We start from the raw sequence: 144,179 nt of genomic DNA, 5'->3' as shown, positions 1-144,179 counted from the left end.
AAGTCCCCCCGAGTGCCCATGTTGGCCATGTTGGCTATTCTTATACTAGCCTCTAAAGAGTTAAATGTGACATCATCCAGTCCCAATCGCATGTAATTGGCGGATAATAGCATGTGATTGATGACCCTATCGGCGCCTGCTCCGATGGGACAAGCCAAATATGGTGTTTCCTCTACTTGTACCCAGAAATTAGGTAAAATGTTCCCTGACTATTGTTTACCTTTAGGAAATATGAAAACACTTGATGTTTACAGCAAAGGCTGCCTGGGTGTCTGTACATGTCTGTATATCGTGGCTGATTAGCACTCTGGCCTTGTGTAGTCAGAAGCACAATGTTCTCCAGGGTTCTCCAGTGCTCTGGGGACCTTTAGTTCTAGAAATCCTCCTTAACCACTTGATGACCAGGGTAATTTCCAGTAATCGGTGCTGCGTGGGCTCTACAGCCCGCAGCACCGATCAGGAGTGCAGCAGGGCGATCAGACTACCCCCCTTTTTTCCCCACTAGGGGGATGTCCTGCTGGGGGGGTCTGATCGCCGCCGGCTGCTTGCGCTTGCGGGGGGGGCTCTTCAAAGCCCCCCTCCGCAGCGCTTCCTGGCCTCCTTCCCCTTCCCTCCCTCTCCCTCCCCCTGTGAGCGGAGTTCCGTCCTGCGCCTGATAGGATAGGCTTCTGCCTATCAGATGCTGGCGATCCCCGGCCAATCAGAGGCCGGGGATCGCCGATCGGCAGCAGCGCCGTGTGATGTAAACAGCGGGGATTTCTTTCCCGCGTGTTTACATTTTGCCGGCGAGCCGCGATCGGTGGCTCTCCGGCTGTTCACGGAGACACCCTCCGTGAACTGACATGGAAAGGCTGCTCGATCGAGCGGCCGTTTCCATGGTAACCCGCAGACGACCAGTTTACGCCAATCGGCGTTAGCTGGTCGTCAAGAGGTTAAAGGGAGACTCTCTGCAAATCAAGTCTTTTAACTAACCTCAGTAACCGAGGCCTAGGAATTCAAGCATATCATACTTTAATTCGAACAAAAATGATTGGAAATCAGTTCGGACCTGTCGGAAATAATCGATTCGACCCATGTTTGGAAATTGCATGGTGTGTGGCACGCATTATGTTGTAATGAAGGCAGCTTCATTGCTGGGCTTGTATTCATATCCAGTCCTGATGATTATCTGGCAGGGGCTATGTGTATCGTGTAGGGGAGACAAGGCATCCCCCCGGGCCCCTTGTGCTGTGGCCTTTAGTCTTGTCTTCCCCCAGCCCTGGAGGAAGTGCCATGGTGGATCTGTATATGAGGGAAATTTGTATATATATTACAGGAATGTCCCCCCTCCCCCCTTCTCTTGCTGAAATGGATAGTTCCGCACATTATGATTATTCTGCATTGACAGAACGGTGTGGAGAAGCACCTCCTGCGAGAAGCCTTCGAGAGCTCCGACCTCCTCCCCAAAGACATTCTGTGGAGACCGAAGGAGGCGTTCAGCGACGGTCTGACCTCCGTGAAGAAGTCCTGGTTTCATATCCTGCAGGAGCACATCGAGCATCAGGTACAGATCTCCCAATCCCAGACATTCACAAACTCTCTCCGGTTTCCCAGGATCCTCTCCTCCCTCTATCAATTGTTTGCTTACAAAGCCCTACTATTCTCGAGCCTAAAAAAATACAATACGCTACATTTTTTAACACATTACACGATATAAACATCAAATTAAATTACATTTAAATTATAGGGTCTTTCCTAATCTATTTTGACCCCTAGCCACTCCCCCCCCAACCCCCCCCCCCCAATAAATAAAAAATTGATCAAACATTGGTTGGAAAAGGCAGTCCTGCTATTGGCTGAGTGTGGACAGGAGGGTGGGAGGTCGGCAGGTAATCATTTTTATACCAGGTTTGTGATAAAGTCTTATCTATATGGAAAGGGTGCAAAGTGATCACATATTCAATATCCTCCTGCTGAAATACTGATCACTCCCTGATCGAGTGTACATCTCACCGCGTGTAGTCTGCGTTCCTGCTGGGCTGCGGGCCACTGCGCATGCGCCTTCTCAATCACACTCCTGGGGCTGGAAGCATTCTGCGCATGTGCAGTACTGCTATGTGCAGCATGATCCTGGCCACAGGACAATGATTGGTGGTGCACACAGGCGTGCCCATGCATGCACATTATGCTGCAACTCAGCCCGGTCACAGACTTTATGTGGCTGACAGCAGCACCATGGAGGAAACCGGCAGGCCATCGAGGGAGCCGCAGACTAATGGGTGCAAGAAGAAGCCCCAGGTAAGTATTAAATCCTTTTGTTACAATCATCTTAAAGGACACTCGAGGTGACATGTGACATGATGAGATAGACATGGGTATGTACAGTGCCAAGCACACAAATAACTAGGCTGTGTTCCTTTTTTCCACTCTATGCCTGAAAGAGTTAAAAATCAGGTATGCAAGTGACAGTTTTTGTCTGGGTCTGGACTGGATTGAACTGTAGTGTAACCCTCACTGATAAGGAATTACAGCCATAAAACACTTTTCTGGCAGAAAAAGGCTTCTGAGAGCAGGAAGGAGATACAAAGAGTCAATACTTCATATATTTTAGTTCTAGCATACAGTGGCGTAGCTAAAGAGTTATTGGACCCTGGTGCAAATTTTACAATGGGGCCCCCCAAGCAATCTATAAATAACAATTGATACGGCGCACCAAAACCTGCCAATGGCAACTACAGTGTCAGAGGTGCAAGAAGGGGATGGGGAACAGCTTGTTAATGATTACCACTATTCAAAGTATCTATAGAAGTGATTATTACCAGCACAGAACAAATAGAGAGCTAATACTGCAGTTGAGGGAGGGCCCCTCTGGCACAAGGGCCCCAATGCGGTCGCAACCTCTGCACCCCTTTTTGCTACGCCCCTGCTGGCCTACTTCAATGAATGTGTTTTCGAGATGAGACAATGAAACGGTAAAAACCTAAAAAGTCGATTAAAAAAAACCTGTGGGATATCTAAAAAAGTTTTTAAGAGAAGGAGGATAGATATAATTGTTTATCTCATAAGTTTATTTTCACCTCGTGTTTCCTCTTTAAGTCGATTAAGTCTTGCAAAATCTAAAGCCAAACTGCAGTTCCATTTATGAAAGAAGGTATGGGAATATACAGGATATCTCCCTGAAATAGATCATACCCTCAATCCACCACCAGAGGGAGCTGTTGTACCTTGCATGTTATCTTCTCTGTTAATAGTGTAAGCCCTCAGTATAAGTTTCTTCCATTAGGACAGTGATTATAATTTGCAGCCTGCGGTGACTCAGAGCTGTGTGGCCGTCACTTCTCCTGAAATAAGCTCTTACATGTCCTCTTTGGAGAGGTTTGCCCAGTGGTGTCCTTGCAGATGATTTGCGGATGGATCAGGACGCATTAGCCCGACAGACAGGGATTCTGACGCCGCCGCGGTCCTCTCTGATGTCTCATCCACTCTGCCGGAATCTCAGATCATTTATCATCCGGAGCCCTGATTAGAGACAGACAGGAGTTTATGTTCCAGAACTATTTATATTGTCAGCATGAGAGAGAGCGATCTGCCAATCATTATCTGTCATAGAGGGACAGCATGTGACGGCTATCAGCCTCTGTCTGTACCACGAGCACCACCCTGGCCAGCGGGATAGCCTGACCTGTGTATTAAAGGATACCCGAACTGACATGTGACATGATGAGATAGAGATGTGTATGTACAGTGCCCAGCTCACATAACTATACTGTGTTCCTTTTTTTCTTTCTCTGTCTGAAAGAGTTAAATATCAGGTATGTAAGTGGCTGACTCAGTCCTGACTCAGACAGGAAGTGACTACAGTGTGACCCTCACTGATAAGAAAGTCCCCTTTTTATCTTTTTCCTGCTCTCAGAAGCCATTTCTGCTAGGAAAGTATTTTATAGTTGGAATTTCTTATTACTAAGGGTCACATTGTAGTCACTTCCTGTCTGAGTCAGAGGACAGAGGATCCACCGGGCACCCGGAGAGGAGAGGGAAGGCTCATTAGGACCGAGCCTTCCCTCTCCTTAGGTGAGTATCTGATTTTTTTGTTTTTAAAACAGTACCCATTCACTTTAACTGTGGTAAAAAAAAAAGTTTCACTTATCTGGGGCTTTCCTAAGCCTCCTGCAGCCGACCTGTGCCGCGCAGCTCCTCCAGTGTCCTCCGGTCCCCCGCCGCCGCTTAGTTTCCTTTTTTCGGCCGTCTGCCAGTCGTCCTCCTGCAACACGTCCTATTCTTCCGCATTCCCCGACGTAAAGTGCCGTAAAGCACGTCACTAGGATGCACTTTACGGCGGGGCATGCGTTCCATGGACGCGCTTTACGGCACTTTACGTCGGGGAATGCGGAAGAATAGGACGCATTGCAGGAGGACGACTGGCAGTTGGCCGAAAACGAAACTAAGCGGCGGCGGGGGACCGGAGGACACTGGAGGAGCTGCGCGGGCACAGGACGGCTGCAGGAGGCTTGGAAAAGCCCCAGGTAAGTGAAACTTTTTTTTTACCACGGTTAAGGTTCCCTTTAAGGGAGAGGTCAGGGATCTGGAAGCGTTGTGGGCCGGGCATAGCTCGGGGGCATGGAGGCAACTGCCCCCCTTCCCTCAATGGATGCGCCAGCCCTGTATATGGGCCCCTAAGAGTGGGTGGCAGTGCCAATGACGATCCGTCTGTCATCTCCTGGCTGATTTCCGCGGTGCCAGCCAGGCCGGTGGTGATTATATCACAATACAGATGAGAGGCGATGAGATGAATATTTTAGCAGTGTCGTTAGCAGTGGAGGGTTCGGGAGGCGTGAGATGTTTTTCAGATTTTGCTAATGCTTTGATGTGGAGGGTGATGGATAGAGAGGGATGAGGAGTGACTCATAGGCCGTGGGTTTGTAGTGAGGGTGAGACAGAAGCTACGCTGATCACTGTAAGTGCTCTTCTATTCAAGTGTTAGCGGTGGGTGTAACGAACCACCAGAAATACACATTCAGCTGGATTACAAAGGAACGCAGAAGTTTTTGTAATATTCTTCATGTAGTCTACTAGAAAAGTTGTGCGCTTAGCATAGCTGAGGTCACGTGGGGTAATATTCACAGGAACAATATAAGAGTGGACAGAGGCGCCAGCAGGATAAAAGGTACTAAAAAGTGTAAAATCCCTCAGGAGGTGGGCGGTGGACTCGCCTCCTTGAAGTAGACAAGATACTGTCAGCTTTTTAACAACAACAGGTTTATTTATATACTCCAGACAACCATGCAACGCGTTTCGCAGGTATATTCCTACTTCCTCAGGCAATAACAAATAGGAGTACACACAGTACAGTCTCAAGGTCACGATAAGCGCCTCTGTCATACATACATTCACAGGAACAAAGATGAGGTGTTGGGTGCTCTAGCTGGTAGAGAAAGAGTGAAGTGTTGGTGTTAGGGCTGTGGAGTCGGTACAAAAATCAACCACCGACTGACTCCAGGTACCCAAAATTATTCAATTTCTAGGTATCCAAAATTGCTCCAAATCCAGATAACCAAAATTGTTCTGACTCCAGGTGCCCAAAATTGGTCCAACTCCGCTGACTCAGACTCCTTAGTCTAATACAGGGGTCTCAAACTCAATTTACCTGGGGGGCCGCAGGAGGCAAAGTCAGGATGAGGCTGGGCCGCATAAGGAATTTCACAATCGCGGCGCATCACCGCCTCTGCCCGCCCCTCTCACTCTTCCTTCACAGAGAGGGGCGGGGAGAGGCGGCGATCCATGCGGCGATTGACATCAGGAGGGGCAGAGCTGAAGCTGAAAGCTCTGCCCCTTCCAGGAAATGCAGGCGGTTTGCCCCCCGGGCGATTTGAGGGCTCTGCAGCCCTCGTTTAGCGGCGGGGATGCGTCGGATTACTTGGGAGCACTGAAGCGAACTATAAAGAAGCTTTAGCCGGCGAGGGCCACAAAATATTGTATCGAGGGCCGCAAATGGCCCGCGGGCCGCGAGTTTGAGACCCCTGGTCTAATACTTACCAGGGCGGTATAGTTGGTACAAAAATCATCCAACCCCAACTCCTCAGTTTATGAAACCACGACTCAGACTACAGATACCCAAAAATTGCTCCCACTCCTCAACTCCGACTCCACGGCCCTGGTTGGTGGGCCCTGGAGTGGGCAGAGGAGAGATGAAGTCTTCTTCGGGTATCAATGCTCTCTGGTTTTGTGGCCAGAGGAGGTGTAAAGTGCTGTGAAGGTGTTAAGAAAATTGTTGGCCAGATACAGGAAAGTAATTTGTAAGTAGCTGGACATAAGAGACAGGGAGGAAGATCTAGAACGGGGTGGATCAAGGTAATCCGTTGCCAGACAAAAAAAAATAGAAGCCAATAGTGAAAATGCAAAAACACCAGGATATACGAGGTAAAGAGTCATTCACATATTTCTGGTTGCAATGAACATGCAACACCAATAGGGCTTACGGAGGGCGCCTACCTCCATTCGGGCTTGCGATGGTCTTCAAAGGTGGCACTTCTGGTAGGTCCTGCGAACAACAGCAATTCTAAAAATTCACTGAGGGGCTAGAGTCTGACTATTCTCATTTTTGGGGGTTGTTATTGACCTGAGGAAGCTGGAAGTGACCCCGAAACGTGTTGTCTGACCCTACTGTGTGCAATAAACTCTTGAATTGATACTGCGTTATATTGGCTACTGAATAGCTACAGGAGAGGTAAGCCAACTCCTCCTTTTTAAACAGTTTTTAATTATTTTAAGCTCGTTTAAAAACGGGCTCTAGGTCTGTCACCGCCAACACAGCTTCTGAATAGAGCCAGTCAGAGTGACACCCTGCTGAGTCTGCCCACTTGTGACTTGTGTTTTTGAAGCGAGAAAATGTGTCGCTATCGTGTCCCCTCGCACTCAAGTTCTTCCACTATGACAAATTGTCTCAGCATACTCGAGTCTAAACTCCTCTTTAGAGAGAGCCAATGAGATGGTAATGATTCTGACTTATTTGCAAATTTTATGCAAATTATCCTACTAATATAATAAATGGGAAAGTTCGGATGTTTAGATGTTTGGATGTTTGTTACTCGATCACGCAAAAATGGCTGAACGGATTTGAATGAAATTTGGCACACATATAGTACATTACCTGGAATAAAGTATAGGATACTTTGTATTCCCATAGCCAAAAAGGGGGCGGAGACAAATACAAATTTCACTGGGAAAATGAAAACTGCAGCCATTCTTACACTGTTAATGGCAGGGTTCTCAAACTTTGCACAGTTGGTCACTGGGTGACTGGGATTCATATTCAGAAAAGTGGGTGGAGTCTATAAAAGCCAATCAAGATTAACCTATTGATTTTCAAGGGGAATATTTACATTGCTGCCATTCTTGCACTGTTAATGGCACAAGCCTCAAACCTGGTACAGTTGTTCATTGGGTGACTGGGGTTCAATTTCAGAAAGGGGGTGGAGCCACAAACAGCCAATTAGATTTGTTATATTCCAATGCAAATTATTGATGCCAAACACCGCAAAGATCACAAACTTGGTAATTGAGTAATTGATTAATTGTGCGTTAGGATTAGAAAAGTGGGCACAGCCAACACCAGCCAAATACATAAGCGGGCAACGCCGGGTCATAAGTGGGTGGAGACAAATACAAATCTTACTGGGAAAATGTAAACAGCAGCCATTCTTACACTGGTTGGGTTCTCAAACTTTGCACAGTTGGTTACTGGGTGACTGGGGTTAATATTCAGAAAAGTGGGTGGAGCCTAAAAAAGGCAATCAAAAATTACCTATTGATTTTCTTAGGGGAATATTTAATTGCTGCCATTCTTGCACTGTTAATGGCACAAGCCTCAAACCTGGTACAGTTGATCATTGCGTGACTGGGGTTTACATTTATAAAACGGGGTGGAGCCACACACAGCCAATATGATTTGTTTCATTTTAATGCAGATTATTGATGCCAAAGACCGCAAAGCTCACAAACTTGGTCATTGAGTAATTGACTAATTGTGTGTTAGGGTCAGGAAAAGTGGGCACAGCCAACACCTGCAAAATACATAATCGGGCAATGCCGGGTCATCAGTAGGCGGAGACAAATGCAAATTTCACTGAGAAAATGTAAACTGCAGCAATTCTTACACTTTTAATAGTAGGGATCTCAAACTTTGCATAATTGGTCACTGGGTGACTGGGATTAATATTCAGAGAAGTGGGTGGAGCCTACAAAAGCCAATCAAAATTCACCTATTGATTTTCAAGGGGAATATGCAATTGCTACCATTCTTGCACTGTTAATGGCACAAGCCTTAAACCTGGTACAGTTGGTCATTGGGTGACTGGGGTTCAAATTCAGACAAAGGGGTGGAGCCACAAACAGCCAATCAGATTTGTTTAATCTCAATGCAAATTATTGATGCCAAAGACCGCAAAGCTCACAAACTTGGTTATTGAGTAATTGTGTGTTATGGTTAAAAATAGTAGGCGGAGCCAACAGCAGCCAAATACATACCTGAACAATGTTTGGAAATCAGTGGTTGGAGAAAAATACTAATTTCATTGCGGAAATGTAAACTGCAGTCATTCTTACACTGTTAATGGTAGGGTTTTTAAACTTTGCACAGTTGGTCACTGGGTGACTGGGATTAATACTCAGAAAAGTGGGTGGAGCCTACAAAAGCCAATCAAAATCCACCTATTGATTTTTAAGGGGAATATTTAATTGCTGCTATTCTTGCACTGTTAATCACCTGTTCCTGGTACAGTTGGCCATTGGGTGATAGGGGTTCAAATTCAGAAAAGGGGTGGAGCCACATCCAATCAGATTAATTTTATTTCATTGCAAATTATTGATGCCAAAGACCGCAAAGCTCACATACTTGGTCATTAACCTATTTTGGTTCCTGGACGTAGAAACTACGTCCAGGAACCATGCGCGCTCCCTCCCGGACGCGGATTCGGTAGCCAGGGAATCAATGTATCGGGCTATGGTGCCCGATCACTGATTCCTCTGATTCCTCTCCCCCGCTGAAAAAGCGACAGCTTCTCTCGGAAGCTGCGCCTTTTCTGGCCGCTCCCTGCCCGATGCGTCACTCTAAGCGTTTGTTACGCTTAGAGTGACGTCATGTGAACAAACTCATGGCCGCCATCTTGTGGCCAAAAAGTAATACTACACCTGAAAAAAAAAAAAAGAATTAACACACATTTACATTATAAATCTATTGTTTACCTCCCACCCTCCCAAAACTACCCAAATAAAATGTTTACTATGAAAAAACAACAACATTACAGTAAAAAAAAACAAAAAAAAAACATGTAAATATTTACCTAAGGGTCTAAACTTTTTAAATATCAATGTAAAGATGAAATATTTCTATATTTTTTTTATTTTAAACTTGTTAATAGTGATAGATGCAAAATGGAAAAAATGCACCTTTATTTCCAAATAAAATATTGTCGCCATACATTGTGATAGGGACATAATTTTAACGGTGTAATAACCGGGACATATGGGCAAATACAATACGTGAGTTTTAATTATGTAGGCATGTATCATTTTAAAACTATAATGGCTGAAAACTGAGAAATAATGAATTTTTCCATTTTTTTCTTATTCTTCCTGTTAAAATGCGTTTACAGTAAAGTGGCTCTTAGCAAAATGTACCCCCCAAAGAAAGCCTAATTGGTGGCAGAAAAAACAAGATATAGATCAGTTCATTGTGATAAGTAGTGAAAACCACGGAATCTGAATGGGTTAAGTAATTGTGTGTTAGGGTTAGGAAAAGTGGGCAGAGCCAACACTAGCCAATTACATACCCGGGCAACGCCGGGCGTTCAGCTAGTATTAAAATAATAATGATAATTTAAAAAAATCATTTAAGGAAAAAAAAATATAAATAGTTACCTCCTTATTATTTTTAATCTGGATGTCAGAGTATATTACTGTTGTTTTTGTAAATAAAGGCTTGTAATTATTCATAGTGTATAAAACTAAACAGAAAAAGTATACCTTTATTTCCAAAGAAAATATTAATCGCCACACATTGTACTAGGGACACAATTTAAACGTTGTGATAACCGGGACAAGTAAAACGTGTGAGTTTTATCTATCGTAGCACATTTTATTTTAAAACTATAATGGCTGAAAACTGAGAAAAAATGATATATTTTTTTAATTCTTATTATTCCCTTTAAAATGCATATGAAATAAAATAATTCTTAGCAAAGAAGTACTTCCCAAAGAAAGCCTAATTTGTGGCAAATAAAAAAAATATATACTGTATATTCCTGTGTATAAGACTACTTTTTAACCCTTGAAAATCTTCTGAAAAGTTGGGGGTCGTTTTATACGCCGGGTGTTATTAATGCCGGGTGATACGCCCTATCCTGTTACCGCCTCTCAGATCTCCCTGCTGAGGGAGCGCGATCTATTCTTCCATACCGCTCTGAATAGGTAGACAAGGAGAGCTGACCAGTCTACTTAAAGAGAAACTCCGACCAAGAATTGAACTTTATCCCAATCAGTAGCTGATACCCACTTTTACATGAAAAATATGATTTTCACAAACAGACCATCAGGGGGCGCTGTATGACTGATTTTGTGCTGAAACCCCTCCCACAAGAGGCTCTGGTACCGTACGGTACTCTGGGCAAACTGCCACAATGTAACAATGACACACACAGGAAATGGCTGTTTATAGCTGTCTGTTAAAGCCAGAACAGCTACCTAATCTGCCCACAGTAACAATGTCACCATGTAATACATGTCAGAATGTGAATCTGGGAGAGGAAAGATTTTACAATGAGCAAACTCTGACTAAATCATGTATACATAATTATTGTAAAAATTAAGCACCTTTTTATATTAAATTATTTTCACTGGAGTTCCTCTTTAAGGAGAGTTGACCAATGCAACAAGTCAATTGACTATATACTGTTATATACTGGGTAACACATACAGTACAGCACCAGTATCTGTTCATACACAGCACCAGTACATGATTTTTTTATTTTAATTTGTTGTGCGTTGGAAGAGGGGCAGTCTTATACGGCGAGAATATTCCAAACTCCTATATTTTAACTGGAAAAGTTGGGGGGTAGAGTTGGGCCGAACGGTTCGCCGGCGAACGGTTCCAGGCGAACTTTGGGGGTTCACGTTCGCCTGCATCAGGCGAACTTTTGCGGAAGTTCGATTCGCCCCATAAAGCTGTATTGAGCAAAAATTTTTGCCTCCATTTTACTGTCAACAGACATGTTATTGTGAAACACTCTGCTTAAGACCCCACCCACCTTCCCTCCAAGCTAGGTCCTTTTATACCATTTGACTCAGTTGTCTGCCTACACTAATTAGTTATGGGACAGCTGCTACACACTCTGCTAGGGAGATTTTAATTGGCCTCCCACCTCCCTCCTCCCGGAGGGAGGAGGGTCTCTTCTGCCAGGGAATTATACTATTTTAAAAACCAGTATACATCATACCATAGCTGGGAATCGAACCCAGATCTCATTGTGTGGTGGGCACGTCACCCTAAGCACTGTACCACTACAGTAGTAAGTGAAGCTTGCCTAAAATTTAACATTTATGCTCAACGCAATAGAACCATTAGGTTGCTTAAAGGAGAACTGTAGTGAGAGGTATATGGAGGCTGCCATATTGATTTCCTTTTAAGCTATACCAGTTGCCTGGCAGCCCTGCTGATCTATTTGGCTGCAGTAGTGTGAATCACACCAGAAACAAGCATGCAGCTAATCTTGTCAGATCTTACAAAAATGTCAAACACCAGATCTGCTGCATGCTTGTTCAGGGTCTAGGGCTAAAAGTATTGGAGGCAGAGGATCTGCAGGATAGCCAGGTAACTGGTATTGCTTAACCACTTGCCGACCGCACGCTTATACCGTGCGTTGCAGCAGCGCCGTAAGGCAGATCGGCGATCCCCGGCCAATCAGCGGCCGGGGATCGCCACCATGTGACAGGAGACAGCCTGTCACTGGCTGCACAGGACGGATAGCGTCCTGTGCAGCCCGGATCTCCAGGGGGGGCCAGGTAGGAGAGGGAGGGGGAGGATTTCGCCGCGGAGGGGGGCTTTGAGGTGCCCCCCCGCAACACCCGGCAGGCAGGAGCGATCAGACCCCCCCAGCACATCATCCCCCTAGTGGGGAAAAAAGGGGGGCGATCTGGTCGCTCTGCCTGCACGCTGATCTGTGCTGGGGGCTGCAGAGCCCACCCAGCACAGATCAGCTAAGACAGCGCTGGTCCTTAAGGGGGGGTAAAGGGTGGGTCCTCAAGTGGTTAAAAGGAAATCAATATGGCAGCCTCCATATACCTCTCACTACAGTTCTCCTTTAAGCAACCTAATGGTTCTATTGCATTGAGCATAAATGTTAAATTTTAGGCAAGCTTCACTTACTTCTGTAGTGGTACAGTGCTTAGGGTGACGTGCCCACCACACAGTGAGATCTGGGTTCGATTCCCAGCTATGGTATGATCTGGTGTTTGACATTTTTGTAAGATCTGACAAGATTAGCTGCATGCTTGTTTCTGGTGTGATTCACACTACTGCAGCCAAATAGATCAGCAGGGCTGCCAGGCAACTGGTATAGCTTAAAAGGAAATCAATATGGCAGCCTCCATATACCTCTCACTACAGTTCTCCTTTAAGCAACCTAATGGTTCTATTGCATTGAGCATAAATGTTAAATTTTAGGCAAGCTTCACTTACTTCTGTAGTGGTACAGTGCTTAGGGTGACGTGCCCACCACACAGTGAGATCTGGGTTCGATTCCCAGCTATGGTATGATGTATACTCATGTATGTATCCCCAGCTATGGTATGATGTATACTCATGTATGTATTCCCAGCTATGGTATGATGTATACTGGTTTTTAAAATATTATAATTCCCTGGCAGAAGAGACCCTCCTCCCTCCGGTAGGAGGGAGGAGGGAATAGGTAGAAGGGTAGAGGGGGAGGAGGAGGGGAGGAGGGGAGATAAAATCTCCCTAGCAGAGTGTGTAGCAGCTGTCCCATAACTAATTAGTGTAGGTAGGCAAATGGTATAAAGGACCTTGCTTGGAGGAGGGAGGGTCCTCCAGCAGTGATGTGTATTTCATTCAATTAGGTGTGGCTCCAGGTATTAGAGCTTTTGAAACATGTTTTCTATCATTTTTCCAGCTGATAGAATGTTTTAAAACTTTGAAAGTTCGCCTCCTCATTGAAGTCTATTGCGGTTCGCGAACTTTTTCGCGAACCGAACCTTTTGCGGAAGTTCGCGAACAGGGTTCGCGAACCTAAAATCGGAGGTTCGGCCCAACTCTATTGGGGGGTCGTCTACACCCAGTCGTCTTATACGGTAGATCATTTCGATGTGATAAGTAACAATAAAGTTATTGGCGAATGAATGGGAGGAGCGTGATGTGAAAATTGGTCTGGTTTTGTAAGGGGAAAAAGCGGAACTGAAATATAAATAAAAACAAAGAGTTTCACTTACCTGGGGCTTCTGCCAGCCCCGTGCAGCCTTCCTGTCCCACGCCAGTCCTCCACGATTCTCCGCTCTCCCGCCGGCAGCTACTTTCGGTATCGCCGACGCCGCAACTGCACCTGCACGCCCCGAGCCACGCATAGCTTATTTTGGGTTCCTGGCTGCAATAGTGACCTGTGCATCGTGTTGCCCGGGGTGCGGAGGCGCAGTTGCCGTCGACTTACAAGTCGACAGTGCGGCGATAATGAAGGTAGCTGGTGGCGGGAGAGCGGAGAATCGTGGAGGACTGGCGTGGGACAGGAAGGCTGTAAGGGGCTGGCAGAAGCCCCAGGTAAGTGAAACACTTTGTTTTTATTTTTATTTCAGTTCCGCTTTAAATGGTGAATTTTCGGGTAAACGGTACAGCAGCCAGGCCAATCAAGAATCATTTATCACACACGAGACTGATAGTTCGCTGTGTTTGTCTTGTGTATTGCTGGCCTGGACTCTCGCTGTAGGATTTTCCGCTCACGATTGGCCGGAGCGCCCTGTGGGAACGTGAAATGCTTATCTCTGAGATGTTTAATAGTCCTGGGAACGATCTGCTGTCTCATTATTATTGTTTGCTGAATGCTTTGCCCGCAGGTGGATGACCTGATGCTGGAGAAGGCTTCAGAAAAGTTCCCATTCAACCCGCCCAAAACCAAGGAGGGCTACTTCTACCGGCAGATCTTCGAGAAGTACTTCCCGGAGCGTGCCAAATGGCTGACCCACTACTGGATGCCCCGCTGGATCCACGCCACCGACCCCTCCGCCCGCACCCTGACGCACTACAAGTCCGCCGTCGAAGCCTGAAAAACGATTCAGCCCCGAGAAGACGAGGAGGAGGGAGCAGTACAGCTGATTCTTCACCTTCTGCTCTTGTACATTTTTACTCTGCAGAACAGCCGGTTCCGGCCACAGCTTGCAGCCGAGCGGAGAAACCTAATGATCTGTTTCTCCAAATTCATGTTTTGTTCTGTTCCGCCTGCAGTCTGACTCCTAATAAATTGATGTTTACCGCCAGCCTGCCTGACTGACAGGATCTGTTATTGTAGAAAATTCCTGTCCAGACGTCCCCGTGTTACGTTAAAATTCAGCAGTTTTTTTTTTTTTTTACTGAGTTTAGCCTCTAAAGTTAACTTGGATAAAATAAATGCAATCCCATGACTGATAAAAAATGTAAGTGGAGGTTACGATCTGGGAAAACCGAATGTATAAACTGAAGGCTCATACGCACAACATGAATTTTGGCTGCAATTATTTTTCCCGCGATGCACAATTTAATTTTTTTTTATGAAGAACGATCGTTTTTGTAACATCGTTTAACTAAATTTAGTTAAATGATTTGTTGAGTGGCTGCGGCGATCGCAACTGTCATGACGGATCCCATTGTGGTCTATTGTGCCGATCCCCGCAGATTCCCGCATTTATTACCGCAATCATGCAATGTCTTGTTCACGCCCGTCGTTAGTATTCATGGTGCACGATTGCGAAAGCAGTAGCTGCTTTCCGATCGGGCTCAGGCAGAAATAGCCGATCCCAATCTGGTCCACTCTACTACGCAGACGACTTGCACATGCGCAGCAGAGCGGACCTGATTGGGATCGGCTATATCCCGCTGAGCCCGATCGGAAAGCCGATACTGCGCCTGTGCAGGTTCATGGTAGGTGAATAGTGCAGGCGCTACTATACCGGCACCATGTCCGACATCCTTATCGGCTGTACTTTTGGGGGAGCCAGTTCTGGAGTCCGGAGGGTGAGGAGGATCGGGGAAGTCTCATTAGAATCCAGAGGCTTCCTCCTCCTGAGGTGAGGGGGGAGGAGGAAGGGGGTAATTCTCATTTACTTGTTAAAGTGGGAAAGTATCACCCTGGAGAAAACTCAGGACAAAAAGTGAATTGAATATGGGCCATTGTGTCAATATATTGAATTACATACGCCGTTTTCTATAACAGGATTTATGCAGGAGTAATAAGGACGGCATAATGTGGGGAGATGCAAGACCCTTTACTCCTAGGAGATAGTTTTTCATCTTATCTTTAAAAACTTTTCAACATTTTGCAATTGAAAAAGTACCCAAAAATTAGGGGGGAAAGTACTGCTAAAATTATTCTTAGAATTTTCTTGCTTGCTGGTGGCTTAAAGCCAATGGGTACCTATTTAAAAAAGAAAAAGTCAGATACTCACCTAAGGAGAGGGAAGGCTCGGTCCTAATGAGCCTTCCCTCTCCTCTCCCGGTGCCCTCGGTGCTGCGCTGGCTCCCCCGTTCGCGTCCGCCGCCGCAGGGACTTCGGAGGTCTTCGGGAGCACTCGGGCTTCCGAAGACGGGCCGCTCCATACTACGTACGCGCGAGCGCGTCATAGAGGGCATGAATACTGCCACGGGGGATCCTGCGCGGGACCGGGCACCGGGAGAGGAGGGGGGAAGGCTCATTAGGACCGAGCCTTCCCTCTCCTTAGGTGAGTATCTGACTTTTTCTTTTTTAATCTGGTAAACATTCACTTTAACCATAAAGTGTAGAGAAACCGAGAGCCCAATATAGTGTAGTATGTTAAGCATAAATGAAATAAAGGTTATCGTGAGAAAATTATACTCACAAACATGGGTTACCACACAGGCAACCACTGTATAGGCAGGTGAGGAGATTAGACCTGTCCTCACTCAGGGATAAGAAGTCGCTCTCTGTAGATGCGAAAGGGGGTAGATCGCCCCTCCACCAGGGGTGGACACGGTATAGCAGTAGGCTCACTGAGGCGCTACACCTGCTATTGGCGGAATTCTGTTTTGTCCCCACGTTTATTGCCTGATGAAGCGGGCTGGGCCTGCGAAACGCGTTGCACTTTTTTGGGGTACTATTTAATAAATGTGATTGCTACTATTCAGACAGTCTTTCGTGTCTGCTTTATGGAGGTAAGTCCACCACTTCCTCCCAGCAAATTTTAAAGTTTTTATCCACTTTTATCCTGCTGGCGCCTCTGTTCTCCTACTGCTATTCACTTTAACCACTTCAGCCCACAGGCCATTTCACCCTTACCACCAAGAGCCATTTTCACCTGTCAGCGCTCCTTCCATACATTCGCCAATAACTTTATCACGGCTTCTTACACCTTAATGATCTATGCCTTGTTTTTTACACCACAAATTAGGCTTTTTGTTTTCAGTGATTACTTTATTTGCTATGCATTTTATAGGGAAAAGCTGGATAAAATAAGAAAAAAATACACTATTTCTCCACTTCCACCCCCTATAGTTTTAAAGTAAGTAATACCAGTGCTGGGCCGAAATTACGCATTAGCGTAATTACGCATCGTAATTCACTACAAATGCACCGTAAGCGTTACGTGTAAGGTTACGGTATTATGCGTAATTAATTACGCGTAGACCGTAGGGTTAGGTTTTACGCGTAACAAATTACGCGTAAGACAGTAAACTCCCATTGAAATTACACAGTCTGCCGTAATCGCGTAATATTACGCTCCCGTATAATATAAAAAAGCCGCCGACTTTAAGGGTTAATAGCAAAGCCCCCTTAAGTGCTAAGAGCCTCAAATTTGGAGAATATATTAAGGAGATCAGAAGGAATAAGAGGAAAATTTTTTTTTTCAAAAAGACCTTATAGTTTTTGAGAAAATCGATGTTAAAGTTACAAAGGAAAAATATATACATTTAAAAACCCGCCGACTTTAACGGTTAATAGCAAAGCCTGCTTAAAATTTAGGAACACCAAATTCACAGGGTATATTAAGGGGATCAGTGGGAATAAGAGGAAAAAAATTTTTTCAAAAAGACCTTATAGTTTTTGAGAAAATCGATTTTTAAGTTTCAAGGGCGAAAATGTCTTTTAAATGCGGAAAATGTCAGTTTTTTTTGCACAGGTAACAATAGTGTTTTATTTTCATAGATTCCCCCAAGTGGGAAGAGTTTTACTTACTTCGTTCTGAGTGTGGGAAATATAAAAAAAAAACGACGTGGGGTCCCCCTCTCAGACCTCTTTAACCCCTTGTCCCCCATGCAGACTGGGATAGCCAGAATGCGGAGCACCGGCCACGTGGGGCTCCGCACCCTGACTATACCAGCCCGCATGGTCCATGGATTGGGGGGTCTCGGAAGGGGAGGGGCAGCCAAGCTTTCCCCTCCCCCTCCGAGCCCTTGTCCAATCCAAGGACAAGGGGCTCTTCTCCACCTCCGATGGGCGGTGGAGGTGGAGGCCGCGATTTCCTGGGGAGGGGTTCATGGTGGCATCTGGGAGTCCCCTTTAAAAAGGGGTCCCCCAGATGCCCACCCCCCTCCCAGGAGAAATGAGTATAGAGGTACTTGTAGTACCCCTTACCCATTTCCTTTAAGAGTTAAAAGTAAATAAACACACAAACACATAGAAAAAGTATTTTAATTGAACAAAAAACATAACCACGAAAAAAGTCCTTTAATATCCTTAATTAACCATTAATACTTACCTGTCCCTTTAAAAGCCAGTTCCCACGCAATATCCTCGGAAATATACTAATCAGTTGCAATGTAACAAAGTTGTTACAATGTAACAACTTTGTTACTTTGTAACTCCACCGCACCCGACGTCACTCGCCGCTCACCCGCCGCTCCGCATTCTGGCTATCCCAGTCTGCAAGGGGGACAAGGGGTTAAAGAGGTCTGGGAGGGGGGACCCCACGTCGGTTTTTTTTTATATTTCCCACACTCAGAACGAAGTAAGTAAAACTCTTCCCACTTGGGGGAATCTATGAAAATAAAACACTATTGTTACCTGTGCAAAAAAAACTGACATTTTCCGCATTTAAAAGACATTTTCGCCCTTGAAACTTAAAAATCGATTTTCTCAAAAACTATAAGGTCTTTTTGAAAAAAAATGTTTCCTCTTATTCCCACTGATCCTCTTAATATACCCTGTGAATTTGGTGTTCCTAAATTTTAAGCAGGCTTTGCTATTAACCGTTAAAGTCGGCGGGTTTTTAAATGTATATATTTTTCCTTTGAAACTTTAACATCGATTTTCTCAAAAACTATAAGGTCTTTTTGAAAAAAAATTTTTTCCTCTTATTCCTTCTGATCTCCTTAATATATTCTCCAAATTTGAGGCTCTTAGCACTTAAGGGGGCTTTGCTATTAACCCTTAAAGTCGGCGGCTACCTAACATTGATCCATGCGTCAACTTTTCCGCTTGGCAGCATGACCTTACGCATTAATTGCTAGTAGGTTTCTACGCGTAAACCTATAACGTAATAACCTGGATTACGGTATACTTACGCGTAATTGCGTAAGTGCTATGCGTAATTATAGACATGTACCGAAATTGACTGTCTATGCCGTAAGCGTAATTTCGTAATGCGTAATAGCGTAAAATTACGCGTAATGATCCGTAAGCGTAGCTTTCTCCATTACGACCAGCACTGAGTAATACTACTGTAAATAAAACCCATACCTTTTATTTACCTGTTAGTCCCGGCTATCACAACATTTAAATTATGTTCCTAGTACAATGTATAGCGACTATATATAATTTGGAAATAAAAGGTGTATTTTTTCAGTTTTTTCTTTTTTTTTTGTCTGGCCAATAATTACAAGCCCTATTTACTAAAATAACAGTAATATACATTTATGGTTAATATATATTAAAAAGCTGAGCCCCAACTATTAAGGTATGTTTTTTTTAAACTTTTAGTTTTTTTTCTTACATGTCTTTGTTTGTTAGGAGGTGGCTTTGAAGGGATTAACCCTATTTTTTTTTTTAAATAAAATGTATTTTGGGTCTAATTTTACATTTTCACCACTAGATGGTGCTACAAACACTATCCTGGGTTACCAGGAAGTGTTATTTTTTTTTTTTTAACACATATTTTAGTTCTTATGAATGGACATGGCCCCTGATCGGGGTCATGTCTATTCATCACAAGGCACTGCTACTGGCTAAGGGAATGCTTGTTCCCCTTCACCAATCACAGATATCCAAGTCCCGACAAGTATGCGTGGAGGGTGCATGCACATGTGTGCACGGCAGCTGTTCAAGCGAGCGTCACATATATACTTCCTGTTTGTTCACATCTAAAATTGCGATTTTGTGAGTGATGTTTTTTCCACCTCCCGGCGCTAATCTGCGTGCTCCGATTTTGTGTACAGCACTTTTTTGCAAAACAGAGCGATTACTTTTTTTTTACTTTCTCACGCAAGTCAGGAAGTGAACTCTTTGACCCGGAAATGAATAAATACAATGTATTTATTCCTAAAAGCGTAAACGCAATCGCCGTACAAAGCGATTTTGTGAGTGTTTTGTGCTTTTCCTATACCTTCCATTGTAGCAAAACCGCTCTAAAAATGGTCCAGGCACCGCTTTGCTGAGCGGAAAGCTGACAAAACGCTCAGATATGAACTATCCCATAAGGATTCATTGCACTAGCGATTCATAGGATGGTCTTTACATTTCCCAGGGCTCGAAAAAAGCACAAAACGCCCTAGGTGTAAAGGAACCCTAAGAGGGGCAAACAGGGCATTTTTACGTGGGTACTGGCTAAAAGGCATTTTATAACAACAAGGTGTGAAAATTTTAGCCAAAAAGCTATTCCCCCCTCCAGGCCGCCATGGACTCAGGTCCAAATATGTAATTTGGCTTCCAGCTATTGCTGTCAGTCGAATTACACTGTTCTTATAGTAATTTGGGCTCCATCTTTTGACGGTGCCCAAATTACTGTCTGAGCGTAGTCAGTGGTCCACCACAATTTCCCTGTTGATCCAGTGGTCCTCTATAGTTTCCCTGGTGGTCTACTTGCCCCCTATCATTTTGATGGTGGTTAGAGACCCCCATTAGCTCTCCTTGTGGTAAATGGCCCCCCATAATTCCTTAGTGGTCAGTGCTCCCCCCATTGCTCCCCCTGGTGGTCAGTGGCCCTCCATTGCTCCCCCTGCTGGCCATTGCCCCCCATAGCTCCTTCTGGTGGTCAGTGTCTGCTTTCCCTGGTGGAAATACATATATCCAGGCACATCGCCTCTAGTTAGGACATTAAATAAATTATTAGGGAAAGGGAGGTGCTGAAGGGGGTGTGGCTAGAAAACAGCAAAAATCCATTAACCCTTCGCACACTCACATGCAAATGTTCAAACAAATGCATTCACAGATTCACTCATCCATGCACAACTGTTATCCCTACAGCTAAATTAAAAGCCAGGGTTTTAGTTCACAGAAGAATGCATTCTTATGCTTAGTCACCTATACTGCGCAGAAGTACCCAGGTAAACATAGGTGTCCTAACTCTGGCCCTGTAACATGCATAGTGCAGACATGCAAACACATTCATTGCATCAAACCTATCAATGGATTAGGAGCACACATCCTAACTTCCTCTCCTGGGAAAGACGGTGCATCTTACCAATCGCACAAGGGAGCTAACGTTATGTGTCCACGTGCACCATGCGCATACACCAGCATAAGCTGTGTGCATGCTAACAAATACATACAGGGGAAGGAGGGAGTGCACTGAATTGGACCCTAGCCACAGGGGTCAGTAGTAAAATGGAAATACATATATCCAGGCACATCGCCTCTAGTTAGGACATTAAATAAATTATTAGGGAAAGGGAGGTGCTGAAGGGGGTGTGGCTAGAAAACAGCAAAAATCCATTAACCCTTCGCACACTCACATGCAAAGTGTCCTAACTCTGGCCCTGTAACATGCATAGTGCAGACATGCAAACACATTCATTGCATCAAACCTATCAATGGATTAGGAGCACACATCCTAACTTCCTCTCCTGGGAAAGACGGTGCATCTTACCAATCGCACAAGGGAGCTAACGTTATGTGTCCACGTGCACCATGCGCATACACCAGCATAATTTAGCTGTAGGGATAACAGTTGTGCATGGATGAGTGAATCTGTGAATGCATTTGTTTGAACATTTGCATGTGAGTGTGCGAAGGGTTAATGGATTTTTGCTGTTTTCTAGCCACACCCCCTTCAGCACCTCCCTTTCCCTAATAATTTATTTAATGTCCTAACTAGGGGCGATGTGCCTGGATATATGTATGTTTATTCTTATCATTGACCCCTGTGGCTAGGGTCCAATTCGGTGCACTCCCTCCTTCCCCTGTATGTTTGTCAGCATGCAGACAGCTTATGCTGGTGTATGCGCATGGTACACATGGACACATAACATTAGCTCCCTTGTGCGATTGGTAAGATGCACTGTCTTTCCCAGGAGAGGAAGTTAGGATGTGTGCTCCTAATCCATTGATAGGTTTGATGCAATGAATGTGTTTGCATGTCTGCACTATGCATGTTACAGGGCCAGAGTTAGGACACCTATGTTTACCTGGGTACTTCTGCACAGTATAGGTGACTAAGCATAAGAATGCATTCTTCTGTGAACTAAAACCCTGGCTTTTAATTTAGCTGTAGGGATAACAGTTGTGCCTGGATGAGTGAATCTGTGAATGCATTTGTTTGAACATTTGCATGTGAGTGTGCGAAGGGTTAATGGATTTTTGCTGCTTTCCCTGCTGGTCAGCTTTAACTCCCCCATCGGGTGCACACAATCAGGTTGGGAGCGCAAACTGCGGGTAACGTAGATCCTACACTGCATCACTCAGGGAGCCACAGATATATACATAGCGGGGTGCCAATGCGGTTAAAGTGTAAAGCGGCAAATGTAATTTTCCCATGTTTATTTTTTTCTTTTTCAAAATCGATGTTTTCAAAAACTACAAAGCCTTTTTGAAAAAAGAAAAAAATCTCCCTTGTTTCCACTGTTCTTAACATACCTAGTAAATTTGGTGATTCTAGCATTTATTGGGGCTTTGCTATTAACCGCGAATGTCGGCCGCAGTGCCGTAACTAGAGGGAGGCAGCTCCTACTCCTCAGGGGGCCCCAGAGCTGTGGGAGGGCGGGCCCCCAGCTACTAACCTTCCCTTCCTCGGATACAGGGGATTATACTTCAGATCAGGTGTTTTGTGGCTACACTTGTTATGGGTGTGAAGATGATGATGGCCACACCTGTGTTATGACCCTTGTAAGATGGGCCCCCAGGCTGTGAGGGTCCCCAGGGGGAGACAAGGGAACATGGGGGGGGGGGAGCACCAAAGTTTTACAGGGCGGGGGGGGCATGAGTTGCAGTTACACCACTGCTCGGTAGCGTTGACTTCAATGGAATTCATATTTGGTGATTGGATCGGCCCATAATTCTTGGCCTGTTCGATCGGATGGAGCTATGAGCTAGTGTTGGGCGAACACGATGAGTTGGGTATAAAGTCTTCCTGCTGCTTTTATGTTCAGATGGGGAATTTCTTCCAATTAGTGACAGACTCGTTGAAGAGACACGTCTCAGCCCGGTGCCCGCGACATACCTGACAAGGCCGCCCTACGAAGGAAGCGATGAAATCACCGCATGGAATGAAGGAGAAAATACGAGAGATTTATTGAAGAGGAGTCGCTACAGATCTAGGGGGAGTTAAGTGACAATGTGACAAAGACGGCTGACAGCGGCGCATCTAATGACTGCCGCCGATGTGACGTGGGGGCAATTGTACAGTGCGTGGCCGATTAATGATGCGAGTGACAGATCAGAGCAGGGAATCAGTGGGAGACTTGATAGCGCGTTTACAAGGAGCTTGTTAAGTGAAACGGATCTATAGCTAATGAGAGGCGTCTTCTACGGGCTGCGTGGGGAAGCTTTACCGCCGTCATCGAGTGATTTTTAGACACTTGTGTAAGGGTGCGGCGTTAAAGTGCACAGGACAGAAGGAAAACAGAGGAATGCACCCTGTATGTACTTAGAGAGTTTAGCCTGTTTTTTCCCCCTCATCTGTGACTAATCACAAGTTGTGATTTGATCTCTCAGCTGTGCCAGCTCAACAATCTCCTCAGCAGAAAGCTCATTTGTAAACACAGGATGTTACCAGATTTATTGCAGGATTATTATCAGCTGTAACAAAGAAATGTTTTTCTTTAAAGGTTATTATGCTGTTATCTTATACCACAGAGAGGAAGCTCTGTGTTCAGGTCCCCTTTAACACTATTTGTTCTGCGGTGAGTTGTTACGGAAGTTATTATCACACATTATGCAATGATCCCCACAATGGGCGTATTCACATTCGCACACGGCCTCTGTGCTGCACTCGATTCTATGGTAAGAATGTGAGCAGTGGCGCAAAAAGAGGGGCTGCAGCCCCTGGACCTGCGGTGGGGCCCGGGGCCCCTCTAGGGCCTGCTCAGGGCCGTTTTTGGGTGGCCGGAGGGGTCGCAGCATGAGGAGAGAGCATGGGCACACATCGGTGGGGAGGAGGGACAGTCCCCCCCCCCCCCCCCTCCATCACCTCAGGCTCTCTCCTCAGTGTTCCCCTCCAGTAGGCAGGGGAGTGGCAGTAGGCGTGGCCAGGGAGAGAGAGCTGCCTAATGGCAGCTCAGCTCAGGAAACCCTGTAGGAACGCCCCTGGTGGGCGTGTTGAACAGGGAATTCCTCTACTCTGTGTTTACCTCCAAGTTAGCGACAAATCTTGTCAATAAACTTAGGGGCTATAGCGCGGCAGTGGGGGGGTGGGGGGCAGAGAGCGGTGGTGGGGGGACACAGAGCCATGTCATTAGGCAGAGAACATGCCTCTGTGTCCCATGTGCCTCCTCCGAAGATCAACCTCTGGTTCTCGTTAAAGGATTGACAATGCACAAGTCCTAACTAACCAAAGTACACAAACACGAAAATAGAGAACATGAACGCTTGCTAAACGGTTACCTCACCGAGTCTACAGCAAGCGTTCGTACCAGACAAGACAGCGAGATGGGGCTACCAGTAGCAACCACTGCTCTGGCTAGCACCCCTAAGGCAGAATACAAAAGGAACCACCGCTTCTACCGCTGGCGACAAGACAATCGAGGCAGAGAAACAGAACAAGGCAATACAAATAAAGCAACCTGACTGCACTAGAAGGGATGCCTAGTGCAGTCCCAAGGAATTACTCTAAGATAATCTTTAGCAACCGATAGCAAAGGCTGACACTCCAGGTGTTAGCAGGAACAAACCATCATGACCAGCAAAGGATCCTGGGAGAACATGGTATTTATACTGCAAGCCTTCAAAGGAGACAGCTAGGCAATTTGCATGACAAGTGTATGCAAATTCCTCAGTAGCAGAGGAAGTCTGAAACTTGCAAAGTAAAGACAGGTCTCTTTTCCAGAGACCTGCAGCCCTCAGACCTAAGGAATGGTCAAACAGCTGTCTGTCTGTGCAGACAGCTGAGCGGATCATTACATGGAGAACTACAGCTGAAACGCTGTGGTTTATTTTATACATCTCTACTCCAAGGGGTGGACTCAGATTCTGTCCCTGCTGCTGGAGGCTGGGTGATCCCTTACTTTTCGGGGGAAAATTCAATCCCAAATATAGGATTTGTCTATATCTCAGGCAATATTCAGCGCACACAAATCATAATAGCAAATTCTACAACCTCAAAGAATATGGATCACGTTAATACCAGACATGGATAGTGTGTGACATTCCCTTCCCGAGAAGTTTAATAACTGGGTTACTGTTTATGTCAGCCCCCTGAAAGATATATGAAAATGTCAGCGGGACGTTAACAGTTAAATGATATACTTTCCATGTAGGTCAAAAGTACAGTACCTCTTAAAAAGGCAAAAATAATAAAATACTGCTATGGAACATAGCCAGGGCTGTCTCCTCTCTGTCTGCCCCCTGTGGTGATCTAGTGCTTGCTTCTGCTGTGTACTACACTAAAGGCTCATACACACGGGGCACAACTGTCGCCCCGTGTGTATGAGGCGCGCACCCAGAACTGTCGCCGGAGACAGCAGTTGCCGTACGATTGAAAGTCTCCGCAACTGTAGCTAGCCCACCACGCATACTGCGTGTGTATGTGCGGACTAGCGACAGCTACCCACAGCCAGAAGGGAGCTTCCAGCGGGGGGACGAAACTTTCGGCGACAGCTTCCGCCGCGTCTCTGCCTGTTGGGCAGAGAGACGTGTAGACAGCTGTTGCTCAGGCGGAGCTGTCGCCGAGCTGTTGCACACCTGTCTCCTGTGTGCTAGCAACAGCTACAACGGTAGCCCGTGTGTATGAGGCTTTAAAGAGCTGGTTGACACCTATGTGTTAGTTAGGGAGATGCTTTGCTTTTGTCCCAGGCAATTAAAATACACACTGTCACCTAAAAGTAAGGTTCTTCCTGAAGTAAACCCAGGTGCTTAGCCCCCACACCTACAATCTAATTTGTAACATGAATCACAATCAGCGTAGAAAACCGATTGTGATTGTGTTTTTTCATGGTTTATCCATGACAATTATCTGCATGCTTGTTTCAGGTGTGTGATTTAGACCCTACTTGCCAAAAAGATCAGCAGGACAGCCAGGCAACTGGTATTGTTTAACAGAAAATAAATATGGCAGCTTCCATAGGTCTCACACTTTGGGATCCTTTTAGCAGTGGACTGTGTGGAATTATTGAACAAGGGTCTGAACTTTGAAATTTCTTACGAATTTGATTATCATAAATTTGAAGTGAACCTGTACGGAGCAACAAGGAAGATACAGTTAGACTAGTTCTTTAATAAAATTCAATTTGATCAGGAAAAAAGACACAGGCGGCAGTAAACGAAGTCTCAGAAACGTTGGGGTTTCTCTGTAAAACGATGTAAAAGCAGTAAGGTATTAATAGATAGTGATCAGGGAGCTTTAAGTAACTTTAACAAACTGTTAAAGGGGGATTGTCAGCCACAGAATCAAATTCCATTTACCCACTGCTGTGTTTATTATGCAGCCTGCAACCTCACACTGCATTGCAAGCATTCCAATATAATCATAAAAATATCTGCTGTAATGAATCTTATCTCAGTCAGCCTGGCTCTATTCTGGTACATTGCCGGGGAGAGGAAAGCTTGTTATCGCCCCTCCCACATTCCTGCTCCTCACTGATTGGCTGAGGGAAGTTCAGTGGGACATGAGGCTGAGAAGAGAAATACACGTCACCCCTCTGCAGAAGATGCTGACATCTGATCTATGCCGTGCTCACGTGTGTTTATAAAGCAAGCTAGATATGACAGTGCAGTTTCTAGGAGAAATAAAGTAAGAAAGGATGTGACATAATGATTGGCTTCAGTCAGAGGCAGTAAAGATGGAAAATGCCTTGAACAGTTTTCTCTTTATTTACTACATAAAATTCACTGAAACTATGAGCAGTAGAATACTTATGTTATACAAGTAGAACAAGTATTTATCTACTTTTATATGTGTTTTTTTTTACTGGGATAGTATGGCTGACCCTGCTGCTTTAAGAGAAAGTGCAGGTCATGAGGAAGATGGTGTAGAACAGGAAAAAGACTCTGACACTGAGACGGTGTATCTGTTTAGTGTTAGGTCAAAGCCCCCTTCCCTTATTCCAGGATCACCTGTAGATATTTGTCATGAAGCAGCATTGAGAGATGTTAGAGTGCAGGTCTATCCTGAGAATATTCCCAATCTCAATGACAAAGAAAAGAGGACCGTGAAATGGCGGAAATATTGTAGTCATGAGTGGAGAGTACTATGTGAAGGAAGCTAAATGACAGCTAATGGATAATACATCATACATCAAATTGAGTAGTAACCCTACAGGGAAATCCGTTTAGAGAGTGTCTGGGGGTGATGAAGAGATAGGTGGACAATGTATTGGTCATGTGGGGGGATCCACCGGGAGCAGAGTCTTCGAGTTTATGGATTACTTATAGCAGAACACCTTTGAGCTGTCCTTTATGGGTGAATAGGGTGGAAAAGTCTCACCTGAATCTTGAGGCAAACTTGTAAGGGGGGGGGGGGGGGGGGGGCACACCCAAGATAATAAGGTTGTTGCTTCATTGTGGTCAGACCAAATTTGATCAGCTGGACAGTCGCTGTTGTTCTATCATTGAGCTACCACAGCCCGGCGACCATATGGGCTGGAAAACTGCCACGGCCTGCACTCTGGCCATGTTGCGCATCAGTCCAGCACGGCCGCCACTACGCAAACAGCTGTTTGCGCTGCGTTACACAGTGAGTTTGGTGTGTCAGTGTGAAGCAGAACTCTAATTACACTCCCTGATTGATGTATACACATGCAAGATGTTTTAAAGCACTTTAGGCCCCCAATTTAGCATTCAATGTAATTTCTTCCCTTAAAACGATGCTGTGCGTCAAATCCAGATTTTTCCCGGGGACTTTTGGCATCTATCCCACTCATCCATGCCCCCCTCCAGGTGTTAGACCCCTTGAAACATCTTTTCCATCACTTTTGTGGCTAGTCTAAATGTTTCTAGTTTTCAAAGTTCGCCTCCCAATTGAAGTCTATTGCGGTTCGCAAAAGTTCACGCGAACTGAACTTTTGTGAAGGTTAGCTATCGAGGTTCGCAAACCTAAAATCGGAGGTTCGAGAAGGTTGCCGTAGATTAGTGAGCCCCCCCTATCTGGGCACACACGCCACTAGCCACCGCCACCACCACCACTGGATTGCAGAGTTTTCTTTGATTAGAAAAAATTCTCCCCCTTCCTCGAACTCCGATAAGCACCAGCCTGGTCCTGAGCAGAGAGGCAGGACGGTGAAAGGGGACTATATTTTCACCTGCCGCCTCACTGCGCATTGATACCTCCCTCCCGACAAGTAATTAATATTTATAGGGAAAGTGCCAGCAGCAAGGACAGAGGTGTGGGCCATGTAAATCTCATCTTCCAGCCCCCTCGTACACTACACCATGAGGCTGGAGCCTCTCCCGCCTCTGACTCGGCCCCGACCTGCGCCCCCTCCTACACTGCACCCTGAGGCTGGAGCCTCTCTCGCCTCTGCCTCGGCCCCGCCCTGCGCCCCCTCCTACACTGCGCCCTGAGGCTGGAGCCTCTCTCGCCTCTGCCCAGCCCTGCACCCCTCCTATACTGCGCCCTGAGGCTGGAGCCTCTCTCGCCTCTGCCCAGCCCTGCACCCCTCCTATACTGCGCCTTGAGGCTGGAGCCTCTTTTGTCTCTGCCTCGGCCCTGTCCTTCCCAGCAGGACCAGGAATCTTACTTCCCTCTCGCCCACCCAACAGCAGCATGTACCTAATTTCCCTACCTACCGCCAATCCAGCAGCAACTACCTACACTCCTTCCTGCCCAGCTGCAGCGACGGGCGCGTGATCGAGCCAGGCATGTGAATGAGCCATGCGTGCACAGTTGCGCACGACCCTTGGCAAGGTTGTGCACTAACGGAACCGCCAGCAGGGCCACGGAGGGGATCCAGAGGACACTGAGGGGGACCTCGCAGGCTATGGAGGCTGGAGGAAGACCCAGGTAAGTTCAAATTCCATTTGTATCCTGTGTTTAAATTCCATTTCTATCCTGTTAACTAACAACTAACTAGTTTACCGAGGTCCTGAGCCGATCGCTGTTTGCCATGACCGCGGGCTCGGTTATCATTTGACAGCCAAGTTTCCTCGTATCGGTAAGTTGCATTGGCTTCTTACCAGATGATCACTGTGAGCCAATCACAGTGATAACAGACTGGCTGCATGTCCTTTAGGGGCCAGAGCCTTGCGCTCATCTTTGGCCACCTAACGATTGCGATAGTAATTTTGCTTTACTTACTTACTACGAATTTTGGGCGTTTGTGATTCTCTGTCTAGTGAATAAGAATCGTGACGCAATCATCGGGAATATGCTGCATGCAGCGGGTTTGCAATCAGCGACAATCGCAAACGCGCCGCCCGCAATGGCTGCTGTGAGTGTAATGCCAGGCTTATTGTCCGTGGTCAGTAAAGCGCAAATCATGGGCAAAAAGCACCCGAGGATGAATAGGCCCTAAATGATTACCACTATTCACAGCATCTATAGAAGTGATCATTACCAGCATAGCACCGTTGAAGAGCTAATACTGCAGATGAGGGACGGCCCCTACTGGGCCCCTCTGGTCTGGGGGCGTAACAATAGACCCTGCAAGGGATGCAACCGCAGGGGGCCCAGAAGCCTCAGGGGGCCTCGTGGGGGGAAAGTTTTTTTTCCCTGTTCCGAGAGACTGACAACTAAGGGCATAGAGAGAAAAAAACTTTCTGCTCTCTGCACAATAGTCCTAATGACTGCATCTGCTCAACCACTGATGAGGAATCATAGAAAGTTTTGTAGACAAAAATTTGTAGACAATCCCTATTCAGTGTGCTTTTGTGTATAGCACCCATCCCCCAACCTCTCTACCCCTCCCCAAGTGCTGTGTACTGTAGTGATGCTTGAGAAGGCTGCAGAGCCCCGCCCCCAGCCTCTCTACCCTTCCCCAAGTGCTGTGTACTGTAGTGATGCTTGAGAAGGCTGCAGAGCCCCGCCCCCAGCCTCTCTACCCTTCCCCAAGTGCTGTGTACTGTAGTGATGCTGGAGGAGTCTGCAGAGCCCCGCCCCCAGCCTCTCTACCCCTCCCCAAGTGCTGTGTACTGTAGTGATGCTTGAGAAGGCTGCAGAGCCCCGCCCCCAGCCTCTCCACCCTCCCCAAGTGCTGTGTACTGTAGTGATGCTGGAGGAGTCTGCAGAGCCCCGCCCCCAGCCTCTCCACCCCTCCCCAAGTGCTGTGTACTGTAGTGATGCTGGAGGAGTCTGCAGAGCCAGTTCTGCTGCATCAGAGATGGACAGAGTGAGTGTAGTAAGCTGAGGCTGGGAGCACACTCGTATGTTGGTTTTCTGTATGCGTTTTCTGCACACCATGGGCCTGATTCACAAAGCGGTGCTAACAGTTAGCACGCTGGTGAAAAGCCCTTTATCATGCCTAAACTCAGTTTAGGCATGATAAGTTTAGGCATGATAAGTTTAGGTGTGATAAGTTTAGGCATGATAAGTTTAGGTGTGATAAGTTTAGGCATGATAAGTTTAAGCGCCAACTGGATTAGTACCGCAGTGCACAGCTGATCAAAAGTTTTGCGCTAGCAAAGTCTGGTGCACTTCGTATAAAGTTTAATGGCGCTGCTTTGCGTGCGGGACTTTGCAAGCGATCTAAACTTATCTAAACTTATCACGCCTAAACTTATCATGCCTAAACTTATCACACCTAAACTGGCTTTTCACCAGAGTGGTGCAATGGTTATCATGCCTAAAGTCTCTAACTGGGTTAGCACCGCTTTGTGAATCGAGCCCCATGTGTGTCTGTATGTGTGAAAACATGCACGTTTATCACAGAAGCTAATGTAATTGTTAGAGAAAATGCTCCCAGTCCTACAATGCTGTCTGTTTTTTATCTGATGGGGAAAACACATTCAAGTGTGCACTAGCCAATTGAATAACATTGGTTCTCAGTTTACCTGTGCAGAAAGCAAGGGGGGGGGGGGGGGGGGGGGGCATCCAAAGTTTCGCAGGGGGGCCCAGTGATTTCTAGTTACGCCCCTGCTCTGGTCCAAGGGACCCAGTGAGGTCCTAACCTCAGCATTCTCTGTTGCTGTGCCGCTGGCCACTTTCAACTCATAAAATGAAAATAGTCGACTTCAATGCATTATAAATTCTCATAAATAAACACAAAAAAAAAACATTCCTGGAAAAATGTGTTGGTTTTTGTAGATACAGCAACAGAGCGAAAGTTTTGGATATCTCTCATCTATGGACGAAGCATTTGCGTGTGAATAGCCCCCCTGGCCGGACCCTCCGGGGCAGCGAGAACCGATATGAGAGTTCTGTGTATTCAGTAAGCACTGCGTGATCCTCATCAGTACCGTATAAATGGAGAGCTGAATAGCAAATAACTTCTCTATTCATCCGGAATCTTCCCAGCATTGTACTTTCCATAAAGAGCGGTCCGTACCCCCCATAATCTGCTGTGTGATACATATTTATACCCGGCCAGACCCCTGGAACCAGGAACTACCGAGAGCTCATTACAGCAGAATCTGATTTCCCCGCATTATAGCGCCATTGTCAGGAATTCCCGGACGGGCGCACATGATTGTTATTCTGCAAACAGCCTCAGGAGCTGTCATTGCATAAACACATCGCACAGAGGGGACATAAACCTTCCACATGAGATGGCTCCGCAGGTAGCCCCGCCCTGAGAACCAACAGCACAAAAGGGAAATCAGAGAACTTCTACTCTTAAAGTGGTACTGAAGTGATACTGAAGTGAAAAAAAAGTCAGGTACTTACCCGTAGGGATGGCCCTGATTAGGAGAAGTCATGGAGAAACATGTGATCAGTTTGATCAGCTGATAGATTTGTAAGGTCCTGATTTGCAGTGATGACTTCCTCATTTACCACATGATCAGGACCAGCAGATCAGAACCTTACAAATCTATCAGCTGATCAAACTGATCACATGTTTCTCCATGACTTCTCCTAAGCAGGGCCATCCCTACTTACCCATAGAAAAGGGAAGACAGGGCTGGTTCTAGCTACAATGGGTCTCTGGGGCAAAAGTAACTTGAGGACCCCCCCTCAGTGTTGCCAACTCATCCCTTTAATTACTGACACATATGAATTATACAGGTTTTGTGGCTAGGTAGATGCAGGTATGGCACTGAGTATGTGCAAGTAGCCCCAGAACCTGTATAACTTAGATGTGTCAGTAATTAAAAGGATGAATTGGCAACACTGGCCCCCCTAGCAACACCCCCCTGCAGCCCCCCAATATGCTCAGACTGATTTATGTGCATGCGTGTCTTCCCTACAATGGTTGAACCTGATAGTGCCTCACTGTGGATTCCAGGTCCCTGCTGACTGGTGTGGGTAGAGTCAGGTCCCTTACATAACGCAAGCCTCATCGGTGCTGTGATGAGCAGTGGCGTATGAATGGGCTGGCGGCAGGAGCGTTCTGCTCCAGGTGTCACCATGGCAGGGGGGGGGGGGGGGGTGACACCGGAGACCTCCTGCAACTGTCTGAATGCAGAGTATTGCAAGCGGAAGGAAGCAGCGGCATGCCATTACTTACCGTGACCATACGTCCCGCTTTACCTGGGACAGGTCCCGCCTTCAGGGTCCACTGTGCCAGGCTGCATGAGGTCCCGGGAAACGTTCCGCTTTTACCTGCGGGACGTCCCGGCCTCGGGACTCTGGCCCCCGTATCTGCATGAACTGGCTGCGGTGTCTATAGACGCCGTGCCAGTTCATTGCCCGCAGCCCCGCTCCAGCCTGCATAGTCTTCCGGCAGGCAGAGCAGGGCTACGGGAAGATGGCTGCCGAAGCCCTGTACTGGAGACAATTTGTGTCTCCAGTACAGGGCTTGGGGCGCCATCTTGCCATAGCGCTGCTCTGCAGGAGGAGCAAGATGCCGGGAGCTGCGCGCCAGAGGCCGGCCAGGGGCGAGAGGAGACTTCTGTCAGGTGAGTAAATGCTTTTTTTTTTCAGGTGAAATGTTTCTCACATTGGGCTTGATTCACAAAGCGGTGATAACTCAGTTATCACGCCTAAAAGACTTTAGGCGTGATAACCTTTGCACTAGCAAAGTTATCACCGCTTTGTGCTCTAACTCGCGCGAAGCTAGTCCCATAGGGCTTAATGAGAGCTTCGCGCGAAGCGCCGGGTGCAGCGCAAAACTTTGCGCGTGGAAAATTCGTGCGAGTTTCTTCTTATCATGCCTAAACTGAGTTTAGGCGTGATAAAGGGGTTTTCACTCGCGTGCAAACACTTTGCACCGCTTTGTGAATCAGGCCCATTGTGTTTACTTTGTGCTGACATGTTGCCCACATTGCGTTTACTTTGTGCTGAAATGTTGCACACATTGCGTTTATTTTGTGCTGACATTATGCCCACAATGCGCTTATTTTGTGCTGACATGTTGCCCACAATGCGTTTATTTTGTACTGACATGTTGCTCACATTGCGATTATTTTGTGCTAACATGTTGCCCACATTACGTTTATTTTGTGCTGACATGTTGCTCACATTGCGTTTATTTTGTGCTGACATGTTTCCCACAATGCGTTTATTTTGTGCTGACATGTTTCCCACAATGCGTTTATTTTGTGCTGACATGTTGCTCACATTGCATTTATTTTGTGCTGACATGTTGCTCACATTGCGTTTATTTTGTGCTGACATGTTTCCCACAATGCGTTTATTTTGTGCTGACATGTTGCTCACATTGCATTTATTTTGTGCTGAAATGTTGCCCACATTGCATTTACTTTGTGCTGACATGTTGCCCGCATTGCGTTTATTTTGTGCTGACATGTTGCTCATATTGCGTTTATATTGTGCTGAAATGTTGCTCACATTGCGTTTATTTTGTGCTGAAATGTTGCTCACATTGGGCTTGATTCACAAAGCGGTGCAAAGTGTTTGCACGCCTGTGAAAAGCCCTTTATCACGCCTAAACTCAGTTTAGGCGTGATAAGAAGAAACTCGCGCGATCTCCCACGCGCAAAGTTTTGCGCGCATAGCGCACCGCGCTGCGCGCGCAGTGTACCGTGCTTCGTGCGCAGCGTCCATTGAGCCCTATGGGACTTTGCGCGCGCAGCGCGGTGCGCTACGCGCGCAAAACCTTGCGCGCGGGAGCTTCGCGCGAAGAGCAGCACAAATCGGTGATAACTCAGCTTTGCACGGCTTATCACGCCTAAAGTCTTTTAGGCGTGATAACTGAGTTATCACCGCTTTGTGAATCAGGGCCATTGCGTTTATTTTGTGCTGAAATGTTGCTCACATTGCGTTTATTTTGTGCTGACATGTTGCACACATTGCGTTTATTTTCTGCTAACATGTTGCCCACATTGCGTTTATTTTGTGCTAACATGTTGCCCATTGCGTTTATTTTCTGCTGACATGTTGCTCACATTGCGTTTATTTTGTGCTGACATGTTGCTCACATTGCGTTTATATTGTGCTGACATGTTGCCCGCATTGCGTTTGTTTTGTGCTGACATGTTACTCACATTGCGTTTATATTGTGCTGAAATGTTGCTCACATTGCGTTTATTTTGTGCTGAAATGTTGCTCACATTGCGTTTATTTTGTGCTGAAATGTTGCTCACATTGCGTTTTATTTTGTGCTGACATGTTACCCATTGCGTTTATTTTCTGCTAACATGTTGCCCACATTGCGTTTATTTTGTGCTGACATGTTGCCCATTGCGTTTATTTTCTGCTGACATGTTGCCCACAATGCATTTATTTTGTGCTGACATGTTGCTCACATTGCGTTTATTTTGTGCTGAAATGTTGCTCACATTGCGTTTCTTTTGTGCTGACATGTTGCACACATTGCAATTATGTTGTGCTGACATGTTGCCTATTGCGTTTATTTTCTGCTGACATGTTGCTCACAATGCGTTTATTTTGTGCTGACATGTTGCTCACATTGCGTTTATTTTGTGCTGACATGTTGCCCACAGTACATTTATTTTGTGCTGACATGTTGCTCACATTGCGTTTATTTTGTGCTGACATGTTACACACATTGCGTTTATGTCGTGCTGACATGTTACCCATTGCGTTTATTTTCTGCTGACATGTTGCCCACAATGCGTTTATTTTGTGCTGACATGTTGCCCACAATACATTTATTTTGTGCTGACATGTTGCTCACATTGCGTTTATTTTGTGCTGACATGTTGCACACATTGCGTTTATGTCGTGCTGACATGTTAACCATTGCGTTTATTTTCTGCTAACATGTTGCACACATTGCATTTACTTTGTGCTGACATGTTGCCCATTGCGTTTATTTTCTGCTGATCTGTTGCTCACATTGCGTTTAATTTCTGCTGACATGTTGCCCACAATGCGTTTATTTTGTGCTGACATGTTGCTCACATTGCGTTTATTTTGTGCTGACATGTTGCCCACAATACATTTATTTTGTGCTGACATGTTGCTCACATTGCGTTTATTTTGTACTGACATGTTGCTCACATTGCGTTTATTTTGTGCTGACATGTTGCCCCCATTGTGTTTATTTTGTACTGACATGTTGCTCACATTGCGTTGATTTTGTGCTGACATGTTGCTCACTTTGCGTTTATTTTGTGATGAAATGTTGCTCACATTGCATTTATTTTCCACTGAAATGTTGCTCACATTGCGTTTATTTTGTGCTGAAATGTTGCTCACATTGCGTTTATTTTGTGCTGATGCTGAAATGTTGCTCACATTGCGTTTATTTTGTGCTGACATGTTGCACACATTGTGTTTATGTTGTGCTGACATGTTGCCCATTGTGTTTATTTTCTGTTGACATGTTGCCCACATTGCGTTTATTTTGTGCTGACATGTTGCCCATTGCGTTTATTTTCTGCTGACATGTTGCCCACATTGCGTTTATTTTCTGGTGTCTGGGGTAACTGTTGCTGCATTTATTATTTAATGGTCATAGTTGGCTATGTTTGCTGCTTTGGGGTTACGGTATACTATTAAATAGCATCACACAATTTCTGCACACCCAACACTGCTTTCGAATGCCTCGCTGTTACATCATTATGCTAGCTCCGCCCATACAATGTCATGGCCACGGCCATTTTTCGGTGCGGCGCGCGCACCCCCGTCGCAGGTTGAACCAACAAAAATCTGGTCACTCTACATTACTTCACCTGCGGCACTGCTGAGTCCAGCGATGTCCAACCTCCCCTCAGTGCTCAGCTCTCTCCCCAGTGCTGGCATGTCTTACTGTGTAATCACGTGATGCAGAAAGGCACACCGGCTGCTAGGGGAGAGCTGAACGGTGATGGAAGGATGCATCGTAGACTCCGGCAGTGGAAAAAGTGAGTTAAAGGACACTTGAGGCGAAAATAAACTAATTAAATAAACAATTTTATCTGTCTTCCTTCTCCTAAAAATGACTTTTTACGATATTGCAGTTTTATTTTATGTTTAAATTTACTTTTTAAGTTTTAACTGTTTTATTGTTTTTGCATGACACATTCATTGAAGTATGTCAGAGATAAAATCTATGAACTATTGACCCTTTTTATCTCTTTCCTGCTCTCAGAAGCCATTTTCTGCTAGGAAAAGTGTTTTATAGTTGGAATTTCTTATCAGTGAGGGTAACACTGTAGTCACTTCCTGTCTGAGTCAGGACTGAGTCAGCCACTTACACACCTGATATTTAACTCTTTCAGGCAGAGAAAGAAAAAAAGGAACACAGCCTAATTATTTGTGTGCTAGGCACTGTACATACCCATGTCTATCTCAGCATGTCACATGTCACATGTATCCTTTAACTACCTAACAACCGCCCGACGCTGATGGGCGTGGCCGTGGCGGCAGTCCCAGGACCGCCTAACGCCAATAGCAAAATTTATTACGAAAAAAATAATGTAAATACTTGTTTTAAAATAAATAAAAATAAACACTGCGGTGGGGTTTTTTTTTTTTGGGGGGGGGGGGGGGGGAATCAGACCACACCAACAGGAAACTCTTTTGGTGGGGAGAAAAGGGGGGGGGGGGGGGGTCACTTGTGTGCTGAGTTGTGCGGCCCAGCAGCTTGGCCTTAAAGCTGCAGTGGTTAATTTAGTGAAAATTGGCCCGGTCTTTAGGGGTGTTTAACACTGCAGTCCTCAAGAGGTTAAATGGCATGCCGCGGCTTCCTTCCGCCCGCAATACTCTGCAGTAGTTAGTGTTAGGTGAAGGTGGGCTGCGGGCAGAAAAGGCATATGTGGGGGCACTTCAATCAGCAATGCAGAGTCTGCGCCCTCACCCCACCTATGTCTTAGAATCTGCTCACCTTCCCCTAGCACTAACTGGAGCCCCCACATACGCTGGCCTAACTTAACCCCATACCTGCACCAAACACCTCCCCCCATACCTACACCTAAAACTGACCCCCCCACCACATACACCTAACTCTAACCTACCTTATACCTACTCCCAACACTATCCTGCCCACCGTACCTACACCTAACACTAACCTGCCTTATACCTACTCCCAACACTATCCTCCACACCGTACCTACACCTAACACTAACCTGCCTTATACCTACTCCCAACACACTATCCTCCACACCGTACCTACACCTAACACTAACCTACCTTATACCTACTCCCAACACTATCCTCCCCACCTTACCTACACCTAACACTAACCTGCCTTATACCTACTCCCAACACTATCCTCCCCACCTTACCTACACCTAACACTAACCTGCCTTATACCTACTCCCAACACTATCCTCCCCACCGTACCTACACCTAACGCTAACCTGCCTTATACCTACTCCCAACACTATCCTCCCCACCGTACCTACACCTAACACTAACCTGCCTTATACCTACTCCCAACACTATCCTTCACACCGTACCTACACCTAACACTAACCTGCCTTATACCTACTCCCAACACACTATCCTCCACACCGTACCTACACCTAACACTAACCTACCTTATACCTACTCCCAACACTATCCTCCCCACCTTACCTACACCTAACACTAACCTGCCTTATACCTACTCCCAACACTATCCTCCCCACCTTACCTACACCTAACACTAACCTGCCTTATACCTACTCCCAACACTATCCTCCCCACCGTACCTACACCTAATGCTAACCTGCCTTATACCTACTCCCAACACTATCCTCCCCACCGTACCTACACCTAACACTAACCTGCCTTATACCTACTCCCAACACTATCCTCCCCACCGTACCTACACCTAACACTAACCTACCTTATACCTAATCCCAACACTATCCTCCCCACCGTACCTACACCTAACACTAACCTGCCTTATACCTACTCCCAACACTATCCTCCCCACCGTACCTACACCTAACACTAACCTGCCTTATACCTACTCCCAACACTATCCTCCCCACCGTACCTACACCTAACACTAACCTACCTTATACCTACTCCCAACACTATCCTCCCCACCTTACCTACACCTAACGCTAACCTGCCTTATACCTACTCCCAACACTATCCTCCCCACCGTACCTACACCTAATGCTAACCTGCCTTATACCTACTCCCAACACTATCCTCCCCACCGTACCTACACCTAACACTAACCTGCCTTATACCTACTCCCAACACACTATCCTCCACACCGTACCTACACCTAACACTAACCTACCTTATACCTACTCCCAACACTATCCTCCCCACCTTACCTACACCTAACACTAACCTGCCTTATACCTACTCCCAACACTATCCTCCCCACCTTACCTACACCTAACACTAACCTGCCTTATACCTACTCCCAACACTATCCTCCCCACCGTACCTACACCTAACGCTAACCTGCCTTATACCTACTCCCAACACTATCCTCCCCACCGTACCTACACCTAACACTAACCTGCCTTATACCTACTCCCAACACTATCCTTCACACCGTACCTACACCTAACACTAACCTGCCTTATACCTACTCCCAACACACTATCCTCCACACCGTACCTACACCTAACACTAACCTACCTTATACCTACTCCCAACACTATCCTCCCCACCTTACCTACACCTAACACTAACCTGCCTTATACCTACTCCCAACACTATCCTCCCCACCTTACCAACACCTAACACTAACCTGCCTTATACCTACTCCCAACACTATCCTCCCCACCGTACCTACACCTAATGCTAACCTGCCTTATACCTACTCCCAACACTATCCTCCCCACCGTACCTACACCTAACACTAACCTGCCTTATACCTACTCCCAACACTATCCTCCCCACCGTACCTACACCTAACACTAACCTACCTTATACCTAATCCCAACACTATCCTCCCCACCGTACCTACACCTAACACTAACCTGCCTTATACCTACTCCCAACACTATCCTCCCCACCGTACCTACACCTAACACTAACCTGCCTTATACCTACTCCCAACACTATCCTCCCCACCGTACCTACACCTAACACTAACCTACCTTATACCTACTCCCAACACTATCCTCCCCACCTTACCTACACCTAACGCTAACCTGCCTTATACCTACTCCCAACACTATCCTCCCCACCGTACCTACACCTAATGCTAACCTGCCTTATACCTACTCCCAACACTATCCTCCCCACCGTACCTACACCTAACACTAACCTGCCTTATACCTACTCCCAACACTATCCTCCCCACCGTACCTACACCTAACACTAACCTGCCTTATACCTACTCCCAACACTATCCTCCCCACCGTACCTACACCTAACACTAACCTACCTTATACCTACTCCCAACACTATTCTCCCCACCGTACCTACACCTAACACTAACCTGCCTTATACCTACTCCCAACACTATCCTCCCCACCTTACCTACACCTAACACTAACCTGCCTTATACCTACTCCCAACACTATCCTCCCCACCGTACCTACACCTAATGCTAACCTGCCTTATACCTACTCCCAACACTATCCTTCCCACCGTACCTACACCTAACCCTAACCTGCCTTATACCTACTCCCAACACTATCCTCCCCACCGTACCTACACCTAATGCTAACCTGCCTTATACCTACTCCCAACACTATCCTCCCCACCGTACCTACACCTAACACTAACCTGCCTTATACCTACTCCCAACACTATCCTCCACACCGTACCTACACCTAACGCTAACCTGCCTTATACCTACTCCCAACACTATCCTCCCCACCGTACCTACACCTAACGCTAACCTGCCTTATACCTACTCCCAACACTATCCTCCCCACCGTACCTACACCTAACGCTAACCTGCCTTATACCTACTCCCAACACTATCCTCCCCACCGTACCTACACCTAACGCTAACCTGCCTTATACCTACTCCCAACACTATCCTCCCCACCGTACCTACACCTAACGCTAACCTGCCTTATACCTACTCCCAACACTATCCTCCACACCGTACCTACACCTAACACTAACCTGCCTTATACCTACTCCCAACACTATCCTCCACACCGTACCTACACCTAACGCTAACCTGCCTTATACCTACTCCCAACACTATCCTCCACACCGTACCTACACCTAACACTAACCTGCCTTATACCTACTCCCAACACTATCCTCCCCACCGTACCTACACCTAACACTAACCTGCCTTATACCTACTCCCAACACTATCCTCCACACCGTACCTACACCTAACGCTAACCTGCCTTATACCTATTCCAAATACTATCCTCCCCACCGTACCTACACTTAACGCTAACCTGCCTTATACCTACTCCCAACACTATCCTCCCCACCGTACCTACACCTAACACTAACCTGCCTTACACCTACTCCCAACACTATCCTCCCCACCGTACCTACACCTAACTCTAACCTGCCTTATACCTACTCCCAACACTATCCTCCACACCGTACCTACACCTAACGCTAACCTGCCTTATACCTACTCCCAACACTATCCTCCCCACCGTACCTACACCTAATGCTAACCTGCCTTATACCTACTCCCAACACTATCCTCCCCACCGTACCTACACCTAACAATAACCTGCCTTATACCTACTCCCAACACTATCCTCCCCACCGTACATAAACCTAACTCTAACCTGCCTTATACCTACTCCCAACACTATCCTCCACACCGTACCTACACCTAACACTAACCTGCCTTATACCTACTCCCAACACTATCCTCCCCATCGTACCTACACCTAACGCTAACCTGCCTTATACCTACTCCCAACACTATCCTCCACACCGTACCTACACCTAACGCTAACCTGCCTTATACCTACTCCCAACACTATCCTCCACACCGTACCTACACCTAACACTAACCTACCTTATACCTACTCCCAACACTATCCTCCCCACCATACCTACACCTAACGCTAACCTACCTTATACCTACTCCCAACACTATCCTCCCCACTGTACCTACACCTAACACTAACCTGCCTTACACCTACTCCCAACAATATCCTCCCCTCCGTACCTACACCTAATGCTAACCTGCCTTATACCTATGCCTAACAGTAGCACCCCCCCACTACATACAGACGGCTAACCAGAGCAGTGTCATGGCGCGCTTAGAACCATGGGGGTGGGAGGGGGGGCATTTAATACTCAGCACAGGGTGTCGAATGGCCTAGTTATGCCACTTAATGTGAGCAGGGCCGGATTTAAGCAAAGGCCACATAGGCCATGGCCTAGGGCACCACATGATCAAGGGCGGGTTGGCAGCAGGCTATAGTAGATGGAAGGTTAAAGGTCACCTAGTTACCTATACTGAAGGGATCGAGGGTCATCAGGCTATCTATACGGAAGGGAGGGGTCATCAGGATACCTAAACTAGAGAGAAGGGAGGAATTCGTCATCAGGCTATCTTAATTGGAGGAGGGGGAGAACGTCATCTGGCTACCTATGCTGGAGGAAAGGGTCAACGGGCTGCTATAGTACTAAAGGAAGGGGGAAGCGTCATCTGGCTAACTATACTGAAAGGGGCTGCTGACAGTGGCCTTGGGGAGTAAAAAGTACAAATCCGGCCCTGAGTGTGAGGGTCTAGTACTCAATGCTATTGCATGCAATTAATTTTGGAAGCGAATGTCCCTTTACTTCAACTACATAATTTTGCAACCTAGTTGTTTTTAATGCTTCTAGTGTTCGATCTTGATGTGAGTGTCATGAGTGCAGAGGGTTAATGACTGCTTATATGTAAATAGACCACTCCCCTCAGCACCTGGGTTTTCATTTAAAATCATGGTCCCAAAGTAGGGTGAGGATAGCTCCTCCTTCCTTGTATGTACCTCCCTCATCAGAGACCAGTTGGTGCTGCCTCCCAGCTCCTCCCTTCCCGGAGACCAGTTAATGCCGCCTCCCAGCTTCTCCCTCCCCAGAGATTAGCTGGTGCCCTCTCCAAGCTCCTCCCTCCCCAGAGACTGGCTGATGCACCCTCCTAGCTCTTCCCTCCCCAAAGACTGGCTGGTGCCCTCTCATAGCTCCTCCCTACCCAGAGACTGGCTAGCGGTCCCTCCCAGCTCCTCCCTCCCCAGAGACTGGCTGATGCCCCTTCCTAGCTCCTCCCTCCCCAGAGACTGGCTAGCGGTCCCTCCCAGCTCCTCCCTCCCCAGAGACTGATTGGTTATCTCTCTCCTGCTCCTCCCTCCCCAAAGCTACTGGACTTTAACAGGCTATGCAAATTTTGCATAAAACGAGCAAACACAATTTGCATCAACTGGTCATTCTTAGCAACAGCATTTCATTGACCATCCTTATGCGTAAATCAGGTTCTTTGAGTAAAGAATGCAATCATTTCTATGAGTGTGACTTGCGCAGGGGAGGAGCCTGATCCTTGGGGGCCGGCTGTGTTGAGAAGGTGAGAGTTTCCTTTACCTCCCTCTAGGTCCAACTTCCTGAAACATTACTCTGAATAAAATGTATAAGCTTTATTGTGATTAACATGAAAAAATATCCATACGGTGCAGGGGCGTAACTAGACTAAATATGCCTGGGGCAATTTGACAGCATGAGGCCCCCATGTGGGTCATGTGATCGGGAGACAGCGAATGGCTACAGAGAGTGTTGGTCTGAAAGTAGGAAAAAAATTACACACTCTCCCGCTACTCTGCATGGCGGGAGGAGGTGGCGGGGAAGGATTTTGTGACGGGGAGCTTTAGCTAATTGGCTGTATTTGCGGATGGGGAGAGGGAGGCTCCTCCGGGCCCCCCTGGGATGGCGGGGGTCGCAGGGGTGGTTGTTACACCCATAGTACAGTGGCCTCTAATGCCCCGTTTCTTGCACAGACTAGAAGGTGTCGATTTCCTTTCCCCGACTGTTTGTTCCGAGGAGGAGAGAAAGACGATGAGTTTTACAGTAAAAGCTTCCCCAAAAGAAGCTTTTTATCAGTAATTTATCACATAAAAATGCTCCAGAGGCCTTTCCTGCAAATGGAGGAAGCGAGAGACTGAGCTCTGCTGCATAGAGAGACTTCTATCTGCTGGCAGGAGCAGAATTTATAACACACAAATTTATAGAACGTACATCGTCACCATAAAAGTCATTTCACAATCGCATGCCATTATATTTTATCCTTCAAATCCAGTCTGCAACGGCTGTGAGTGTCTTTTAGAAACCTGCTGAAAACCATGGCAACAATACATGGCTTGGTGTTAGCGTACACCTGAAGTGACAGTGTGACACAATGAGATAAGTCTGGATACATAGAATGCCAGTTCTATTTGAAACTTGCCAATGTTTTTCTTTTTTCATTGAAAGGGTTAATAATCCAGCGCTTAATGCTTCATCTGTGCAGTCAGACTGCAGTAGCAGCTCTCCGGAAAACTAATTAGCATCCATAAAACATCCCAGCGGTATTACAAACGCTCCTGATAACAGGACATTGATGAAAAGTTCAGAAAGACGTTATTTCTCTGTGTGGGAGCCGGATAACTGCAACTGTATCAGTGTGAAGTGAGATCTGGCTAAAACGCCAGACCTTAAAGAGGAACTCCAGTGAAAATAATGTAGTAAAAAAAGTGCTTCATTTTTTACCATAATTATGTATAAATGATTTAGTCAGTGTTTGCTCATTGTAAACAGTGGTGCTCACCGCCAGGTCGTGATCACGCTTACGCGTGGATTCACGACCATTTTGACGCATTCTGCCTCGGACACGCTAAGCCGTGAATAGATTTTCAACCATGAAAATCTGCTTCGGCTTCGCGTGAATGCGGACAGAAATCCGCATTCACGCTCGTGAAACCCGGCACTGAAGTCGTGGTTAGCGGAAATGCGTCAAACTATGCGGAAGTGACACATTGCAGGCCAATCAGAGGGCCCCAGCAACCAATCACAGGAGGGGAGCTATGCCCTCCCCTCCTGAATATAAAGCGGCGGCCATGATGGAAAAGCTCTGTCCTTGCTAGACTGTGGTGCTGAGAGGATTATCTCCAGGCCATTGTTGTTTGAGCAAGTGCATTTATTGTGTTAAAAACAAAGCGTTTTTTTTGCTAACACTGCTCTTATACTGTACACAGTTAGCTAGTCAGTGAGTGATTGCTGTAGTTAGTTGTAGTCAGTGTAGTGGGAGTGTGGGAGTCTAGTGATTATTTAACTGTGTGTAGTGCTGTGCAGGTTCAGTGCTGCAGTGTAGTCAGTGTAGTGGGAGTGGGGATTATCTGTGTGTAGTGCAGGCAGGCAGGTTAGTGCAGCTGCAGTGTTCACTTGTATATTCCAGTGACAGTTATACACTTGTACTATTTGCAGGCAGCCAGTCACACCGCCGGCGCCGCCACTCTCTGCCAGCGCTGTTCATTCATTCTGTCAGTGACCTTGTGCCGTGCCCAGTGCCCACTGCTCGCTCGCTGGCATATATAAGCATCTCATTACACAGTGTGACATCCTTGTGTGCCCACTGCATCCTTCAGTGACCTAGTTGTATATCCAGTGCCCACTGCTGTGCCCACTGCATCCTTCAGTGACCTTGTACTGTGCCCACTGCATCCTTCAGTGACCTAGTTGTATATCCAGTGCCCACTGCTGTGCCCACTGCATCCTTCAGTGACCTTGTACTGTGCCCACTGCATCCTTCAGTGACCTAGTTGTATATCCAGTGCCCACTGCTGTGCCCACTGCTGTGCCCACTGCATCCTTCAGTGACCTTGTACTGTGCCCACTGCATCCTTAAGTGACCTAGTTGAATATCCAGTGCCCACTGCATCCTTCAGTGACCTTGTACTGTGCCCACTGCATCCTTCAGTGATCTAGTTGTATATCCAGTGCCCACTGCTGTGCCCACTGCATCCTTCAGTGACCTTGTACTGTGCCCACTGCATCCTTCAGTGACCTAGTTGTATATCCAGTGCCCACTGCTGTGCCCAATTTTTTGGCCAGCACTATGACGCTATGCTACTACTACTACCACCAGTATGTTGCCATGGTCCTTCTGTGCTGCTGCTGCTGCTGAACTGAACGCCCGCTTTGTCCTCCTCCTCCTCCTGACTCAGTCGCTACCACGGTACCACCAATGCACTCTGTCTGCGTTAACACTGCCCGGGTCACCGGGTGCATTTAATTTCTTGGCCAGCACTATGACGCTGTGCTGCTACTACTACTACCAGTATGTTGCCGTGGTCCTTCTGTGCTGCTGAACTGACCGCCCGCATAGTCCTTCTCCTGACTCAGTCGCTACCACCACTGCACTCTGCGTTCACACTGACAACTCTGCTGCGATGTCATTGCTAATTGCTGCAAAAAAAAAAAAAATTACAAAAACCTCTCTGGGGCCTTTTTGGCGTCAGCCACTCATCCTCCTCCAGCGGTACCTTCGCCGCCAAGTGCCATTGGAACTCGCCTTCACCTCTTTGATTGCTTAACGCGTATATCCCTTTTTAAAACCATGTATTACCAATTAATAGCCCCATTTACAGTGGTGATTTGTCTTTAAAAGCCATTAAAAAAAATAAAACATTTTTGGAATTTTTTATGTTGAAGTTATGTTGCCCCTTATCACCTCGATAATCCATGCAATTTGGGGGATTGTAGCATGTATGGGGGCTTTGTTATTAACGTTAAAAGAAAATCCGCCTCCGGGCGGGAATCCATGCGTGATTACGCCATTCACGGCAGAAAATCCACGTGGTTGCGTGGACGCGGACGAAAATCCGCATGCGGCGGGGCCGAATGCGGATTTTTTTTTGCAACTACGCGGATTGCCGAATTTGTGGATGAGGCACATCCGAGCATCCCTAATTGTAAAATCTTTCCTCTCCCCGATCTACATTCTGACATTTATTACATGGTGACATTGTTACTGTGGGCAGGTTATGTAGCTGCTCCTAGCTGTTTTGGCTGTTAGAGACAGCTGTAAACAGCTAATTCCTGTCTGTGAACATTGTTACATTGTGGCAGTTTGCCCAGAGTACCGCGGTACTCAGAGCTTCTTGTGGGAGGGGTTTCAGCACAAAATCAGTCATACAGCGCCCCCTGATGGTCTGTTTGTGAAAAACATTATATTTCTCATGTAAAAGGGGGTATCAGCTACTGATTGGGATAAAGTTCAATTCTAGGTTGGAGTTTCTCTTTAAAGCAGTCACCAGGCAAAAACCCCTCCCCCACCGCTCTACTTACCTGGGACTTCCTCCAGCCCCTTGCAGCTGACATGTCCCACGCCACAGCTCCGCACTCAGCCGCCGGCCCGGGCTCCCCATCGCTACAGAGGCCGACCTCCTCTACTGCGCCTGCCAAAGCGCTGCTGTCAATCAAGTCCACGATGTAGTACATAGGCGCAGTAGTTCTTCACCTGCACAGTACACTGAGGACAACCTGGACTTGGCTGACAGCGGCTCCAACGCAGGCACAGTAGGGACGACCCCGAGATTGCCCTCTGCACCGAGAGATATTAATTTCAGATTTTCTATTTTAAATTTTCCTCATAAAGAACAGCTTCCTCCCAAGGGCTGCTGGAAATGCATGCTTAGAAGGTTTACTCTGCTCTCTCACTACCCACTAGATGGCGCTGAATTGAAGTTAGTAGACAGCGTCTCTATTCAGCAACTTGGCTTGACTTTTCTTACAGGTCATGATGCTGATTTGGCTGTGCAGAGCAGCAGCACACTGATGAGTCATTGCTGTGCTCTCTACAGGTGCAGTCCCTCCCACTCTCCCTGTGAGAGCAGCTGTGCAGAGGGAGAACCATAGACCTCTACCAGCTGTATGTAAAGCATTGAATGCCTTTTCATAAATACGCCTTTACACGGGTAAGTATGTAGCCTGAAGTGAGTTTGCTTGAAAGTGTACCCGAGGTGAAAGACATAAAAAAGAACAGATACTTGCCTAAGGCTGGAGTCCATTAGAGTATTTTCAGAGGCGGGGCCTTTAGCATTTTTGGAGCAATTGCACTCCGATATAAGAGATAGGAGCGCTGCAAAATCACTTGTGATTTGCTTTTACCACTTTGTGGGCTTTTTTCAAGTTTAAATAAAGTTTAAATACAGTGACCAGATTTTTCTGGGTCCATCCTGGAACGGGCGGGAGTGGGGGTTGTTAGGGTAATGTAATGTGCTTTGCACGCCGCAGTGAAAAATGGGTGTGGCCATGACATGACGCAGGCGGTGCTAACTGTAATATAACAGTGTAACTCATATGGTAGTGGGCCGAGATTCCTCCGAAAACACAGTTAGGCAAAGTGACCCTAGACCACATTCCTCAAACACATAAGAAAGCAGCGTCTCTCCCCCTGATGTGGTGGAACGGGAGATTCGCGTCATTGATGTGCAGGCGACAAATCTGCAGAAGCTGTGTGATGCTATCATGTCAATGTGGACCAACATCTCTGAGGAATGCCATGAAGAATAAGGCAATTCTGAAGGCAAAAGGGGTCAAACGCAATACTAGCAAGACGTACCCAATAAAGTCCAATAATCTCCCAGCGAAGCAGGCACACCATCCGTTCCTTTGGGTGCTCGGTGAGGCGGTATAGGCAATACCAAACTCGTAAGTCAATCTCAAAGATCTCACCAGCACACCACAGTTCAAAGCACACCCTTTATTGTGCCAGTATCCACAAAAGTTCCAACAATTGTTTCGGGAGCCACGCAGGGTCCCCCTTTCTCAAGGCATATGGTTACGATATGCCTTGAGAAAGGGGGACCCTGCGTGGCTCCCGAAACAATTGTTGGAACTTTTGTGGATACTGGCACAATAAAGGGTGTGCTTTGAACTGTGGTGTGCTGGTGAGATCTTTGAGATTGTACCCAATAAAGTGTCACTCTTCCTGCCATTGTGTTTCTTTTGGTTCATTTATTATAGCTCCTAAAATGCCAAATTCTGCAACAATAACCCCAAAGTAGCAAATGCAGCTACAATGACCATCAAATATTAAGCAGCAAACGTTACCTCACACACATGCAATGCGGCAAACATTACCTCCCACACATGCAATGCGGCAAATATTACCTCACACACATGTTAAAAGGCAGAAGCAGCAGAACATGTTAAATCCAACATGTGTTAAAATTCAGCAAACGTTACATCTTGCACGTGTTAAAATGCAGCAAATATTACCTAAAGACATAAATGCAGTCAATGTTCTCCACACTGCATGCTGCTGTGTGCGAGGCTGGCACTGGGTGCTGCTGGGTAACATGGGAGGGTGACACTGGGGGCCATATGCAATTCACTTCTTCACCTGAGTTTTTTTCTAGGTGATATTTTAAAACTTGTCAATAAAATCCGTTTTAAACCACCAGCAACCAAGAAAATACTCAAAATAATTTTGCAAGTACCTTTTTATCTACTTTTTAGTACTTTTTCATTTGTAACATGCTGAAAAGTTATTTTAAAAAGAAGTTGAAAAGTTATCTCCTAGGAGAAAACTCAGGTGAAAAAGTGAATTGCATATGGCCCCTGGGGGTGTTGCTGGGTGGGAAGGTGAAACTGGATGCTTCCACCTGCTGGGCAGGGTGGGAGGGTGTTGCCAGCTGCTGGGTATGGTGACAATGGGTGCTACTGGTTGACACTGGATGCTGCTGGGTTGGAGGGTGGCACTGGGTGCTGCTAGGTTGAGTGGCAGGGTGGTACTAGGGTGGGTGGGTGGGTAACACTGGGTGCTGCTGGGTGGGAGAGTTGCACTGGGTGCTGCTGGGTGGGAGAGATGCACTGGGTGCTGCTGCTTGGTGAAGTGGGTGGTGGTGACCCTAAATACGGGACCTGTCTGGTCACCATAGTCCAAGGCAAGCAGGGTTAGCGTGGTCAATAATACAGTACAAAGATATTAAGAAGTCTAAATAGAGCTCCCTCCCCACTGCTTGCCTCGCCTCTTGCTGGTCCCAGCCAAGGGGCGGTTGTGGTGGGCGGATCTGTGGGCGGGACAAAGACAGCTGATGAGAGCAGGGTTCAGGATTCATTGCCACACAGAGCCCAGCAGTCAGGACATCTGAAGGCCACCCTGGGACATTGCGCAGGAAAACTTTCTGCCGGAGACGGAGAAAATCCTGGACCTGTCCTGGGAAACGTCTGGTCACCGGAGTTTAAACTACTTGTCAGGTCTCCTGATGTCCGTCTATTTGGAGATAGAGAAGCGTCTATGACCTTTAGTGCTGGGGGCGGGGCTATGTGACAGCAGCCAATGGAAATTAACCTCGGGAGGCCCGGTAAGTATTTTAAACTTTATTTCTACAGGTAAACAACAACTGCAAAAAGAGCAGATTGGAAATGCAGTACAATGGGCTGCGGTAGATCGGACGGCGCTTACAGGTGCAGAAATGTGGGCACTGTTGTCATTTTATTGATTCCAAAACCTTTAGAGCTAATTATTGGAACTAAAATTGGCTTGGTAAGCTCAGTGAACCCTGACCTACATACACAGGACACAGGTGAATCCAATTATGAGAAAGAGTAATTAAGGGGGTCAGTTGTAAGTTTCCTGAAGAGTAGCAACATGGGGATCTCAAAAAAACTCTCAAATGACCTGAAGACAAAGATTGTTCACCATCATGGTTTAGGGTAAGGATACAGAAAGCTGTCTCAGATATTTCAGCTGTCTGTTTCCACAGTTAGGAACATATTGAGGAAATGGAAGACCACAGGCTCAGTTCAAGTTAAGGCTCGAAATTGGAGACCTAGAAAAATCTCGGATATATAAAAGCGACGAATGGTGAGAACAGTCAACCCACAGACCAGCACCAAAGACCTACAACATCATCTTGATGCAGTTGGAGTCACTGTGCATCGTTCGACCATTCGGCGCACTTTACACAAGGAGATGCTGTATGAGAGAGTGATGCAGAGGACAAACAGAGCCACTTGAGGTATGCTAAAGCACATTTGGACAAGCCAGCTTCATTTTGGAATTAGGTGCTGTGGACAGATGACATGAAAATTTAGTTATTTGGGCATAACAAGGGGCGTTATGCATGGAGGAAAAACAACACAGCATTCCAAGACAAACACCTGCTACCTACAGTAAAATATGGTGGTGGTTCCATCATGCTGTGGGGCTGTGTGGCCAGTGCAGGGACTGGGAATCTTGTCAAATCTTGTCAAAGTTGAGGGACGCATGGATTCCACTCAGTATCAGCAGATTCTGGAGACCAATGTCCAGGAATCAGTGACAAAGCTGAAGCTGCGCCGGGGCTGGATCCTTCAACAAGACAACGACCCTAAACACTGCTCAAAATCCACTAAGTTATTCATGCAGACCTGAGTATAATTGAAAATCGTTACAGAAACTCAGATCAATCATGTGTTGTTCAGCACCATTAGTGGCAGCCGATTGATCGTATGGTCAACCAATTGGGAGACTGTACCATTAACGGGCACCTTTAATGGGAGATGGTGTTTGCGGAGTGCCCCTTATTGAGGGGTAACATGATCTCGGGAACCCCCTAACACTGATCTATTTGTTAGAAGAGGGGCGTAACTAACTAACTACAAATCATGGGGCCCCCAGCAAAACTTTGATAGGGCCCCGCCCCAATGGTCACACCCTTCCCTTGCCTCCCCTTGGTGACCCTCACGGCCTGGGGGCCCATCTCACAAGGGCCATACAACAAGTGTGGCCATCATCATCTTCATACCCATAACAAGTGTAGCCACAGAACACCTGAGCTGTTATATCGGAGAAGGGGAAGGGTAGTAGCTGGGCCGCCCCACAGCTCTGCAGTCGCAGGGTCTGCCCCCCTTAGTTACGCCCCTCGGAAGTGATCCCCGACTTTGTACGAATGATTTCCAGATGTTGACTCACGCCTTTGATGAACCTAAAGTAGCGATTCCGGATTGTTTCTGGGTGACTCATCATATTTTACTCTCTAACTTACCGTAATTGATTGACGGTGACAGGTTTAGCGCCGAGCGGAAGTGAGCTTCCTTTGCCTCGATCCCATCTGTGCCGCGTTCTTCATCCCTAAATAACATTTGCTTCCTGATTCACGTTCGGCTTCTCGCCTCTCTGGCTGGAGATGTGAAGTGTTGTCTCTGTGTTGTTGTAGCACGAATGTGACGCGGCACTTACTGCATCCGACAGACTGTTCAGCTAATTTCTGCCTCTAGAGCCCAGATAATCCCAGGAGATGATCATACAGGACTCTCTCGGCTAAGGATCTAGTATATGCCTGGCTGCCCCTCGGCGGATTGCTACAAGACCAGCAACAGAGATTTATATTCAATTGAAGGGCTTACATTCTAAAGTGTAAACAGCCACCATGTCAGTGCGCTATAGAATCTGGCTTGTTCAGCCCCCACACAATTTAATCATGACCTTTTCAACTTTTTTTCACTATACAGTTATCAGGAGAGTCAGCTCAGCCACAGACAAGTGTTTTGGCCTCTAATGACTTTTCAGGAGATCTTTTAGTGAAGTTCAACTACTCACACAGCACAGATGATAAAGAAGTAGTTTATTAACCTTTTGCAGTGAAAATAATTAAGAAAGAGAAACCAGACAAGTTCTAAGTAGGGTTGAGCCGAAATTTTCGAAATTTCGCGTTACTATAATTACGCATGCGAAATTTGATATTACGATGCGAAATTATGGTAGCGTAATTGCCATTAAAATCGTAATTGAAAATACCGTAAGCGTAATTTTCAACGCGTAATTTCACGTTTCGTTCATAACGTAATTTCGCGTTAAACCATCCCGTAATTTCACATTTCTTCGTAATTTCGCGAATTTCGTAATTACTTGTTAGCTATAAAAAATTACTTGTTCGCATTAGCCAATCAGAAGCTAATCAGCGGTAGTCAGACGAACACTAACAAATTTTCGCATATAAACGCTTTTTCACATTAAATAATGTAAAAACTAAGCATGCGTAGTTCAATGGTGTAAACTATGCTTACAAACGTTTGCATGCAAGGCAAACGTAATTTTGCGATACCCACCGTAACGCGAAAATTACGGGAAAATTACGCTTACGCGGAATTTTGCGAAATCCTTCTTCATTACGATTATGTACTTACGGCCATAATCGTAATTACACTAATTACGTGAAATTTCGCGAAACCGTAATTGTCATTAACTTCTAAGTAGGATTGGTACTATACTGAGAAAAGTATCACGCGTTTTTCTTTTTAAACGTTCAGGTTTACTTTCAGAACCTTCTGAGTCTGATTTAAGGTTCCATCTGGGCTTTACGCGTTGGGAACCTTGGCTGCCCTACAGACTAATCACTTACAGGGTTTCATTTATAGTGACCCTGTAGTGAAATCGATATAGAGCCTTTTTTGGCTGAAAGAGACATAAACGCCACATATTTTAAAATGTAGTTTTGTGAGAGCCATACAATATGTTTCAAACTGGCACAGTGCGAATGCACAGCAGAGGGCTCACGTCCCTGTTGCCATGGTGATGTTTACACAGTTGATCCTCCCGGCAGCGGAAGTGTCAGACACGTCTTCAGCTTCTCTCGGGTTTCAGCAACATCAGCAATTTCCCAGAGACAGGAGAAATACCGACTAACAGCTTGTACAATTAGCTAGCTGACTTGGGGGTTGATTAACTTTGTAGGACGAGATTCCCACACTTCAGCCCAATAGGCTGCCTGTCATTTGACAGATTGATCTCGTCCTACAAAGTCACTGGACCTGAAAGGATCCAGGGTGGGACAATTGGAGCAGCTGTTAGTTTTGCGGTAGCGTAAGTGAGTAAGTTAGTAGTATATGCTACAGCAGTAGTGTGCCTACTTTGAAAATGTTACTTGCGCTGCCACACTGAGCTGTGCTGCTTGAGCTGTGTAGCTTAGTAGTGAATCAACCTCCTACTGATTTGTATGTGAGCCAGATGCAGCCATCAAAAGAGCCACATCTGCCTCCCGAGCCACAGGTCCCCTACCCCTGAGGTAGAGGATATAGAGGCTGACATATTTATTGGAAGGGATTCGATTGTGAGCCCCTCTGAGGGACAGTCAGTGACGAGCATAATTGGCAGGGCCGGATTTAGGCCAAGGCCACATAACCCATGGCCTAGGGCACCACAGGAGCAAGGGCACCAAAGCAGCAGGCTAATCTGGTGCAGCATTTGCAAGATGGAAAGGAAGAGGAAGCTTCTGCACTGGAGATGAGCTGAGAAATGAGTGACACTGATGGCTGCTGTGGTGTGATGGTGAGCTAGTTATGTATACTGAGGGGGGGGGTGGAGGGGTTGAGGGAGTCATCTGGCAACCTATACTGGAGGGAAGGGGGAGGGGTCATCTCGCTACCTATATTGAAGGATGGCGACTGGTGACAGTGGCCTAGGGCAGTAAAGAGTACAAGTCCAGCCTTGATAATTGGTTCCGGAAACATGCTTGTAATCCAAAGCCCTCTTATATCAAAGCGAATTTCCCTATAAGGATTAATGGAAACCCAGTTGATTTGTTCCACAATCCAAAAACAGTTATAGTAAAATAGTGCAAAATAAAAATGTAAACAAGACTATCACTATAACTAACAGAATCATTGCCGTCTGTTGGCTGCACCAACCTTTTATTGTGTGTGGCTTTAACAAGGAACATATCCAATGACCGTTACGTTTGAGGATTTCATGGAAATGTGACATTGCACAGTCTATAACAGTGGTACATAAACTGAGGCCCGCCGGCCCAATGTGGCCCCCCGGAGATTTTGTTAGCGCCCCCCACACACAAATTCTATTACTTATAGATGCGGTCAGCTACATCTTTAAATATTGGTGGTCAGGGATGCTCAAATTCGGATTCGGAAGATACCCGGATAGTTGCAATCCGGATATCTCCCAGTAATGCTTTGCGGGCTGGGCGGGGGTCAAGCTTACCTCTCTGACATCTTCTTCGCTCGTCCCTCGGCGCCTCCCATGATGCGGTCCACGCGGCGGTCACGTGACTACAAACACTTCCCCCTTCCGGGTTGAAGGAGGAAGCGTTTGTAGTCACGTGATGCGTGTGGACCGCATCGTGGGAGGCGCTGAGGGACAAGCGAAGAAGACGTCAGAGAGGTAAGCTTGACCCCCCCGCCCAGCCCGCACAGCATTACTGGGAGATATCCGGATTGCAACTATCCGGGTATCTTCCGAATCCGAATTTGAGCATCCCTATTGGTGGTCCTCATATAGAATAGCAGTGCTGGCACCACCCACCACATAGAAGCCAGAAAGCAGTCATTCGTTGGCTTCCAATCAAATTCCACATCAGGGGACACTGCTGTCCAATTGGTCTGCAGCTTGTCACCTGGGTATGCTTCACTGTCTGGCCCACAAAGACTTCTACATCATTTTATGTATACTCCGCCCCCCAGCAGTCTGACGTATGTTGATCTGGCCCTCCACCCAAAATGTTTCGGGACCCCTGGTCTACACACTCAGATTAAGCACAATGAAGAACAATCCTGCAGCGCCAAGGGGGGAAGAACTATCGGCTCAGTTGTAATCATGTGACACACGTATACATTTTTTGCTTATCAAGACATTGAGTTTGATTCTGAGTGGATTAGTCAAACCAGCCTTATCAGCCTGCCGACAGACTGTACACACTGGCAAACTGTCGGGGGGTGGCGGGGGTCTGACAACCCGTCATTTGCAGGAATGCGGCGTGTGTACGCACCTTAAGACAAATAGCACGCCTTATCAAAGTTAAGAGGCCTTATCAGTGGCTGGATAGTGTAATGGTTAAGGGCTCTACCTCTGACACAGGAGACCTGGGTTCGAATCTCGGCTCTGCCTGTTCAGTAAGCCTGCACCTATTCAGTAGGAGATCTTGGGCAAGTCTCCCTAACACTGCTACTGCCTATAGAGCACATCCTAGTGGCTGCAGCTCTGGTGCTTTGAGTCCACCAGGAGAAAAGCGTGATATAAATGTTCTGTGTTTGTTATCAGAGTAGCATAGCGAGCGCTACAAACCTGCAGGGGCTCAGGGCAGGATGAGTGAAGCTCATTGGCAATTAGCAGGCATAAGTTCGCTGTGGTACTCTGATAAGGCTTGTTAAAGTGAACCTGAAAAGGCTTGGTGTTTCTTTAACAGTTTCACAGCATCAGAACTTTGTTTTTCTTACCCTAGCCTCATTTTTAGCTGCATTTTTAGCTAAGCTCCACCCATCAAAGAGACCTGCCCGGGCTTTTTTCCCCTGATGCTGTGCAAAGCATGATGGGATTTCCTATGTTGTTGTTCTTGTTGCCTAGCAACTGGGAGGGGTGATCAGCACACAGGACAGTTGGAACTGTGTCTCATGCTCCCTGTCACCTCCTTTCAACCAAAAAGATGGCTGCCCTCATGAAACCAAACATTTGCCTGTTCTTTTAAAACAGGGTGTGTAAGAGATTATATTGCCTATCTATTTTAATTAACATAACTAATGCAACTTAATGACAGTATGTTTGTTTAGGCTGGAGTTCCTCTTTAACATTGATAAGGCATGCTATTTGGTAATCGAGCCCATTGCTTGTATATCAAGTAAAAATGTTATACAATGTTTTGCTTGTATTGCAAAGTGCTCTTACACCAAGTTACTCTCAATCCAAGCTTTCGCTGTACTCAATTTGCTGCCTTCTAAAAATGCTTATTCTCAGGGCTCTTTCACACTAGAGGCCTTTTTCGGCGTTTTACCGCCACGGCTATAGTTGGTGTTTTCCACAGTAAAATGAAAGTCCATAGACTTTTATGTTACCTTTCACACCTAACGCCGCGTTTTTGAGCGTTGCGTTTTCAAGCTCCCCGACACTTTTTTAGGTCTGACCGCTGCGTTTCTCATTTCATTGATAATCATGTATTGGTGTTAAAACGCCTTTAAAACGCCTTCAAAACGCTGACAGCCAAAGGCAGTGTTTTGGCCTTTTCTACCGCTGCCTGTCATGTGAAAGAGGCCTTAGAAAGATTAGCAGGACAGCCAGGTAATGTGCATTGTTTAAAAGGAAATGAATATGGCCGCCTCCGTATCCCTCTCAATGCCGAGTCACTCTATTCTTCCATTTTGAGCGCTAGCTCACGGAAATGCCTGTTTTAGACACTTTGTCAAGTTTTTGCTTTTTCTTTTTTGACCACCAGTTTTTCATGTGAGGGAAGATTCTTGCTGATTAATCTCACTCCTCAGGGTGGGGTGACCCTCGCCTGCCTTCAGTCTCCCGCAGCGAACCCCCGAATCCCACCGACGGTCAAACCGCTCTCCCCGCCGCTCCGCAAGTGGGAAATATGATGATTGCGCGGAAATGCTCCGCTATTAGCATAAACACGACATGACCGGTGCTCTTCTCCCATCAAATCCATCTTTGTACTTTCCATCATTATGACTTATCCCCTGGTGACGAATTCTAATGCGCTCTGTGTCACCGGGAGACCCCTGCAGAGGGCATCGCACCCAAATGACGTCGCTGCGGACAAATTGCCGGTGGTGACGAGGGTCGTCATCTGTGGCGGGGACATTTCGGAAAGGGGGGGAGGTATTGTGTCATTATTACATCTAAAGAGGAAAATATACAACATCAGAGGTAGGCTTAAAAATAATGTGGGATTGCCTCCAAGTCTAATTGAATATTGATAAGGGGATATTAGCCCACAGACGTCACAGCGTCCCCATATGGTGAACACACAGTTGATTTGGAAGAAGGTAATTAGGTTGGGAGTGTTGTGTGGACCTGCCCCTCTTCCCCTGATATATAGAGCTGAGCAGAGGGGAGTGCAGAGTACAGCAGCAGCATCAAGAGCAGCCAGCAGTCTTCCTCTGAATTCCCGTAAGTCAGAAAATTCCTCATTCTCTAGAAAAACATTCACCTGCTGGAGAAACTGCTGCATAAGCTGCCTTATTTTATTCCACTCTTATCGTTTCCTAATCCTACTCCCCCTTTCAACCACCAGATACTGATACTCTCTGCCCAATTCTTTTCAGCTTCTCAGCTTGTGAGTGGTTTAGTTGCTTTTTAGCTACAATCTTTACTTTTTTTTTTCTCCTTTTTTGTATAATCTCCTTGCAGATGATGTTTGTGTTGCTTTTTGATTGACAGTTGGAACTTTAAAATGCGTAGGAATTAAGAAACCAACTGGTTGTACTTTTTTTTTCTCCTCGCCAGTTCCTTTTAAACATGTTGCAGCATTTTTATAAGTGATGAGATAGAAGCTTTTTATTTTTTATATTTTTTTTCCTGTCTGTTTCTCTTGTGTTTAGTTTTATGTCGCTGCTGATTGACAGTTGATTGGTTTTTGTTTTTTTTCCCTGCAGAAAGCTGCGTCTTGTGACTGTAAGGCTGCTGTACAGACATCGGCGAAGATCTCTTCGGTCGGTTTGAAGTGACACTCTTGCCCTTGAAGTCCGAGGTGCCCGTCCATTGTTTTCTGAAACGAAAGGAAAGCATGAAGATCCTGGTAGCTTTTGCGGTCATCATGCTGGTGGCAGCACAAGTGTTCGCCGCAGAAATTGGACTTAGCGACGACCCCGATTGGTACAGCGACCAGATCCAGGTAAGACGACTAACAGACCGAAATGAGAGAAACCTCAAACCAGACGAAAATTGGGCTGGGTCACTTTTATTCTTTGAAATACTTTTGGGTTTATTTTCTGCTTATTAAAAGAAATATTTGCAGATTTTTGTCTTTCCCAAAATTGCCCATTAACGGTACAATCTTCGGAACGCTCGACCATCCAGTTGATCAGATCAGCATTGATGGTGCTGATTGATTACAAGTGATCGATGTATCAATTTGTTTCGTCAAATTTTTTTTTAATCAGTGCCACTAATTGCATCGGATTGCATTACATTTTTTCTCCTTGTTTATGCGATCGGACTCTCGTTCCCGACCAATCACCGATTGGATCGCCCGGTTGATCGCCTGGGGAGATTATACCGTTAACGTGTAGCCTTATAGACAGTTTGGAATTCCGCTAATAAAGCTGTCGAGCGTAGAGGAGAGACGTTGATTTTCTGTAGTTACCGGCAATCGTACAATCATTATATTTGGCGTAGCAGGATGGGTCATGTCAGAGCAGCCAGAAATGCTATCATTATATAGATGATAGGCTCCGATGTGGCAGTGAGTAGCACGGCAAGAAATGCAGAAGGGCATATGTAATCTTACGCATTATCACAGCCATTTTTCACAGTCTGCTCCTTGAAGGGTAATTTATCCACTTCAATTTACTCTGAACAAAAAAAAAACACTCCACTCGAAGAAGACTGGAGTTTAAAAGGATTTTTACCAACTTTTGGGGAAAGTCGGATTTACGACGCAGGGAGCCAGAATCATCAACTTTGCAAATAATAACCGACCTCTCTGCTTTCCCTCGGGTTTGTACCTTTCTTGTGTACAATCGCTAACGTTCAGATCTTATTTATATGGCGGGATGTTTTGTACTCGATAGGCTTTTAATGTTAACTACTTCCTCCCCAGCTATGAAGGTGCTTGTTTTGGCTGTCTACGTTTCCCTAGAGACTAACTTATCAAGACGTGTTTAGAATTGGGTGTATAGAGGCACCCAGGGGGAGGGGGGCGGGGGGGATAAGATAGTTAAATAAGATAGTTAAAATATGAGAAGGGAGTGTAAGTGCATATCTCTCGGGGCAGGACAGAAGACAGCCAGTAATTGGAAGAGATAGCAATTGGCAAAGGAAGAATGAGTTTCGTGAGCCAGATCCACTTCATCAGGTGGTTCATTTATATCTATAATGTATGAGCTCCTGTTGTCGAGGGTCGAAAAAACTGCAGCAATAGAGGAGACGCCATTTCTCATTGGTTGCTCAGTTTTGATCTCTCGTCCCCAAATTTTGCACACTTAAATTTGTGCTTCTCCCGGTAACACAGAAAATGTACAAGTTTCTCTTTAGACACAAAGGATACTTCTAGAGCCTGTATGCCTATAGGAATAATTGGGAGCTCTGGCTTATTGAACACAGCTGGATATTGTTGAAAGAAATGAAACTAAAACTTGAATATTTGGAATATTTCTTACTGGACCCTCTCAGATACATCACATGCCTGCCTGGAAAGCAATTAGGGGGGTTCCATTTCAAAGCCTCAAAGATTTATTTTTTTCACATTCTTTCATTACAATTAATTTCCCAGGAAGACAAAAAGCAAATCTGATCCATGTGAGCAGCTGAATGATTCAGAAGTGATGCAAAGCCTACTGTTATTCTTTATTAGCATGTTCGTGAGACCGTTGCTGAGTAGTCTGCAGTGGAAAATGGACAGTTTGTTCCCATTTGTGAAATCCTCTTGGGGGGTTTCATAGAAAGGGTAACGGGCAGGTTGAATATTGCAGCTCCCCAGTACTGGATCACTGAATGTCGCCGCACCTTGAATGAATTAAGTGTGGTCGGGTAATATGGATTAACACACGGACCACGGGGAAGTGTATTTTTCTCATTAGTGAATGGAGGCACGCGTCTCAGCGATAATCTACTAGCAGACGATTCCCCGGACGGCGTTCTGCAGAGCTGCCGTGCGACTTGCGTTCTGTAAATTCACACTGACATGGGCAGGACCAGCTACAGGTAGTATATACAGAAGATGTTGGCGCTATATAACTCGATAATAATAATTTATACTGACCTGCAGTAGAGCTCAGTTAGTTTTGTGAACGGACTGGGCAGGCAGCTGTCCCTGTATTGGGAAAGGGAAGGGGTGGGGGAGGGAATTATACCTCTTCAGACACTCCGGTCTTTCCTTCATTACACAATGCAAGCAATCATTTCAGATGGGATTTATAGGGCATTGCTGAGCAGAATCTCACATGACTTCAGCAGTCAAAACACAGTTTGATTGAGCTGATCAATTTCTGGCAGGTACAATTGTTGTCTACAATGATCGCGTCCGTCTAAATGAGCCTCTAGCAATCGATGGATTTTGACAGGTTAGTTAGTATAAGGGGCAGTCCGGAATCGGTGGAAGGCTGGTGTTCAGTTGATGGTTTTCAACCGGATTTAATGCCATAAAGTGGTATTTTTTGAAAATCGAATGTTATTATTATTTAGTATTTACATAGTGCAGAGATCTTCCGCAGCGCTGTACAGAGTATATATTGTCATGTCACTGACTGTCCTCAGAGGAGCTCACAATCTAGTCCTACCATAGTCATAGTCTAATATCCTACCATATTATCATTATGTATTTATATAGCACTGACATCATATGCAGCACTGTACAGAGTACATAGTCATGTCACTGACTGTCCCCAGAGGAGCTCACACTCTAATCCTACCACAGTCATAGTCTAATGTCCTACCATATTATTAATATGTATTTATATAGCACTGACCTCTTCTGCAGCACATTACAGAGTACATAGTCATGTCACTGACTGTCCTCAGAGGAGCTCACACTCTAATCCTACCATAGTCATAGTCTAATGTCCTACCATGTTATTATTATGTATTTATATAGCACTGACATCTTCTGCAGCACATTACAGAGTACATAGTCATGTCACTGACTGTCTTCAGAGGAGCTCACAATCTAATAATACCATAGTCATAGTCTAATGTCCTACCATATTATTATTATGTATTTATATAGCACTGACATCTTCTGCAGCACATTACAGAGTACACAGTCATGCTACTGACTGTCCTCAGAGGAGCTCACACTCTAATCCTACCATAGTCATATGTCTATATTGTAGTCTAGGGCCAATTTAGGGGGAAGCCAATTACCTTATCTGTATGTTTTTGGGATGTGGGAGGAAACTGGAGTGCCCAGAGGAAACCCACGCAGACACGGGGAGAACATACAAACTCCATGCAGATAGTGCCATGCCTGGGATTCATGCTGTGCTGCCCTATGTTGCAGATTACTGGATTGAACGATATTCCGCGATTGTGTTGTCATTTGGGGTTATTGATCAATCTCCGGCTGATGTGATAACTGATTAACTCTCCTGCTGCTGGAAGCTGCTGCTTTTGTATCATAACGATACCTGTACCTCATCGAGGAGGGGCTCCCCAACCACAAGGGGTTAATTTCTTTCATCCTGCAGACTGATTATAACACCCCCCCCCCCCCCAATGCCCCCCCCACCCGTACCCAGCGGTAGTGAGAGCTCCGCCCGGAGAGATTCAAGCATTCCCCCCTTCATGTGAAGCATCCCCTACAGGAGTGTCCTCAATTATATCAGAGAGATTAAAAATCTGTGATAATTCCAGAACTGACAAGCATTCCGGGAATCCTATCACTGCTGCGGACGCACTCCCCCCCCGAATCACACCGACCTGCGACAGATGTGGAGAATTAAGGTGTCCATACATTAAGCGATTAAATGATCGACTTTATTGGGCGATCAAGAACAGTGTGGTCCATCGAAAATCGATCGACCAGCGGCCCACATACTGCAAGTGAAATCCTATGAGATTCTCCTTCACTGATCCAGCTGAATGACGTTGTGCCTCCGTGCTCTGACACCAAAAATCGAAAAATCGGTTCTGTGTCAATCTATGTCAACAGCAGCAAATTCCTTTACAATTGACCGATATTTTCCATCCTGTCCAATCAAATAAATTGGTCAATTCAACCAGATATCATCCAATTTCCATCGATTGAGTAGAATGGAGTATAATTGATTCTCTCCCGATCCGATAAAATTATCGAATCGAATAGTTGAACGAGCAGGGAAATTGAGTACTGTATGGGGACCTTTATAGATGACCACCAGATCCAGCCATCAGATCAAATCTGATTACTGCCACACACTAGGCATCGATTTTCAACCTATTCGACTGATTTCAGCCAAAAATCGATCACATGAGTGATGGGTCCACCGTGGCATCGATTCCTAGCAGATTTGATCAGAGGGATTGAATTGGCCAGAAATCAATGGCAAAAATTGATAACTGTATGGTCACCGTAACAGGGCTAACCAATCTGATTGTATCATTTAAATTCAGCAAGGACTGTGATTGGATGATACGGGCAACCGCTCCACTGTTGACCCAGAGTTATTTTTTTATCACGTACCCCCTGTATTATTTAAATATCTATTTTGCAGACATGTCCTTATTCTTGGTACACACCATACAATTTCCCCCGCCAGATCGATGAAAAATTTCCCATTGTTCAATCATTTCCAACCTATCCGATCTACTCCTGATCGAGAATGTGATCGATTTTGTGCAGTACTGATCTCAAAATCAGTCCCTTTCTTGATTGGACGCAGATCGGAGAGGATCAAATGACTGGACATTTGCCTTCGATCTGGTGGGAAGATTGCATGGTGTGTGCCACTCATTTCAATGTCTCTGGACTCGGGTAGTGCTGATAGACACTGTAGGAAGCATTCACATAGAACAGCAGCAGTGTGTTCATATACAGAATAACAGATGTCATTTTTCAGTGCATGCAAATGATATGCAGTGTGGCATTGCACCAATCACAGGCACTCCTTTGCCCAGTTCTCCACCGCATACAATTTGCATGAGATTTGTATGCAAGCTGAAATGATTTACATTCCATTTACCATATCTAAACAGAAGTGGTGAGTTTGCAGAGAACAGATTAGGGGTAGTTTAGTGCGAGGAACCTATGGCTGCTGCGACACAGTGACTAAGTGGTTAAAGGGAACCTAAACTGAGAAGGATATGAATTTTTCATTTTAAAACAATACTCATTGCCCGACTCTCCTGCTTATCCTGTGTCTCTAATACTTTCAGCCAAAGCCCCTGAACAAGCATGCAGATCAGGTGCTCTGACTGAAGTCAGACTGGATTAGCTGCATGCTTATTTCAGGTGTGTGATTCAGCCACTACTGCAGCCAAAGAAATCAGCAGGACTGCCAAGCAAATGGTATTGTTTAAAAGGAAACATCCATATCCCTCTCAGTTAAGGTTCCCTTTAACATAACAGTCTGTTTCATGTAATACCCTTCCGTCACCTGTAGGGGGGCTTCTCCTGTCAAGTTGTTGCTGCTGCAGATTCGCCTTTTCTGCTAAAACTCCAAACTTCATCAGTAAAGAGAAGCTAAATATCAGTGCTTTACAAGATGTTTTGTAATCAAATGTTATATAAAGGACTGTCAGATATCCGCCTGCCGCCTGCTGTGACTTTCCAGACATGGCAGATACTATAAATCCAAATACATACCTCCCAACATAAGAAAGAGGGACACTAAGACACGCCCCTGCCACACCTCTGCACACGCCCTGACCACACCCCTCATCATGCAGATTACAAAGAATTCAGAAGCAAAAGTAGTTTTATCATTCAAACCACACTGGTCTTTTCTATCTTCTTTAACATTTGGAAATCAGAAATATATCAGTTTAAATGATGGGAATAAAGTTGAGAAAAATAGAGCTGTTATAATGTCAGAATCTTTGTGCGTTTAAGTGAATTTAATTCATCGTCTTTCTTGCATTTGAAACTCTCGGCAATAATGCAGATGTTCTTTATGTGCTCTCATTGTGTCATATAATAGGATACATTTATAATATGCTAAGGGTACCTTAAATATAGCATACGTATCTCCATCAGTTTATAATTCTAATGGATTGGGAAAGAATTAGCTCCCAGTTGTCTCTTTTTCGGAAGGACAGTCCCTCTTTAGGAGCCGAATCCCCCTGTCCCTCTTTCTTCCTCATTTGTCCCACTTTCAGGACTCATGTACAGATCTGTGTAAATACCGGTTTATATATTTTTCTACTGAAAAATGTGTTTAATAGACTCTAAACTTTATTTCTTCCTATTTTTAAATTATAAAATGAAGGGGAACTAATGAGGATAGAAAGGACAAGAGTGGTTTAAATGATGAAACAACATCTTTGGCTTCTAAATTCTTTGAGGTATGCACGACAAAGGGTGTGGCAGGGGGCGTGGTTGGGGTGTGACAGGGGCATGTCTTAAAATGGCCCTCTTTCTTATCACTAAAAGTTGGGAGGTGTGGATAAGATGATGCAGGTTGATTTAACAAGACAGGTACTGAAAATAAAAACGGGAACAAAAGTGATTCGAGTTGCCCGGAACAACCAATTAGGTCTAGCTGTTAAAGTAAACTGGATGCAGCAATAAAAAACAATAACAAAAAGAAACACCTAAGGAAAGGGCTGGATCTTCTAGAGGCTCCTCCTCCAGACCACTGACGCTGCTTAGGACTCTGTTGAAGATCGCGCTCATGCTCCCGCGCGGACTTGTGGACGAGCGGCTTCGGCTTACTGTGCAGGCGTGTTTGTACTCGCGAAGGTGCAGTGCGGAAGTGATCGTACATGGAGACAACCTCTTGTCAGATATGTTCTGGGGGTCCACGCAAGGCATTAGTGGGGGCCAGGAGGACATGGGAGGCCTCTGCATGACCCTGAGTCTTCCCTTTCTTAGGTACCATATATACTCGCATATAAGGCGACCCGTGTATAAGCTGAGGGACCCACTTTCCCCTCAAAAACAAAAAAGTGATCGACTCGTGTATAAGCTCCCTCCTCAGTATAGCCCCCTCCACAGTAGCCAGATGTGCCCCCAGTGCAAGTCAGCCCTCTCCCCATAGCCAGATGTGCCCCAAGGATGATACAGTTGTGTCTCAAGATATGAGACAGCGATTGCCACACAGGAAGAATCCCTAATCATGTTGCAGGGGATGGGGATACGGACACAGCAGAGAAAGCTGGCAAGAGCAGGATCACTAGTGCACGAACGATCCCTACGCTCCTCTGTCAGTAACAAAACCTGCTCCACCATCCGTTCTGCTCCACTGACTCGCATATAAGCCGTGGCGGGTAACTTTTCAGAACATTTTTTATGTTGAAAAATGTGGCTTATGCGCGCGTATATAAGGTAAGTATATATATATTTTTTTTTTTTGTATCGCCGCAGGTACACTTTAAAGGCTAGGTGCACACTTAGCAGAAACGCTAGCTTTGCGGAAAACACTGCGTTTTTGCCGCTAATGAAAGTCTATGGGCCGCAGGAAAAAACGCATATAAAAACGCATATGCATTTTCAAACATTCATTTTTAAAATGCAGGTTTTGCTGCATAATTTTCAAAAACAGTTCAAAAACACACATAACGAAAGTCAATGGGAATGCAATGGTATGCGTTTTTCATGTATTTTCTATGCATTTTTATAGGCATTTTTTTTTTGTGATGCATTTCCGCTTCCTGTTGTCTTCCTAGTGTTTATCATAAAACGCAATTAAAAAATGCATACAAAACGCACGTTTTCTATATGCGAAACAAAAATGTATAAAATAGCACGCAAAACACATGAAAAACACATCTGTGGGGAAAAAAACACTAACGCTAATGCAGTAAAAACAAACTGAAAATGCACACAAAAAAACGCACATGACAGAAAACACGACCTTTCACGCTCTGTGCACCCAGATTATGTGTGCACGTCTTCTTAGGTCCGTCCCTCAGCGCCTCCCACGATGCGGTCCACGCGCATCACGTGACTACAAACACTTCCTCCTTCAACCCGGAAGGAGGAAGTGTTTGTAGTCACGTGATGCGCGTGGAACACATCGTGGGAGGCGACGAGGGACAGACGAAGAAGACGTCATACAGGTAAGCTTGACCCCCCGGCACAGGTGTACTGGGAGATATCCGGATAGCAACTATCCGGGTTTCTCCCGGATTTGGATTTGAGCATCCCTAAAAACAAGGGCTCTGACTGCCTGGTTGCCCTGGTGCTGTCCCAGTTTTCTCTGCAGTGTTGATAAGTTGGCAGCACGGAGAGACTTTGACAGACAGCGGCAGGAAGTCTGGAGAGGAAGTGGTTAACGCGAGCAGCAGTTGAGATGCGGGATAAATGGCTGCTTTGATTGACATTGAACTATTGTGGTATTTGTAATACTCGGGAAGAGTCTGTTCAAGGTGATTGCTCTGCGTACAGACGACAACATCGCCGCTGTGCAATCAGGCTGGGGGAGCGGGCGCAGGTCAGCCACGGAAAGCCAGACACGATCTGTCAGGAGATGTGACCGGAGTCTGTGGAGAGCCTCTGTTATCCGAGTCCGAGGAAAATAAAGACAGGTCAGCTTCAGCCGGACACAGTCGTGTTGTGGAAAACGTTCTCTCAGTGCTACAGAGAAACTTCTGCAGTTCTAATGGGGTGAAGGAGATTCTCAGGCAATCCAGCCACTCCAGCTAACAGACCACTTATTTACCAAATGTTAATTATTTATGTTCCCAGCTGAAAGCGTATTCTTTCTCAGCCAAGTAAGGATGATAAAAAAGTCTTGTGTGTTGATGATAAATGACGCTGAAGAGATAATAAAGGGGTATCAGGACTGAGAGAGAAAGCACACAGTGGTAGTTCAACAATTATAAATATAGGGAGCTGAGATTAGCAGTATCAAATTTATTAATCAATCTATTTGCACATATCAAAAATTACATAATTATATCCACAAAATTAAAAACAATTAAAACTCACAACCTATAGCTCCTATAGCAGGGACTTGATCGTTATTTCTTTATTCAGTAGTCAACATAAGAAATATCTACGCAATACGTAACGGAAGAGGGCGGCATCTGAAACGACTATAAGTATGATGCGCCCTTACTTTCGCCCATACACGTCTGAAGAAGCCTATTGGCGAAACACGCGTCACGTGTTGTGACGTCATCCCGCCACCACGCTGGCTGCAGCGATCCACCTTGCGCCTCCACCCCTCTTCCTTAGCTCAGCCTGACTCCCGGATACCTCGCTAATGCGGCGTTTTTCAGCCGCCTGGCCGCAAGGAGAACGCTGACAAGTCTGGAAACACTGCTGCAATAACGATCAAGTCCCTGCTAACCTGACAGGGCACGTGAGTACCAGGCCTGATTACCAGGCCTGATTGGCCGACCCGACCCAGCACAAGATGGCTTTGTAAAACCAGCCAGCGCAATTGTCTGCTTTTTGTCAGAATTCATTCCTGCAAAATGTCATTTTTATGATTGGACGCTCCGGTGGCAGTTAAGGCAAGCAAGGTTTTGTAGCAGGTTGCTACATGTAATGGGGGTGTTTCCTATATATGGATAAGAGGCTTAAACATAAATTAATATACAGGTTGGATTGAAGATACTGCGTTTTGAATGGATGACGTTCTATAGTCTAACCGAACAGGATTAAAGGGGCCTGAAGAGATATATATGCATATACCGGTATAAACAGGTGCACCTGGAGCTATAATTGCCCGTAATGGAATATCTTGCATAGGTTGGAGCTATAGGTTGTGAGTTTTAATTGTTTTTAATTTTGTGGATATAATTATGTAATTTTTGATATGTGCAAATAGATTGATTAATAAATTTGATACTGCTAATCTCAGCTCCCTATATTTATAATTGTTGATCTATACCAAGTTAATAGGTGAGACAGAGAGCCACAATTATTTCTTAGGTTGATATCCCACAGTAATTTTTGTTTTTTTTGAACACAGTGGTAGTTATAGCTCAACTCAAGCTCCACCCCCAAAGATCTCATCAGCTCCCTCTACAGATCACTTTCAAGCACTCTCCACTCCTCTTGATAAGCAGGCAATCCCTTTAGTAAACCAGCACTCCTGTTGATGGAAGAGGAACTCTACTATGTCATCCCCTCTTAACAGGTCTCACAGAAAAAGACTAAAGCTGGCTATACACATATAGATAGATTTCCACTCAACGTTTCCAACCACTCACAGATTTTAGCGGGAAATCTATTGAAAATCAATCTATTGAAGTGCAGCGTTACACAGTTTGATGCAGTACAATGCTATGGCCGTCAATCAACCACCGTTACTGCCTTGCCTCCAATTAACCTAGATTTCCAGTGCTATCCAATCAATATTTTTTATTGATTTTTTTTTAATCAAAAGCAATGGAAATTTAATTGATCAAACATTTAAATTAATCCATTCCCATCTGATTTAAGAGAACAAATCTGCAGGGAATCAAATGGGAAGAATTTAACGGGACACTCTTTGTCACTCTCTACTCCTGTTGATAACAAGGAATCCTTTTAGAATTTAGGCAACAGAGATAAACACTTAACTGAATGGGGTGGCAAAATGCTGCTAAAACAGCAGACGACACAGACATTTTATGTTTTTGTGAATAGGTCTCTGCTAAGAGAGATAAACAGGATATACTGTATAACAGATCGAAGTGGGTGGACTCACCTCCCTTCTAGAAGAAATGGCCGGACAACGGGCAAGTTACTTTCAGTTTAAAGTAACATTTAATAATAACTCCAAAAGTGCAACGCGTTTCACTAGTAACAGTCCCGCTTCTTCAGGCAAACGATTTTTGAAGGGTACACTGTCTGGTCAAGAGCTGGGTACAGAGGCGCTATACCCAGCTCTTGACCAGACAGTGTACCCTCCAAAAATCGTTTGCCTGAAGAAGCGGGACTGTTACCCGTGAAACGCGTTGCCCTTTTGGAGTTATTATTAAATGTTACTTTAAACTGCAAGTAACTTGCCTGTTGTCCGGCCATTTCTTCTAGAAGGGAGGTGAGTCCACCCACTTTGCCCCTTTTAATGATTTTAATTAATTTTACTCTACCTGGCGCCTCTGTTATCCTGCTACAAAATAATTTAATCCACCCTTGGTGGAGGGGTGTATCCCCACTTTTTCCTATCTACAGAAAGCGACTTCTCAGACCTGAGCGGGGTCAGGTTATAATTCTCCCCGCCTGCTCGCCCAGTGGTTGCCTTGGTGGCGACCTACCTTTGTGAGTATAATCACCTTCTTTATCACCAGATACCATTACATTAACATACTACACCATATCGGGCTCTCGGTTTCCCTCTCTTCACACTGTATAACAGAGGTCAGACCTCATAACTCAATGTATCCAGTTTGGGGATGGTCACTGGAGTTGCAACTTTGAATATTCGATTCATTAGAAGTGAAGAACACTAAAATGTGACCAGTTCCATCATTCCCTTTTCTTTGTGTAGCTTCTGAGTGTAATCTGAAGGAGCTTATTAAGTCAGTCTTCTCAGTGATGTAAATCTCAAAGACAGACTAAAATGTCAAATCAATGAATGGTCCCATCGGTTAGCGAAGTCATTATAATAATGTTTAAAGGACTACCCGAGGCTAAAATAAACTACTGGTAAATAAATAAACGATTGTATCTATCTTCCTTCTCCTAAAATTGACTTTTTAAGATATTACACAGTTTTATTTTATGTTTAAATCTACTTTTTAAGTATTAACTGTTTTATTGTTTTTGTTCAATGAAACATTCATTGAAGTATGCATGCCATGAACAATTCACTCTGTGCCTGTACGGATAGTAAACTAGCTGCAGTGTGTGCTGGTCTCTGCTGCCTCCAGTATGTACAGTATAGGCTGGTACTCTGTGCATGTACTGATAGTAAGCTAGCTGCAGTGTGTGTGCTAATCTCTGCTATCTCCAGTATGTACAGTATAAGCTGTTACTCTGTGCCTGTACTGATAGTAAAGTAGCTGCAGTGTGTGATGATCTCTGCTGCCTCCAGTATGTACAGTATAAGCTGTTACTCTGTGCCTGTACTGATAGTAAACTAGCTGCAGTGTGTGCTGATCTCTGCTACCTCCAGTATGTACAGTATAAGCTGTTACTCTGTGCCTGTACTGATAGTAAACTAGCTGCAGTGTGTGCTGACCTCTGCTGCCTCTAGTATGTACAATAAAAGCTGTTACTGTGTGCCTGTACTGATAGTAAACTAGCTGCAGTTTGTGCTGATCTCTGCTGTCTCCAGTATGTACAGTATAAGCTGTTACTCTGTGCCTGTACTGATAGAAAACTAGCTGCCGTGTGTGCTGATCTTTGCTGCCTCTAGTATGTACAATATAAGCTGTTACTCTGTGCCTGTACTGATAGTAAACTAGCTGCAGTGTGTGCTGATCTCTGCTACCTCCAGTATGTACAGTATAAGCTGTTACTCTGTGCCTGTACTGATAGAAAACTAGCTGCAGTGTGTGCTGATCTTTGCTACCTCCAGTATGTACATTATAAGCTGTTACTCTGTGCCTGTACAGATAGCAAACTAGCTGCAATGTGTGCTGATCTCTGCTACCTCCAGTATGTACAGTATAAGCTGTTACTCTGTGCTTGTACTGATAGGAAACTAGCTGCAGTGTGTGCTGTTCTCTGCTACCTCCAGTATGTACAGTATAAGCTGCTACTCTGTGCCTGTACTGATAGTAAACTAGCTGCAGTGTGTGCTGATCTCTGCTGCCTCCAGTATGTACAGTATAAGCTGTTACTCTGTGCCTGTACTGATAGTAAACTAGCTGCAGTGTGTGCTGATCTCTGCTGCCTCCAGTATGTACAGTATAAGCTGTTACTCTGTGCCTGTACTGATAGTAAACTAGCTGCAGTGTGTGCTGATCTCTGCTCCCTCTCGTATGTACAGAATAAGCTGTTACTCTGTGCCTGTACCGATAGTAAAGTAGCTGCAGTATGTGTGCTAAACTCTGATACCTCCAATATGTACCGTATAAGCTGTTACTCTGTGCCTGTACGGATAGGAAACTAGCTGCAGTGTGTGCTGATCTCTGCTACCTCCAGTATGTACAGTATAAGCTGTTACTCTGTGCCTGTACTGATAGTAAACTAGCTGCAGTGTGTGCAGATCTCTGCTCCCTCTCGTATGTACAGTATAAGCTGTTACTCTGTGCCTGTACTGATAGTAAACTAGCTGCAGTGTGTGCTGATCTCTGCTCCCTCTCGTATGTACAGAATAAGCTGTTACTCTGTGCCTGTACCGATAGTAAAGTAGCTGCAGTATGTGTGCTAAACTCTGATACCTCCAATATGTACCGTATAAGCTGTTACTCTGTGCCTGTACGGATAGGAAACTAGCTGCAGTGTGTGCTGATCTCTGCTGCCTCTAGTATGTACAGTATAAGCTGTTACTCTGTGCCTGTACGGATAGTAAACTAGCTGCAGTGTGTGCAGATCTCTGCTCCCTCTCGTATGTACAGTATAAGCTGTTACTCTGTGCCTGTACGGATAGGAAACTAGCTGCAGTGTGTGCTGATCTCTGCTACCTCCAGTATGTACAGTATAAGCTGTTACTCTGTGCCTGTACTGATAGTAAACTAGCTGCAGTGTGTGCTGATCTCTGCTGCCTCTAGTATGTACAGTATAAGCTGTTACTCTCTGCCTGTACTGATAGTATACTAGCTGCAGTGTGTGCTGATTTCTGCTGTCTCCAGTATGTACAGTATAAGCTGTTACTCTGTGCCTGTACTGATTGTACACTAGCTGCAGTGTGTGCTGATCTCTGCTACCTCCAGTATGTACAGTATAAGCTGTTACTCTGTGCCTGTACTGATAGAAAACTAGCTGCCGTGTGTGCTGATCTTTGCTGCCTCTAGTATGTACAGTATAAGCTGTTACTCTGTGCCTGTACTGATAGTAAACTAGCTGCAGTGTGTGCTGGTCTCTGCTGCCTCCAGTATGTACAGTATAAGCTGTTACACTGTGCCTGTACTGATAGAAAACTAGCTGCCGTGTGTGCTGATCTTTGCTGCCTCTCGTATGTACAGTATAAGCTGTTACTCTGTGCCTGTACTGATAGTAAACTAGCTGCAGTGTGTGCTGGTCTCTGCAGCCTCCAGTATGTACAGTATAAGCTGTTACTCTGTGCCTGTACTGATAGAAAACTAGCTGCAGTGTGTACTGATCTCTGCTACCTCCAGTATGTACATTATAAGCTGTTACTCTGTGCCTGTACAGATAGCAAACTAGCTGCAATGTGTGCTGACCTCTGCTGCCTCCAGTATGTACAGTATAAGCTGTTACTCTGTGCCTGTACTGATAGGAAACTAGCTGCAGTGTGTGCTGATCTCTGCTACCTTCAGTATGTACAGTATAAGCTGCTACTCTGTGCCTGTACTGATAGTAATGTAGCTGCAGTGTGTGTGCTAATCTCTGCTACCTCCAGTATGTACAGTATAAGCTGTTACTCTGTGCCTGTACTGATAGTAAACTAGCTGCAGTGTGTGCTGATCTCTGCTGCCTCCAGTATGTACAGTATAAGCTGTTACTCTGTGCCTGTACTGATAGTAAACTAGCTGCTGTGTGTGCTGATCTCTGCTCCCTCTCGTATGTACAGTATAAGCTGTTACTCTGTGCCTGTACCGATAGTAAAGTAGCTGCAGTGTGTGCTAAACTCTGATACCTCCAGTATGTACCGTATAAGCTGTTACTCTGTGCCTGTACGGATAGGAAACTAGCTGCAGTGTGTGCTGATCTCTGCTACCTCCAGTATGTACAGTATAAGCTGTTACTCTGTGCCTGTACTGATAGTAAACTAGCTGCAGTGTGTGCTGATCTCTGCTGCCTCTAGTATGTACAGTATAAGCTGTTACTCTGTGCCTGTACTGATAGTAAACTAGCTGCAGTGTGTGCTGATCTCTGCTGCCTCTAGTATGTACAGTATAAGCTGTTACTCTCTGCCTGTACTGATAGTAAACTAGCTGCAGTCTCTCTTTAAAATGTAGTAACCCCTATTTCATGTCTAGTTGCCCCCTTGGGTTGCAGCCGCCCAGGGCCCGGGCCTTGCTTGCCTTTCCAGAAATCCAGTCCTATTGTCCACTAGGCTGCGTATAATTTGCAGTAAATATGAGTGCAATTCAGAAATATTAGCATGTCACTTGCCGCCCCTGTTTGTAACACAGTACAGGTTCTCATTGATTTGCATTATGCTCTGTCCTTGGTGCTGACAGCCGATACCGGTGTGAAAGGAAACCTATGAGAACAGAAGTGCTGCAAATGATGGAAGCCCCTGGATCCATCAAAGGCTTCCCCCGTCCTCCTTCCTGTGGCGTAGCTAAGGAGCTGTGGGCCCCGATGCAAGTTTTACAATGGGCCCCCCCCCCCAAGCACTCTATACATAACAATTGATACGGCGCACCAAAACCTGCCAATGGCAACTACAGTGTCAGAGGTGCAAGAATCAGATAGGAAACAGTTTGTTAATGATTAGCACTATTCAATGTATCTATAGAAGTGATTATTACCAGCACAGGACCAATAGAGAGCTAATACTGTAGTTGAGGGAGAGCCCTTCGGGGCCCCTCTGGCCCAAGGGCCCCGATGCGGTCGCAACCTCCGCAAACCCTATTGCTACGCCCCTGGTTGCAGCCCTGTCCCTGCCAAGCCTGATCCCGGGTCCTCCAGCCCTGTCCCTGCCAAGCCTGATCCCGGGTCCTCCAGCCCTGTCCCTGCCAAGCCTGATCCCGGGTCCTCCAGCCCTGTCCCTGCCAAGCCCGATCGCAGGTCCTCCAGCCCTGTCCCTGCCAAGCCCGATCGCGGGTCCTCCAGCCCTGTCCCTGCCAAGCCTGATCGCGGGTCCTCCAGCCCTGTCCCTGCCAAGCCCGATCGCGGGTCCTCCAGCCCTGTCCCTGCCAAGCCCGATCGCGGGTCCTCCAGCCCTGTCCCTGCCAAGCCCGATCACCGGTCCTCCAGCCCTGTCCCTGCCAAGCCTGATCGCAGGTCCTCCAGCCCTGTCCCTGCCAAGCCCGATCGCGGGTCCTCCAGCCCTGTCCCTGCCAAGCCTGATCGCAGGTCCTCCAGCCCTGTCCCTGCCAAGCCCGATCGCGGGTCCTCCAGCCCTGTCCCTGCCAAGCCTGATCGCAGGTCCTCCAGCCCTGTCCCTGCCAAGCCCGATCGCGGGTCCTCCAGCACTGTCCCTGCCAAGCCTGATCGCAGGTCCTCCAGCCCTGTCCCTACCAAGCCCGATCACCGGTCCTCCATCCCTGTCCCTGCCAAGCCTGATCACGGGTCCTCCAGCCCTGTCCCTGCCAAGCCTGATCACGGGTCCTCCAGCCCTGTCCCTGCCAAGCCCGATCGCCGGTCCTCCAGCCCTGTCCCTGCCAAGCCCGATCGCGGGTCCTCCAGCCCTGTCCCTGCCAAGCCTGATCGCAGGTCCTCCAGCCCTGTCCCTGCCAAGCCCGATCGCGGGTCCTCCAGCCCTGTCCCTGCCAAGCCTGATCGCAGGTCCTCCAGCCCTGTCCCTGCCAAGCCCGATCGCGGGTCCTCCAGCACTGTCCCTGCCAAGCCTGATCGCAGGTCCTCCAGCCCTGTCCCTGCCAAGCCTGATCGCGGGTCCTCCAGCCCTGTCCCTGCCAAGCCCGATCGCGGGTCCGCCAGCACTGTCCCTGCCTAGCCTGATCGCGGGTCCTCCAGCCCTGTCCCTGCCAAGCCCGATCGCGGGTCCTCCAGCCCAGTCCCTGCCAAGCCCGATCCCGGGTCCTCCAGCCCAGTCCCTGCCAAGCCTGATCGCGGGTCCTCCAGCCCTGTCCCTGCCAAGCCTGATCGCGGGTCCTCCAGCCCAGTCCCTGCCAAGCCTGATCGCGGGTCCTACAGCCCTGTCCCTGCCAAGCCCGATCGCGGGTCCTCCAGCCCTGTCCCTGCCAAGCCCGATCGCGGGTCCTCCAGCCCTGTCCCTGCCAAGCCCGATCGTGGGTCCTCCAGCCCTGTCCCTGCCAAGCCCGATCGCGGGTCCTCCAGCCCTGTCCCTGCCAAGCCTGATCACGGGTCCTCCACCCTGTCCCTGCCAAGCCCGATCGCGGGTCCTCCAGCCCTGTCCCTGCCAAGCCCGATCCCGGGTCCTCCAGCCCTGTCCCTGCCAAGCCCGATCGCAGGTCCTCCAGCCCTGACCCTGCCAAGCCCGATCACCGGTCCTCCAGCCCTGTCCCTGCCAAGCCCGATCGCGGGTCCTCCAACCCTGTCCCTGCCAAGCCCGATCGCGGGTCCTCCAGCCCTGTCCCTGCCAAGCCTGATCGCAGGTCCTCCAGCCCTGTCCCTGCCAAGCCCGATCGCGGGTCCTCCAGCCCTGTCCCTGCCAAGCCCGATCGCGGGTCCTCCAGCCCTGTCCCTGCCAAGCCCGATCACCATTCCTCCAGCCCTGTCCCTGCCAAGCCTGATCGCGGGTCCTCCAGCCCTGTCCCTGCCAAGCCCGATCGCGGGTCCTCCAGCACTGTCCCTGCCAAGCCTGATCGCAGGTCCTCCAGCCCTGTCCCTGCCAAGCCCGATCACGGGTCCTCCAGCCCTGTCCCTGCCAAGCCCGATCGCGGGTCCTCCAGCACTGTCACTGCCAAGCCTGATCGCAGGTCCTCCAGCCCTGTCCCTGCCAAGCCCGATCGCGGGTCCTCCAGCACTGTCCCTGCCAAGCCCGATCGCGGGTCCTCCAGCTCTGTCCCTGCCAAGCCTGATCGCGGGTCCTCCAGCCCTGTCCCTGCCAAGCCTGATCGCGGGTCCTCCAGCACTGTCCCTGCCAAGCCCGATCGCAGGTCCATGTTACTGCGCAGCGCTGGAACGTTTGTTTTAGGCCACTTCATGTTTGCTTTAAACGAGATCACTTTAAAGAGAATCTGTACTCTAATATTCTTACAATAAAAAGCATACCATTCTATTCCTTATTTTATCCTGTGCCCCTCTGTGCTGTTTCTGCCACTCTCTGCTGCAATCCTGGCTTGTAATTAACAGTTTTAGGCAGTGTTTACAAACAAACTAACCAGCTTCTAATAGGCTCAGCTAAGCATAGTGTGTGAGTCATTCAGAGTGTGCAGGGGGCCTGCAGAGGGTGTGTATCGCTTCTACCAATCACAAGCAGCCCTGCACATTCCACACAATCAAACTTTAGCCCGACAAACAGGACAGAGGAAAGATACATTGATTTATTACAGAGACAGTGCAGTTAGGAAAGACTGCAGTAAGCCAGAGCAGATTAGATCAGGTATAGGAACTTATAGGATAGAATAACTAAGGCTGAAAAATGTGTTACAGAGTCTCTTTAAATATGAATTCTGCAGGGCTGAGCTCCACCTGTACACAAATCTGTATGTAATACGAGATGTTCGGAGTCTTCATTATATTACAGATCGCAGCTCATTATTCGCGCTCTCTCTCCCGGAAGGTTGGATCTCTCGCTATGTTAATCCTGCAAGGCCTCTGCTCCTAAGAATAAGTTCATTAAAGGGCAGCTTATCCCAGATACTCTCCGCAGGTCTTTTATCTCAGCTTGACGACGGGCGCTGGGGAGATGAGAGTATTACAGGAATATATCATGTGCGCCTGTGTGTTCCCATCCAGGCTATGAAGACGTTACTGATAGAGGAATAATCGCCAGAAAATAACGATGTTCAAACGCAACGATGATTCAAAACACGCTGACAGACTCCGCAACAGGCAGACATAGCTTAACGTGGATCTGACGTGAAAGGGATATGCAGGCTGATATAATTATTTCCTTTTATATCAGTTGCCTGGTAATCCCTGCTTGTTTCTGGTGTGATACAGGCACTACTGCAGCCAAACAGACTAGCAGGGCTGCCAAGCAACTGGTATTGTTTAAAAGGAACTTCCATATCCAGCTATACAGAGTTGGGTAGCCTGGTTGCGTAGTGGTAAGCACTCTTGCCTTGCAGAGCTGGGTGCCTGGTACAAATCCTAGCCAGGTCAACATCTGCAAAGAGTTTGTATGTTCTCCCCGTGTCTGCATGGGTTTTCTCCAGGCCCTCCGGTTTCCTCCCACATCACAAAAAAAAAAAACATACAGAGAAGTTAATTGGCTTCCCCTAAATTGGCCCTAGACTATGATACATACACTACACAATACATACACATGACTATGGTAGTATGGATGGTAGTATGGTAGGGACTAGATTGTGAGCCCCTCTGAGGGACAGTTAGTGACATGATGACTATGTACTCAGTACAGCACTGCATAATATGTCGGTGCTATATAAAAAATACCTTATATACTCGCGTATATGCCTAATTTTTCAGTACAAAAAAACGTGCTGAAAAGTTACCCCCTCGGCTTATATGCGAGTCAGTGGAGAAGAATGGATGGTGAAGCAGGTTTTGTTACTGGCAGAGGAGTGTAAGGATTGGCACTAGTGATCCTGCTCTCACCAGCTGGCTCCCTCCTGCGTCTGTGCCCCCCCCCCATCCCCTGTAGCATGGTGTGCAGAGTGCGCTGCTCAAGATTACCTGTGTCCCCTGACTCCCTGCTGTGTCCCCCATCCCCTGCAAAATGGTGTGCAGAGTGTGCTGCTCAAGACTACCTGTGCCCCTGGCTTGTGGAGCGGAGCGTGCAGCAATGTGTCAGCGGTGCAATGATCGGGGATTCTTCCTGTGTGGCAATCGCTGTGTCTCATATCTATGACGCCATCTAGTGGTGTTTTGAGAAGCAACTGTATCATCCTTGGGGCACATCTGGCTATTGGGAGGGGGAGGCTAACTTGCACTGGGGGCACATCTGGCTACTGTGGAGGGGGCTATACTAGGGATAGGGATATACTAGGGATACTATACTAGGCTTATATGCGAGTCAATCACTTTTTCCTGGTTTCTTGGGAAACGTGGGTACCTTGGCCTATACGCGGATCGGCTTATATGTGAGTATATACGGTACTTAAATAAACAAATAAATAAATAGAAAAACTAATTAAAATAAATGTTTTGAACTGAAAAAAACAACATTTTTTTTTTGTAACTACAAAATGAACTTGTCTGTGTTCTCGGTGACATTGCCAGGCTGGTGACATCGGCCGCACAGCGAGTTTTATACATCTCAGTGAATAAGAACCTGTAGTTTTATTTTAGCACTCCCCGGTGGTCCGCATGTATGTGAGTCTCGCTAATGGAACCCGCCGCTACCCTAACAAAACCTGCTACACGTCTCTCTGCTAAGTGTCACCACGAGACGCATTCTTTCCTCGCGTACGCCGCCTGACAAATGGACGTCACACTCCTCACAAATTCCGATAATTGTCTGCCACACCTGTGACTCGTAAAATATTCATGGCTCCACAGACGCCGCTTACAGAGGTCCCAGCGGGGCGCGCTAATCTGAATTTAACGATCGCTAATTTGCAAAGTTCAATAGATTTGTAGGTTAAAGGGTCAGCCACTCGCCACTGACATGTCAGTTATATAAGGGGGGGGGGGGTGCGTTACCGATAACCCGATATCTACATAACATTGTATGTGCTCAGCATTGCGTAACCGAGGTACTGAGCCAAAGGGAACCTGTAGTGAGAGGGATATGGAGGCTGCCATATTTATTTACTTTCAAGCAATACCGGATGCCCGGCTATCCTGCTGATCCTCGGCCTCTAATACTTAGCCACAGCCCCTGAACAAGCATGCAGCAGATCAGGTGTTTCTGACATTATTGCCAGATCTGACAAGATTAGCTGCATGCTTGTTTGTGGTGTGTGCAGGGCTGTTTCTAGCCTTTTTGTTACCCCAGACATCAGAGGACCTAAAGGACACCAGATGTCTATAAAGTAAGGGAAGCAGGGGGAGCAGGCATGTACTATCACCTGTCCTGATGCCTGTCGCTCCCTCATTCTCCTTTCTGCCCCCACAGCATAGCTAAAAGCCCCCTGGGAACCTGATCCGTGTCGCCAGAATCGGGCTTTCCTGCGCAGGTGCTGACCGGGCTGCACGCGTCCTACAGAGCGGGCCAGAGGGACGCTCTGCATATGTGTATGACGTCAATACATCATGCGCATGATGTCATACGCATGCGCAGAGCGCTCCCGGCCATGGATGCACACTGTAGGACGTGCGCAGCCCAGCCAGCACCTGCGCAGGAAAGCCCGACTCTGGCGACCCGGAACAGGTTACCTGGGGCGCTTTTAACTATGCTGCGGGGGGCAGAAAGGAGAACAGGGGGAGCGACAGGCATCAGGACAGGTGATAGTACTGTATATACTCGTGTATAAGCCTAATTTTGAAGCACAAAAATGTGCTGAAAAGTTTTCCCCTCGGCTTATATGCGAGTCAGTGGAGCAGAACGGATGGTGGAGCAGAATGTATGGTGGAGCAGGCTTTGTTAATGGCTTGGGCACTAGTGAACCTGCTCTTACCAGCTGGCTCCCTGCTGTGTCCGTGCCCCCCATCCCCTGCAACATAGTGTGAAAAGTGTACTGCTCAAGACTACCTGTGTCCCCCGGCTTGTGGAGCGGAGCGTGCAAGCAACGTGTCAGCTGTGCAATGATCAGGGATTCTTCCTGTGTGGCAATCACCGTGTCTCATATCTATGATGCCATCTAGTGGCTTCTTGAGACACTGCTGTATGATCCTGGGGCACATCTGGCGATGGGGAGAGGGAATGACTTGTAGTGGGGGCACATCTGGCTACTGTGAAGAGAGCTATACTGGGGAGGGGGCTTATATGCGAGTGAATCACGTTTTCCTGTTTTCTGAAGAGAAAGTGGGTACCTGGGCTTATACACGGGTCGGCTTATATGCAAGTATATACGGTATATGCCTGCTCCCCCATTCCTCTTACTTTTTTGACATCTGGTATCCTTTAACTGCTGTATTAGCTTTTCATTGGTGCCATGCTGGTAATGATCACCACTATATGTACTGTCTTTCAATAGTAGTAATCATTAACACACTGCTCCCCTCCTCTGCTTTTGCTTCTCTGTTACTGCAGCTGTCCCTGGTAGGTTTGGTGCTCCTATTGCTTGAAGGGGGCCCAACGTAAAACTTGCAATGGGGCCCCTAGCTCTTTAGCTAGACCACAGGTTGGGATCATGTCACTCGCAGTGCTGCCCCTTCCACAACCCCTCCACATTCACAGGAACAGCCGCTAACTGCACAATGCTGCATTCATCACACCTCACTTTCCCATTGGCCATGCCCCACTGACAGAATGGGAGGGTCAGTGTCTGCATCAGCCACGCCCCCTTCCACAATCTTCAGTAAGTCACCTACACCATGACTCTCCTGGCTGAATCCCCTGTATAATGCCATCACTGGAACATTAAGGGTGCTTCGGAAAATACCATGTTCCCCCCGAAAATAAGACACTGTCATATTCATTTTTGCTCCAAAAGATGCGCTAGGGCTTATTTTTAGAGGATGTCTTATTTTTTGGGGAAACACTGGTTGTTTTCCTATACAGAATGTATATACTGCATGCCATGCTGAAACACAAGCAGCATACACAGAGCTTGTGGTTTGCAGATATTGGCTCTCACGTACAAGAAACTGATTCTGCTGATCATGTGGGTAAGAGTCTATTTCTTGCAGGCAGAGAACTCTATCAGGCTCCCCAGAGCTATGATAGGATAAGCTGTGTGTACTGGGAAGAGAGGAAGTGCTGCTGCTGCTTATCACGACAAATCAGGAGGGATGGCTCCAACAAAAACACACATTGCCTGACACATATACAGGACTGTAGAACTCACATTATACTGCTGCTCTCCTGTATCCAGGCTTTGTATTGAGCGGGACTTGCTGGTGTCATGTGGGTTGCTGCTAGGGCTTATATTCGGGGGATGTCTTATATTTCAGGCATGCTAGGAATTCCTGCTAGGGCTTTTCTCAGGGGATGTCTTACTTTAGGGGAAACACGGTATATTGGAGTGTGGTTGGGGGCCCTGCGTAATATGAGGCGGAAGGGAGAAATTAAAAAAAGGCACGCCGAGCTTTAAAGACTTATTTTTATTTTCCTGTCTGCCCAAACCCGCTCTAATTGGCAGTGAATCCAGCTGTCTCATACTGAAACAATAATCCGCTTTTTAATTACAGCACCTCCGCTTTCTAAGTGACAGGGTCTCTTTACCTCATTGAAGCGACGCAATGGGGCGCTCACAAAAGGCTTTTTTTCCTACAATATGTTTTAATGAAAGATTGCGCATCTCGCTAGCATGAAATGTATGTATCTATTCTTGCATGCAACAGTCCTCTCATTACAATGGCTGTTTATGCGGGCGGCGTTCTGCTCATTATAATAAGCTATTTGCCCGTAAAATGCGCAGAGTCTTATCGGCAGTGCGCTTTGCTCGGGCATATTGTCTCCCGTCCGCGTTCCCTCTGATTCATTTAGGCATCTGGTTGGATCGGCGCCCGCTGAGGCGCAGGCACAGAACGCGATTTGGGTATGGCGGGTAATCGAGCAGGCTGAATTGTTTCAGAGTCAACGTCAACAAGGCCAGAGGCAGCCAATGGGAGAAGCCACTTTAATTTGTTTGAATTTCATCTCGCTAATCAAATGAAAGAATCTAATTCCTTTATGGAAGAGGTAAGAGACCAGGATGTTCCGACTCGCTGACTTGTAATGCCGGGCAGAAACGCGCCAGCCGTACGCGGTAACCTGTGTGACTCCATGTCTGGAATATAAAGATAGACATAGGCAGCCAGCCAAGCGCTGTCCGTCACATGTCTGGGGGTCAGCGCCTAAGAGTGCCCACTAATGCCCGAGCAATCAGACAAATGCGATTGGAAATAAAATGTTGTAATATATCGATTATCCCACCATCAACAAACCAATCCGTACTTCCTATCTGTAACAATTGTTTCTAAAAATTCTTATTCGGATTGACTAAATTGTCGTCAAAAGATCACCACTTGAATCACTCACAGACAATTTTAATGAGGTTATTTTTTTGCCAATGCGATCACTTGGACAAGTCTTCACTGAAAATTGTACCGTTAGTGGGCAGTGGGCACCAAAAACCATACAATTTTTTTCCTTTGGATCTTATAAATACAATCCAATTTTTTTTTATTGATTGAATTGTTTGAAGTACTCATTAACGGTACAATTCCATGGCCAATAGATTGTTTCTGACCGCTGCAGTAATCGATCAGAAACAAATGGTCTTGCCCACTAATGGTCAAATTCCCGCTAACCAGTCTGATCAGAACGATGAGATCCAATTATTCTGATTGAATTGTCTGGCGGAATTCAGCCGTTGATGAGCATGACCAACGGCTTCCAATCAAGTATCGCGATGATCAGAAAGGATCAATCGGTTTCACAATTGTACCGTTAATGGGCACTTTTAGATTTTTCATGCTGTTGTTTGATCGATTTTCAATACACTTCCTGCAATATGCTGTGTATGTGTGCTACAAATCAATTCCTTTCTGAATCAGAGAGGAGTCGATCACTTGCCACATTGGGTGGCAATCTTTAAGTGTATGGCCAGCTTTATAAGGCTTTTTCCAAACAATCTGCCATCCATTTTTCTACAATGAGAAAGTTTATTTTCAATTGAAGAACATTCAACACGGTTGGCAATGTTTCACTAAATGGACCTCCCAGCACCTTCACCTCAAAGTTAGACCGAGCAATGCTCAGAGAAACTGCAAAAACAGCCACGGGCTGCATCTCCCACTCTACAGGCCTTGGTTAGCATCTCCACTTCCTCAGAGCTCAATGACTGAACAGGTATAGCTTCTTGGGAAGGGCTGCCAGGATAAATTCACTTCTCTCTACATGGCAGCACAGTTGAATTGTGAAAAGTTGTATCTGACCAAATCACGAGACTTCTAAGAGTACATTTGAAATGGGCGCCGGTACACTTGGGCACAGGATACAGCGGTATATGGCTGATCCTGCTTCTGCACAAGTCCGGGCCGTTTTAATTACTATTCCCCCTCCAGGCCGCCATGGATAGTGGGGGAATGAAATAATTCGGCTCCCAGCGATTGCTGGAGGCCGAATTATTGTGTTTTTTTAAGCAACCTCGGCTCCGTCTTCTGATGGCGCCGACGTTACTCACTGAGCGCTGCTATAGGAGTGATTCCTATTCTAGTCTATGGTGGCGCCGACTGCGCCCAAATCTAGCAGCGCTGAAAAGCACTGCTCCGACTTCTAAGACAAAGGACTTTTCTCCTAAGTTTTCTATCAGTCTAAGGGCCTGTTTCCACTACACGCAGATTGGATGCAGAAAAACTGACTCTATTGAATGTCTATTGGCCTGTTTCCACTAAACGTGATTTTTCTGATGCAGATTTTCCCATAGGCATTAATTGGAGTCAGTTTTTCTGCATCAATTCTGTATCCAATCTGCGTGTAGTGGAAATAGGCCCTAAGGGCTGGAACCCACTAGAGCAATTTTTTGAGCGTTTAGGGAACGTGATAAATCGCTAGCGATTTCCCTAAACGCTCTGCCAATATAAATGGATGGTGCAAATTCCACAGAAGCGATTGCGATTAGCAAAATCGCAAATGCAGGACATGCAGCATTTTGTTAGCATTTACTAAACCCTCCCTCCCCCCGCCAGCCAATCACTGTGATTGGCTGTGATAGGCTTCAGCGTATGACAGCCGATCACCTCCAAGACTCTGGAGGGGACAGCTGTGTCACACGGCTGTCCACAGTACAGCGCTGCTGCTGATCACAGTGCTGTACACAGTAATTAGACAGCGGTTTCACCGTCTAACAGTCTCCAAGCGGTGATCGCCACTGGGAGACTGAAGCAGCGTGCGCACGATCTCCTGCAAAGCGAAGCTTAAGGTTTTTACGCCAATCGGCGTTAGGCGGTCCTGGGGCTGCCGCCGTGGCCACGCCCATCAGCGTGACACGGCCGGCAAGCAGTTGATAGGACCTTTTCACCTACTTTTTGATACTTTTTTAATTGCAGAGTGCACTGTGAACTTATTATGCTTTTGCTTATTTTTTACAGCAGAGAGGAAGTTCTGAGATCAGGTCCTATGGTTAGTGCAAAAATATATTTGCAATAAATAACTATTTGACTAATTTGCAATGCAAACTTGGAATCGAGAATTATTTTGGCATTCCGTGTGAAATTTTGGCAGATATGAAAGTTGTCAATTCCGACTCCCTCTACTATATATCGGATATGTGAAAGCCGGTATATGCTCCTTTTCTCCTGAAATACGCCTGTCGGCAGCAGAGCTGTAAACCGATTGGCTGACACTGGGACTTCATCCATAACGTGTGTGAGCGCACAGAGGATGAAGCAATGGGACATATAGAAAAACAAAAAGGCCCTTTACCTCAAACCACCCCCAAATCTGCTAAAGTACCTAGCAGTAAAATTAACTTAGAAAATAAACATAGCGCTTAAAGAGAAACTGTAGCGAAAATAACGGAAGTAATAAAATTACTATTTTTTTTTTTTTTTTTTACAATATTGATGCATTAATTATTTAGTCAGTGTTGGTCCACTCTAAAATCTTTCCTAATCCAGATTTACATTCTGTGCCTGTACTGATAGTAAACTAGCTGCAGCGTGTGCTGATCTCTGCTATCTCCAGTATGTACAGTATAAGCTGTTACTCTGTGTCTGTACTGATAGTAAACTAGCTGCAGCATGTGCTGATCTCTGCTATCTCCAGTATGTACAGTATAAGCTATTACTGCCTGTACTGATAGTAAACTAGCTGCAGTGTGTGCTGATCTCTGCTATCTCCAGTATATACAGTATAAGCTGTTACTCTGTGTCTGTACTGATAGTAAACTAGCTGCAGCATGTGCTGATCTCTGCTATCTCCAGTATGTACAGTATAAGCTATTACTGCCTGTACTGATAGTAAACTAGCTGCAGTGTGTGCTGATCTCTGCTACCTCCAGTATGTACAGTATAAGCTGTTACTCTGTGCCTGTACTGATAGTAAACTAGCTGCAGTGTGTGGTGATCCCTGCTGCCTCCAGTATGTACTGTATAAGCTGTTACTCTGTGCCTGTACTGATAGTAAACTAGCTGCAGTGTGTGCTGATCTCTGCTATCTCCAGTATATACAGTATAAGCTGTTACTCTGTGCCTGTACTGATAGTAAACTAGCTGCAGCATGTGCTGATCTCTGCTATCTCCAGTATGTACAGTATAAGCTGTTACTGCCTGTACTGATAGTAAACTAGCTGCAGTGTGTGCTGATCTCTGCTGCCTCCAGTATGTACAGTATAACCTGTTACTCTGTGCCTGTACTGATAGTAAACTATCTGCAGCATGTGCTGATCTCTGCTATCTCCAGTATGTACAGTATAAGCTGTTACTCTGTGCCTGTACTGATAGTAAACTAGCTGCAGTGTGTGGTGATCCCTGCTGCCTCCAGTATGTACTGTATAAGCTGTTACTCTGTGCCTGTACTGATAGTACACTAGCTGCAGTGTGTGCTGATCTCTGCTACCTCCAAAATGTACAGTATAAGCTGTTACTCTGCCTTTACTGATAGTAAACTAGCTGCAGCGTGTGCTGATCTCTGCTGCCTTCAGTATGTACAATATAAGCTGTTACTCTGTGCCTGTACTGATAGTCAACTAGATGCAGTGTTCGCTGATCCCTGCTGCCTCCAGTATGTACAGTATAAGCTGTTACTCTGTGCCTGTACTGATAGTAAACTAGCTGCAGTGTGTGCGATAGTAAACTAGCTGCAGTGTGTGCTGATCTCTGCTATCTCCAGTATGTACAGTATAAGCTGTTACTCTTTGCCTGTACTGATAATAAACTAGTTGCGTGTGCTGATATCTGCTCAGTGGCGTATCTGGGTAGTATAGCGCCTATGGCAAACACTAAAATTGCGCCCCCCCCCCCCGTCACAGTGTCCCTTTATAAAAACGGCATCCTTTCTCATTTACATATGTTTTGGGAAGCTTCATATTGCCAAAGTTCTCTGCACTCTAACAATAACCTTCCCGCCTTTAAACACCTAACACTAATGTGACATGAGTATGTACTCTGTAAAGTGCTGCAGAACATGTCAGCGGCAGCGCTACATAAATATATAACAATAATATAGTAGGATATTACACTAGGATTAGATTGTGAGCTCCTCAAAGGACAGTCAGTGACATGACTATGTACTCCGTAATGTGCTGCAGAAGATATATAAATACATAATAATATGGTAGGACATTAGACTATGACTATGGGAGGATTAGATTGTGAGCTCCTCTGGGGACAGTCAGTGGCATGGCTATGTACTCTGTAAAGTGCATTACACTATGACTATGGTAGGGTTAGATTGTGAGCCCTTCTGAGAACAGTCAGTGACATGACTATGTACTCTGTACAGTGCTGCAGGAGATATCAGTGCTATACATATACATAATAATAATATGGTAGGACATTAGACTATGACTATGGTAGGGTTAGATTGGGAGCTCCTCTGAGGACAGCCAGTGACATGACTATGTACTCTATATAGTGCTGCAGGAGATGTCAGGGGTATATAAATACATAATAATAGTAATAATAATAATATGGTAGGACATTAGACTATGACTATGGTAGGATTAGAGTGTGAGCTCCTCTAAGGACCGTCAGTGACATGACGATGTACTCTGTACAGTGCTGCAGAAGATGCCAGGACTATATAAATACATAATAATATGGTAGGACATTAGACTATGACTTTGGTAGGATTAAATTGTGAGCTCCTCTGAGGACAGTCAGTGACATGACTTTGTACTCTACTCATAGTCTACTGTCCTACCATATTATTATTATGTATTTATATAGCACTGACATCTTTTGCAGCACTGTACACAGTAGGATTAGATTGTGAGCTCCTCTGAGGACAGTCAGCGACATGACTATGTACTCCGTACAGTGCTGCAGGATATGTCGGTGCTATATAAACACATAATAATAATAATATGGTAGGACATTAGACTATGACTATGGTAGGATTAGAGTGTGAGCTCCTCAGGGGACAGTCAGTGACATGACTATGTACTCCGTACAGTGCTGCAGGATATGTCGGTGCTATATAAATAAATAATAATAATAATATGGTAGGACATTAGACTATGACAGGATTAGAGTGTGAGCTCCTCTGAGGACAGCTGAGCCTGCTGAACCCACATTGACTGCTCATCACATTCTTGTCCCCTTGTGAGAGTCAGAGTGCAGCTGACGTAGCAATAACAGACAGGGGGATCAGATTGCAGGGCAGCCAGCCAGTGCACTACACATGCATCACTTTGCAGCTGAACAGACCACTTTGCAGCTGAACAGACGCTGCCTGCAGAGTCTGGGCTGCATACAGAGTAAACAATGCTCTCTCCTCCCTTGTGCAGGGCTAATCTACTGATACATTTCCATGCCTCACTGCACTCCCCCTCCTGCAGATCTGCGTGCCTCTTCTCATCTTCTCCACTATGATGATGCCAAGGTGAGGGCAGATCTGTGATCCTGGAAGAGGGGAAGAGTGTAGGCAGGGAAAGAGAGAAGTGATCCACCCCAGACCCATACCAGTCACCTGCCTCCCCAGTCTCCGGCTCTCTACCCGGCCCCTCAATCCTCAGCATGTTCCCATCTGCAATGCACGAGTCTTCAGAGCTCAGTGCACTCACTCTCGCCTGGAGCTCCCCCTAGTGGCGCCTCCTCTCTCTTCTCTCCCCTGGACAGAAGGAGCAGCTTAACTTTGCCTGTGTGTATCCGCTATCGGGACACACACCAGGCGGCTTCAGTAGCACAACAGGGGTGCAGGCATGGCGCCCATGATGTTATTGGCGCCCATAGTACTTGCCATGCCTGCATCCTTCTACATACGCCTCTGTATCTGCTACCTCCAGTATGTACAGTATAAGCTGTTACTATGCGCCTGTACTGATAGTAAACTAGCTGCAGTGTGTGCTGATCTCTGCTACCTCCATTATGTACAGTATAAGCTGTTACTCTGTGCCTGTACTGATAGTAAACTATCTGCAGTGTGTGCTGGTCTCTGCTACCTGCAGTATGTACAGTAAAAGCTGTTACTCTGTGCCTGTTACTGATAGTAAACTAGCTGCAGTGTGTGCTGATCTCGGCAACCTCCAATATGTACAGTATAAGCCATTACTCTGTGCCTGTACTGATAGTAAACTAGCTGCAGTGTGTGCTGGTCTATGTTATCTCCACACTTTAGGGTCTATGGCTAAAAAAAATTAGAGGTAGAGGATCAGCAGGATAGTCAGGCAACTGGTATTGTATAAAAGGAAATAAATATGGCAGCCTTCATATAACTCTCACTTCAGGTTTCCTTTAAGTAACTGAACACGCCTAGACTTTTATAATAGCCACAGATTCCCTATAAAGCATCTCAGATGACAGCACGACTGAAATACCGCTGATTGGATTGAACTGAACGGGAGGCAGGCTGTATCCACTAATATATCTCTATAGCTGGGAGCATCTCTGCAATCAGTCCTGACAGCTTGTTTCATCTGGTGATTAATACGCCTGGGATCGAAGAGACTAACAAGACTCCCGGGAGCGCAACTCAGTGTGACAAGTATTGAGCCGCACAAGCTAAAGACAAACTCTGTACTCATGGAAAACCCCCTCCCCCTTCACTGCCCCCCCCCCGCACAGTGACACAAGCCCCGCCCCTCCTAGAACTAAAGACAAACTCTGGACTCCTGGAACCCCCCCCCCCCCGCACAGTGACACAAGCCCCGCCCCTCCTAGAACTAAAGACAAACTCTGGACTCCTGGGAAACCCCCTCCCCTCCACTGCCCCCCCCTGCACAGCGACACAAGCCCCGCCTCCTCCTAGAATTAAAGACAAACTCTGGACTCCTGGGAAACCCCCTCCCTCTCCACTGCCCCCCCCCCGCACAGTGACACAAGCCCCGCCCCTCCTAGAACTAAAGACAAATTCTGGACTCCTGGAACCCCCATACACATCACTGACCATCCGTCCCCTCCCCCCCCCCCTGCTCTCAGCGAGACAAGCCCCACCCCTCCTAAAACTAAAGACAAATTCTGGACACCTGGAACCCCCATACACATCACTGACCATCCCCCCCTGCTCTCAGCTACAGAAGCCCCACTTCTCCTAGAACTATAAAGACAAACTCTGGAACCTCCCCATACACATCCCTGACCCCTGCCCAAGCCACCCCCTCCCGCTCTCAGCGACACAAGCCCTGCCCCTCCTAAAACTGAAGACAAACTCTGGACTCCTGGGAAACCCCTCCCCTTTCCGCTCATCTGCTGCATCCCTGCACAGCGACACAAGCCACACCCATCATAGTCCAAGAGGCAACTGACACCTGTACAGTTACTAAGCAAGTTCAGTGATTGGCCCAGTGACGGTGCCCTTATGATCCCATCAGCGAGACCATCGGTGCCAGTAAGTAAACGTGCAGCGTGATTGGCAGGGCTGCACACCACACAGCAGCAGCTATGCCATAGGCAAACGCAGGGGGGGATTACAGCTCCCCAGAATCCCCCTCCCCCCACAGACCAGGGCCGGTGCGGTGTCTGTGGACAGAGACAAGTTGAGACACAAGAATATCTGCAGCTCACAACACTTCCCCCTTTCTTTCCCTGCTACAGTTGACTTTGGATGGAGCAGCAGTGTGTGTACAAAGCATGGAGCAGCAGCGTGTGTACAGAGCATGGATCAGCAGCGTGTGTGCAAAGCATGGAGCAGCAGTGTGTGTGCAGAGCGTGGAGCAGCAGCGTGTGTACAGAGCATGGAGCAGCAGCGTGTGTACAGAGCATGGAGCAGCAGCATGTATACAGAGCATGGAGGAGCAGCGTGTGCACAGAGCATGGAGCAGCAGTGTGTGTACAGAGCATGGAGCAGCAGCGTGAGCACAGAGCATGGAGCAGCAGCGTGAGCACAGAGCATGGAGCAGCAGCGTGTGTGCAGAGCATGGAGCAGCCCTGGAGAACTTAACAGAGTCAGGTATGAGCACAGCCCTGTGCCCCTGCTGTGTGAATGCTTCACTTTCCCTTTCATTACCAATGTTGGCTGTCCTCATTATTATCTGTATCCAAACTGCTCCTGATCGATCCCATTTGGTTGGTTGGACGGGAAATTGCATTATGTTTATCCAGCATGATGACCTACCGAATTATACTGTATTGTTTGTGACTGAGGGAGACCTTTCAGGAAACACCCCCCCCCCCCCTTGAAAATCCTCGGTTTGCCCCTTTATGCCGGGACCCTCTCTGCTCCGCTCTCCGGGGGATCCGCACTTGCCAATCCACCTGCCTGATGCCAGCCAGGTGCTGCCCTCCCCCAGGAATACACTTCACGCCTGGGGACAGGTATGCGGGATCGCAATGTGGGGGGACAGTGGTCTATGTTGTCGCATTCGGACCATAAGACGCAGGCACTTTTCCCCTAAACTTTTGTGGGAGAAAAATATCTACTTAGGCCCCGTTTACACTTAATCAGTTGGTACGCGTTTTTTTTTCTTTTCCATAGCAGTACATTGTGAAAAAGATTTCAGTTAAAACGCGTTAAGTGTGAACTCTGCCATAGGAAAACATGGGCATTACTTTGAGAATCAGTTGTCTTTTCAGTTATAACAGAGCAACTGATTAAGTGTAAACGGGGCCTCATGGTCCGAAAAATACAGTAGGTCAGGTATTTGTTTTTAGCTTTCTGAACACTATCTTAAGCCCATTTGCTGCATCCGCAGAGGGATGATAATTGCTTGCGAGTTCTTCTCAGTCCTGATCGCTGGATTTTACTATATGTTGTCCCTCTTTCCACTTATGTAAACCTAAAATATCATTTCCTTCCCTGGAGTTCAGCTTTAACTTTAGTTCTATTTTAAGTGTGATCAGGGCCATAACTAGAAATCACTGGGTCCCCCTGAGGAACTTTGGATGGGGTTCCCTCCCACCAAACCTGCCCCCCCCCCCTCGCTTTCTGTACAGGTAAACTGAGAACCAATGTTATTCGATTGCCTAGTGCACACTTCAATGTGTTTTCTCCATGCAGATAAAAACAGACAGCAGTGAAGCACTGCAGGCATTTACTCTATAAATAACATTAGCTTCTGTGATAAAATGTGCATGTTTTCACACAAACATGGTGTGCAGAAAACGCATACAGAAAACCGACAGACGAGTGTGCTCCCAGCCTCAGCTTATTACACTCACTTTGTCCATCTCTGATGGAGCAGAACTGGCTCTGCAGACTCCTCCAGCATCAGTACAGTACACAGCACTTGGGGAGGGGTGGAAAGGCTGGAGGCGGGGCTATGCAGACTCCTCCAGCATCAGTACAGTACACAGCACTTGGGGAGGGGTAGAGAGGCTGGGGGAGGGGCTCTGCAGACTCCTCCAGCATCAGTACAGTACACAGCACTTGGGGAAGGGCTGGAGAGGCTGGGGGCTGGGCACTGTATACCAGAGCCTGCTGCACACTGAATAGGGACTGTCTACAAATCTCTGTCTGCAAAACTTTGTATGATTTCTTATCAGTGGCTGAGCAGATGCAGTCATTAGAACAATTGTGCAGAGAGCAGAAAGTTTTTTCTCTCCTTGCCCTTAGTTGTCAGTCTCTCAGGACAGGGAAAATAAACTTCTCCCCCTCCCCACATGGCCCCCTGTGGTTTTTGGACCCCGCCTGCGGCTGCATCCTGTGCAGGGTCTATTGTTAGGACCCTGCGTGTGAGGTTAACAAAACACGACATTTTGTTCTTAACGGGAAGAGGACCTGTCCTCCACCTTCACGTGTGATTGATACATCTGGACTGAGTTCCCTGTCAGAGTTAGGAAGGCGAATTCCAGGCACGCTCCACAGCGCCTGGCACGATCTCTTCTCTGCTTCGCTATGCTAACAACTTCGGACATCACTTCTAGTCCCCCCTCCCCACCTCCGCCTAATTACTTTAAACAATCAATGTGACTCAATCACTGGCCTCTCCCCCTCCCCTCCGCAGATCTATAGCCAGGAGCGCTCCGCAGGTTCCTGTCCCCATCAAGGGGTCACCTTGGAAGGATGCCGCCAATTATGCTAAGAGAGTCTTCCAATCCCGCCAGGAGCCGTTAATCTCGTCCGCGACACACCGGCCAGGCCAATACAGGACCGCCAAGCAATATCGGTAATTGCTTTTAAAAGAGAGGATCGATGTCAGATCGTTGCCGGAAGAAAATGAATTACAAATCCACCATGAAATCCTTTTGATTTGCAGGTCTGTTTATAGTATCCTCTAATGGGGCTGTAAATCTAAAATGTATATATTCGTGCTGGGATGGCGGCGGCGTACTCCAAAGCACAGGAAGAAAAAACGATACTTGTCATATCTCTTTATATCGTTCAAGTATTGCGTAACAGATACACCTGCGATTATTGAGACGCTCGCCCCCATGCCCTGATTACAGTGAAAGTTGCCTTCACGCCTCTGGGCTGTTTCTAGCCAATTACTCGCCATGGCAGGAGTACGGATGGTCGGGAATGCCAACTTCTGATTCCAGAGAAATTCCACGGTCTGACACGCGTCTTCATGATATTCTCGGGATTCTGTGGAAATCTGAGTTTCCGATTTCCGACTTTCCCATTTCTGCAGATCATTTTTTTTTGTTTTTTTTTGCCATTTTTGTTAATAAAGTTAGGTAATTTAAAAAAAGATGTTTTTGTTGCAGAATCTGTGATATTTTGCAAATTTGCGCTATTATGACATAGCTAGCCTCCCAACTGTCCCTCTTTTGGAGGGACAGTCCCTCTTTGGGAGCCCTGTCCCTCTTTCCTCCTCATTTTTCCCTCTTTCAGGACTTTGTCCCTCTTTCTATGTAAATATATATATTTCTATACAAAAAAATGTGTTTGACTGACTCTTTTATTCCCATTCTTTAAACTCATATATTAATAATTTTAAAATGTTACTATGGAGGAAAATGAACCAGGATAGAGATGACCAGTGTGGTTCGTAATCTAAAACAACATATTTTTCTTATAAAAATCTTTATGGTATGCATTACTAGGGGGTGTGACGGGGGCGTGATCAGGGGTGTGGCAAAGGCGTGGCTTAAGTGTCCCTCTTTCTCATCTCAAAAAGTTGGGAGGTATGTTATGAGTACGCTATTATGAGTACACCCGCGGTACATTTCCTAATTCTCTGCTTGGCCTAATACTTCCGAGACTTGGGACTGGCCTAAAATGTCCATGGTATTCCGATTTCTGTGGCACAATACTGATTCTCTGATTGGCCCAATACATCCCAGTCTTGTGATTGGCCTAAAATTTCCGTGTCTCGCTAATGCGGTATTGTACAGAATCCCGATTTCTCCATACCTGTTTCTGCCACAGAAAGTCCATTTCCGATTAGAAACTCAGAAATCGGATTTCTGTGGAATTTGGAAATTCAGTTAAAAAAACAACCAAACAAAAAAACGAATATGAAACCCTATAAGACTGGTCTGATGTCTTTGTAATGCATATTTATACTTTACTGAAGCTAACTGATATGATTGAAGGCTGAAGGACAAATGATCAGATTGACTTGTAATTAAGTAATTAGTGAGCAAATAAAGGATATAAAGTTCTCTGCTTTCCCCTGAATACAGCAGGCGATTTTCTACCTTGTTTACAGAGCTGCCAACACAATCTGATAATTCTGGTGGCAAAGGCAATGTATGAATTAGCAGCTGAATAAAGTGAAAAGCTTGAGTGTTAACCCTTCCAGTACTTTGAAAACCACTCAAATGTAGCTGTTAATTTTGTGTTGTGTTTAATGCTTAAGACTATTGATGAAATTTGGGTGTAATTCCACTTTATACAGAAGCTTTGCATCGACTGATTAATGGTAAGGTGTAGAGTCGCACATGTTTCCCACCTGTCCATCCCTTACTAAGGGCCCGTTTCCACTTGTGCGGTGCGAATCGCCGCGGTACAAATTCGCATGAAAATTCGCATGAATGATGCTGTATGCGAATTTAACCATGGCAGTGCCGGTGTGCCATTCCATTGATTTTCATGCGAATTCGCATGAAAATTCACATACCAAAGCTGCAGGCGATTTCCCTATTAAATACATTAGCAGCGATACGCATGCATTCCACACGCAGGCGAATTCTGAGGGCTCATTTCCACTATCGCGAATTCGCATACGTTTTTCGCATGCAAATTCGCATAGCAATAGAAGTGAATGGGACTGTTTCCATTTGTCAGGATTCCTTTGCGTTTTTCTGTGCAGAAAAAATTCGCATGGCAGAGCCATCAGAATCCGCATACCCCGTACCGCTATGCGAATCGCATACAATGTATTTAATAGGAAATTCGCATGAGGTTTGGGCATGCGAATTTTCATGCGAATTCGCATAGAAACAATGGAAAAGCACACCAGCACTGCCATGGTTAAATTTGCATACATCGCCATCCATGAGAATTCGCATGAAAATTTGTATGGACCCACATGCGAATTTCGCATCCGCATGCAAATTTTTACAGCAGCGATTCGCACCGCACAAGTGGAAATGCAGCCTGAGGGCTCTGCCGTGCAGAAAAATCCTGCACAGAAAAACGCTCAGGAAAACTGACAAGTGGAAACAGGCCCATCCACTTGTATTGGCTGTGCGAATCTACACGCATAAACGCATGCAGATTCGCGATAGTGGAAACAAGCCCTTATGTATCAACAAGGAAAGGAAATTTGGGAGCGCGATTAGGGGCCTAAGGTGCCCAAATTGGTGCGTTAGGCATCAGGAAGGGTGTTTGTATGAGGGGGGCCGTTAGAGTTAGGCGGCAGGATTTAGTTATAGGCTTAGGTTTAGCTATACTAAAAATATTGGTATTTAAAGTGACATTGAAGTAAAACAAAACTCACAATATAATGAATTGGTGGTATAGTACAGATAATTATTAGAACATTAGTAGCAAAGAAAATAGTGTCATATTTTTATTTTCAGGTATATAGCTTTTTTTTTATAACATTGCATCATTCTGTAATAATTGCAGTCTCTACAATACACTCAGCATTTGAAATGATTTCACAGAGCAGGATTGTGACCCTTTGAACTTTTCTCTGCAGAAAAATGTCCATAAATAAAGAAGAAACAATGAGAGACTGTGGAGATAAGTGCTTCAAAAGACAGTGCTGTCCAACACTTTTTTAAAGTTGCAGAGCTCAGAGAAGCTCTTTTGCATAGATAACAACTGGAGTTTCTTAACTCTTCCTGTACTGGAAACAATATTAGACTGCTATCTCTGCTGCTAATGTTCCATTTCTTAGCTGTGCTACACATACAAATCATTCTATCATAAGTTTATTTTCACTTCAGATTTCCTCCTAATACTCATATTTTACTATCGGGATTACTGGGGGGCGTCCAAGCTTCAGAGAACCTTTTTTGTATGTATGCCCCTTATTGACCTGCTCTTATTGGCCAGTTGTCTGTAGAGCAATGCCCCTAATCCTGTCACTAGGCAGTGTCACATGACTAAGACTACTGATGGTGACACGTGACCAGTAAGAGCCAATAAGAGATGCAGGAAGTTGCGGTTGGATATAGGTGCAGTTTTAGCAAATACCTTGTGGCAAAAGTAAAGTTATGCAAAATCAGATAAATTAAATACAGTGGTGGGATTGCTGAGTCCATAGCAAGCTCGGTGGGCGGTGCTACTGCTGCTTGTTACCTCCCATCATTACATTGTTTACAGTGCAGGGGGGCGGGGACAGACTGAACTTCCTGAGATTACTGCAGCTTGCAGTAGCGGAAGTCTGTTAGCAGGCTGGTGAAGGGATTTCTAACCAGTCCAGATACTATGAAAGTGAAATATAAAATATTCGCTAATCCGTTTCCACATGGATAGACGGACTCTGACCCTGGAGTGAGGTAACGCTTCGTAGATCAGGGGTGAGGCCTGAGCATAAAAATAGAACAGATAAGGAAGCCAGCCGGGATCGGAGACCTCAGTGATTTTTAAAATTTATATACAGTATATAACTAGGATTTATTAAGTAGGTTTGCTTATTACGTTCTGCTTGTGATAAATCTTAATGGTAATCAGTGTAATTTGCATGTAACGATATTAGTCAGTCCCAGTCCTCTGCGCTCGGCCCGGTGCGCACGCAGACTCTTCCTAAATAAAGAATTACCTCCAGGACTCGTTCCACTTCTGACTTCTGAATTTAATTTGACTTAATGAGTTCTGTGCTGATTAGTCAGCGGAGGGTGATCTGTATACCGGGCGCAATTATCGTACGCTCGCCGTAACAGGCAGAGATTAATGCGCATCAGGCTGGATCCGACAGAGCAAAAACACTGCGAAGAGACAGAATCCAATGGCAAACTTGGCATGGAGTAAAAAGTTCTATCAATTTCATTTTCTGAATGTAAGGTTAAAACTTGTGTCTCATTTTGCAAAGATTGTTTTTTGGTTTTCTTGCTATGTTTTCGGAAGCGGCCATGTAAGGCCCACTTGCGCCAAATCAAAACCACCAGTTCAAATCAGAGGGACAGTTCAGGGCCCGCTCCGAAATATTTTCTCGTTCGGTTCGCATCCAGAGTGGATGAGTTATCACCATAGGTCAATATGGTAAATGCCCCCGCTATCCGGAAAAGTTGTGCAGGTCAGGACTTTGCGTTGCGTTTAAAGCAGCAGGGTCAGTCATACTATCCCAGGAAAAACACATATATAAGTAGATAAATACTTCTTCTACTTACATGACAAATGTATTGTACTGTCCACGTTTTGATTTCAGTGAATTTTATACAGTAAACAAAGAGAAAACTGTTCCAGGCATTTTCCATCTTTACTCCCTTTGACTCAAGCCAATCCTGATGTCATCTCCTAGAAACTGCACTGTCATTACTAGTTTGCTTTGTAAACATATGTGAGCACAGGATAGATCAGATATCAGCGGCTCACTGAATTTCCCTTAGCCAATCAGTGAGGAGCAGGAATTTGGGAGGGGAGATGACAAGCTTCCCTCTCCTCTGCAATGTACCAAACAAAGCCAGGCTGACTGAGATAAGATTTATTACAGCAGAAACATTTCTGAATAGATTGGAGTGCTTGCAATGCAGGGTGAGGGTGCAGGCTGCATAATAAACAGAGAGCAGTCGGTAAATGAAATTTGATTCTGTGGCTGACAATTTAACACAGACAGCGGACCCGTTAAAGAAAGTGGAAGCACAAGCTAGTTTTATCATTGGATCCTTTGACATGTCTGTTGCTGACTGTGTTACCAAAAACTATACCGAACAGGTGCGTTTGTGGTGCAAGCGGGAACCGAGCCTTACTTTGTACATCAAGCAGTGCAACACTAATTCACTTTCTGCTGATATCTCTGGGAGACCAGGACCCATCTACAATTCATTCTTCTGAGTTTTCTCCTAGGAGGTCATTTTTCTGCTTCTTTTTTAAAATACATTTTCAACACTTTGCAATTAAAAAAGTACCCCCCCAAAAATAGGTGAAAAAGTACTATCAAAATTATTTTGAGTATGTTCTCGCTTGCTGGGGGTGTAAAAGGCATTGATGTAAAAATATCACTTAGGAGAAAATCAGGAAAAAAAATGTAATTGCATATGGGCCCAGGTGTTATTTCTACTGACCTTGGAACACTCAAGAAACAATGTAATGCTTTTTGCCAGCAATAAAGATGTGATAACCAGAGCCGGGACAAGGTCCTCCAGCAGCCAAGGCTGGGACACCAAAGTGCGCCCCTCCATCCCTCCAACTCAAGCCGTCACACACTGATTGCTATCAGAGGTGCCCCAGGGCAGGGACAGATCTAGACCAAGTTGCCCCAAGTTGCGCCTGGGGCAAGGTCAGGTTTTGGCGCCTAAACTGCCATTCCCCATCCACATTTTGCCGCCTTTTTAAGAATTCAACAAACTGCGCCTGGGGCAAGAGACCCGCTTGCCCCCCCCTAGATCCGTCCCTGCCCCAGGGTTACCAACACCTTAATCTCTAGTTATATGGCTTGCAGTCACTGCCATGTATCCCCTTTTCTTATTTCTCTCTGCTTCAATACCAATAGGGGAATGACAGCTGAGTGAGTTGTGCGCCCCTCCTACACTGTGCCCTGGAGCCTCTCTTGCCTCTGCCTCGGCCCGGCCCCCTGGCGATACAATTCAGAATGTAAATCAGGGAAAGGAAAGATTTTATATTTGGCAACACTGACTTAATAATCTATAAATAAGCCATTTTAATAATTACGTTACATTCAGTGAATTTTCTCTTTGAGCCTCACACACAGACCAGGACTGGGGCTGGCAGTGACTCTTCTGTACAGGGGCTTGTGGTCTAGCGATGTGTCTGTTACTATGGAAAAAGGAGGAGGGACAATGGGTGCACAAGAGGGAGTGGCTACCAGTGGGCGGGGTGAGTGGGGAGGACAATGGGATCAGGGGTTGCTTGGACTTCAGGAGTCACTAATAATCTGGCATGCCACATCATCAGGTAACATCGGGGAGCTCCTCCTGTCTACACGCTGCGTTCTCATCTGAGGCGGTCTTTGTTGGCGGCCTTGGCCAAGTTTAATCCAGCGTGAGTATAGCTGGATATTGAACAGACAGAATTCTGTACAATTTACTTAGCTGAACTGAGTTTTCCTCTGGGCACTGCACAGCAATCTCCGCCCAGCAGTTTCTCTGGCACCACCCCTTTCCCTCCTTCTCTGACTGATTGCCAGAGGAAACAGAAGGAGGAGAAAGAGATTCTGGTACATTCATCAGCATGGCCAGCACACCATGGATGGAGCTTTTAAGTGGGGGATTTTCTGTTAAATGGGGACAACTTGATACATATTTAATTTGTGATCTGGAGGCTTCCAGAATAGGGACTAAAAAAGGTCTTCACTTTTCGTACACTACAGACATGTTTGGCACGGCCTTACGACCGTTTCGCAATGGGGTGAGCCTTGCTTCCTCGGAGGCTAATCGTGCACGATTAACCTCCGAGGAAGCAAGGCTCACCCCATTGCGAAACGGTCGTAAGGCCGTGCACCCACTGGCGCCCACAGCTGTCTCCCCTCTCCAGCAGAGCACAATAAGTACCACCATTTTTCACGGATTATGTCTTTGTGAATGGTTTACTACACATGCTTGTACACCTGCTGCTTTTGCATTAAAGCTACAGTGCCAGACAATTTTTGCTTTTTCTTTTATGAGATCCTTGCAATGTTTTGTCTATTTTTGTCGTGAGCACATAGCCCCTGCTGGAGTTTTTCACTAATACATCAGCTGTAGTCATTACAGCCACAGTTTTTACTGAGTGCCTGCCTTCCCTCTTCTAGTTTGCGGAACGGCCTTAGGTTTCACAGCGCCCTGAGCGAAACCTGATTTTTGTGCCCCCCTTCATCCTCTTCATGCATGTGCGCACACACACGCACTCACACACAGGCCCATATGCAATCACCTTTTCTCCTGAGATATCTCCTAGGACAGTGGTTCCCAACCTTTTTGATGTTGTGACACATCACGCCAAATGCTCAGATCTCCGTGACACGTCACATATGTATAATAGGAAAAATACTATTAATAACCACGAATGGATGGAAAGAGTACATTATCCTGAATATACTTAAAAATGAAGGCTAGAACCATTCAGGAATATTAATAAAAACAATCAGTGGGACAGCTAGCCGCCTCCCCCCCATTTAGAATGATAGCACAGCACCGACAATTTGCACCACGCATTATAGCTGCAGTGTGCCCCCCCCCCCAAAAAAACTCCCCCCGATCTCATGTGTAGGTGCCCTCAATATACTGTAGGTTGCCAAGCATAGGTGCGCCCAGTATAGGAAGTCAGTTGAAGGTCTCCATCGCCCCCATAGGTAGCCAGGCGTAGGTGCCCTCAGTAAAGGTAGCCAGCTATAGCTGCCCCCAGTATAGGAAATCAGGTGTAGGTGCCCTCGGTATAGGTAACCAGCTATTATGCGCCCCCTTGGAAGCCGGCGCCCTGAGCGACCGCTCTGGTCACACAGGTTAAAGGCCGGCTATGACGGTCACTGGCCATGTACAGTAGGTGGAGCAGTCACTGCACTGGCCATGTAGATTAGTAGGAGGAGCAGTCTCTGCCCATGTAGAGTAGGCGGAGCAGTCACTAGCCATGATGCAGATTAGTAGGAGGAGCAGTGACAGTAGAGCAGGATTTTGCCATCAGCGTAGTGGGTGATTCTCATACCCCGGCGGTGGTAGAGGGGCGATAATACCAGATCAGGCTCCCCCCTTTCACTATGTGCATTTTATCCAGGTAGAGAGAATGATCTATCAATAAACTTAAAGATCCATCGCAGTAGGCAGATCATGCAGTTCAAGGCCTGGTGCATGCAAACATAGCCTAGTGCTGGTCGTAATGGAAAAATCTACACTTACGGATCATTACGCGTAATTTTACGCTATTACGCATTACGCAATTACGGTTACGGCGTAGGAAATTATCTACGGTTCATCACTGTAATTACGCGTTAACTTACGCAGTTACGCGTAAGGATACCGTAATGTAGGCACTTACGCTACGATGTTACGCGTAGTGCCGTAATACCCATTAATGCGTACTTTTTGACGCATACAGACGATATGTACGCAATAGCCGTCAATGTGATAGCTATTGCGTACACATAATTCGTATGCGTCAAAACGTACGCTATATACTGAAGGGCGGGAGAAGATACTATTGGTTGCTTAGGATGTTGACTGATTGGCTACTCTTAGAAAAGGGGAGTTTTTACGTTAGTAATTACGCGTAGAATTACGCGTAAGTGTTCGTAAAATTACGCATACCTAGCAATTACGGTAGACAGCGTAATTACGATACCACTTTACTGCTTACGCGTAAATAATTACGCGTAAGACCGTAAGTTACGCGTAGTGCTTATGCGTAAATTTGCATCGAATTACGATGCGTAATTACGCTCATGCGTAATTTTGGCCCAGCACTGACATAGCCTCCAAGCCACTGAACTCGATTCAGTTCTGTCAAACTGCGATGAACACAACCAGTTCTTAGAACTCTTATATTAGAAATAATTGGTATCAAGTGTAATCTTCATACAATACTTTATTATATCAAAAATAGGGGATTAAAATATCAAGTGCATATTAAAACTAGGGAAGAAATATTGCGGAGTATACATAGGTAACATACTTGGCCGGCCATTACATCGCACACATCCACTCACTCAACACATACAGACTCCCCCCATGCAGCCTAATAGGAATTCAGCGCTGAGACATATCACATGGGATAGCTGTAATAAAGTATAGAGGACCTCCGTAGTGAATTTGCTGCTAGTGGACCTCAGACAGTATGTCCTTAACTGTAAGAAAGTTCATCACAATAGCTTCAGTATATAACACAGGATTGTATATAAGTAAAGCACATTTTCACTGGATGGATCTCGCCCATTGTATGTAAAACTTCTGCAGCGCTGCATCTCCAGTGCTGGTAGGTCGAGGGGGGGTCAGTTGGGACCCTTTTCCAGATAGCCACTTGGGTACACTTTTCAGCTGGCAGCGCATAGTGTGGACCGACGGCTGACTGGCGTCCCAGATCAGCCCAGACTGCGGTCTCCACGAACTTCCATATGGAATGCCCGTACTGCCTCCCACAAAGGCTCCTGGGTATGGTAGTTCCCTGTAGAGAGCGGATGGGATGGCCAGGTGTTACGTAGACTCCGCCCACCAAGAGAGAGAGAGAATGATCTGACCTGCTCTTTCAGTGGCTATGCGACCTGTAGTTGGGGGTCAAAGAGTGTAACACAGGAGATGTAAGCAAATCTTTTATCAGAGAATTGCAGGAAGTAGCTAAGCCATAGTATTAGGCTATTGGGCTGTATCCTGGCTGTTCTGGAAACCACTCATTTCTGTGACTGCGGAGTTCCCTTAGGAGATGAGCAGAAATCCTTTCCGATATAATTTTCTACTACTGGATGTATAATAAGGATTAAAAACCGCTGTACAATCCAGCGGAGCCCTTTATTGCATCTCGTCTTTTTACTGTACATTCTTTATCCGTTAACGACATCATGCATTATAAATACCCGTAACCCAGCGAGCTGCAGCCTCGCGGTAATGTGCGTGATGTTTGTAATGTGCAGATCGCAGTTACGGTAAATGGTATTTATCCCAATTACGTGTAATGTACGGCTGCGTTCCAGTCATTCCCCGCATACAGGCGATCAGGAGGCAGAGATCGCTGAGGATAAGCGCGGCGGCGACTTCTCCCAGAGCGCCGCTCAATAAAGATAGGAGAACTCTGTTTAACCCTGAGCGGGCGGGAGATCCAGGCGGAGGTGCCGCTCAGCTTTTAGCGCAGGGAATTCACTTGACAGCGCGCTATTCCATGCCAGTCCCATGTTTACATCGCTCTGCGTTTTCCCGCCTTCCATTTTCCGTATTTGTTCACATTTGTTTTTTTTACATGTGGCAGAATTCACTGTAATTATGAACGCATGGGTTGTGCAGTAAAAAAAAGAAAGATGTCCAATTTAAAATTACAGACACAGATCTAAAAACATCATAGTAATCATAGTGCTCAGATGCTACCTGTTATTTGTGTAAAGTGAGTCTTCTGCAGCTAAAAATCCTGTCTTGAAATTGAGATCAGACGACCAGAAGCAGCAGCTGTAAGGCCTGGTGCACACCAAAAACCGCTAGCAGATCCGCAAAATGCTAGCAGATTTTGAAACGCTTTTTCTTCTTTTTCTGCAGCGTTTCAGCTAGCGTTTTGCGGTTTTGTGTAGCGGTTTTGGTGTAGTAGATTTCATGTATTGTTACAGTAAAGCTGTTACTGAACAGCTACTGTAACAAAAAACGCCTGGCAAACCGCTCTGAAGTGCCGTTTTTCAGAGCGGTTTGCGTTTTTCCTATACTTAACATTGAGGCAGAAACGCATCCGCAATCCAAAATCTGCTGCAGCCCGGGAGTATGCGTTTCTGCAAAACGCCTCCCGCTCTGGTGTGCACCACCCCATTGAAATGCATTACCCTAGCAGATCCGCACCCGCAAGCAGATCGCAAACCGCAGCGGAAACGCTCCGGTGTGCACTAGGCCTAGAGAATAGGTGAGATTTCAGGCTCTGTGGGTGGGGCTGAAGCTGCTTTGATTGCATCATCTCCACTGTTCAGCTTTCAGAGACCACTGGGGTACGAGTCTTCTGCATTGCTTAAAGTGTGGTGGGAGCCATCCTCGCCCTGGGAGCAATTCAACCTAGAAACTGCTCTGCCAGAAAGGATAAAATAATGTACATTAAAATAAGTTTAAAAATGGGAGGTGTTGATGGCCTTACCTCTCCAATGATGACGCAGAAGTGTAGCTAGGGTTTTCAGCGCCTGGGGACAGGTTTTGCCCCACCTCTGGACAATCCTATGCAAAAAGGGTGTGGTCACGCATCAGAATGTGGATGTGGTCATGGGTGGAGCCAAATGTAGAAATGCTATTTAAATAGCCAATAAATAAACCTGGTACAGTTGGTCACTGGGTGACTGGGGTTCAAACTCAGAAAGGGGGCGGAGCCACAAACAGCCAATCAGATTTGTTTATTTTTCAATGGGAATATACAAAGTATTGATACCAAGGACCCCAAAGCTGATAAACTTGATAATTGAGTGACTGTATGTCAAGGTTAGAAAAAGTCGGTGTCGCCAACAACTTAATTTTGTACATGGCAGGGTTCCCAAACTTGACACAATTGGCCACTGGGTGACTGGGATTAATATTCAGAAATGTGGGTGGAGCCTAAAACAGCCAATCAAAATTCACCTATTGATTTTTTAGGGGAATATTTACAGTGCTGCCATTCATACACTCTTAATGGCAGAGGCCTCAAATCTGGTACAGTCAGTCACTGGGAGACTGGGGTTTAAATTCTGAAAAGGGGGCAGGCCAAAAACAGTCAATCATATTTGTTTAATTTCAATGGTAAAATGCAATTTATTGATGCCAAAGACCCCACAGCTCATAAACTTGGTCATTGAGTGACTGTATGTCAAGGTTAGAAATAGTGGGCGGAGCCAACAACAACTAACTTTGTACATGGGAAAATATAAACTGCAGCTTTTCTTACACTGTTATTGGCAGGGTTCTCAAACGTGACACAGTTGGTCACTGGGGGATTAGGATTAATATTCGTAAAAGTAGGTGGAGCCTACAAGAGCCAATCAGAATTCACCTATTGATTTTCAAGGGGAATATTGAAACTGCAGCCATTCTCACACTGTTAATGGCAGAGGCCTCAAACCTGCTACAGTCGGTCATCAAGTGACTGGGGTTCAAATTCACTAAAGGGGCGGAGCCACAAACAGCCAATCAGATTTGCTTTTCTGGATAAACCGCTTCCATTCACAAAATGTTGATGCCAGGAACCCAAAAGCTCACAAACTTGGTCATTGATTGACTATGTGTCAAGGTTACAAAAAGTGTGTGGAGTCAAAAACAGATTTTTCTGGGAAAATTGTAAACTGCAGCCCTTCTTCACTGTTAATGGTAGGGTTCTCAAACTTTGCACAGCTGGTTACTGGGATTAATATTCAGAAAAGTGGGTGGAGCCTAAAAAAGCCAATCGAATTCACCTGTTGATTTTCAAGGGGAATATTAAAATTGCTGCCATTCTTGCACTGTTAATGGCACAAGCCTCAAACCTGGTACAGTTAGTTATTGGGGTTCAAATTCAGAAAAGGGGGCAGAGCCACAAACAGTTTCATTTCTTGGGAAAATACAAATTATTGATGCCAAGGACCCCAAAACTCACAAACTTGTTCATTGAGTGACTGTGTGTCCAGGTTACAAAAAGTGGGCGGAGCCAAAAACAAATTTCACTGGGAAAATGTAGACTGCAGTCCTTCTTACACTGTTAATGGCAGGGTTCCCAAACTTTGCCCAGATGGTCACTGGGTGACTGAGATTAATATTATGGGAAGCCTATAATAGCCAATCAAAATTCACCTGTTGATTTTCAAGGGGAATATTTACATTGCTGCCCTTTTTAGACTGCTAATAGCAGATGCTTCAAACCTGCTACAGTTGGTCATTGGGTGACTGGGGTTCAAATGCTGGAGAGGGGGTGAAGCCACAAACAGCCAATCTGATTTGTTTAATTTCTATGGGAATATACAAATTATTGATGCCAAGGACCCCAAAGCTCACAAACTTGGTCATTGAGTGTTTGTGCGTTAGGGTTAGAAAGTGGGCGGAGCCAACACCAGTCAAATACATACCCGGGCAACGCCGGGTCATCAGTGGGTGGAGACAATTACAAATTTCACTGGGAAAATGTAATCTGCAGCCATTCTTACACTGTTAATGGTAGGGTTCTCAAACTTTGCACAGTTGGTCACTCAGTGAATGGAATTAATATTCAGAAAAGTGGGTGGAGCTTACAAAAGTGTATAAAGCTTCACCAAGGGAATATTTAATTGCTGCCATTCTTGCACTGTTAATGGCACAGGACTCAAACCTGGTACAGTTGGTCACTGGGTGACTGGGGTTCAAATTCAGAAAAGGGGGTGGAGCCACAAACAGCCAATCAGATTTTTTCATTTCAATGCAAATTATTGATGTCAAAGACCGCAAAGCTCACAAACTTGGTCATTGAGTAATTGTGCGTTAGGGTTAGAAAGGTGGGCGGAGCCAACACCAGCCAAATACATACCCGGGCAACGCCGGGTCATCAGGTAGTTATTTTAAATAAAAGTATGGAAACCGAATTTTGCCCCGTAAAAATGTAAATAATTATGTCAATGGAATAAATGGCAGTGATGTGTACTGATGGCTTGTGTTTGTTCTGTTTCAGGAAGATTTACCCGTGTTCGAAAACTTCCTCCAAAGAATCGCAAGAAAACCCAGTCCTGATCGCTTTTATGGTCTAATGGGCAAGAGGAACAATGGTGAGAGCTGTTTTCTGAAGAGTAACGTCTAATGTTGCTGTATAGCAGAGGTTCTGCATTCTCATTGGTGAGCAGGAATTCCTATCGCCAGGTAACGGAGATTCTGCGTTCTGATTGGTGAGCAGGATTTCCTGACATCAGGTAGCAGAGATTCTGCGCTCTGATTGGTGAGCAGGAATTAATATCGCCAGGTAGCGGAGATTCTGCATTCTGATTGGTGAGCAGGATTTCCTGTCGCCGGGTAACGGAGATTCTGCGTTTTGATTGGTGAGCAGGATTTCCTTATGCCGGGTAGTGGAGATTTTGCTCTCTGATTGGACAGCAGGATTTCCTGTCACTAGGTAGCAGAGATTCTATGCTCTGATTGGTGAGCAGGATTTCCTGTTGCCAGGTAACGGAGATTCTGCACTCTGATTGGTGAGCAGGATTTCCTGTCGCCGGGTAAAGGAGATTCTGCTTTTGATTGCATGCAGGATTTTCAGTCACCGCCGAGTTGCAGGGATTTTTTTTTTGCATTCCAAATGTGAAAATTGGCATGTGAATGTGAAGTTAATGACAATTTCATGTAAATTAACTTTATCGGTGTGCATAAAAAATCATAATGCGAAAAAACGTGAACTAGAAAAAAATCGATTACAAAACACAGCGCCCGGAAATAACAGATAAATATGTGAGAAGGCACCCGAAAGGCTCTAATGAAAGTCAATTTAAAATTCTACTTCTGCTAAAAATCAAAAAGTTGCGATCAATTTGCATGCGCGAAAAAACGTACACCTGCTTCCCACTGACTTTCATTAGCTTGTGTAAAAATAAAAACGCACGTGAAAATTCACATACGGACGCAAATCTTAACGTGAAAAATGTTTTTGTTTTGTTTTTTGGAATAAGTGTGAACCCTGCAAGCCCAGCATTAGTGTAAAATATCCCCCACCTTCATGGCCACTAATGCTTCCTTTAATGAAAGAGAGAAGTAGTAAGAACTTTAACCACATTTCTGGCAGAAAATGAATGTCAAGAACCCTCTCCGGCAGTAATTTTGTGCATTTTTGGCTGCATCACACTTTAATTAAATTACAAAAGTGTTTTTTTTTTTTTGCATTGAAAGCTGAGTCCTGAACATCTTAAATCCCTGCACCAATAGCAGGGCCGGATTTGTACTCTTTCCCGCCCTAGGCCACTGTCCACAGCCGCCCCCCCCTTCAGTTGGTAGCGAGATGACCCCTCCTCCTTCGCTCTAGTATAGGTAGCCTGATGACCTCCCTCAGTATAATTAGCCAGATGACTTCTCCCCCCTTTCCCTCCAGTATAGGTAGCCAGATGACCCCTCCCCCTTCCCTCTAGTATATGTAGCCAGATGACTCCTCCCCCTTTCCCTCCAGTATAGGTAGCCAGATGACCCCTCCCCCTTCCCTCTAGTATATGTAGCCAGATGACCCCTCCCCCTTTCCCTCAAGTATAGGTAGCCAGATGACTCCCTTAATCCCTCCCCCCCCCCACCTTTCAGTATCCAGCTCGCTTTCACACCGCAGTAGCCATCAGCGTCACTCATTTCTCCGCTCGTCTCCAGTGCAGAAGCTTCCTCTTTCCATCTCCAATGCTGCCCAAGTCCATAGCCGCCGCCGGCCACAATGCAAACGTGCACAGAGAGCAAGGTGGCTGCTGCACAGGCGGCTAGCAGCAGAGTACCATGGTCAGGCACTCGCCGGATCTTCCTGAATTGCAGCATTTGCAAGCTTGCAAATGCTGCACCAGTTTAGCCTGCTGATTTGGTTCCCTTCCTCCTGTGGTGCCCTAGGCCATGGCCTAGGGGGCCTAGGCCTAAATCCGGCCCTGACCATTACGAGTCTAGTGCATAGACGTCTATGGGATTCAGACAATTTGTTACTATAGCAGTAACCTTAACCCTTACACTACTAAAGGTGGCCACTAACGGTCCAATTTCTAGTAAAAAAAAGTTCGAGCGGATTAGTTGTGAATAATCACCATTGATGGGCACAATCGATTACAAACTATTATAAAAATAGTCGTCCGATTGGATTTTGGTCAAACCAAAATTTGGATTTTCTTGTTGGTTGTGATAGTAGATAGGAAGCAAAGATTGGTGTAGTGGACGATTTTTCTTCCAAACAGAATTATCTGATTACTCAAACAATTTTTCGATAGAAATTGGATTGTTAGTGGTCACCTTAACACTAACTATAACCTTTAAGCTAATCACTACTATAACTTTAAGAAACAGCAATCTGTGTACAGGCAAAGGATATAGACTGAAAGTGGCCATACACGCATAGATTTTTGCCCAATGTGGCAAAAAGATCGATTCCTCTTTTATCTGAATCCAATCAGAGAGATATCGTACCCCCCATACACGGCACACGGATTTTTAATATATTTCACCATTAAATCTATTGAAAATCTATCGAACTGCAGCGTTGCACAGTTCAATACAGTGCTATTGGCCGGCGTCCAACTAATACAAATATACTGTCCGGTCCGAAGTTCATTTCAATCAATTTTTGCAGCGAACCAATCATGATTTGGATCGATTCAGCTTGTTGCGTGGCAGATAACTGGCAGATTAAATGGCGGTGATCGAATCTGCCGGTACAAATCGATGTGTGTATGGCCAGCTTTCATCTTGCACACCGATTTCCAAAAATGCGACTGTTGATGGATGCAGCTACAAGCAATATTGATTGTAGGGTGCTGAGAGATAAGAAACCAACAAGAGGAGCGCTGTGACAATGTATAAACATTTGTTGCAGCTTATGTAGCTCACGTGAGCGAGATCGTTCTTCCACCAAACAAATCGTCAGACCGTGGCCAACCGCGGGGGAGGGGGGGGGGAATACACCTTGCAATCCATGATTCGTATACGGCCGGGTCACTCACTACACGTTTCCAGGCTCGGCCCCCTCATCATGTGAGCTATGTTTGCTGTAACAAACGTTTATACATTGTAAGTGCAATGTAAAGGTGCGTACACACGTCGGATTTGCGCTAACGACCCGTCGTTTGGACGTCAAGTCGGTTGTGTATACAGTCTGTCGTTCAGCTGATAACACCGAAGTTGAGCGATCCGCTTCACTCAAGTCCGGTCTTATCAGCTGAACGACAGACTGTACACACACCCGACTTGACGTCCAAACGACCGGTCGTTAGCGCAAATCCGGCATGTGTATGTACCTTTAGCAAGGCTGCCAATTAAAGTGAAAAGATATCACTGAGAGCGCTCCTGCTTCCAGCACAGTATAACTTTAACCTTCACTCTAGCAATAACACTAACCCTACACTTTACACTAACCCCAACCTTTAAGGGGGCCATTAATTATACAATCTTGAATGTACAATCTAACAAATCTACTAAGTAGTAGTAGTAGAGTAAACTAAATACACTGGGAATAATAGCTACAATGGGTTGTCCCTCATATTACATAGAAGTGGTAAGATTGTACAATCATATGACGTCCAGTCTGCACCTTTTCTGCTGACACAGCACCAGATGACTATATGATGACGCCGATATATGCTAATAAGCTACTCAAAAATTAAATCGAGTGCAAAGTCATAAAGCCATAAAAATATCACTCCATTATGTATATTGGATGCGTGGAGCTCTGCGCACAGAGCACTCAGCTGATGAGAAATGTCAGCGGTGAGATAAATGATAAATGCTGCAGCAAAGATGGAGAAAGACTGCAGAGAAAACCTCGTGAGACAGAAATACACAAAACAAACAGAAACCCTGAAATGCCCAAAAAAACACAAAAAGACACACAATTTACCACATTAAAGAGAATCAGAGATGGGGAAACATTTAAGTGGACCTGAACTCTTGCACAGGACAGAAGAAAATGCACCCTGTGTGTATTTAGAGGGTTTAGACTGTCTAATCCCCCCTCCTCTGTTACTAATAATCACAAGTGAAATTTGATCTCTAAGCTGTGTCAGCAGGTTGCCGCAGCAGAGCAGTTACTTTGTAAACAAAGGGTGATAACCCTATGTCTGCTTCCATGAAAGCAGGAAGTAGACACACTGCAGATTTATTTCAGGAGTTCTGTAATCTGTAACAAAGAGATGTTTTTCTTTAGAGGTTATTATGATGTTGTGCATCTTTTAGTGCAGAGAGGAAGTTCTGAGTTCAGGTCCGCTTTTACTCTTTTTGGATCAGGGGCAGGTCTGTTGTGGGTAGCGCGCTGTAGGTCGGTTGCGGGTCTATGGCTAATAGTATTAGAGGCAGAGGATCAGCAGGACAGCCAGGCAACTGGTATAGCTTGAATGTAAATAAATATGGCAGCCTCCATATACCTCTAGCTTCAGTTGCCCTTAAAGGGGGAAGCCAATTCACTTATCTGTATGTTTTTTGTGGTGTGGGTGGAAACCTGAGTGCCTGGAGGAAACCCGCACAGACACAGGGAAACCATACCAACTCCTAGCAGATAGTGCCCTGGCTGGAATTCCAGCCAGAGATCTAGCACTGCAAGGCGAGAGTTCTTTTAACCTCTACACCACCATGCGTTTTATATAGCGACAGATAGATTTGCTAATACATCTGAATTATTATTATTATTATTATAATTAGAATAATACATGCTTTCTTTGTTTGTGCTTTCTTGCAGGATTTGGACACAAACGTAAGTCTCACGTTTATGCCTGGATTATTATCGTGTTTGTATTGTTCTGCCTGCTCTCTGTTCACAGATTGTCACACACTCCCGTCCCCGCTCTCCTCCACACATTCATTGTGTTCCACGTTTCTGTCCGCCCTCATTCCATTCCAGCAAATCGTTTGAGAAGAGATCCGGGACTCGCCCTGCTTACTCGCCTTTACTGGTCGGCCGCTTTTCCACTCTAGGGAAAAAACCTCATACTTTGCTAATAAAGATCAATTAATATTCATGGCCCCTCCCCCAGGGTTCCTGGCCCTAAGGGTACCAGTGCTGCAAAGTATGGCTGCAATGAACTGTTGTCTCCAGAGGTCTCTTACCCTATTGGGTCATCCTCCTTGCCTGCCACACATAATCCAATCCCACCCTTCCCATTCCTGTTCAGCCTGTGAGTGAACTGTACACAGGCTGGCAGGCTTACAGGGTTCCACCTGCGAGGATGTCATTGTGTGAGTGCCCGCCCATGAGGATGCACAGGAAGCAGGGGAGGGGCTAAGTAACTGATAGAAGGCAGCAAGCAGTAAGCAGCACAACAAACGAATTGCTTGTAGAAAGAGGAATCTGGCACCATCAAAACTAATGCTTGCTCTTGTATCAGTGAAGGGATATGTGACACATGGCGCACGGAATACGACGTTTCAGAGGGCGGAGCTCCATTTTCAAGCAGTGTCAAGTGTGTAATGACAATAGAGCACCTTTTATATCAACTACTCCTGGAATCTATACCAATCACATGTAAGCTGTGGCCACCAATCCCCTCCTAATGGGAGGAGACTTTGTGAGTGTTCATACACAGTACTGAGTTCCCCCATCAGGTCCACAGAGCGGAAACAGAGGGGATTGGTCCCCACAGGCCGCAGTGACACGTGATTGGTTCATTTTCCACAAGGAGTTAATATAAAAGGTTTGAAGTGTTGTATGATAGGATCCTTCCAGGTGATGGTTGGGTAATAAGCACTGTACGGATGTTAGCTGGACATTATGCTGACCAACACGTGCTGTCTTATGGCGAGGGGTGGGGTAGACTTCCATGATCAGTTGTGTAGGGTGTGTACGTAACCAAGACGCAGAACATTTATATGGTGCTTTTCTCCTGGCGGACTCAAAGCGTCAGAGCTGCAGCCACTAGGGGGCGCTCCACAGGCGAGCAAGAAGCCTTGCCCTAAGACTCCTTACTGTTTAATGTTCTGGCTTTAGTCGGGATTCAACCCCTTGTCGAAGCCTCAAATCCTACATAAAATACTTCAATCTTAACCAGTATGCTATCTAGGTGGGGATGTGGGGGGTATGGGGGGATGACAGCAGCTGGGGGGGTCAGCAGGTGGGGGTTGGGATGAGGGTGGGGAATGGAAAGTAGATTTAGGTGTTTAATGTATATACAGGACATCCAGTTGACAGTAGATATATGCGATTGGACATTTGTTTTCATGTTTTCTTCTGCCTCTAGGATTCGGTCAGGTATCCCGCAAACGTAAGTCAGAACGTGTGTAGCACAGATCACAGATCAAACCCAATGATCTCCTATGATTTTATTACACTTATTTTTTATTTTACCTAAAGGAACACTGAAGTGACACGATGAGATAAACATGTATGTACAGTCCCAATCTTACATAGAACTAATCTGTGTTCCTTTTTTCCTCTCTCACTGTAAGGGTTAATAATTCAGAGCACTAAATCACAGTTCCTCTGCAGCTGGACTGATGTGAGACTATTGCATTTATTTACTATTATTTATACTATTATAAGTTGTAAAACTGTGTGTGGCTGAGAAGAGAGACACTAAGGGCCCTTTTCCACTAGCAATCGCTAGCGTTTACGCTGAACGCTAGCGATTGCTGAATCGCAATTACCGGCGATTTCCCGACGTTCGCGGCTTTTGCTATGCTATGCACTGCATAGCAAGATCGCGGCAAATATCGCTCCGCCGCGCGTTCGCGTTCCTGGCAAAAACGAATCGCGGTAGTAGAAATGACCTACCGCGATTCCTATGTTAAAAAGCAAACCGTAGCGATTGTAAAATCGCTAGCGGTTTGCGTTTTTGCGCTTGTGGAAAAGGGCCCTAAGGGGCAGGGAACATTTACCTAGTTCAGAAGCACAAGATTTGCCTGTAGGGGAGCTGAATACCCATAAAGCATTGACTGCCTCTGGTACATGAGGGTAGTTTTTGTTTTGTTTTTTTACTTACATTTTAAACTTTAAATACAAAATCAGACTCTGGGACTCCAGGCACGCCTTATTTAGGATCAGGAGGACTATAGATACATCTCTTTATCTCATCAGTGTATTGTCACTTCAGGGTTTTGTTTTTTTAAATCAACCCAAATCAAATCACAATCAAAGAAAAATCAATCCATTTAATGATCTTAATGAGCTCAACCCCATCAAACATCCAAACATACCATCAGAAAAGTTAGAGAGCAGAATGTCCAGAAGATGTTAAATCTGGTTTCTGCACTTTATTTATATTTTAATCAATTCCATTATATCTGGAGGAGAAGCAGCTGGAGAATTTAATAGCAGGCTTCATGGCGGGCTTCTGCCTTGCTCAGTATCATTATGCAGTATAGGCTGTGAGGGAGTAGAAATTTATCACATGGTGGCATCTTTAGTCATGTCAGGTTATCTCTGTGGAATGTTTGTTTTTTTTGAAAATTCTGAAGCCAGTGAAAATCATGCTTGGTCTCCCAGAATGCTCTGGGAGGAGACTTCTGCATAGCTAAACAGCCTAGGCTAGACAACACAGAGGGTGGGGCTAACATACCAATATACAGCAAAATATAGACCTGGGAAGTGTTTCTTTTGTTACTGAAACCAGGGAAATGACTGTAAAAGTGGCTATCCTGAATAATTGACTACATTCTATACGATATGTCACTGCAGGGCATTTTTAAGAATGACTACCACTACGGAATTTCAGATTGGAATTCACAGCATTCTGACATGTAGATTCCGAACGGTATGCAAAATCACCAACCTTTTTTTTTCGCATACATTTTTTTTTGTAAAAAAATTACTACTGAGCAGTGAAGTGAATGAGAAAATTCCATAAAAAGTTCTACGAGAAAATTCTAAGCAGAATTGTAGCCAGTTGTGAACATATTTTCGTGGATTCCCACTAACATATTTAATCTTATGGTTAGCGCGAAAATATATTTGTAAAAACGTATAATGGAAACTTTGGAATTTGCAGCTGAGAATGAGCAGCTTCAGATGACCGCGCAGGCGCAGTGCGTTCATACAGGGGCGTGGCCATGAGAAGATATCCGACAAGCTTTTGTTGGATATGTTCAGAGGGATCCTGTGTGGCAATGGTGGGGTCAGGAGGGTACAGGAAGTCTCAGGACTAACCGCAGGCTTCCCTTTACCCAGTATGTACCGACCGTATATAACTTCCCCCCCAGGTCAGGTTCTTTTTAAAGGATACCCGAGGTGACATGTGACATGATGAAATAGACATGTGTATGTACAGTGCCTAGCACACAAATAACTACGCTGTGTTCCTTTCTTTCTCTGCCTGCAAGAGTTAAATATCAGGTATGTAAGTGGCAGTTCCTGTTTGAGCCAGGACTGGCTCAGACTACAGTGTGACCCTCGCTGATAAGAAATTACAACTATAAAGGTGGCCATACACTGGGATCGAATCTGCTGCCAATCGTTCGCGCTACACACCGAATTTCGATCCTTTTCGTCCGATCCCGTCGATCGCTCTGTGCGGAAAATTACCGTCGATCGCCCGCGGGTAGGGAGCGCGTCGCTAGCGGCATTCGATTGCCCGACGACTGACGCAATAGAGCCGCATACATTACCTGCTCCGCCGGCGCGAATACCCCCGGTCACCGCTGCTCCGTGTCCGCGCTGGTCTCCGGCATGCTTCAGTTCCTCCTGCCCGGCAGGAAGTTTAAACAGTAGAGGGCGCTCTACTGTTTACATTTCCTGCCGGGCAGGAAGAAGTAAAGCATGCCGGGGCCGGAGACCAGAGCGGAGACGGAGCAGCGGTGACCTGGGGACTGGAGTCACGCCGGCGGAGCAGGTAATGTATGCGGGCAGGGGGGAGCGGCAGCAGCACCACCACAGATTGTGAACGGTTTCAGGCTGAAATCGGTTCACAATCTGTTTGCAGTAAAGGCAGCCATACGTTCCCTCTCTGATCAGATTCGATCAGATAGGGATCTGTCTGTTGGTCGAATCTGATGGCAAATCGACCAGTGTATGGCTAGCTTTAAACACTTTCCTAGCAGAAAATAGCTTCTGAGAGCAGGAAAGAGATAAAAGGGTCAATAGTTCATAGATTTTAGCTCTGGTATACTGTACTTCAATGAATGTGTCATTGAGCAAAAAGATTAAAACAGTAAAATATAAAAAGTAGATTTAAATATAAAATAAAAATGTGGAATATCTTAAAAAGTTATTTTTAGGAAGAGGAGGATAGATACAATTGTTTATTTCGTTAGTTTATTTTCACCTCGGGACAGGTGTCCTTTAAGGATTTGGAGACAGGAGCGCACAGGACATGTCAATGTCCATTAGTTTCTTCTGCTTACATTAGCAAGATGTGCTGAGTACTTTTCAGACAAGTGTTTTAGCGCTTTTCCTGCCGGCCTCAGAGACCGATAACTGCTAATGAGCACAAATGCACGGACTGCGCGTTCTGTGCTTCCAAGCAATACAGATATTATTAATATTATTATTATTATTGATTTATAAAGCAACAACATATTCTGCAGCGCTGTACACAGTAAGGAAACAAACATGGGCTAAATAATAATACAGACAATGGCTTACACCAATATCAAAGTACAGAAATGGTGACAAAATACAGAATTGGTAATGACAGTGACAAAGTAACATGATCAATAAACTGTATAATGAATTCCAAGACCCAAAAGGGGAGAGAGTTCTGCCCCTGTGAGCTTACAATCTAAGGGAATAGGGAGAGGACACGTTTTTAGGGTAGTATACAATAATCATACCTAGAGGCAGTGTGTTTTAGGATATCTAGTAGGAATGCAACTTGGCTTTAGGACAAAGGGGAAGTGACCTAAGTTAGAGCATGTGCTTGTCGGAAAAAGTGAGTTTTGAGGGGGCGTTTAAATATATCAAAGGTTGGAGAGTGACGAATGTGCTTTGGAAGGGCATTCCAGAGGAGGGGTGAAGCCTGTGAGAAGTCTTGTATACATCAATGTGAAGAGGTAATTCTAGAGGAGGACAGAAGAAGGTTATGTGCAGATCTGAGATTGCGGCTGGGTTGGTATCTGAAAACTAGTGAGGAGATGTACCGGGGAGAGAGATTGATATATTTTTGTATGTCCCTCTTTCAGGGACAGTCCCTCTTTGGGAACCAGCAGTCCCTCTTTGTCATATATCCCTCTTTCAGGACAGATTTATGTAAATAATATGTACTGTATTTTTCTACTGAGAAATGTGCGTAATTGGCTCCAAACTTTGAATAGATATACATTTTCTTAATTTAAGATGTTAATATGAAGAAAAACTAGTAATGGTAGAAAGAACCAGCGTGGTCTGAATTCTAAAATGACATCTGTTGCTTATGAATTTTTAGTGGCATTCGTGGCTAGGGGCGTGGCAGGGGTGTGGCTAGGGGTATGATTACTGGCACTGAGAAAGCTTCTTTAGGGAGGAGAAGAGGCGCTCAGGTGTTTGATAAAACTCAGTTAAAACAAATAAATGGGAAATATAGATGAGGTGGCTTACCTTAATGAAAAATTCATATAATAAATACATTTTACTATGCACTGGCAACACGTTTCGCGGGTCTGTGCCCACTTCCTCAGGCCGATTATAGTGCCAAAGGGTGCTTAAAACCTAGAGCTGAGATGCTCTGTTTTTTATTCAGTTTTATCATACCCCTGGGAACCTCTTCTCCTCCCTTTGTGCTTGTCCTCCCTCCTTATGGGGGGTGTAATGTGGAATTTGGGGATGGAATATGGATACTAGCAGGGACTCTTTACAGCCTTTGTGTCCAGCAATTTAACTCTTTCCCCGCTGGAGGGTGGAGATGGTAATCAGAGATGGGCAGTCTCTGCCACGTGATCCAGTTCCACCCCCGGTCACCAGAGGGAGAAAAAGATATGGAATATCTGAAGTGATCATATTTCTGTGTCAGTTTAACACATTGTCCTCAGTTCACTAAGCTTTATCAAACACTTTATCGAACGTTTGATAATTTACCTCGTGGGTAAAATCTAATTTTTAAATTCACTAAGGTGTTATATATTTATCGAATGTTTTACCAATAAAACGTTCAATAAACCTGTAACACCTTAGTGAATTCAAAATTAGATTTTAGCCGTGAGGTAAATTGTCAAACGTTTGATAAAGTGTTTGATAAAGCTTAGTGAATTGAGGCCATTATCTGGAAAATGAGACCTGTGCTTTCCTTGTGTCCTCAGCTTCATCCAGAGACTAAACACATATGAATTATGATATTTAATTTCAGAGAAATTCATATCTCGTTGCTAGGAGATGGTAGACAAACGCTTAAAGGGAACCAGAGGCCCCAGGAAAAAGATTCTATACATACCTGGGGCTTCCTCCAGCCCCATACGCACGGATCGCTCCCACGCCGCCGTCCTTTGCTGCCTGGATCCGCCGGTACCGGGTCCCGTGATGGCCAGTCGGCCGGCAGACGCGGCCAATTGTCTGCATCACATGGGGCTCCCTCCATATACGTACGCGTGCGGCTCCATACTGCGGAGCCACATGCGTACGGGTATGGAGGGAGCCCCTGTGATGCGGACAATTGGCCGCGTCCGCAGGAAGTGACGGGACCCAGTACCGGCGGATCCAGGAAGCGGAGGATGGCGGCGTGGGAGCGATCCAGGTTTATGGGGCTGGAAGAAGCCCCAGGTATGTATAAAAGCTTTTTCTTTTTTACGTTCCTCTCTGGTTCCCTTTAAACGCCTCCAGATCAGGTCCAGTGCACATGAGCTAATTTTTATATGGCTGGCGTGTATGAAAAGCTGATTAATTTAGTAAAATTACTATTGTTTATTCCAAGATTAAGTATAAGGCATATCCTCTGTCGGAGTACGTGGAGGAATGTAGCTTTTGAACAGCTGGAAATTTACGACAAGGATCAGGTGTTCTGGCTAACTATGAGTGTCTCTATTAGGTAGGAACAAGGAATGTGAGGTAGAAGAATATCAAACAATGACTTCCTCCAGAGCAGAGGCCTGGGCTGAAAGAAACACTGTTGTTTTTTTTAAACAGGCTAAGACTTAAAGAGGAACTTCAGTGAACATAATGTAATGAAAAAAAGTGCTTCATTTTTAAAATAATTCTGTATAAATGATTTAGTCAGTGTTTGCCCATTGTAAAATCTTTCCTCTCCCTGATTTCCATTCTGACATTCATCACATGGTGACATTTTTACTGCTGGCAGGTGATGTCAGTGGAAGGAGATGCTGCTTCCTTTTTTTTGGCAGTTGGATACAGCTGTTATTTCCCACAATGCAACCAGGTTCCCACAGTGTGATGTCAGGACCTAGGTGCTGACATCACACTGTGGGAGTGGTTTCACCACAATATCAGCCATACAGACCCCCTGATGATCTGTTTGAGAAAAGAAGATTCTCATGTAAAAGGAGAGTATCAGCTACTGACTGGGATGAAATTCAATCCTTGGTCACGGTTTCTCTTTAAATGTATACTCTGAATCATGCTTTTTGCGCTCGATTTCAGGGCCGGGCCGAGGCATAGGCTGGAGAGGCTCCAGCCTCAGGGCGCAGTGTAGGAGGGGGCGCAGGATTCATTCAGCTGTCATTCCTAATTGTGTTTGAAGCAGAAAGAAATAAGAAAAGGGAATACATGGCAGTGACTGCAAGCCAGATAACTAGATATTAAGGTGTTGGGGAGGTTGTGGGCCCTGTGGCGCCTCTTAGTCTAATAGCAATCAGTGTGTGACAGCTGGGGTGGGAGGGATGGGGGAGGGGCCTCTTAGTGTAATAGCAATCAGTGTGTGACTGCTGGGGTGGGAGGGGTGGGGAGGGGCCTCTTAGTGTAATAGCAATCAGTGTGTGACAGCTGGGGTGGGAGGGATAGAGGGGCGCACTTTGGTGTTTCAGCCTTGGGTGCTGGAGGACCTTGTCCCGGCTCTGCTCGATTTAGCACGATTGCGCAGGTGACGCAGGGGAATCCACGACATTTCCCCCAAAAAACAAATTTAGCATTTTTGCACGATTATGCATAGTTGCAAAATGACAGAACATAACTATGGTCAGGTGCAAAATAAATTAAGAATTTTCCGGACGTTTCACATTATTATGATATCTTAGGAAATTCGAGCTCAGGGCTAATCTTTATTAGGGACTGACTGCATTTAATCAGTGGCTGGAATTGGCGGCGTTTAACCGCTATAATTCTCAGATGATTTCTGTGTTGGCTACGCTTGTGTCTTCATCCATTTGTGGCGCCCGGTGTGGTGAGATCCGCAGTGTGTTATTGTGTTATGGTGCCCGGTGTGGTGAGATCCGCAGTGTGTTATTGTGTTATGGTGCCCGGTGCGGTGAGATCCGCAGTGTGTTATTATGTTATGGTGCCCGGTGCGGTGAGATCCGCAGTGTGTTATTATGTTATGGTGCCCGGTGCGGTGAGATCCGCAGTGTGTTATTGTGTTATGGTGCCCGGTGCGGTGAGATCCGCAGTGTGTTATTATGTTATGGTGCCCGGTGTGGTGAGATCCGCAGTGTGTTATTATGTTATGGTGCCCGGTGTGGTGAGATCCGCAGTGTGTTATTGTGTTATGGTGCCCGGTGTGGTGAGATCCGCAGTGTGTTATTGTGTTATGGTGCCTGGTGTGGTGAGATCCGCAGTGTGTTATTGTGTTATGGTGCCCGGTGTGGTGAGATCCGCAGTGTGTTATTGTGTTATGGTGCCCGGTGTGGTGAGATCCGCAGTGTGTTATTATGTTATGGTGCCCGGTGCAGTGAGATCCGCAGTGTGTTATTGTGTTATGGTGCCCGGTGCGGTGAGATCCGCAGTGTGTTATTGTGTTATGGTGCCCGGTGTGGTGAGATCCGCAGTGTGTTATTATGTTATGGTGCCCGGTGTGGTGAGATCCGCAGTGTGTTATTATGTTATGGTGCCCGGTGTGGTGAGATCCGCAGTGTGTTATTATGTTATGGTGCCCGGTGTGGTGAGATCCGCAGTGTGTTATTGTGTTATGGTGCCCGGTGTGGTGAGATTCGCAGTGTGTTATTGTGTTATGGTGCCCGGTGTGGTGAGATCCGCAGTGTGTTATTGTGTTATGGTGCCCGGTGCGGTGAGATCCGCAGTGTGTTATTGTGTTATGGTGCCCGGTGCGGTGAGATCCACAGTGTGTTATTATGTTATGGTGCCTGGTGCGGTGAGATCCGCAGTGTGTTATTATGTTATGGTGCCCGGTGCGGTGAGATCCGCAGTGTTATTGTGTTATGGTGCCCGGTGCGGTGAGATCCGCAGTGTGTTATTATGTTATGGTGCCTGGTGCGGTGAGATCCGCAGTGTGTTATTGTGTTATGGTGCCTGGTGTGGTGAGATCCGCAGTGTGTTATTGTGTTATGGTGCCCGGTGCGGTGAGATCCGCAGTGTGTTATTATGTTAAGGTGCCCGGTGCAGTGAGATCCGCAGTGTGTTATTGTGTTATGGTGCCCGGTGCGGTGAGATCCGCAGCGTGTTATTGTGTTATGGTGCCCGGTGCGGTGATCTCCGCAGTGTGTTATTGTGTTATGGTGCCCGGTGTGGTGAGATCCGCAGTGTGTTATTGTGTTATGGTGCCCGGTGTGGTGAGATCCGCAGTGTGTTATTGTGTTATGGTGCCCGGTGCGGTGAGATCCGCAGTGTGTTATTGTGTTATGGTGCCCGGTATGGTGAGATCCGCAGCGTGTTATTGTGTTATGGTGCCCGGTGTGGTCAGATCCGCAGTGTGTTATTATGTTATGGTGCCCGGTGCGGTGAGATCCGCAGTGTGTTATTGTGTTATGGTGCCTGGTGCGGTGAGATCCGCAGTGTGTTATTATGTTATGGTGCCCGGTGCGGTGAGATCCGCAGTGTGTTATTGTGTTATGGTGCCCGGTGTGGTGAGATCCGCAGTGTGTTATTGTGTTATGGTGCCCGGTGCGGTGAGATCCGCAGTGTGTTATTGTGTTATGGTGCCCGGTATGGTGAGATCCGCAGTGTGTTATTATGTTATGGTGCCCGGTGTGGTCAGATCCGCAGTGTGTTATTATGTTATGGTGCCCGGTGCGGTGAGATCCGCAGTGTGTTATTGTGTTATGGTGCCTGGTGCGGTGAGATCCGCAGTGTGTTATTGTGTTATGGTGCCCGGTGTGGTGAGATCCGCAGTGTGTTATTGTGTTATGGTGCCCGGTGTGGTGAGATCCGCAGTGTGTTATTGTGTTATGGTGCCCGATGTGGTGAGATCCGCAGTGTGTTATTGTGTTATGGTGCCCGGTGTGGTGAGATTCGCAGTGTGTTATTGTGTTATGGTGCCCGGTGTGGTGAGATCCGCAGTGTGTTATTGTGTTATGGTGCCCGGTGTGGTGAGATCCGCAGTGTGTTATTGTGTTATGGTGCCCGGTGTGGTGAGATCCGCAGTGTGTTATTGTGTTGTGTTATGGTGCCCGGTGTGGTGAGATCCACAGTGTGTTATTGTGTTATGGTGCCCGGTGTGGTGAGATCCGCAGTGTGTTATTATGTTATGGTGCCCGGTGCGGTGAGATCCGCAGTGTGTTATTATGTTATGGTGCCCGGTGCGGTGAGATCCGCAGTGTGTTATTATGTTATGGTGCCCGGTGTGGTGAGATCCGCAGTGTGTTATTATGTTATGGTGCCCGGTGCGGTGAGATCCGCAGTGTGTTATTGTGTTATGGTGCCCGGTGTGGTGAGATCCGCAGTGTGTTATTGTGTTATGGTGCCCGGTGCGGTGAGATCCGCAGTGTGTTATTATGTTATGGTGCCCGGTGCGGTGAGATCCGCAGTGTGTTATTATGTTATGGTGCCCGGTGCGGTGAGATCCGCAGTGTGTTATTATGTTATGGTGCCCGGTGCGGTGAGATCCGCAGTGTGTTATTATGTTATGGTGCCCGGTGTGGTGAGATCCGCAGCGTGTTATTGTGTTATGGTGCCTGGTGCGGTGAGATCCGCAGCGTGTTATTGTGTTATGGTGCCCGGTGCGGTGAGATCCGCAGTGTGTTATTATGTTATGGTGCCCGGTGCGGTGAGATCCGCAGTGTGTTATTATGTTATGGTGCCTGGTGCGGTGAGATCCGCAGTGTGTTATTATGTTATGGTGCCCGGTGCGGTGAGATCCGCAGTGTTATTGTGTTATGGTGCCCGGTGCGGTGAGATCCGCAGTGTGTTATTATGTTATGGTGCCTGGTGCGGTGAGATCCGCAGTGTGTTATTGTGTTATGGTGCCTGGTGTGGTGAGATCCGCAGTGTGTTATTGTGTTATGGTGCCCGGTGCGGTGGGATCCGCAGTGTGTTATTATGTTATGGTGCCCGGTGCAGTGAGATTCGCAGTGTGTTATTGTGTTATGGTGCCCGGTGCGGTGAGATCCGCAGTGTGTTATTGTGTTATGGTGCCCGGTGCGGTGAGATCCACAGTGTGTTATTGTGTCATGGTGCCCGGTGCGGTGAGATCCGCAGTGTGTTATTGTGTTATGGTGCCCGGTGCGGTGAGATCCGCAGTGTGTTATGGTGCCCGGTGCGGTGAGATCCGCAGTGTGTTATTATGTTATGGTGCCTGGTGCGGTGAGATCCGCAGTGTGTTATTGTGTTATGGTGCCCGGTGCGGTGAGATCCGCAGTGTGTTATTATGTTATGGTGCCCGGTGCGGTGAGATCCGCAGTGTGTTATTATGTTATGGTGCCCGGTGCGGTGAGATCCGCAGTGTGTTATTATGTTATGGTGCCCGGTGCGGTGAGATCCGCAGTGTGTTATTGTGTTATGGTGCCCGGTGCGGTGATCTCCGCAGTGTGTTATTGTGTTATGGTGCCTGGTGCGGTGAGATCCGCAGTGTGTTATTATGTTATGGTGCCCGGTGCGGTGAGATCCGCAGTGTGTTATTATGTTATGGTGCCCGGTGCGGTGAGATCCGCAGTGTGTTATTATGTGATGGTGCCCGGTGCGGTGAGATCCGCAGTGTGTTATTGTGTTATGGTGCCCGGTGCGGTGATCTCCGCAGTGTGTTATTATGTTATGGTGCCCGGTGTGGTGAGATCCGCAGTGTGTTATTATGTTATGGTGCCCGGTGCGGTGAGATCCGCAGTGTGTTATTGTGTTATGGTGCCCGGTGCGGTGATCTCCGCAGTGTGTTATTGTGTTATGGTGCCTGGTGCGGTGAGATCCGCAGTGTGTTATTGTGTTATGGTGCCCGGTGCGGTGAGATCCGCAGTGTGTTATTGTGTTATGGTGCCCGGTGCGGTGAGATCCGCAGCGTGTTATTGTGTTATGGTGCCCGGTGCGGTGAGATCCGCAGTGTGTTATTATGTTATGGTGCCTGGTGTGGTGAGATCCGCAGTGTGTTATTGTTGTATGGTGCCCGGTGCGGTGAGATCCGCAGTGTGTTATTGTGTTATGGTGCCCGGTGTGGTGAGATCCGCAGTGTGTTATTGTGTTATGGTGCCTGGTGTGGTGAGATCCGCAGTGTGTTATTGTGTTATGGTGCCCGGTGTGGTGAGATCCGCAGTGTGTTATTGTGTTGTGGTGCCCGGTGCGGTGAGATCCGCAGTGTGTTATTGTGTTATGGTGCCCGGTGCGGTGAGATCCGCAGTGTGTTATTATGTTATGGTGCCCGGTGTGGTGAGATCCGCAGTGTGTTATTGTGTTATGGTGCCTGGTGTGGTGAGATCCGCAGTGTGTTATTGTGTTATGGTGCCCGGTGTGGTGAGATCCGCAGTGTGTTATTGTGTTATGGTGCCCGGTGCGGTGAGATCCGCAGTGTGTTATTGTGTTATGGTGCCCGGTGCGGTGAGATCCGCAGTGTGTTATTGTGTTATGGTGCCCGGTGTGGTGAGATCCGCAGTGTGTTATTGTGTTATGGTGCCCGGTGCGGTGAGATCCGCAGTGTGTTATTGTGTTATGGTGCCCGGTGTGGTGAGATCCGCAGTGTGTTATTGTGTTATGGTGCCCGGTGCGGTGAGATCCGCAGTGTGTTATTGTGTTATGGTGCCCGGTGCGGTGAGATCCGCAGTGTGTTATTGTGTTATGGTGCCCGGTGTGGTGAGATCCGCAGTGTGTTATTGTGTTATGGTGCCCGGTGTGGTGAGATCCGCAGTGTGTTATTATGTTATGGTGCGCGGTGCGGTGAGATCCGCAGTGTGTTATTGTGTTATGGTGCCCGGTGCGGTGAGATCCGCAGTGTGTTATTGTGTTATGGTGCCCGGTGCGGTGAGATCCGCAGTGTGTTATTATGTTATGGTGCCCGGTGCGGTGAGATCCGCAGTGTGTTATTGTGTTATGGTGCCCGGTGCGGTGAGATCCGCAGTGTGTTATTGTGTTATGGTGCCCGGTGTGGTGAGATCCGCAGTGTGTTATTGTGTTATGGTGCCCGGTGTGGTGAGATCCGCAGTGTGTTATTGTGTTATGGTGCCTGGTGTGGTGAGATCCGCAGTGTGTTATTGTGTTATGGTGCCTGGTGTGGTGAGATCCGCAGTGTGTTATTGTGTTATGGTGCCCGGTGTGGTGAGATCCGCAGTGTGTTATTGTGTTATGGTGCCCGGTGCGGTGAGATCCGCAGTGTGTTATTGTGTTATGGTGCCCGGTGTGGTGAGATCCGCAGTGTGTTATTGTGTTATGGTGCCCGGTGCGGTGAGATCCGCAGTGTGTTATTGTGTTATGGTGCCCGGTGTGGTGAGATCCGCAGTGTGTTATTGTGTTATGGTGCCCGGTGCGGTGAGATCCGCAGTGTGTTATTATGTTATGGTGCCCGGTGCGGTGAGATCCGCAGTGTGTTATTGTGTTATGGTGCCTGGTGCGGTGAGATCCGCAGTGTGTTATTGTGTTATGGTGCCCGGTGCGGTGAGATCCGCAGTGTGTTATTGTGTTATCAGAGCCTTAATGCCGACTGTGTGTCATTGTTGTGTATAATCTCTGAGTATAAAGGTGTCCAGTACAGCGTTCATTACCACGAGACCCACATGCAGTCTATCGGCATGCTCTTGGCAGCACCCATTTTCATCGGATTTGATTATAATCGTCGAATCAGATGGTCGATTGGACGGCAAGTTGCTCGACTATATGGACGCCTTTGCAGATTGCCCAGAAACCATGAAAATCACATTTGCTGATGTTACGGCACTCTAAAAAATCTGAAATTTACAGCTCTTAAAAAGGTGTAAGGCTTTACTCACTAGTTTGTAATTCTTTTAGTGGCAGCTCAGAATCTGAGGAAGCCATGAGTCTGCCTGTCTGTCTACAACAGGGGTCCCCAAACGTTTTGGGTTGAGGGCCGGGTCAACATACTTCAGACCGCTGGTGGGCCGGAGTAAACATAAAATGATGTAGAAGTCGTTGCGGACCAGACAGTGAAGCATACCCAGGTGACAATCTGCAAGCCAATTGGACAGCAGTGTCACCTGATGTGGAATTTGATTGGAAACCAGCAAAATTTCTGCTTTCTGGCTTCCATGTGGATGGGGGGTGCTGCACTGCTATTCCATATGTGGACCACCAATATTTAAAGATGTAGCTGACTGCATTTATAAGCAATACATTTTCTGTGTCGGGGGCCGGTAAGAAAGCCTTAGCGGGCCACATTCGGCCCGCGGGCCTTAGTTTGAGGACCACTGGTCTACAAGATAGTATGTACAGGAAACAGGAAGTAAAAGCCAATAACAAGTGACTCATCTCAGCCAGAGGTCTGTGATGGGAAATCTGCCCAGCAACAAGTGACTGGCCACAGCCAGAGGTCTGTTGTGGGAAATCTACCCAGCAACAAGTGATGCTCTGCAGTTCTATTTTATTTTATTGGCCAATAATCACAACAATGAGGGGAAAAAATGTAATTCTTGAACAGCAAAAAGTATCGTGTATGCGTAATCTCATTGACTCCTTTAAAGGAAAGGTCCAAGCAAAAAAAAAAAAAATGAGTTTCACTTACCTGGGGCTTCTACCAGCCCCATGCAGCCATCCTGTGCCCTCGTAGTCACTCACTGCTGCTCCAGTCCCCCGCTGGCAGCTTTCTGACCTCGGAGGTCAGGGCCACATTGCATACATTTTTACGCATTTCAGCTAGTGCAGGAACAAAAATTTACGCGTTGCACCACTAACGCGTAAAAATGTATGCGTTAATGTTCCTGCACTAGCGGGAATGTGTAAAAATGTACGCAATTCGGCCCTGACCTCCGAGGTCAGAAAGCTGCCAGCGGGGGACTGGAGCAGCAGTGAGTGACTACGAGGGCACAGGATGGCTGCATGGGGCTGGTAGAAGCCCCAGGTAAGTGAAACTCATTTTTTTTTTTGCTTGGACCTTCCCTTTAAGGGAGATTGTGGAAAAACTAGGCCATTAGTAGATAGAGGAAAATTAAGGGGACCCTAATCCTGCTTACTGGAGCGGTAGTGTCGGGGAGGGGCCCCCAGATTAATTTTGCCCGGGCTACTTTACTATCAGTCCAGGCACAGAGTAACAGCTTATACTGTACATACTAGAGGCAGCATAGATCAGCTAGTTTACTATCAGTACAGGCACAGAGTAACAGCTTATACTGTACATACTGGAGGTAGCAGAGATCAGCACACACTGCAGATAGTTTACTATCAGTACAGGCACAGAGTAACAGCTTATACTGTACATACTGGAGGCAGCAGAGATCAGCACACACTGCAGATAGTTTACTATAAGTACAGGCACAGAGTCACAGCTTATACTGTACATACTCGGGGTAGCAGAGATCAGCACACGCTGCAGCTAGTTTACTATAAGTACAGGCACAGAGTAACAGCTTATACTGTACATATACTGGAGACAGCAGAGATCAGCACACACTGCAGCTAGTTTACTATCAGTACAGGCACAGAGTAACAACTTATACTGTACATATACTGGAGGCAGCAGAGATCAGCACACGCTGCAGCTAGTTTACTATCAGTACAGGCACAGAGTAACAGCTTGTACTGGACATACTGGAGGCAGCAGAGATCAGCACACGCTGCAGCTAGTTTACTACCAGTACAGGCACAGAGTAACAGCTCATACTGTACATACTGGAGGTAGCAGAGATCAGCACACACTGCAGCTAGTTTACTATCAGTACAGGCACAGAGTAACAGCTTATACTGTACATACTGGAGGTAGCAGAGATCAGCACACACTGCAGCTAGTTTACTATCAGTACAGGCACAGAGTAACAGCTCATACTGTACATACTGGAGGTAGCGGAGATCAGCACACACTGCAGATAGTTTACTATCAGTACAGGCACAGAGTAACAGCTTATACTGTACATACTGGAGGTAGCAGAGATCAGCACACACTGCAGCTAGTTTACTATCAGTACAGGCACAGAGTAACAGCTTATACTGTACATACTGGAGGCAGCAGAAATCAGCACACACTGCAGCTAGTTTACTATCAGTACAGGCACAGAGTAACAGCTTATACTGTACATACTGGAGGTAGCAGAGATCAGCACACACTGCAGCTAGTTTACTATCAGTACAGGCACAGAGTAACAGCTTATACTGTACATACTGGAGGCTGCAGAGATCAGCACACACTGCAGCTAGTTTACTATCAGTACAGGCACAGAGTAACAGCTTATACTGTACACATACTGGAGGTAGCAGAGATCAGCACACACTGCATGAGATAAACCCACAAAAGCTTTGCCTGGAGGTGGGATTTGGTTGACAAGTTGTATAATTTATCTCTTCACCATTGATGTTTAAAAATTCCACCCTCCCCTCTGAAAAATTCAAAATTCAATAACTTTATGTAACAATCACCACTGTAATCAATCATAAGTGATTAGTGATGTAAGCACCATAGTGATGTCATCGGTTTGTGAAGTCATTCGTTCAACCATAAGCAAAAAAAAGTAATTTTCTATAGAAACACCAAACTTGAAATGTGTATTTTTTCAGGATATAAAGCAGATACCTTTTATGGACTTATGGGCAAAAGATCTTTATACTCCGGTAGGTATCCCTCCGTCCATCGTTTGCAGGAAATACCGCTTATGGGTGCTACAGAATTCATCGAGCCGCAATGTCGCCTTTAGGGATGGTCGGAAGATTTCTGCAGAATTTTGATTTCCAAGTTTCCAATCGCGAATGGGCTTACCATGGCGCAAATTGGCACGCGGAAATTTAGCAGAAACGCCACATTACCGCAACTCAGAACTTTTAGCCTCGGAAGCATTGGAGCAATCAGAGAATGCAGTATTTTTCTGCAGAAATTGGATTAACGCAGTCATTTTCGGCCAATCAGGAAACTTCTAAAGTATTAGGCCAATCCGAGTATGTAGAAGTTTACGCGGTGGCCAAACAAAGGAGGGTTCCGCATAAAAAGCCGATCCTTCTTTTTTTTTTTTTTTTTACCTTTAACTAACTTTATTGACAAAAAAAAATGTGTGGAAACCAGGAAATCAAATTTTTCCAAAATTTGCGGAACCAGAAAGACACTCATAGGAGACCAGAAAGTTCCTTGGAATCGAAAGTCGGCATTTCCGACCATCCCTACTCACCTTCTCACCTTCTTGTTTTGAACTGTATTTTGCAACTTTTTAAAATCAAAGTTTTAAATACCTGATCTGCTGCATGCTTGTTCAGGGGCTATGGCTAAAAGTATTAGAGACACAGGATCAGCAGGGCAGCCAGGCAACTGGTATTGCTGAAAAGGAAATAAATATGGCAGCCTCCACATACCTCTCACTTATCCTTGAAGTGCATTCTCCATCAGACCATTCCTAATAATGAATTACCTCTCAGGAAAGAGTTTAGCGCTAGCAATGAAGTGTTGATGAATTGCTGCAGGACTGCAGGGGGACATCACTGACTGACGAGCCAGCAGAGAGCGCAGAGTCCCTGTGTTTGTTGCTGCTGCCTGGCGCTGCCTGCGGGGCGACACACAGAATATAATTAATTGCAATCACCGATAGGCACGCTTTGGCTTGACGCCTGTCCATTAGGAGTTTTTAGCTTAGATGTGTGTTGTTGTGTAACCCGTAGATTGCCGCTGATATCTATACGTGTTCTGTGTTTTCGCATCCAAACGCCACAGACGTGTAACGGCATTTAGAACAAAACTACTTCCGTCTGCCGTGGATGTCTATAGGCGGTTTTGTGTTCCCATACCCCGGACAAGAAACTAACTAGAGATCACTGGGCCCCCCTGCTAAACTTTGTATGCCCCCCTAACTTTGTTAGCCAGGTATAAATGCCCCCAGTATAGGTTAGCCAGGCATAGGTGCCCCCAGTATAGGTTAGGCAGGTATAGGTTCCCCAGTATAAGTTAGCCAGGTATAAATGCCCCCAGTATAGGGTAGCCAGGTATAGGTGCCCTAGTATAGGTGCCCCCAGTATAGGTTAGGCAGGTATAGGTTCCCCAGTATAAGTTAGCCAGGTATAAATGCCCCCAGTATAGGTTAGCCAGGTATAGGTGCCCTAGTATAGGTGCCCCCAGTATAGGTTAGCCAGGTATAGGTTCCCCAGTATAAGTTAGCCAGGTATAAATGCCCCCAGTATAGGTTAGCCAGGCATAGGTGCCCCCAGTATAGGTAGCCAGGTATAGGTTCCCCAGTATAAGTTAGCCAGGTATATGTGTCCCAGTATAGGTTAGCCAGATATAGGTGACCCTGGTATAGGTTAGCCAGATATAGGTGACCCAGTAAAGATTTGCTAGGTATAGGTGGCCCAAGTATAGGTTAGTCAGGTATAGGTGTCCCAATTATAGGTTAGTCAGGTATAGGTGCCCCCAGTATAGGTTAGTCAGGTATAGGTGCCACGGTATAGGTTAGCCAGGTATAGGTGCCCCCAGTATAGGTAACCCAGGTATAAGTGCCACAGTATAGGTTAGTCAGGTTTAGGTGCCCCAGTATAAGTAGCCTGGAGGGGGGCACTGGGCACACACAGCGGCGGGTAGGGTGCCCCAACTCCCCCCTTCCTTAACCTAGGACCCCCCCTTCAGGGCTCCCCCCTCCAGAAATGGCGGGCAGGGACACAGGGCTCACCTTCTGGGTTCCGTGCCGCTGGTCTCCTCGGTCTGCACCGCCGCTCACTGTACTTATGGATTAGGTGAGTCCTGCGTTCCCTACCTGCATCTTCTGGAGGCGGAGTGCTAAAGGGCGGGGGGGCTTAGGTGAGGGAGGAGGGGAGTCAGGCCTCCCCCCCCACCGCTGTGTGTGCCCACCACTGCTCCCCCCTCATGTTGTGTGAGAGGAGCCATGTACACACTCATGACTCTGACCACTATTTCCCTGCACTCCCCTGACTGCTATATTCTGATGTGACCCACGTGAGCGCCTAAAAATGGTCTCTTTTGTAAAAACTCCATCCCTGGCTGCTGCACTCCTCATGTCCTCAATGTGTGACGAAACGCCCGTCATTATACCGTCACCATCCCACAATGTACTGCATTTTACTGTCACCATCCCACAATGCCCTGTATTATCCCGTCACCATCCCACAATGCACTGCATTATCCCGTCACCATCCCACAATGCACTGCATTATACCGTCACCATCCCACAATGCACTGCATTTTACTGTCACCATCCCACAATGCCCTGTATTATCCCGTCACCATCCCACAATGCACTGCATTATACCGTCACCATCCCACAATGCACTGCATTATACCGTCACCATCCCACAATGCACTGCATTATACCGTCACCATCCCTCAATGCACTGCATTATACCGTCACCATCCCTCAATGCACTGCATTATACCGTCACCATCCCACAATGCACTGCACTATACTGTCACCATCCCACAATGCACTGCACTATACTGTCACCATCCCACAATGCACTGCATTATACCGTCACCATCCCACAATGCACTGCATTATACCGTCACCATCCCACAATGCACTGCATTATACCGTCACCATCCCACAATGCACTGCATTATACTGTCACCATCCCACAATGCACTGCATTATACCGTCACCATCCCACAATGCACTGCACTATACCGTCACAATCTCACAATGTACTCAGCGGTCATTTCATCACCATCTCGTGAAGTTGTTTTTGCTGCTGTTTTGGACTCAGAGTCCTTTGCTGCTTTTTATGTACAGTATTTATTTTGAATGCATAAATACATACTGCAACTCCCAACAGTCCCTCTTTGGGAGCCCTGTTCCTCTGTCCCTCTTTCCTCCTCCTCATTTGTCCCTCTTCCAGGACTTTGTCCCTCTTTCTATATAAATATACATATTTCTCTACTAAAAATATGTTTGATTTACTCTAAACTTTATTCCCATCCTTTAAATTGATATATTACTCATTTTAAAATGTTAATATGAAGGAAAATGAACCAGGATAGAGAGGACCAGTGTGGTTTGAATTATAAAACAACATAGTTTTCTTATGAAATCTGGTATGCGTGATGAGGATTGTGATGGGGGTGTGGTCAGGGGTGTGGCTTAAGTGTCCCTCTTTCAGATCTCAAAAAGTTGGGAGGTATGTAAATATCATATGTATGATATATTCCATACTTCACTAGGAAAATAACCCCATTTCCTGCCCCAAAGGGGGGGGGGGGGGGGGAGGGGTAACTGCAACATCTCACCTTCACCTTCAACCCAGATGGACAGATGAATGGTAAGTCCAATTTTAATTCCTTGATGCTTGAAGACGGGGCTTCCATGAGAATCTGTAGAAGTATTCTGGACCCCACAGCATAGTTAGAAATCATGGAGACCCCTTAGCTAAGTTTTTGTTGCCCCTCCACGTAGTAGTCCCCAAGTATAGGTAGACAGCAGGACCCCCCCTCAGTATAAACGTTAAAGGACACCCCTTTATAGGTAAACAGATGTGACTCCACCCCCCCTTAGTAAGCCCCCCCTCACCTCGGACCCTCCTTCCTTCAGCGCTCCCAGCTCCCCCTCTGGAAGTTCAGTGGGCGGGTAACTCACCTCTTCCTGGTGACACTGACCTTCCTGATTAGCGGCATTGAAGACATAGAAGACAGAGGCACCTTCGCTGCCTGTAACCACCGCCACTTTTGGAGGGGGGAGCTGGGAGCACTGAAGAGGGACCCTAAGAAAGAGAGGGAGGAGTGGGACCCCCTCCCCGCCACTGTTTGCTCTCTGTCCCTGCCCACTAAAAATGTTCCCGGGTGAGCCCCCAACCAGGCTTTACCCCCACAGGCCCCCCTGCGCCTGCATCCCTTGCAGGTGCTATTGTTACGCCCCTGTACATAAGGTAGTACTCTGAAAAATCTCGTTTGTTTCTTTTTCCCGCAGGATCATCAGAAAGGAACACGATACATAACTACGAAAGAAGACGCAAATAGACCCCGCCCCCCACCACCACTACCGCCGACTCCAGGCTTCATCCACTAAGAAGGACAACGAAGTGTAATATACTATATCCAGTGTAAAATGAATAACTATTTATTTTGAGATTGATTGTTTTAGCTTGTATATTCAATAAAGTTATTATTTTTAATAGTGTGCAATGATACTTGTTACCTACGTGTGCTGCTGTGGTTCTAAAATGACGACTCTACTCTTCAGACCCGCCTCTTAGAGAACAGGGGAGGGGCTACAGTCACCCAATGAGACAGTATTTTCTTAAGTCATGACTGGTTGGGACGCCTCTGCACTTCCATAGATAGTGTTGGGGACAATTCCATGCAGAGGGTCGGAGGCTGTCCACCCATTGAAGGGGAACTCCTTCCAAAAGATTGAAGAGAGGAGCCAGGCAGTGGTGTTTCTCTGACTCACTTCCAGACCTTGACCCAACTCTTCCTCCTCCGGTTCCTCTGTTGCCAGAGGCGTGTCTACAGGTGGGGCAGCCATGGGGGGCTGAGAGGGTCTCAACTTCTCACCTTCTCTCCTAACTCTCCAAAGCAGGTCTTGTAGCCACACTTGTTATGGGTGGGGGAGGAGTCATGGTCGCCACAATTGTTATGGGTGGGAAAGTCATGGTGGCCACACTTGTTATGGGTGGGGGAAGAGTCAAGTCATGGTGGCCACACTTGTTATGGGTGGAGAATCATGGTGGCCACACTCGTTATGGGTGAGGGGAATCATGGAGGCCACACTTGTTATGGGTGGGAGGAGTCATGGTGGCCGCACTTGCTATGGGTGGGAGGAGTGATGGTGGCCGCACTTGTTATGGGTGGGAGGAGTCATGGTGGCCACACTTGTTATGGGTGGGAGGAGTCATGGTGTCCACACTTGTTATGGGTAGGAGGAGACATGGTGGCCTCACTTGTTATGGGTGGGAGGAGTCATGGTGTCCACACTTGTTATGGGTAGGAGGAGACATGGTGGCCTCACTTGTTATGGGTGGAGAATCATGGTGGCCACACTCGTTATGGGTGAGGGGAATCATGGAGGCCACACTCGTTATGGGTAGGAGGAGTCATGGAGGCCACACTAGTTATTGATGGATGGAGTCAAGGTAGTCACATTCATTACCTGATCGGCCACACTTGTTATGGGTAGGAGGAGTCATGGTGGTCCCACTTGTAATGGGTGGGAGGAGTCATGGTAACCACGCTTATTATGGGTGGAGCCATGGTGGCAACACTTGTTATGGGTGGATGGAGTCATGGTGGCCACCCTTGTTATGGGTGGGAGGAGTCATGGTGGCCACACTTATTATGATTGGAGGGAGTCATGGTGGCCACACGTGTTATGGGTGGGAGGAGTCATGGTGGCCAAACTTGTTATGGGTGGGAGGAGTCATGGAGGCCACACTTGTTATGGGTGGAGAATCATGGAGGCCACACTTGTTATGGGTGGAGAATCATGGTGGCCACACTTGTCATGGGTAGATGGCATTATGGTAGACACACTTGTTATGAGTGGAGGGAGCCATGGTAGCCACACTTATGGTTGGAGTCATGGTTGCCACACTTGGTGTTGATGGATAGGATCAAGGTAGTCACATTCATTATCTGAACGTCTTTGGGGGTCACCGCAGGTAAAGAAGGTACATAGGGCAACCCATCAAACTTTTGCCGTGGGGGGGGGGGGGATGGGGGACATGATTAGTGGTTAGACCCGTATCTTGCCATGTTTCTCATGATGCACATTAGACAGTCTTCACCATGGAATCCACTGACATGGTAGACTGTATGGAGCACAAAATGTTCATTAAACAAATTCATCTGAGGAGGCCTTTATGACAAAACAATAGAGCAAAGGGTGGGTTAGATCGTAACCTCTGTCTTGCCTTCTACCTTCTACTAAAAGTGCTTTTGGATGGATGTTCCCCCCCTAATCAGCACTAAATTTAGCCAAACTCTTTTTGCCCCTTTTTGATGTGAGGAAAACGATATTAGATTGTTATCTCTGTTGCCAACCCATCCTTTTCATTAGTAATAGTAATGTACCCTGAGTTATACAGGTCTCATGGCCAATCAGATGCAAGTTAGGAACTGATTCAATGTCATGAACCACGGAACCTGCATAACTTCCACTTCTTCAGTCATGAAAGGATGATTAGGTGACTTTGGTTGTCTGTTGTGGAGAATGTCTCCTACTTCATGAGCTGGTGACACCGGGAGCTCTAATGTGGCTGCAGTGGGAGGAGCTGGTGTCACCAAGAGAGGAAATGATGGACAACATTCAAAAACTTGAGCGATTTTAACTCCTCCCCTCCACAAAAAAAAAGTTTTGTCGCCGATGTTGTAAACAAGAGATTCTTCCACTTTCCTATCTGAACAAGAGGTGGAAAAATTCTCCCCAGTAATAAAAACTCAAATGTTATTTTTTGTTTTGTTTGTTTGTTTGTGTGAAACGAGGATAAATGTTTTGGTGGGAGTTTAGCCTCAGGCAGGTCTGTGAATGAGGCGCTAACGGTGACGGCCTTGCATGACGTTTTAATGCTAATTGGGAAGCGGCCAATCAAACATACTGAATTCGGTAGGCCCTAAACTAGGCCGCAGACAATTTGCATTGAATTTGCAAGCAAGTCGGCATTGTTAACACATTGTTGACCATCTCTCACCTTTAAACAACGGGGAAAGTGGTTTTTTGGACGCACAGAGAATTCATTTATCAGGATCCTGAAGTTAGAGGCATAGGACAGCTGCCATTTTGTTTCCGTTTGAAAACATGTACACCTGGGCTGGGCTTCATTAAAGTTGCCTGCTGACAGGTGGAAAAGTTTGTGACCCTTGCATGGGTTATATCAGAATATAGTGGAGGCTGCTAAAAGGTTAGTAAACAGCAGAGTGGCAGGGACTTTTTCTTAAAGGACAACTATGGCGAAATACTGGTACATGTGGATTTGTTGTACATTTGTCCCAGAGTTTTTTTCCTATGTAGCTGTCACTTACAGAAGATAACTAAAAAATGACAGATCTGACAGATTTTTGACTGCCTGCACTCCTCATGGGGAGTTTTCAGCATTTTGTTTATTCCATTCAACTGAATTCCCTGAAAAAAAAAAAAAACCTTTACAATGGTGCTGGGAAGCTAGTCTCCTCCTGCACACACTATTCTGGCAGTTGGACTGCACCACTGCCATTCAGGGAGTGCTTTTGAAAATATAGGAATTACTGAGAATCCCCCGTGAGGCAATAGTTTAGTTCTGTCAGATCTACCACACTTCAAGCGCCTGCTGTAAATGACAGGAACATAAGAAAAAAGTAATTTATAGTGCATTTTAGCTTAGGACAAATAATACACATGTATTTGTATAAAATGTATTGATTCTTACAAGAGTGGTCCTTTAATAAAAACAGGATGTCTTGGATTTACTAAAGTGAAGTTGTTGCTTTGTGTTCTGCACAAAACTTCAATACGACAACCTGTCAGCCATTCTCTTTATTTCCTGATATGATCCAGGAGACATTTTCCTAACAGGAGACACTTTTCCAAAATAATCAGGTTTATAATCACCAACCTTGGTAAGACCAGCCCATATGAATACAAAAGACTGGCTCAAGAATTGCTAAAAGCCCAATAAAACCTAAACTTTTAAAAAGAGTAAGTTCTACCATCAACCAGGGTGATACGTGATTATAAATAATATATAGTAAGTAAAGCTGTGAATAGAATATGTGCATCATGGGCCTAATATGCTTCACAAACACTACAGCTCGCTTCCTGTCCTCTCTGGAGTTAGCCGGTGGGCAGGGCAATCAGTTGTGATCATGTGACTACCAAAGTAGGAAGAACCATAGAGGCCAGGGTACATTTCTCAGCCTCCCTGCATCACAGCAGAAATATCTCCCCTAGTGGAGGCTGCAGACTGATTCACAGACAGTAGATGCTGAGCAATTGCACAACTCCCTTTTGCTTGCAGACAACTGCTCAGAGACACATACAGCTCTGAAGCCTGCAGGGATAGGCGCACAGCTGCAGACGAGCACAGCCAAATGGAATGCTGGGATTTAAACAGCCAGCCAGGCCTCCGTGAATTATAAAGGAAGTGAGAGATGGCAGCTTTCCTAGGCTTCTCGCTACTGCTCTTCTGTGCGTTCACCGTGCTGCGGGGCGGGGGTGCCTGATGGGGAACCGTTTCCATGACCACCAGTGAGTGACAGAAACGCAGTTGTTGTGTCAGTGTTCCCCTTAAACAGAAATATGTTGTATCTTTGTTATTTGGAATAAATTGGTATCATTGCAGCATGTTTATTTTATCTGATTTTTTTTCCAATGTGAATCCAAAGTCTTCATTTCATAGTTTAGATTTTTTTCTGATAGTGGCACTTTGAATAAAAAAATTGAGATTTTGCAACATTTCTTGGTGTTTGCCGCTTGATTTATTGTCCAATGCCTGAGCAGAGGGCTGTGTGATGCGTGCTGGGGCGGAGCCTCTGTCTGGGAGTAGCAACGACCTGTCCTCATAAAGTGGACCAGTCATGGTTGGAGGTGGTCAAGCTGACTTGCATTAATTCGCCAATAGGTGTGGAGAAGCATGTGATCAGTTTGGTCATGTGATCCCTGTGTCAGTCACCGATCATGTGATCATTTCTGCAATTGGCATATGATCACGTGATTGTAAAGGTGCCTGTACATCAGATGTATGGGCAGATCGACCAAGGGACAGATCTCTGATCAAAAAGAGATCTTTGGCCTGCCTATACACCGCAGGCAGATTACCGATCAATATCACACTGAAATCAATCCGGAATCAACATTGTGATGCTGAATCCACCACTTCCCCAGGGCGGTGTCCCCCCAAATGTTAAATGTACCCTCCCCCATGCCCCCTCCATGTTTGCCACTGGCTCTGGCCTCCGGCTTCGGTCCATACACACGCACCATGTGGATGCCAGTGTAATGTGGTTGCGTGTGACATCACACAGACACGCCCACATGTATGCCGGCAACCACATGGATGGTGGCGGAGCCTGGAGCCAGCTCGCCGCTAGTGGCGGACTCAGACAGGTATGCACTTGGCAGCTCCGATTTTCATCTGATTCAAAATTAATTATCGAGTCGGATGATCGCTTGGCCGCCGAGTCGCCTAATGTATGGCCACCTTAATTAGCCAGTCAGACTTACACATTGTCCACAAGGTTCTCCATAAAGCTGGATACACACCAGGCAATTTTTAATTCAGATACTGTTCAAGCGATTGATCAGATCGATATCCAGAACTCATAAGGTTGGTAAAACTTCAAGTAGCCCATTTCATGTAAACAAAATTGGTAAATGTGGTGGTAAAAATATAAAGTGCATGGTAACCAATGCTCTGAGCCTTGCAAATAAAATAGACGAACTAGAGTTCATTCTGAATGACAAAGGCTATGACATTGTGGGAATAACCGAGACATGGATGGATGAAAGCCATGACTGGATAGCTAATTTAGAGGGCTACAACGGGCTTGATGTCACAAAAGGGTGCTAACATAGTTAGCATGCCTAAAAGCTCCTTAGCACGCCTAAAGCCCTTTAGGACGCGCAAAAAAAGCAAAGTTTAAGCGGTGCGCGCGAAACGTCGCACTGGGTGTGATCAAACCGTTGCACCGGGTGTGCCTAAAACGTCGCACCAGGTGCGCCTGAAACGTCGCAATGTGCGATGTTTCGGGTGCACCCATTGCGACGGTTTGATTGCACCTGGTGCAACGTTTCGCGCGCACCGTGTATCGCTAATCTTTGGCCACGATCCATAAAAGCTTTGGGCGTGCTAACTGAGTTATCCCCCTTTTGTGAATCAAGCCGTATGTGTTTAGGAAGGACAGAGCAGGGAGAAGAGGTGGAGGGGTTTGTCTCTTTGTTAAGAATTCTCTTACAGCCGTCCTCAACGATGAGATGGAGGAAGATTGCGAAGATGTGGAGTCCGTTTGGGTAAATATTCATGGTGGAAATAAAAGTTGCCAATTGCTTATTGGGGTATGATACAGACCACCTCTTATGAATGAAGCTGCAGAACTGCGATTACTACAGCAGATTGAAAAAGCTGCACGTAAAAATGAGGTCATAATTATGGGTGACTTCAACTTTCCAGACAATGGCCTCAATTCACTAAGCTTATCTCCTGTCTTTAATAACGTTTCTAGAGTTATCACCATGGTGATAAGGCATGTAGTATTCAGGAAACATTTTACCTCAGGCAAACCTAACGTTGACTCTTCTGTCTTTAAGTTAACTCTCCAATCCTTAAAATAACTCTAGAATTCTAACGTTAAAGACAGTTTAAAGACAGAGGTAACTTAACTACAGTGGAGGTAATGAAAGGAATGAAGAGATAAGATAACTCTCTCACTGTGTGGAGGTAAGTTTTCTCTTGCCTTACTATCTCCAGCAGGATCTTAGTGAATTGAGGCCAATGACTGGGGTATTGAGGCTACCCATTCTGGTAAAAGCAGCAGATTTCTGGCAGCACTACAGGACAATTACTTGACTCAAATGGTAACGGAACCAACTAGGGGAAATGCGTTACTGGATTTGATCATTCCAAATAGACCTGATAATGTATCAAATGTGCAGGTTCAAGAACATTTGGGAAATAGTGATCACAACATGATAACATTTGATCTGGTGACTGATAGGCCACGGGGCAGCGGGACCACTAAAACTATGAATTTTAGAAAAGCAAAGTTCAATCAAATTAGACAGGCACTAAGTTTGGTGAACTGGGATAATGTACTACAAGGGGAGGACACTGAAGGGAAATGGCAAGCTTTTAAACTTATACTCAATCAATATTGTAGTATGTATATCCCATATGGAAACAAAATGTCTAGGAATAAAAAAAGGCCTCTATGGATGAATAGAAAGGTTAAAGATAAAATGAAGAGGAAAAAGAATGCCTATAAGGTCTTAAAACAGGAGGGGACCGAGGCTGCACTAAGCAATTATAAGGAGTGCAAACTGTCCAAGGGGAACTGTATACCAAACGCTAGGTTCACTAGGGACTAAATAGCTTTGTAAGGGTAGTAAAACGTAATTGCCTTTATTATTAAAAGTAATATGCGTGAGTACATATTAACTCGGCGCGGCTCAGTTCGGTGCGGGGAGAGCCGAATGACGGCTCTCACCGCTGCCGTAAAACTCAGAGGCGGCGTTAAATACTATTCCCCCTCTGAGTTGTCACAACTCGGAGGGAGATGTAATTCGGGGTCTGGCAGCCACCGGAACCCCAAATTACCGCTACCCGCCTTGTGCAGCATAACATTGCTGCTATGGGGCGCCCGGCTTCGGCGCTCAGCTCTCAGAGTTGTGGTCCATGGATCTTATTCAATATGGGAGACTGTTAGCAGTGGGGTCCCACAGGGGTCTGTTCTGGGTCCAGTGCTCTTCAATTTATTTATTAATGACCTAGTAGATGCAGTAGTGAGCAATGTTGCTATTTTTGCAGATGATACAAAATTGTGCAGAATTATCAAGTCTCAGGAAGATAGTGTCATATTGCAACAGGATCTGGATAGGATGGCTATATGGGCACATACATGGCAGATGAAATTCAATGTTGACAAATGTAAAGTCATGCATTTTGGACGTACTAATGGTCTAGTACCATACAAAATAAATGGGATACAGTTGGGGACATCAAACTTGGAGAAGGACTTAGGAGTACTCATCGACAACAAGTTAAATAATCGTACTCAATGCCAAGCCGCTGCAGCTGAAGCTAACAAAAATTTTGGGATGCTCCCCCCCCTCCTTACAACCCCCCACATGGCATCCCACAACCCCCCACATGGCCCCCCAAGAGCCCCTCAGCTTTCCCCACATTGCTGCTTCCCGTGTCAGATGGCCGTGGCTACAACCCCGGAAGCCTCATACACTGGAGGGGAGACTTGTTTACCCCCCAATCAGTGACTCTGGGGGGATTGGGGTGAACAACACCTCGCCGTCCCCCAGACATCATCATGGGAGGCTGGGGGCCACTGTGAAAAGAGGGCAGCCCACTCAAGACAAAGGCACCATTGTGACATCACTGCTGAAACTTTTGAGGGTCCAGATTAAAATAGAGGTGGAGAGGGCCTTGCGGTGAACATCTCCATGTTAGTTGGGAAAGGGGGGGGGGGGGACTTGAAGAAGGTGAGGGTGTACACACATATCCAATTTTGATTGGCCAATGACTGGCCAATTTTATCACCTCCATGTAGTATGAGAGTCTACAGATATTGAATACTATGATCAGATTGTGTAGGTACAGCTGTCTCATACTACATGAAAGTGGTTAAACTGGCCAATCAAAATGGAAGGTGTGTACCAGGCTTTAAGTAAGTTACTTCACGAAGTAGACCCTGGAGGTCAATTATGATTGACCTCCATCTAGTATGAGGGCTTATGTAACGATTGGTGTCAGCACGCAGAGAGAATCTGATTATTGGTGATCTGCAGTATCACCAAGAATGCAGATATATACCTGATTATTGATGATCTGCAGAATCACCGATAATACAGATATATTGCTAACCTCTGGACACCTAAGGTATGTGAGTGTTTGGTGTAACAGTAATACTTCGAGTAATGCACCTGCTGAGCAGGTGATCATAGGCAGTAAAGGAATACTGCTCTTGAAGGCACAGGAACCTTCCAGCACCCTGAGACTCTCCAAGGGGTGGAGTCAGGCTGGAGATAGGAAGGACCAGAGAGTGAGTGACACCTGAAGGTGGATGTCACTATCTGATCTGGAGACTATCTCTTAAGAGGAGAGATAGCTCTCGAGGTCGGGCTCGCCAGGTCGGCAACACACGGACAGAAAAGACAGAAGGCTGATTCGGTATCCAAGGCAAGCAGGGTCTGGCAACGGAATATCAGATGTGCGAGGTACCGAATCAGTAATCAGAGGGATAGTCAGGAAAGCAGTAAGTCATAACAGATATCAACAATGCCTAGTCTGGGTGTGAGGTCCTTGGTCTCTACACCCTGGAACTAGTCTGATGAATAACAGATAGATAACGCAAGTTCCCTAGTCTGGGTGTGAGGTCCGTGGTCTCTACACCCTGCATCTAGTCTGAAGTATAACAGATAGATAACACAAGTTCCCTAGTCTGGGTGTGAGGTCCGTGGTCTCTACACCCTGGAACTAGTCTGAAGTATAACAGAATGATAACACAAGTTCCCTAGTCTGGGTGTGAGGTCCGTGGTCTCTACACCCTGGAACTAGTCTGAAGTATAACAGAATGATAACACAAGTTCCCTAGTCTGGGTGTGAGGTCCGTGGTCTCTACACCCTGGAACTAGTCTAAGCCTAAACAGAATAACAGTACAAGTAATCTGACTCAGTGTGAATTCCCAGGTCCACCTGGTTCAAACACACTGTTGAATCTGACTAAGGTCTGAGTGCTTCCACGTAGTGTTCGCAACGGTAGACAACTTGAGACTGGCCAGCAGTAACTATATATGGAGTAGTGCTCTCCGGCACCACCCCTAATTGATCAACCAATAGTAAGCTGCTCTGGAGTCAGCTGATCGGCGTGATCAGCTGATCTCTCCTTGCCCAGTATAAGAGTTCTGCCTCTCAGCGCGCGTGCGCGTATTCCTAAGCCTGTGTGCACTAACAGACTCAGCCACACCAGACACACGCTGCCGCGTGCAAACCGCCGCGCTGGACGCAGAATCAGCCGCCTCCTTAGCAGCACACGCGGCGGCTTTTCCGCGTTCTCTCACAGTTTACCTACACCAGTGTTCCCCAACCCTGTCCTCAGGGCCCACCAACAGTGCATGTATTGTGGAAATCCACAGAGGTAGTTAATCAGCTCTGCAGCGACACTAATTACCTCTCCTGTGCATGGTTGTGGTTTTCTGCAACACATGTACTGTTGGTGGGCCTTGAGGACAGGGGTGGGGAACTTTGACCAACACAACATGTTCATAGTATTCAATATCTGTTGACCCCCCATACTACATGGAGGTGGTAGAATTGACCAGTCATTGGCCAATCAAAACTGAAGTTTCAAGCCTGGTACACACATCCAATTTTGAGGACCTCCTTCAGTAAAATAGGCCTGACCTGACTTTCTTTTAAAGAGTGGAGAAAGCCCCTGACTTTTTCTTAAAATGTTTGCTTACAGTAGCTGAGGGGTGAAACTGACCAGTGATATTCACAACATTCCATTATAGACGGGCTTGTAATGATAAAACAGAGGAAATTTTCTAGTGGGAACCATTCCAAAACCCCAAGAGTCAACTAAATGGGAAAAAGGAAACTAAAAACACCTCACCTTCTACTAGCTACTGACTGAACTATGAGCTCCGCTCATTTATATGCTTAACTGTGCTAGAGGTGGGCGTGGTTATGTACACTCACAGGGGAAAATAATATATGTCAGGGGATGAGCAGCACAAACCAAATTATCCTATAGAATAAAACCTAACTGTCCCTGCGTCATCCTCTTTCCACGTCTGTGTGTCCCTGGCATGTGCGCAGTACAGACAGCCGTTGGGATGGGTGGTCGGGCCAGGGAGCAGGGCGGCTGTGTGTCCGCCGCATGTGCACTGACTGGCGGCGGTCATTTCACTAAACGGGCTTAGGTAGCCTAGTATGCAATACTATGCAAAGCATGCACACAACACTGGAGATCCCCAGTCTCCATAAGACATCCTGTCCACAGCAGGAAGCGCAGCCAAAGGATTTAAAGGGACCCTGCACATGACTGGTGGGATTCAGGGCCCATTTCCACTATAGCGAATTCGCATGCATTTTTCGCATGCAAATTTGCATAGCAATACAAGTGAATGGGACTGTTTCCACTTGTCAGGATTCCTTTGCATTTTTCTGTGCAGAAAAAATTCGCATGGCAGAGCCATCAGAATTCGCATACCGCATACCCCTATGCGAATCGCATACAATGTATTTCATAGGAAATTTTGCATGCGGTTTGGGTATACGAATTTTCACGCGAATTTTCATGCAAATTCGCATAGAAACAATGGAAAATCACACCAGCACTGCCATGGTTAAATTCGCATACCTCGTCATCCGTGCGAATTCGCATGAAATCCGCATGAAAATTTGCATAGACCCGTATGCGAAATTTTTCCCGCGACGATTCCCACCGCACAAGTGGAAATGCAGCCTAAAGGATCTGCAGGTTGTAGATATCACCGGACAAGACACTTATAGTTGAAACCACTTGTGGCGCTCTCCAGGAGTATTAGGAAGCTTTGCCCAAAGACCCCTTAGTTTTTTACATACTGGCTTGAGCCAGGATTCAAGCCCTACCTCCAAGGCTAAAACCTTTCATCAAAGGCAAACACCCTTAACCAGTACGCTGTCCAGCTGCACATTCTCAGGTCTTGTGGGGTCCAGACTTGGATGAGTCAGACAAGGTGAACCTACACAATATTCAGCAGGTGGAGTAATATATTGGTTGATCAGCACATAGACATACAAGAAGTGGAGCAAACGTTTAAAGCTAATGGGAACCCATATTTAAATTAAAAAGTCAGATACTCACCTAAGGAGAGGGAGGCTCTGGGTCCCATAGAGCATCTCCTCTCCTCTCCCGGTCCCCGCTGTAGTCCTGGCTCCCCCGTAGCGGTATTCAATTGTTTCGGTCAAATACCGCTGTTTCCCCGCTGAAGACAGGCTTCAGAAATGCTTTGGGAGCCCAAGTCCTCCCGAAGACGGCCGCCCTACACTGCGCACGCTCGAGCGCCCTCTATGATGCACTCGCGCATACGCAGTGTGGAGCCGCCTGTCTTCGGGAGGACTCGGCTCCCGAAGACTTGCTAAGTCCCCTCGGCGTGGGATGTGAACGAGGGAGCCAGCGCAGCACTGAGGGCACCGGGAAAGGAGAGGGAAGGCTCATTAGGACCGAGCCTTTCCTCTCCTTAGGTGGGCTCATCCACGGCTGTCATCAGAATCGGCCACGCTGCCCCTCTCCTCCCGCTGCTCATCCACAGCTGTCATCAGAACAGGCTACGCTGCCCCTCTCTCACTGCTGCTCATCCACGGCTGTCATCAGAACGGGCTACGCTGCCCCTCTCCTCCTGCTGCTCATCCACGGCTGTCATCAGAACGGGCTACGCTGCCCCTCTCTCACTGCTGCTCATCCACGGTTGTCATCAGAACGGGCTACGCTGCCCCTCTCTCACTGCTGCTCATCCACGGCTGTCATCAGAACGAGCTACGCTGCCCCTCTCTCACTCCTGCTCATCCAAGGCTGTCATCAGAACGGGCCACGCTGCCCCTCTCTCACTGTTGCTCATCCACGGCTGTCATCAGAACAGGCCACGCTGCCCCTCTCCCCCCGCTGCTCATCCACGACTGTCATCAGAATCGGCCACGCTGCCCCTCTCCTCCCGCTGCTCATCCACAGCTGTCATCAGAACAGGCTACGCTGCCCCTCTCTCACTGCTGCTCATCCACGGCTGTCATCAGAACGGGCCACGCTGCCCCTCACCCCCGCTGCTCATCCATGGCTGTCATCAGAATGGGCCACGTTGCCCCTCTCCTCCCGCTGCTCATCCACGGCTGTCATCAGAATGGGCCACGCTGCCCCTCACCCCCGCTGCTCATCCATGGCTGTCATCAGAACAGGCCACGCTGCCCCTCTCCCCTCTCTGCTCATCCATGGCTGTCATCA

The 144,179-nt window shown here is 46.4% G+C and overlaps 2 protein-coding genes across 5 annotated transcripts in view; both read left to right on the top strand.

Moving 5' to 3' along the window:
* Nucleotides 1–14,511, top strand: part of ASNS (asparagine synthetase (glutamine-hydrolyzing)) — a 106,203-nt gene extending 91,692 nt beyond the window's left edge. For both annotated transcript variants that reach the window (XM_068235066.1, XM_068235064.1), the window contains exons 11-12: nucleotides 1,388–1,543; nucleotides 14,092–14,511. In XM_068235066.1, coding sequence (XP_068091167.1) covers nucleotides 1,388–1,543; nucleotides 14,092–14,301 — 366 coding nt within the window. In that variant the 3' untranslated portion in view covers nucleotides 14,302–14,511. The remainder of the gene's footprint in view (nucleotides 1–1,387; nucleotides 1,544–14,091) is intronic.
* A 28,022-nt stretch (nucleotides 14,512–42,533) lies between these two features.
* LOC137517968 (tachykinin-like peptide) lies at nucleotides 42,534–131,674 on the top strand. Of its 3 annotated transcripts, none has more exons than XM_068235068.1 (6): nucleotides 42,534–42,650; nucleotides 57,431–57,669; nucleotides 105,293–105,386; nucleotides 110,006–110,020; nucleotides 127,139–127,192; nucleotides 131,470–131,674. In XM_068235068.1, exons 2-6 carry the CDS (start codon nucleotides 57,562–57,564, stop codon nucleotides 131,517–131,519), a joined length of 321 nt encoding a protein of 106 aa, XP_068091169.1. In that variant the 5' UTR covers nucleotides 42,534–42,650; nucleotides 57,431–57,561; the 3' UTR covers nucleotides 131,520–131,674. The 3 variants fall into 3 exon arrangements, with proteins under 3 accessions (XP_068091169.1, XP_068091168.1, XP_068091170.1); XM_068235067.1 differs by lacking the exon at nucleotides 42,534–42,650 and adding an exon at nucleotides 56,869–56,945; XM_068235069.1 differs by lacking the exons at nucleotides 42,534–42,650; nucleotides 127,139–127,192 and adding an exon at nucleotides 56,869–56,945.
* Nucleotides 131,675–144,179: the final 12,505 nt, after the last annotated feature.

This window comes from Hyperolius riggenbachi, chromosome 5 (assembly GCF_040937935.1).
Source record: "Hyperolius riggenbachi isolate aHypRig1 chromosome 5, aHypRig1.pri, whole genome shotgun sequence".
NCBI lineage: Eukaryota > Metazoa > Chordata > Amphibia > Anura > Hyperoliidae > Hyperolius > Hyperolius riggenbachi.
The sequence above is the reverse complement of the archived record's forward strand: the minus strand, read 5'-3'. Positions and strand labels throughout refer to the sequence as shown.

Excerpts from the sequence above, each read along its gene's own strand:
- LOC137517968 (XM_068235068.1), top strand. The coding sequence starts at position 57,562 with ATGAAGATCCTGGTAGCTTTTGCGGTCATCATGCTGGTGGCAGCACAA. Across the intron at positions 57,670-105,292 it reads GGTACAGCGACCAGATCCAG|GAAGATTTACCCGTGTTCGA; the intron begins GTAAGACGACTA and ends GTTCTGTTTCAG. Across the intron at positions 127,193-131,469 it reads CAAAAGATCTTTATACTCCG|GATCATCAGAAAGGAACACG; the intron begins GTAGGTATCCCT and ends TTTTTCCCGCAG.